At 40.0% G+C, this 144,179-nt stretch overlaps 1 protein-coding gene and 1 long non-coding RNA gene across 2 annotated transcripts; one reads left to right on the top strand and one right to left on the bottom strand.

The window, feature by feature from the left end:
- Positions 1-54,148: 54,148 nt before the first annotated feature.
- LOC124238739 (uncharacterized) lies at positions 54,149-56,598 on the bottom strand. The gene is made up of 3 exons (XR_006888353.1): positions 56,457-56,598; positions 54,420-56,226; positions 54,149-54,206 (listed from the first exon to the last, which is right to left on the bottom strand). It is a non-coding gene; the product is annotated as an uncharacterized LOC124238739 (long non-coding RNA).
- A 250-nt stretch (positions 56,599-56,848) lies between these two features.
- DPP4 (dipeptidyl peptidase 4) lies at positions 56,849-143,422 on the top strand. The gene is made up of 26 exons (XM_046659904.1): positions 56,849-57,005; positions 57,522-57,609; positions 80,235-80,330; positions 80,734-80,825; positions 82,153-82,233; positions 87,885-87,937; positions 88,056-88,128; positions 88,914-89,034; positions 100,860-101,020; positions 102,492-102,604; positions 110,587-110,722; positions 112,786-112,830; positions 114,927-115,034; positions 115,291-115,358; positions 116,324-116,377; positions 116,762-116,883; positions 118,629-118,676; positions 118,921-119,019; positions 121,318-121,387; positions 123,855-124,049; positions 126,565-126,619; positions 127,193-127,292; positions 130,052-130,116; positions 140,112-140,184; positions 140,458-140,531; positions 142,294-143,422. The coding sequence occupies exons 1-26, from the start codon at positions 57,000-57,002 to the stop codon at positions 142,393-142,395; spliced, it is 2,298 nt and encodes a 765-aa protein (XP_046515860.1). The 5' UTR covers positions 56,849-56,999; the 3' UTR covers positions 142,396-143,422.
- Positions 143,423-144,179: the final 757 nt, after the last annotated feature.

Here is a 144,179-nt window from a genome sequence, read left to right as displayed (position 1 = left end):
TACTAAGATATTTTTTCTAATTCCAAAGCTTGACAATATATTCTGTTGGCAAGGATGTGGGTACACAGAGTCTTCCAAACACTGCAGATGAGCATGCAAAATGTTATTACCTCTTGTGGAGGAGAATTTGAGAGTATACCAAAAACACATGCATTCGCCCTTTGACTCAACAGCGCAAGTTGTAAAAATTTACCCTGAAGATACACACTCAACAAGTTAAAAAGCTACATATGTACAAGGTTATTCATTGTAAAAAAAATCAGAAACAACCTGAATACTCCCCCACAGGAAACTGGGTGAATGAATCAAGACACATCCACAAAACGGGGAATTGTATAGCCATTCAAAAAAAAAAGGAAGAATGAGTCTCAGTTCATAAAGATAGATTTGTTTTCAGTAGTGTTATTAGTGTAATAATTCTGAAACTGTTAGGAATCAGGTTCTCACTGCATGAGAAGGGAGAAACAAATATGGAGTAGGAAAGGGAGGAAGAACTATGTGGATTTGAATTGGAGATATTAGTACATATATGTGTGCATGAACATATGTGTGTGTATATACTTATACATGAATTATATATGTGTGTTTGTTATATACATATAGACATACATAAGTGTATCTATACACACACATGGAGAGAGTCTAGCTAAACTATTATGTAATGCACCAGCCCCTCTCCCTGCAGCGCACGCCTCAGATAACAGTCCACAGAGCAACAAGTAAACCTGAGTCCCCAAGATGACTCCCGCAACTGCCCTTGTGATAAGCATTCTCCGTGCCTCCCAGGCCTTCCCCTTGAGCACCTCTTAGATAAGACCCCAACGAAGCTTACCAAAACCCCACTTTTTTGGTTTGAATTGACCAATCTGGCCTTAGCCCATGAATCCCAAAGCACCTGACCCTCAATTCCTAATAAAGGCATGTGCCCCAGGTCTCTCTCTCTCTCTGCCTGCACCCTGCCTTGACCTCCCTGTGTGGTCCCTTGAGGCATGCCATGTGCCTCCTTCAGGACGTGTGAGTAATAAACTCTATTTCACTTTCTCTTGTGGTTTTTTGTTGAAACTTGGCTCACCAGCCCACACGCCAGGGCCTTACTTAACAAAAGTTAATTTAACAAGGTCACAGCGCACATCACACAGACAAACACACACACACACACACACACGCAGGCATGCACACTTGCAAGCATGCACACAGGAGTTTTTAAATACCATTTCCCAATAAAAAATCAAGAGCTCCTAGCAGAAATGCTTGATTTCCCTGAGGTGTGTAAAGTATAAGGTGTGCTTGCAACATCTTGTGCTGGAAAGCAAGGAAATGTGCAATGACTGATCGAAGAGGGGATACAAATGTGACAAAGTACTACCAACAGTGTGAAGAGTATATGAGTGTTCATTGCACTATTCTTTCAACTGTTTCGTAGGTTTAAATATTTTTCTATGTAAAACATTTTTTTAAATATTCATTATCATTGAAAATTGCTGGGGTATCAACTCATTACTCCAAGAAAATGATAAATATAAAGAAAGAAGCAAGCATTTGTTATTCTTTTTCTGCACAGATTGTTCTTCAGAGTAACTAAATGGTTAGTGAGAGAAAACATTTTTTATAGAATTTCAGTTAAATAATAAAAAAGAAATTATAGGGTTAGAAAAATTACCGTTTTGCAGTCTTTAATAAAATAACAGATCCAGACAATAATCATCATCAAAAGATACTAAAACCATGAGGTGAAAATTTGGTGAGGAATTGTGTAATGCATGGGTCAGCTGACAACATCTGAACCCTCTACTTGAAATGTGATGCAGTAGAAAGTTCCACCCTGAACTAGTCTTGACTAAAAATTGAGCCTGAATCCATGAAACCACTTACTCTAAATACTAGTTAATAAGAAATATGGGGAAGCTGTGAACCAAATGCAAAGTGTGAAACATTCTATAGGCCAAATTATTCCTTTTCTCTATCAGATAATTGTTATTAAAAAAAAAAGGAAGAGATCTATAATAGAATAAAAGAGGTACAGTAAAGACATAGGCAATGGTAGACCTCATTTGGATCCTGAATCAAACAATAGAAAGACATATTGATAAAATTGGGAAAATTTGAAAATAATTAGGGTGTTAAATAATATAAAGGAATAATTGTTAATTTGGGTGGAGTGATGACAGCAATATACATATTGGATCTGAGATCAATGGGCAGATCTGAAATGTAATCTGGAGGGAGGACTAACAGAACTAATTGGATACGGGAGATGAACAGCAGTGTGTTGGTAAATATTTAACACCCATTCTCTGGGGGGATGAGGCGAAGACCCTTGATTTGTAGTTATTGCCAATGTTCATGGGTGACTATCCCCCCATGGCCAATCTCTCACATGGATTTGGACATGGATTTGGGAAGAAATGTGCACAATCGCCTCTCCCCAGTATGTGAGCCCACATCATCATTCCACAAGATGAGAAAAATGATGAATCAAGGATTAGTCATCAGTTTTTATCATCAACAATTGGGTAGTGTAGCTGAGACTCTACCTTAGGAGACTGAGAGAGCCATTGTAATTCGGGGGTTAAAAGTAAATATACAAGGGAATGAAAGAATATCAATACAAGAATAATGGATTACCTCTGCTTGGGAGTCAGGAGGAGAAGGGAAGACCAAGCACAGTGTTTCTATTGTTATGGTATTTGGAATTTTCTATTTTAAGATTGGTGGTGAGTATATGGGTGTACATTTAATTATTCTTCATATCTTTTTGAATGTCCTAAATTTGTCATAATAAATTATAAATGAAATGAAGATAAGAAAAGAGAATGAGGAGAGGTTATTGTTTTCCAGCTTCCCAATAAAATATTCATGAACACAAAATAATGTTAATAATGAATAATAATAGTAATAATAATAAAGCGTTATTTTGTCGCCATGGCTGGCGATTCTGGTTACACTTCTGTAAACTCAGCTCCTCTCATTACTTCAACAACTCTCATTGCATAGGATATGCTTACACAGACTATATTTCATCTAGTCATGCTCAATTATACCATAATATTCTGGGAGATGGGGAATGTTTAGAGCACACTAGTTGACATGTATCTTAGGGCAGTCACTGTGACCCTCACATTTTAGCTCCTGTCTTCTGTGTAATTTCAATTTCTCGTCGTTTTCTTAATTTCTTCCTTTGGCCATCTTACTGCTCTGGACGTCTTTTGCTTTGGCCACAGATATCTGTGTCTCCTCCACCTAAGCAGTTCCCTTTCTTTTCTTCTTTCTCTTTTTTTTTTACCTGGAGTGAACTATTAATCTCATAAGACAACTTTAAAGAATGGAGGCAAGCAGCAATATGGAGAGTATTTCAGTAATTCAGTTAAAAAATGATGAATAGCTGAATGGAAAAACTGGGAGTGAGAAGAAAGAAAGAGGTGGGCAAAATATTAAGGGAGTGGCATAGATGGGGAAGGCGATATGGAGATTGCATCCTCGATTTCTGGTTCGGCATCTAGATGGTATCATTCACTGAAGAGTAAATACTGGATGAGCAGCAGGTTTTAGAGGCTGGAGGGAAAACAGTAGGTTTATTTTGGGATATATAAAAGATATCCAGTTGGCTTCTACACCCACCCCTACCCCATAAGAACACAATAAACTTGTCCCACACGGGAATGATGAAGCAGATCAAATTATAGTGAATTAAGAAGAGACAAGAGAATGAGGGGAAAAGATAAGCGTAGACCACTGTGGTCTTTCAAGTTTTGCCTGAGAGAAAAGGAGTAGGGACTGCTGTAAGGTTTACATATAAGAAGGACATAGGAACAGTATGGTTGGAAGAGGGGCGGGACTTGACACTGTATTTGCATAATGTTTTATATAAAATTGAGAAAACTTACTGATTGTTCGGATGAAAAAGGGGGAGAGAGAGGCTTGATGAGTAGAACCAATGGGTGGCTGTTGGTTGGATGAATATTTGTTGGTGGGTTTGTGAAGATGAGATGACTTGAGAACACATTTCTATCTCCTCCCAGCCTGGGCAGACCACATGGAAAGTAGAATTGGGAAAAACTGGTATTAAAATGAAACTGTACTCTCTTCTCTTTTAAACAGAGAGAACTGAGAAAAGGAATAGGACGCAGAGATAAAACAGCATCTACCTTACCTAACGTGTCGAATTACCTAGGTAACAAAAACCGCCTGAAGAAGGACAAAATTTCAGAAACTTTCATAGGGCAGAATATGAGTTTAAACCATAACTTTGCTGGAAACTAATTCTGAAGTTTTGCTCTTTAGAAATGATATTTTCCCAGGGAAATTACAGGTTCCTGCCAAGACGAGAGAGTTCTTGCTTTTCCCCCAATGTTTTTGAGTGATCCCTCTCACTTTTCCAACAATTGTAATTTCAACTTTGATGTTTGAAATCATTTCCATCTGACATCTGGGACAAATACATAGTATTTCTAGGAAACTAGCTGGTTTTTTTCCCCAAGAAAGTTACATTTATAGTAACACATCTTCCTTGAAAATTTGTGGTGCTTCAGATTCTTCACAATTTTACACCCCAGCTAGAGAAGTGGAGCATTGAGCAGAGGCAGGTTAATGTGATAGGGGACAGAGAAGATGGGCTTTAAAACTAGGCAGACAGGGGCTTGAACGTCAGCTCTGCCAGCACCTGGCCATACTGCTTTACTTCTCCAAACCCCAGTCCCTACCCCATGGTTTTGTGGTGACAGTAAACTGAAATAGCACATTGCAAGCTCACGGTGCAGTACCTAGCACATAGAAGCCCTTCAAGAAGTGGAACCCTCTATTACCTAAATTATTTTAAAACAATTGATAAGAAGTTAAGGTTATCAACAATCTAGGAAACACCCACCAGTTTTCTTGTGGCTTTGGAGGATGGGAATATAATACTATGAAACCTTTATAAATCCAAAAATTTTCTGTTCAATAAAACCATGAAGTTCAAGACAAGCACGGATATTTTCATGAATAAAGTTATATTCGTTTCTTATTGCTGCTGTAACAAATTACCACAAACTTAGGTGCTTAAAACAATGCAAATTTATTACCTGCAGATAAGAAGCCCAAAATGGGTTTCAGTAGGAGAAATACATGTCTCCACAGGGGCTCTAGGAAAGAATCCATTCCCTTGCCATGTCCAACTTCTTAGAGGCTTCCTGCATCCCTTATGGATAAGGGGACTTATGGCCTCTTTCTCTATCTTCAAAGTGTATCGCTCCAGTCTCTGCTCCCATCATCTTGTCACTTTTCTCTCTGACCCTGCCTTCCTATCTCTCCCTTATAAGGGCCTTTGTGATTACATTGGGTTCACCTGGATAATCCAGGATCATCTCCCCATCTCAAAATCTTTATTTTAATGGTATCTGCAAAGCCTCCTTTTCCATATAAGGTAATATATTTGCAGGTTTTGAGGATCAGGATGTGGACATCTTTGGGGGGCCATTTTTTAGCCTACTACAAGGCCCCAAGACAAATTAGCCAGACATGACATGTGGAAAGTAGCAGTTTGACAGTAAAAGGCTTGAGATTTATCGTGGAACATAACCTATGCCAGAAACAAAAATGAAGCGCTGTAATTTAAACAGCAGATATGATACTGGGATAAGATAAGAAGAAAATTTTGCTGTTTGTTTACAGCTGATTAGGACTTGAGCAGAAATACTACTACCAGTCTTATAGAGTGAGCTACAGAATAGACTCTAAGGAAAAAAAAATAATTACAAAAATCATTGTAGAGGGAAAAAAATAAGTCTTTTGAAAAATAAAGGAATTGCAACTGTGTAGCTTGAGGGTAGCATAAATCTTAATAATTAATTGCAAGAGTATGGAGTGTGGGCCAAAGTTAATTAGCAGGAAAGGTTGATCGTGTACTCTCTATATTCCCAGAAAGCTGAAAAAAAGAGGAAAAGGGCCAACCTGCAGCGAGAAGCTGAGCTTTTAAAAAAGGAAGTTCTTGACCATGAAGATCAGACTACCAAGGGAAGCTGTGTAATCTCCATCCTTAAAGAGCTTTAAAAATAGTATAAACAGCCATCTGCACAAGATGATTTATGCATTGACCTTCAGGAGGCGGGCCCAGATCATCTCATGACGTCCCTTCCAAGTGTGGGATTCTATGATTTAATCAGTATGTGATTTTTTTCTCAGCTCCACATTTTGTGAGATAACCAGCAGATGGAAGCCACAAATTCCCCAACATCATACCAAAATCATGGTTCCTCACACTGGTAGGGCCCGGTCAAGCTTGCCAAATTGGCATCAGTTGTAAAAATCATTGAAGGACCCACCTCAAACATTTATTTATCTCCTCATGGGTGTCTGGACCACCCATGTCCACAAAATACAGATAATCCTTACATTGATTCATGTGCATTTAGCTTTGATTTAGCAAAAGAGAAAGTTGCGTATGTTAGAAATATTTGTCTGGTTTTGGAATCGGAGGCAATAGCTCTCAAAAATGTTCGCAGAAATTTACAGACCCTTGTCTAAGCAGAAAGGAGGCTGACTGGACACTTTGCTCTGAAGAGATTCACAGCTCACTTGGACTTTCGTGTTTCTCACTTAGGTAACAGATATAGTTCTCTGTGTATATGCATTTGTTCATCGAACGAATATTTGAGAGCTGACTGTATTCTAGGTTCTGCACAAAACACGGGGATGCAACGGTGAGGCAGACTGTCCTTGCTTTATGGTGCTTCGAGTCTTCCGGGAGAGACAAACAAATAAATAGGCCATTTTTTTTAATTGAAGTATAATTGACACAGTATCTTATTAGTTTCGGGTGTATATCATAGTGATTCAATATTTATATACATTGTGAAATGATCACCATGATAAGTCGTTGCCATCTGTCACCATACAAAGTTATTATGATATTATTGATATTTCCTATGCTATACTTTGCATCCCTGTGAATTATTAATTTTATAAGCAGAAATTTGTACCTCTTAATCCTTTTCACCTATTTTGCCCCTAATTCTTTCCCCTCTCTGATATCCACCAGTTTGTTTCAGGTATCTATGAGTAAGTTTCTGAAACAGGTCATCTTGATGTAGAGCGATAAAAGCTGTAATGGGGTTAGGGACATGGTGCTAACATAGGAGGAGCAACCAACTAAGTTTTTGGGGACCAAAGAGGATTCCTGGAGGAACTGAGGTCTAAGCTGGTATCTGCAGGATGAAAGGGAACTGCTGGGGGAGGGTGAAGGGAGAGTACTTCATGGACAGAAAACAGCCCGGCTGAGAGGCTGGTAGAATGCCATGGTATGGGAACTGAGAGTCTTCGTGTATAGCTGGAACTTGGAGGGTGGAGAAGGTGGGCAAAAGGAGAGTGGGAAGAAGGAGAGAGTAAAGGGAAGTCAGCAATGAGGCTGGCGAGAGCCGCAGAGGCCTCAGAGGCCATGCTAAAACATTTGGACTTGATGTGAGGGTATGAGCAGACATTGAAAGATGGAGATCAGGTTTGTTATTTTAAAAGATATAATACAATTCTGAATTCAAGGGACAGAAAAATATTTACATTTGTTTCATCAAAAGGAAGAGTTTATCAGAAGGATGCTGGGAATATAAGCAATGCAGGGAGGAACTGTACATCCAAGCTGAGCAAAGAGCAAAGATACTTGCAGGAAGCTACAGAGCCAGGCATGGGAGCAATGCGGCGCTCCATTCACCTCCCACTGCTGCTCCTTCGAGCTTCATTCCTTCCACTTGCTCTTTTCGTTTCTCTAGTTCCATTAATGGTCACCAAAAGCTCCTGATATTTAAACTCTCAGTCTTGACAACCCGGAGATAGACTGGTCCAGTTCTCTCATTTCTAAATCCAAAACACCAATGGAGGGGACTTCTAGGCCCAGCTGTATTCTAGGAGCTCATCTCTTGACCAAAGAGCCGTGCTAGGGAGCAGAGTTCCATGACTACGGGGCAGCTGTGCTGCAGCTACTTTGATGGGGAAAGAGAGATTGTTCTCAAAAATAGAAGGGCTGTTTTGCAGATTTGCCCACGTGTCCTTGCTGCAGTTTAGCTGGGTTGATGGAGAGCCCAGAGGTAGAGCCAAGATGGAGATGGTTGCATATATGGAGCTTGTGCCTGGGGTCAATGAGGAGAGTGGAAGCCTCCATTCAGCCCAGGAACGACACAGCCACACTAGTCACAAGCCCAGAGCAAGCTCTGGGCCTCCATCAGGCTCCACAATCCAGAGAACAGGTTTCTGGGAATGTGTTCTTATTCAAAACTATAACTACTGGCAGGTTCCACTCTCATATATGAATTTCCAATCAGCATGCTTTCCTCAAGTAGTTCTTTTGTTTCATCGTGTTACTAAAAAAAAGTATGACAGGTTGGCATGCCTGTTTATGTGAATGTCTGCAACCATAATTTCTTACATGTTAACTTAGGATCACTATATAGGCTACCATTTAAACAGTAAAATACTTGTCAGTATTAACAAAACTTTCCTTAAATTTGTGGAGTGTGAGGTATAAATCTTTTTGTTAATAAATAATTTACCTCCCTCAATTCTCCATCCATTTTAAATTTCTGGCAGTAGATGCTACGTTAAGAAATACGTATGCAGTTACCTGTTTAACCACTAGATGGCACCATACATCTTTCCTTCTAATTTTATCTCCGACTAGGTTTTTGAAATGGGATTTGCTTTCTGCTTTTTGTTATTGGTTTTCCAAAGAGTTAATGGTACTTTTTGCCCCATTTATTGAATATCCCTCAGAGTCACTACTTATTTATGATACTACCTTTAATGAAATACTAAATTTCTATGGATGCTGTATTATGTTTCCAGGCAATTTTATTATTTTGTCTGCCAATCCTTATTATAAAACCATGCTGTTTTAATTATTTTAGGTTTATAATACATTTTAATATCTTTTATCACCACCATTACTCCACAATTATGTCTTCAATTTCAAAATATTTCTTATCTATTAACTTCTGCACATGAACTTTAGGCTCATTTCATCATCTTAAAAAAAAAGTCCACTGGAACTTTTATTGTAATTGCCAATAAATTTATAAGTTAATTTTGGAGGAGGTTACATCTTTGCCATATTTATTTCCTTCAGGAGAATGAATATTTTTGAACCAGTGATGTAGACAAGAACATATGCAGAGTTCTTGGCCTGTGCATGAGAGCGTGTGTGTGTACAGAATAAATGAGTATAGAGAGAGACACATTCAAATATTCTTTACAAAAGAAGGAAAACGGGGGGAACAAACTCATGTCCAACTGTAGCAGATTGGCTAAACAAATTATTGCATAATCTCAGTGGAATATTTTGCTCCACTACATATAATGATTTCAAATGATTGTCAAATGAGAAAATGCTCATAGTAAGAGGTTAAGTAAATACAGTGGATGTAAAATTATATATACAGCATGATAACAATTTTGTTTAAAAAATAGAGACAGAAGGAAATAGATAATATACTAACTCATTCTTTCCAGGTGTAGAATTACAACTAATTCATATTTCCTCAACACTTTTCAGAATTTTCTATATTTTCTATAGTGAACATCTATTGCTTTCATAATCAGAAAAGAAAAAATAAACTTCTAAACCTTTAAAACAAATGGGCTTTATGGAGATTTCAAAAATATGCCATTGTCTTACATATAGATAAAATTATGTAAATTATTTATTAAATAAATACCCTTGTATTATTCAAAGTTAGAAGGACTCTCATAGCTCAAAAAGCACCTTTATGATGCTTTTCCATGTATGCTCCCTGCTATTCCCTCAGAGGGATGGTGTGACTCACCTCAAGCTGTAGGTCAAGGTCACCAGAAAGCTTATTGCGATAGGACTCTCCCCCTCAACTCCTTTCTCACATGTCCAACCTCTCAGTCTTTCCCTGAGAGCTAGTCTTCACCTTCCAGTGAGTGTTAAAAGTCAGTGGGTCTAAAGCTTTCTGGTCTCAGGGCCCCTTTACTCTCTTAAAAATTATTGACTACTCCAAAGTACTCTCACCTGCCAGCTTCTCCCTGAGAAGTATTGGTTCGGACCCCACATTTAGTGCTCCAACTTTTAAGACTCTCGCCTGATGGATGGGCCCCCACACACCTAGTTCTGAAAGCCAGTGAAGCTTGTGTCCACAAGACCCTCAAGAATACAGCAAACAAATAAACAGCTCTTAACAGGTGTGCAAGCACTCGCTGTAGCCATCCCTCCATGGCTCAGCACAGAGGAAGCAAGGAAAACTGCCCAGCTCCCAGCCTTTCCCTAAAAGGGTCCATCTGCAAACTTTGAAAGCTGCTGCCTGAGGGTCAGGCTTCTAATTTAACATACACCCAGGGGCTGGCTGAGATACTCCCTGTAGGATGCCCACTCTCACCACTTTTGTTCAGCATAGTACTGAAAGCCCTAGCCAGAGCAATGATGCAAGAAAAAGAAATAAAAGTCATCCAAATTGGAAAGGAAGAAGTAAAATTATCTCTATTCACAAATGACATTTTATCATATACAGAAAATCATAAAGACCTCACCAAAAACTGTTAGAACTAATAAACAAATTCAGTAAAGTTGCAGGATAGAAAAGTCACTATACAAAAACCAGTTTCATTTCTATACACTAGCAACAAACTATCAGAAAGAGAAATTAAGAAAATAATCTCGTGTATGACAGCATCGAAAAGAATAAAACATTCAGGAATAAATTTAACAAAGGTGGTGAACGATATATACGCTGAAACTGCAAGATAGTGATGAAAGAAACTGAAGAAAACACGAATAAAAGGAAAAATATTCTGAGCTCACATATGGGAAGAGTTGATATTCTTAAAATGTCTATACTACCCAAAGGGATTTACAGATTCAGTGCAATTCCTATAAAAATGACAATGGCATTTTTCACAGAGATAGAGAAAACAATGCTAAAGTTTTTATGGAACCACAAAAGACCTCAAATAGCTAAAGCAATCTTGAGGAAAAAAACAAAGCCAGAGGCATCACACTTCCTGATTTCAAACTATATTACAAAGCTATAGTAATCAAAACAGTATGATATCAGCATAAAAACAGACACACAGATCAACGGGACAGAATAGAGGGCCCAGAAATAAACCCATGCACACATAGCCAACTAATTTACAGTAAAGGAGCCAAGAATATACAGTGGAGAAACGATAGTCTCTTCAATAAGTGGTACTGGGAAAACTGGATTATCACAAGCAAAAGAGTGAAATTGGACCCCTATCTTGCACCATACACAAAAATCAACTCAAAATGAATCAAAGACTTGGATGTAAGACTTGAAACAGTGAAACTCCTGGAAGAAAACAGAGAGGGTAAGCTCCTTGACATCGGTTTTAGCGATGATTTTTTCGCATTTGACACCAAAAGCAAAGGTAACAAGAGCAAAAGTAAAAGTGGGACTACATCAAACTAAAAAGCTTCTGCTCAGCAAGAGAAACCATCAACAAAATGAAAAGGCAGCTTATGGAATAGGAGAAAAAATTTGCAAATCACATATCCAATAAGAGGTTAATAGCCAAAATCTACTAGAAACTCATACAACTCAATAGCAAAAAACCCAAATAATCCAATTAAAAAATGGGCAAAGGACCTGAATAGAGATATTTTTCTGAAGAAAACATACAATTGGCCAACAGGTACATGAAGAGATGCTCAACATCACTAATCATCAGGGAAATGCAAATCAAAACCACAATGAGTTATCACCTCACACCTGTCAGGAAGACTATTATTAAATAGACAAGAGATAAGTGTTGATGAGGATCCGGAGGGAAGGGAAACCTTTTACACTGTTGGTGGGAATATAAGCTACCATGGAAAACATTATAGAAGTTCCCCAAAAAATGAAAAGAAGAACTACAATATGATCCACAAATCCCATTTGTGGGTATATATCCAAAGTAAACCAAAACATACCTCAAAGAGATATTTGAAAGCTCATGGTCATTGAAGCATTAGTCACAATAGCCAAGATGTGGACACAACCTAAAGTATCTGTTAGGGATGAATAGATCAAGAAAATGTGGTATACTATACAATGGAATATTCAGCTTTAAAAAAGAAGAAATTCCTGTCATTTGCAACATGTGTGAACCTGGAGGACATTATGCTAAGTGAAATAAGCCAGGAACAGGAAGACAGATACTGTATGCTATCACTTATATGTGGAATTTAAGAGAAAAAAAGGTCCGATTCTTAGAAACAGAGTAGAGAAGTGGTTGCCAGGGGCTGAGGTGTGGGCAAAATATGGAGAGGTCGGTAAAAGGGTACAAAGTTTCAGTTATAAAATGAATAATGGGGCCCGCCCGGTGGCGCAGCGGTTAAGTGCACACATTCTGCTTCTGCAGCTAAGGGGTTCGCCAGTTCGGATCCCAGGTGCGGACATGGCACCACTTGTCAAACCATACTGTGGTAGGCGTCCCACATAGAAAGTAGAGGAAGATGGGCACGGTTGTTAGCTCAGGGCCAGTCTTCCTCAGCAAAAAGAGTAGGATTGGCAGCAGATGTTAGCTCAGGGCTAATCTTCCTCAAAAAAAAAAGTAAATAAAAATAAATAAATAAAATGAACAAGATCTGAGGATCTATGATATAACAGGGTGACTATAGTTGATAACACCGTACTGTAGAGTTGAAATTTCCTAAGAGAATACAACTTAAATATTCTCACACACAAAAAAAGAAAAAGGTAAATATGTGAGGTTGTGGATGTGTTAATTAACCTGATGGGGGAATCCTTTCACACTGTATAAGTATATCAAATCATCACAATAAACCTGAAAAAAAAAAAGACTTTGGCTGAGGCTTCAGCCCCATTTGAGGTTCTGCTGAAAAAGGCTATGCTTCCAGGCTCACTCAGGCTGTTTGCAGAACTCAGTTTCTTGCAGTTGTAGGACTGAGGGATTTGGTTTCCTGCTGGTTGTGGGTTGGAGGCCGCCTTCAGCTCTTTGAGGCCACCTGTAGTTTCTTCCTACGTGGGGTTCCCCAACATGGCCACTTGCTTCCTCAAAGTCAGCAGAGGAGAGAGGGAGAAACTCCAGCATAAGAAGCACTACAGTCCTATGTGAGAGAACCATACCATCATGCGTAAGCCACCACATTTGGCATATTCTATCGGTTAGTGTCTTCAGATGTGTTCATGGAGGGGGCTGGCTTAGGATACTTCAGATAATTTATCTGATAGGGTAGGGAAGTCTTTTTCTGAGGAGGGGATATTTTAGCTGAGACCTCAAATGATGAGGAACCACCTGTGAGAAGATAGGGGATAGAGGTGAGGAGCATTCTGGGAAGAAGGAACAGAAAGTGGGAAATGTAGCTATACCCACAGGCAGAAAATATTATCACACCATTATAATTGTTTTATTTGTTTCTGTATCTGCTTTCTCCATAATGCAGTGAGCTGTACAAATTATCTCAGAATCTTCAGTGTTTATTACATAGTAAACACTCAGTAAGTTTGTTTAATAAATGGGTGGATTTCTAAATAAAATAAAAGAATAAGCCTATTACAAATTAACAGAAATAAAAATTTGGGCTGGCCCCGTGGCCGAGTGGTTAAGTTCGCGTGCTCCGCTGCAAGCGGCCCAGTGTTTCGTTGGTTCGAATCCTGGGCGCGGACATGGCACTGCTCATCAAACCACGCTGAGGCAGCGTCCCACATGCCACAACTAGATGGACCCACAATGAAGAATATACAACTATGTACCGGGGGGCTTTGGGGAGAAAAAGGAAAAAGATAAAATCTTTAAAAAAAAAAAAATGGGGTGGGGGGAACTCTGATATTTTCCAAAACAGAAAAACAAATCTTTTTTAAAGACATTGTTTTACATTTTCTGAAATATCTTTAATTTCTAGCTTAATAGAAGACAGCTGGATTTTTATGACTGGTTCTGTACTCAATCTGTTGTGCTATTGTATGTCTTGCAGCCTCTGGAAAACTTCACCATACACTCATAAGATGGAAAGTGAAAATGGCAAATGACATCTTAGCATTATTATGCAAATAGCTATGACCTGAAAAGACCGTCTTGGGAAACTCCAGGGGCCTCTAGACTACACTTTGAGATTAATTACTTAGCTGGATTAAACTAACTGAATGATTATTTCTCCAAATTCTTTTCTCTCTGTTTCGTTTGTAATACTTACATACTCAACTGAAACTGAAAAATAATGATGAGAATAAGAATCCTAGCATAGAACAATAGTCCCTCATTATCCACTAGCCCACATGGAAAAACTAGGAGAACATTTTAAGCCAGACTTGTGTGTCATTCTAGAGGTGACATGTAGTTGAAGTCATCCACTCTCCCACCCCACGACTGCCCCCACCACTACTTGGTTACTCCTTGTTATTCTTTGAAAATAGTTTCTAACTCTCTTTTTAATTCTACTCCTCTCATTCTTCTCAGTGAGTTCAATATCCATATAGACAATGCTTCCCATGTCTGTCCTCTCAGTGCCTTGCCCTCCCCTCTTCCAGTGATCTTGTCCTCCCCTTTACCTTGGCCACACATTCCCATGGTTACACCTGGACCTGTATCAATAACTGCAAACCCTCCATAATCTCAATTTTAAACAGTCTACTTTCTGGCCAATAACTACCTTTTTTTCCCAGCTCACTTCCTCTGCTCCAATTCCACCAATCCCTCAATTCCACAAACACCTTCAATCCATTGATTCTACAGCATTTTCACTGCTTCTCCTGTGTCCTCAGTCTCTTCCCCCACTATCCAGTTTAAATTCCATGGTCACTTATAATCACTCCCTTAAATTTGTCTCCAACCTCTTTGCCTTACTCTTGTTCATGAAATTCTCTTGGATAAAGCCCAATCTTGGTTAAATTCAACATTCTTCCTACTCTATGCCTACACCCACACAGATGAAAATGTCTAGAGAAAAATCTACTGATGACATCAATCTAGATTCACGATCACCAACATTATGCGGATGATTAACACTGTCTGGCAATTATATTGTATTTCCTTAGATCATTTACACTTCTACTCTCCTAAGTGACTGTGTCTTACCTTATCCTCTCTCCTCAAACTCCAACACCTCCTCCACCCTCATTCTCAGAGGATGACTTTGCCTCCTATGTAACTAAGAAACCTATAGCAATCAGAAGAGCCCCTCTACATTTACCCACCCACCTGCATGTGTGCACGTGCACCACTTCCCTTCTTGCACTATGGTTGAGCTATCTATGATCCTAAAGACCATCCCCTCCAATGGTGCACTAATTACTTCCCTCTAACCTATTCAAGCCATTGCTCAGAAATTCTCCTTCTCTCCTGCCTCATCAATTTATTCCTCTCTACTGGGTCTCTCCCATCAGCCTCAAAACATGCTTTATTTTACAGAAAACATCCGTATTCACTGATAAAAAACTCTTCTCATCCTATTTCTCTCTCCAGCGATTGCCCATTCTTCTCCTTCCTTTAATAAGAACAACACTCCTTGAAAGAGCTGTCTATACTCACTGTCTCTAATTTAGCTCCTTTTGCTCTCTGTCGAACCTACTCTAATCAAACTTTTGTCACCATTACTCCCCCAAATTTGTTCTTATCAAGCTCACCAGTAACTTACACTTTGCTAAATCCAATGATCAAATCTCAGGCCTCATCTTCCTGGATTATCAGTATTTGACAGAGTTGTTCACTTCTTCCGTTTTACAGTTTTTTTCACCTGGAATCCACAACATTTTGCTCTCCTGGTTTTCCTCTGTAGGACTGCTACGAGGGCAGAAGGGAGGAGAGTGTTGGTTGAACTAGAATTGTGCAGATCTCTGTAGTCATTGGAAGATCGAGTTAGGGGAAATAGTCAAACAGAGAAGGCCCAGGAGGCTCACCTGAGATTGAAGGAGAGAGAGTTATTGACTCTTGCCTGATGCAATAGTAGGGCACCGACCCAAGGAAGACAGTCTAGGTGCATATTGGTATTCAGGACATCACATCTTAAAGATCAGGGATCCAAGCAAAAGACCAAGGGATGCAGTAATGATAGGTAAGATAAAGATAAGGTAATAATGTTACCAATCCCAACTCCAGCTTGGTAACCAGGTTGTACTCATGATAATACCATTCATGTATTTACTACCTAATTTGTACAAAGTGCTTTCATGTCTATTGTTTCTTCACAATATCCCCAGAAAATAAAGTTATTTTTATCCCAATTATATAGATGAAGAAACTGAGGCTCCAAGAAGTTAAAACAATTGTCTAAAATTACACTGAAAGTTATTAACAGAGTTGAGACTGGAACCCAGACCCACGAAAACCAAGAAGCAGCATCTAGGCAGCAGCAACCAAGGTGCTAACACAGAAATCTTGGGCAACAGAGTCAGAAGCTTCAGATGGCTTGGTTCAGAAAGACTGGACAATCAACACCACATCTTGAGACTGAATAGCTGATTTGGGTGAGTGCAGGGATGGGGCGGGAATAAGAAGCCAAACTGACAAGCCAGCAGCAAGGGGAGCTTCCTGGGTGCTAGAACTCAAGTGGAAGCAGACAAACTGAGCTGAACACAGGTGAAAGGAGCAGGTGGGTTCACCTGACTGAGGGGGCCGGGTGGAGATGGAGAAAGCTGAGCCATTTCTTACAATCATCACAGAGAATAAATAAACCTTCAGTTCTCTGTTGGAAGAGCTAATGTTTATCTCCTGGAATCCTTTGGCCTCTGGCCTAAGGAAGAAGAAAATATTTGGCATCTACTGGGATGCTTATTGGGTACTACTTGGGGCTGAGCAAGGGGTGGGAAGAGTGGAATTTTTTCCTATATTTGTCTAGATCATATCTGAAGGATTTTAAACAGTTCATGGAAAATGCATAATCCTTACAAAGTGGAGTAAAAGAATTGACAAATTATTTCTTTGACAAGCAATTTATTCCTTTTTGTTAGAGGAGGAGTTTTGAAATTTCAGGTGTAATGGATATTGAGCAATCCTGACCCGTGACTAATTCCCAGCCCCTTTGTTCTTATGATCCAGTCCCCCTACATATGTTTCAGTGCAATTGACTTTCCCTTGTCCCTGGATGAACACTCAGGCACATCCTAGGACTTTCCTAGACACTCTCAGGTATTTATGTCAGGACAAGGACATCCTATAGTCACTTTAGTAACAAATAGAGTTAAATTCGGTAATTAGAACACCTTACATAATCAGAAACTAGAACTGATTTAGCACTAAACCTTCTCCTGCCCCTTTGCTTGGGCTGCTTCTCAGTGTGTGGCTTGTTCTCGATTTCTCCACCTCATGCTTTCCCTCCTCCCTCCTGGTGCTCTTCCTGCAGCTCACTAACCAGTTTCTGGTTTCAAGTCAGAGGCAGGAGAAGAGAGAGAAATGGCCAGTGGCTAGGGCATATCCTCCATGAACTAGCTTTGTTTAAATATTTACAGTGTTTACAAGTGAGCCTTCTTTATCAGACGCTTTCAAAGGCATTCTCTAGGGTCTCTCTTGGACCCTCCCCTGCGATTCCCCTGTCTCTGGCAGACAGATGCATCCTATTATGGGTTGTCAAGGGTAAGGTAACCAACCATCCCAGTTTGTTGGGTAATATCCCTGTTTTAGCATTGAAAGTCCCATGTCCTGGGAAACCCCAGTCCTGGGCAAACCAAAATGGTAGGCCACCCTAGTCATGGGTGCTTCTACAGCCCTTAATTAACCTGGTATCAGCTCCAACTTCTGGATTTTGGTCCTTCACCCCTTTAGGGTCCCATTAGACTAAACCAATGATAAACCCACATTGACTCCCCACCCCCCCCAGTGACCCACATATCTGGTCCACAGAAAATATTTCTTTGCTCCTTTGGAATCTGGAGGTAAAAGCCCTCCATCCTGCCTGAATCCAAATATTTGCAAGGGCTATCTCCAAATGCGCAAAGAAAGCAGCTCCCTGCACCTCCCTTCTCATTTCCTGGAGAGAATCAAGTTGTCCTGAGCCCACTGGAACAGATTCCTTCCTATCACCTCTGAGAGGGTTTGGTGACCACCAAGGGGCCTCAAGGGGCATCCACTTTAGGTTTCTCCTCGGGAAGAGATTCCTCAGGGATGTGGGCAAGTCTGTATGTAACCCCTGTGATGTACATGGTGAGTCCATAAATAACCTTAATCCAGAGCCACCTACCCTATTTGCTCCCTACTATGGGATAATAAAGAACCTATTGATTAAGTTACCTTTGAAAAACAATAGTAATTTTAATAAAATAATAAATAAAATAAAACTATTATTTTAACTAAAAATAATAGTAATAAGTACTAAATTTTAATAAAAAAAGATTTTTAATAAAAAATAAGGATAACACTTTATCTTGTTGCCATTACCCTTTTTGGCTTTCTAAGTTATAAGTCCTCTGAGAATCCCAACTGCCAGGAACATGGTTCAAAACTCTCCAAATGGACCCACTGAGATCTCCTCTTGCTAACGATGGGGTCAAGAAGACAATCCCACCACGGGTCCCCAGGATGCAGCAATTGCTCTTTCCAAAAAAATCATTTCAAAATTCTCCTCCATATCAATGCTTTGCATCTGAAAGTGGTTGGGGGGATTCAAGTCCTGGAATGCAAATTTTGCATATTGTGATCTGGCCATGGAATATCACATTGGTGTCTCAGTCTCTAACTTTAATCTTAACATTCTATTATTACACAAGATTATCCAAAATAAAAACTCTACCCAGTAGGTGGCACTTGCAGAAATATATGCAGAGCATTTGGAGGAGATTGCATTTTCTAGAGATTGCCATAGCAATATTTATGTTCCCACATACCCTCCCAGAACCTTGACATCCTTCCATCAAGCAGTGGAACCTATTCTTCTCTCTTCAAATATGAGACACCTCAGTGACTCACTTCTAAGAAATACAGTGTAGTGGAAGTCTGACTTCTTAAACTAGGTCAGAAAGGGCAATATAGCTTCTGACTATTTCTCTGTCTCTCTGTCTCTCTCTCTCTCTCTCTCTCTCTCTCAGTCAGGACCAGCTACATGATTTGTGGGATCCAGTGCAAAATGAAAATGAGCAGCCCTTTTTTCAAAAATTGAAAATTTCAAGGCAATGATAATAGAGCACTAAACCAAGCACAGGATCCTCTTGAGTGTGGGGCCTTGTGTGACTGCACAGGTCACAAGCCCATGAACACTTACCCTTGGAAACCAGACACCACGTTGAGACAAAGCCCAGGCTGCATGGAGAAAGAGCCACAAGAAGCTCTTCCAGATGCAGCCCTAGAAAGACCCTCAGCCAGCAGTGACATCAGCCATAAGCCATGTGAGTGAACAAGCATTCAGATGGTTCCAGTCTCAAGCCTTCCAGTCTTCTGGATGAGACCTCAGACCTTGCGGAAACAAGCTGCCTCACTGCGCCCTGTTCAAAGAATCCAGGAACATAATAAAAGGGTTTTTTATGCCAGTAGGTTTTGGGGTTGTTACACAGCCATAGTAACTACAGCAACATGATTTACAGACACAGCTTGTGAAAGACATGCTGCCCAGTCATACCTGCCCTGTCTCTGCTATGTGAGCATCTGCTCACCACCTGTACCCTCCGACACAAGTCTTCCCCAGTGTTGCTGATGAAGCTCCAGTGCCCTGGGCTGCAACCACCACAACTCCCTGAGGACAGAACTCCAAACCTCCACCTTCACCTGAAGCAGTCTTGGCCTTCGGCAGCTTTGCCAGCATCAAACCTTTATCATTCTCCACACAAGGCTCTGCTGCTCCCTTCACAGGGATTCAGCCTCAGGACAGGAGAAACATTGAGACCACCCAGCCCTGGCACCATGGACAACACTTCGGGTACCCCACCGATGAGACAGGCTCCTTGATTTCAGATTTGGTGTTACCCTTCCAGCAACCATGTACATTAAATTGGGCTGATGGAGTGTCTTTGGTACTAATGCATCATTAATATCAGGGTTTCTATGAAACTGAGAGTCTGAGACCCAAACCTCAAAGTTTTGAAACTCAATGTTTTCATTGGTTAAGAACCACAATTCAGCCTCTAATGATGTACAATCCATTATTTGACTTAAATAGCTGCTGGAGGCTAATGACACTATTTTTCCGCATGTTTATTTGAATGCCTTGGGGGTCATGTCCTTTGGAATTTAAAACCCAAAGCAATTTAATATGCCATAGCACTCTAGAAAAGAAACACAAAAACAAAAACTCTAAGGTTTTTGTTAGACATTTTTTAGGTTTTACAAATTGTGAAACCGTGACCACTGAAAGAAACTCATCCTTTCTACAAAATGATGTTATGAGTGATTTTGAAAAATATAGGAATATTCTCAAAGTAAATAGGGCTTTTTACCATAATAAGTTTACTGCATGCAACAACTTACTGAATTATCTGCTCTTTATTTTATTTGTTTTTTTCGAGGAAGGTTAGCCCTGAGCTAAGATCTGCTGCCAATCCTCCTCTTTTTGCTGAGGAAGACTGGCCCTGAGCTAACGTTCGTGCCCTGAGCTAACATTCGTGCCCATCTTCCTCTATTTTATGTGTGGGACGCCTACCACAGCATGGTTTACCAAGTGGTGCCATGTCCGCACCCGGGATCCGAACCAGTGAACCCCAGGCCGCCAAAGCGGAACGTACGCACTTAACCACTGCACCACCAGGCCAGCCCCTGCTCTACTCTTGTTAGTTCTCAAATTTAGCCGTTAATAAGTGAAGATGCCATTTTTTCCTGACTTTTCCTGTAAGTCATATATTAGTACATGTATCATTTCAAATGCCATGTAAACATTAACTTACATAATATATGCTTTTTAAAAATCTAAATATTCTCAAATCTTGAAAATATTTCTTACATTTCTCTTTGATATCCAGTTGCCAAATAATCTTAGATTCAGATTTCTGTCAAATTTGTTTTCTATACCCAAACTGCACTGATTATTTGGAACACACCAAGCATAATAATAATTATAATAAAATGGCATCATCTCCTAAGGGATTCTATTTAATTATTAAAAAACAAATCTGTGAAGTTTTTTTTCTGTTTTCTCTCTTCTTTGTCCTGATTAATGTCCAAATTAAAGTAAGCATGATCATAAACTAAAGCTATCGGAATACGTGCAGCTCAGCTTCCCTAAGGGACCCTTCATATTGCCATAATGCTGCAAAGTAGTAATAGCAGTTAATCTATGAGGAAATGTGAATTCCTAGCTCCCACATCCAAAAACAGAATGTTAGAGAACAATGGAAAGCTGCCCTGCCTCGTGGTGTATGTACAACTGGAGAAATTGGCCAACCAAATTCCATGATGAAATAAATGGAAGCAATATAATTTTTAAGCACTTTGGAATGTTTTCACAGTATTTGGCTCCAAGTAGACACTCAATTATAAGCTTGTTAAATAAAATAAGATAGCATATCTCATTTTTTTCTCCTCAACTACCTTGCAAGGTAGGTAATACTATCATCGTTACTCAGGGAAAGTCACGAGGTTATACAGCTACTCGCTGTGCAATGTTCTTGCAATATTTCACACATCTGATACTGCACTCATTCATTCATTTATTTACTCACTCGTTCATTCATTTACTCTTCAAAGCCAAACTTGTGGTTAATACATTTGAAGAGTACCCAGTCCAATGGGGAACAGAGACAGGTAACTCCAACTCTGCATTCCAGAGCAAGTGGTAGAATAGAGTCTGCTGTGGAGTCAGGTAGGGGTCCCTGGAAGAGGTGATACTTCGTTGAATCCTAGAGTAGAGATAATCTAACAAAATTGTTTTAGTGCATATTGTCTAACTCAGCACTTCTCCAACTATGCTTGAAGAAACATTAATGTTTGGCTTAACACCAATCAATATTCCGTGGATGACACAATATCCCAATTAGCAGCAGTTGCTCTCTGGTTTGACCTAGCATTTTTTTCATTGTAAATTATTTAAGTTGGCCCACTATTTCACCAATGAGCCTGCTGAGTTTGATCACTCAGAATTAGTCAGACATAATCTGGCTTGTTTATACAATAAGATCACACAGGTGGCCTGACAGTGGTAGGACTAAGGCACAAGACCCTGGGACAGAGGGGACAACTTATTGCATCACACCCCAATTCTCAGCCTTCCTGTAGCCGACACACTGGGTGGTTTTTCTTAATTGCTTAAGGAGGAACTGGACATTCTTTGGATGAATTTAGTGGGTGTGATAAAAAAGAATTCATTTTAAAAACAAACTAGAAGTGATAATAAGCTGGATTGTTCAATATTTAAGTAAGAAACCAAAGTCAATTTCTCAAAGGAGCCTTTTGAAGTTGTCTAAGGTAAAATCGTCTCTGCTCCAGGGTGAGATCAAGTAACACGTACCACAGAAAGCCACTCAGCGCTCTCGTTTCCCAGGAGAACAGAGAAGAGAGCCAGTGGGTTGCCTGTTTAAAGTGGATAATCTGAGCAGAGTAAACGTTGGAAGCCAAAGTCAGAATTAGGTTAGTCAGAAAAAATTTAAAGTGAGAAGGAGCCTCTTCAGGTGTCTCCAACTGTACACAGCGAGTAGCCAGGCCTCAGTAACAACCTTGAGAAAAGCACACCCCTTTGTGAATTAGAAATTTGGCAGTAACCTAAGTAGACACACCTTTTTCAGTGTGTTTCATGTCGTTTTTATAGAAGTCTTAAATGGGTGCTAGTAATTTCTGCTAAAATTTCCCCTCAGGATAAAACTTGTGGTCATGGGAAGACTTTGTAGGAGTTCTAAGATTTGTATATGCTTGCCATGCTTTTAACTGTTTGAGGCAGGGTAGCACAAGTTGAGGATGGAAGGGATGCCCTCTATAACATGGCAGGGCCCATCTTGGTGTCCATTGTTCTAACATCTAACTTTGACATTCAATAGTACAGGGTGCTCCTTATTTTTGAAGATACTCCATACTTACAAATCACCTCCTTGGAGATTGTGCAGATTGACCATGTTAGCACCGAGGCTCCCGTGTGCTGCAGTCTGAACAACAAGGAGGAACAAAGATTTGTTGAGTGTTTTCTCTGTTCTGGCCTCTTCGCGACATTTCCTATCTTAGCAAAGAAGTCGGACTCTCTGCTTCTGAAATACCAGTACCCTGATTGCCACTCCTGCAAATCTGTCCCCATAGCACCTGGCACAGGACATAGCAGGAACACACTTCTGTCCCTCAGCCCAGGTCCCAGTTCTTTTCTACAACTCCTGGGAGGCTATTGTCCTTTGTTATTCTGCCAGACCTCAGGTAGAGTACATTCTGTACTTTGGTTACAGACAGAGGGGAGCAGTGGGAGAAAAGAGGAACAGAGAAAACAGTGCTCTGCTTTTCATGTGATGACTGCCATCTTCTCTTACCTGAAGAAAGCACAAACTGAGGAGAGTGTCCTGTTCCTCCTCTTTCTACATCTATCCTCCTCCACCCTTATTTTCTTGGCTGTTTTTCTAAGGCCCATCTTTTGCCACAAGAGGGTAAAGAATAGGGTTGGGTAAAGAAAGTTTAAAAACAATTCTAGTTCCTTTCCTCTTATTTCAAGTCTCAGAAACCAATTAAAATCATACTTTTTCTCATATTCAATGTACCCACGTAAGCACCTGCCACAGTTGCATTGGCTCCATGACACCTCCACTGTCACACCTCACCTGTCTTCCCTGCAGTATGGTGGGAAGAGCAAGGACACAACACCATTTACACAACCTTGTGTACAATAGGCACCCCCTTATCCACAGTTTTACTTTTCTCAGCTTCAGTTACCCACAGTCAACTGTGGTCTGAAAATATTAAATGGAAAATTCCGGAAATAAACAATGAATAAATTTTAAATTGCATGCTGCTCTGAGTAGCAGGATGAAATCTTGCACTGTCCCACCTGGACATGAATCATCCCTTTGTCCAGCATGTCCATGCTGTATGCACTACCCACCCATTAGTCACTTTAGTAGCCTTCTCAGTTATCAGAGCAATGCAGCAGTATCACAGTGCTTGTGTTCATGTAACCCTTATTTTACCAAATAATGGTCCCAAAGCCAACTTTATTATTATTGTTGTTAATCTCTTGCTGTGACTAATTTGTAAATTAAATTTTATCATAGGAAAAAACCTAATACATATACTGTTCGGTACTATCCAAAGTTTCAGGCATCCATTGGGCATCCTGGAACAAATCCCCCATGGATAAGGGGAGACTACTGTGTGCTTAATTCTTTTTTTTTTAATTCTGGAGTTTCAAAGAGAAACCAAATTATACTTACTAAAAAACAAGTTTCCCAAACCAAATAATAAATGATTTTGAAAGACAATTTTCCTATCCAAAATTTATGACATTTGGCTTTACTCTGTTTTGCAAATGTCAAATCAGTCCTCACTGATCAAGTCCAGTGAGAAGTGAGAACAAGAAAACACTAAGTGACCTTTTTTTAGCATTTTTAGGGAAATTTCACAATTATACATACACACACACTTGTGTGCAAGTTATCTTGTAAGTTTATTTATTCACTTATTGTGTTTTCTGGTCAACTACACTATACCAAGTATGACAGCTCATGCTAGGTGCTAAAGAAATAGGAGTTAATGTAACAGTGTTGTGACTATCTATTGCTGTATAACAAACCACTCCAAAACTTAATGCCTTAACACTATAATTCATCATGATCTCTAATAGTTCTGTGGGCTGACTGGGCTCAGCTGGGCGGTTCTCATGGAGGGTCTCTCATGTATTTACAGATAATGGTTGGTGTTGGAGTTATTTGAAGACTTGACTGGTCTTGATGTCTTGGTTGGCTTGTTTCTTTACACTTGGGATGGCTGGAACAGCTTGGGCTGGCCGAACATCTCTCTCTCTCTCTTTCTCTCTCTCTCTTTCTCTCTCTCTCTCAGTCTCTCTCTCACCGTGTGACCTAAGCACAAAGCCAAGTTGGGTTTCTTTACAGCCAGGCAGCCTCAAGTAGTCAGACTTATGAATTCCTCCAGACTAGAAAGAGACCAAGACAGACATTGCAAAGCTTTTGTGACCTAGCCTCAGAAGTCATGCACCTCACATCCACTGAATTCCATGGGCTACATAGGACAAGCCCCGATTCACCATAGGAGAGGACTACCCAGGGCCACGAATGCAGGGAGGTGTGGTTTGGCTTTGAGACTAGCCAAGATAAACAAGCGTAGTCCCTAACCTCAAGAAACTTATAGTAGTTAAATAGACACTGAACTAAGAGTTGCAGTCCCGACTACTAATTTTGGCTTTGCCATGTGGTTGCCAAAGTCATTTCACCTTTAAAAAGCAAACAACAGAAAGCTTAACTGAAATCCCCACTGAAATGGATTTTTAATGGTTTATAAAACTAAGCACTATGCAGCAATTAAAAATCATGCTTTTAAAGAATATTTGTGGATGGAAAGTGCTCAAGTTCAGTAGAAAGCAGAGCACATAAAAAGAGTATGTTTGTAGAATATTCCTAATTATTCTTAAAATATTCCTAATTGTTCTTAAAACACACATATACATACACGTATAAATTCACAGAAATTCATAAAAAGAATCCCATGAACATGTTTAAGGTGGTTAGAATATGAATGGGATCTTTTTTCTTCTTTATACTTTCCCAAATATCCACAATTAACACACATTGTTTTTATAACAAAATTACATTATAATATAGTATATTTATAACTAAGAGAAAAGGAAAGTGAACAATGAATCTTTACACTTATTTTCTGGAAGTTGGGCTCTCCAAGACAACCATAAAAGAATGGCACATTAGCACTGAATCCTAATATAATACTTTGTAAGAATTAAAATGAAGACATCAAGGGGCTGGCCCAGTGGCACAGTGGTTAAGTTTGCATGTTCTGCTTCAGCGGCCCAGAATTCGCTGGTTCGGATCCCGGGTGTGGACATGGCACCACTTGTCACACCATGCTGTGGTAGGTGGCCCACATATAAAGTAGAGGAAGATGGGCATGGATGTTAGCTCAGGGCCAGTCTTCCTCAAAAAAAATAAAAAATGAAGACATCAAGATGGTGAAGGGGTTCAGAACAGGCCTCCCCAAGATGTGCCACTTTGGCATGTGGAATATTTTGAGCTAAAGGCCATCAAAACCCTGCAGGCTCAAGAGTAATTTTCACCGCCCCCCCCCCCAAAGAACTTAATAAGAGTTATTACCAGAAATAACTTTTTATGATCTACCTGAATGGCAGAGCAAACCTTTAATTAGTGAATATTCACTCTTCTTGTCATCCCATGAATTACCCTCCTCGCCTCTGAAGCCTCAGGCGTCTATCCCATTCCTTAGCTCAAGGAATATATACCTTGAAATATAACGACATAAAATGAGGCATGTATACCCCATTTTACCTTTTTGTCTCTGAACCTCTCATGTAAGTGGGGTTCCTATACATACAAAATTAAATAAATTTGATTTTCTCCTATTAATCCACCTCAATTTAATTCTTAGATCAGCCAGAAGAACCTAGAAAGGTAGAGGAAAATTTCTTCTTCCCCTACAGTGGCTAGGGGTGAAGTTCACAGGACTCTAGTGTTAACAATCTTATATTAGAGGAGCAAGGCAGCAGGGTATCTCCTAAATTCTCCTCTGAGCAGAAACCACAACTTGACACAGGAAAGAGTCGCGGGTCCCTGGGCTTTTTCCTGGAACATTGAAGTTCTTAAGAGAGGAATGCTTTTGGTCATGATACTTGCATGACACCATTTGATCTTATTTCCCAAGTTTCCATAAAGGAGTGTAAGAATAAAAGGAGGTGAAAGAATAAATATAATCAAATGTATCTGTCTCCATAGTGTATGAGAACAAGAGATCAAGGCCATCCATTGGGGAATCCAATAAATTGTACTGATGGTGGGGAGATAGTCTTTTCCTATCTCACAGATGTTATATAGGTGGGAACAGGAAGGCATTTCAGTGGGAGGAGCCATGGGTGGTAACCAGAAATAAGAACTTAGATGAGCACTGAGCCATGGCTCGTGTGACTCAGCCCCAAATCTATGTCACAGGCAATGAAATATAGCCAAGATTTTATTTCAAAATAACTCCAATTCTCCACTTCAAGGACTGTTAAAAATATTGAAGAACATAGTTCCAAATACCACCTTAGAATTTTCCTTCCCTATGGGACATCTGCTAGTCATCTGTCCCAATATCCATTTTCCTTTTCTTCCTTAGAAGTGGAATCCCTGATTTGGTTGGACACCTAGAATAAAATAAAACTTTTCCCAGGTGTGGCCATGTGACTCAGTTCTGGGCAATGAGTTTAAGTACAAGTGTTAGATACAACTCCTGGGAAATTTCCTTAAAGGGTGTCCCCAGGCATCCTTTGTGCTGGCAATAATACAGATGATTTGGCTAAATCCAAAAAACTTATTTTAGACCATGGGAGGTCATGCAAAGGATCATGGGACAAGAAGAGAAAAGGATCTCAAGTCCTTGATGGTCACGGAACTTCCATAACGGTGATAAACTATCTGCATTTTGCCTTTTTAAAGTGACCCAGGAACAAAATTCTCTTAGGTTAACTACTGTTATTCAGAGGTTTTTCTTTGCTTGCAGCCAAACGCAATCTTATAACAATTCAAAGTCAAATTCCTTACATTGCTCATCTCTATACCCTCCTTTTCTAAAATCCCCTAGAAAACTTCCTCCTTACTTGCAGTCTCCAGGATGGATCCCAGCCGCAAGAGGCTTTTCTTTCCTTTCCTGAGAGAAAAACGTCTCCCCTCCCCCTGACAGGGCTCTTGTCATCTCACTCTCTCCTTTCCTCCTGACCCTGAGGCTCTAGCTGCCTGTCGTCATTCTCAAATTCTGCAGCACACATTCCACATGACCTGCAACGGCAAGGCCTCTTTGGAAAGCAGAAGGGGCAGAAACCAAGCAATCTCAGTAAAAACTCTCTTCAGGAGGAAGGCGACAGGGGCCAAAAGCTATGGGAAGACTTCGACACACAACTATTTTGGAAGTGTATCAATTAAGGAAAAATTTCAGTAATGACAAGATACCCTTTTACTTGTGCAAATAGCTTTATTAAAAATGTGCATTTTTCTATTATGATTATTTCCTGTATTGAATTAAAAATTGAAGAGGGAGAAATTGTACAGCTTTTTGAGATGGTAATATTTGAGAAAGAGCTATCCTGGGGCAGCATTTTAATTCTTTTAGCTCTCACACTTACATGGCATTTGAATGCATTACTTCATTTTGCCTTCTAAACAACTCTGAGGGGTAAAATGCTATTATCATCCTCTGTACACAGGAGAAAGCTGAGGCTCAGAGAGGTGAAATGCCTTGCTCAAGTTCACATGATATGTCAAACTGTATTGTTGTTCTCAAATATTGGCTGCCCCACATAATGGTAGGATTAGACCTTGTCACGTCTTTGACATCAGGCTTGACACTGTGACTTTCTTGGGCCAATGAAATGTGAGTAGAGGGCCTGGTGCCAATTCCTAACACAATCTTTAAGGGTGATTCTTCTACCTTTTCTTCCCTGCCATAGATCTGTATGCCTGGAGAGAAGCTGGGTCATTGATCAAATGTGTCAAATTGAGCCACAGCCAATGCACAATGAACATGTAAGCTGAACAAGAAATGACACTGTGTTTATTTTAGGGTCATTTTCTCCTGTCATATAAGTTAAACTAAGGTGATTGATGCACAAAGTGAATGGAAAGCCTGGGGCTGAAAGATCATCCCATTCGATGCAGCATTTGCTTAGAACTCCCTGACCTTCCAGCAAGACCCAAGAGCTGAAGGAGTTGTAGGCAACTGTCCACTCCCAGCCTCATCCTCCCTCTCCCATGGTGGGAAGTTCTCCAAGCTATGTGAACCTGGCAACTCAACACACAGCACTGTCCTTGGCTGGTGCCCAATGCTCCTGAGTGCCTAGCCGGCTGCAGGCCTTCGTTGGACAGTGGTTATTCTGCCCACCAATGAGCTCTCACTTTCACTGTCACCAAACCCCAGCTTCTGACTCCATAGATGATCCAGTGGACTAGCAGAGTTTCCCTGAAGACTTCCCTCCTTCTCCTCTTCACTGTTCCAACCCCTCAGCCTTGTAAGAGGGAGGGGAAAAAAAGCTTTGAAATTAAGTATGTTGTGGTAGTTCTAAGACAGAAGGCTTTTGGCAGTCTTCAAGGAACAGACTACTCACAGCTCAGCTGGATGAAAGAAGGAAGATCAACAGATGTCTTGTCAAAGTCCAGCCAGGACAGCAGCTATCACAGAGAAATCTAATGTGTAGGCCAGAGCTGTACCAGGACATCAAAAGTGGCTGCCATGGCTGCCAAGAAAGGCCTGAGTTCCCCAGATTTCACTGCAAGATTAAGAATCAGCTTGGGAGCTGGGAGACAGAGGCTTGGGGGTTCCAGAAACCCCACTGGATGGGACACAACTTGGTCACCCTCTCCAATGTTGGTGTGGCTTGAGAAAATACAGTTTACATTTTACACACATAATACACTGATTATATTTGTCATAGCAGGTTCATTCTTGCCAAAAGCATCTTTCCACTACCAGCAAATGCATGGGTTCCTCATGATGACTTTGAGTTGCATGAGTTTTCCCATATCTTATTATCAGTAGAAGCCTTATTAGTTGCTATACGAGAATAATGGGGAAGTTTTTAACATCTACAGTCATGCATCACTTGATGACGGGGATACGTTCTGAGAAATGCGTCATTAGGTGATTTCGTCATTGTGTGAACATCTTAGAGTGTACTTACACAAATCTAGATAGTACAGCCTCTGCACACCTAGGCTATATGGTACTAATCTTATGGAACCACCAGTGTATATGTGGTACGTCATTGACCAAACGTCATTATGAAGCACATGACTGCACAAGGAATCACAACTGTGCCAGTTACAGTGTTTTTTAAGGAAAATTACTTATCCTTTGGCTTTTTTCTTTTGAAGCCATTATGATTTTAGAAACTCCCTATAAAGTTTATTTAAAAATCTCATTTCCTGGGGCTTATTGTCAAACTTTTAAGAGTAAACTGGATGGAAAAAAATATCTTTACCACAGGGTAAGTGATAAAAGAAGATATGGGGAAAAGCCAGGATAAGTTTCTGATGTCTTTTTGGGAAAAGGATACCTTCTGCAGGAAGGAATCTGTAAACTCACTAAGCACCTGTTCACCTCAGCAGGAGGCCTACAATTTAGCTGTTTATCTCCGTCCTAAAGAAGTGAAGCCTGAGGGAAAATTAGGAAGAGTAGAAATGAGGACAAGAGATTACCCAAAGATTCAAAGGAGGAACTTTCGGGTACAGTTTGCCAGACAGGTTTGACTTGCAGTACGGAAGTGATACCAATGTTAGCTGGGCTATATTTTACTTTCTTTACAACAAACTAAACGAGTCTTGTAAATGGATCCATTTCTAGGTTTAGGTATTCTGGTAAAGTCCGGGGTGTGTGTGTGTGTGTGTGTGTGTGTGTGCGTGTGTGTGTTTCCCAAAAGTGAAGAGGAAAGGGGATTTTCCTCACTTTGGTGAGGCTAGCTGAAAAGATCTGTTTCTAGAGGCCATATATCCCACTGGCAGTAACTGTTCCAACAGGACAGCCAGGGGAGAAGCTTCAGAGGAAGGCTGGAGGAGCTGTTATAACTGACACTCCACCCCTCCCCTCTCCCACAGACTCCTTTTACCAGCTGTTAGAGTCGTCCTTTTTACTTTTTTACATGATATCTATATTTTAACAATCTTTCCCCAGCTCTCCCCATGACCACTCCCTCACTTCCCTCAGGTCTTGCCCAAATGTCACCTGCGCAGTGGGCATTCTCTGACCACCCCCTTTAAAACTGCAGCCCTTCCCTCTAGAAACCAACATTCCGTATTCCCCCTTTTCCACTTATTTTCTCTGTAGTACTATTTTATTCTTTTAAAATGTAAAATTTGATGCGTACAAAAGAATATACATAATATACATGTAAACTATAAATCATTCTAATAAAATAAACACCTCTGAAGTTCGCCACAACTTAAGAATTAAAACATTTTAAATACCCTATCATCTTCCTCATTGTATCCCTGATACGTGCACCAGGAGAATGTTCATGGTGGTACACATAATTACAATACAAAACTGAAAACAGTACAAATGCCCATCAAACCAAAAATGGATAGATGAATTACAATATATTCTCCCCACAGAATACTCATCAGAGGAAATGGATGAACTGCAGCTCCACACAACTGAGCATGGATAAATCTTAGCAACATAATGAGTGGAATAATTAAGTCCCAGAATATCAAACAGAGTATGATACCATTTATATAAAGCTCTAAAACAAGCAAAACAATGTTATTAGCATGAGTCTTAATAAATGTTAACACTATGAGACATATTCATCATCTCTATCTTGGTTTATTATTCAGATAGGACTCCTCCAATTTCAACGTACATGTAAAATAATGTCTTCTAAATTCACGCCAATTTAAAAAACTCTTAGTTCCAAAAACATAAAACTATATTAACCTTCCAAATTGGAAAATAGGAGTCAATCTTGACACCTTTTGCTTCATGCCCATCATATAAAACTAGTCACCCAATCAGAAAGCATTGTCTCTTGAATCAGGCCCCAATCTCCTTCCAACTTCCTATCTACCACTTTGCTAGATAAGATCTTCAGCTTTGAATTCTGGACATTTAAAAGTTTCCTAACTTACCTCCTCATTTCAGTCTATTCATAGAGTTTCTTTGTGTGAGTTATTCAGAAGGTTAACTTTTTTGGTTTTTACTTTGATAAACTTCAAATCAATTTAATATGAACATAATTGATTTATCAAACAGTCTGAACTTGGTGGGAGTTCAAATCTAAAGCAGTTGTTTTTTTTCTCCAGTTGCCACATTCATCTGCGCTAGGATAAACTCTCCTTTCCAGTTACTTTCAAATTACTTCTAGTCGGTCCATTCAATTCTGTTAAAACTTTCATTCTCGTAGAGTTCCTTTCCGCCCTCCCCACCCCCACAGTCCCTAGCTCATGCTGCTTGACCCATGGCCTGAAATCTGTAAGGCACAAGAGGTGTAGTCCTCACCTTTCTTTGAGCATCTCCGCTGCTCAGGTGAGGGGAGTTGGATGGGGGAATAGGAGTTATGGAAGGGGATAATTGGGTCCTGTTAAAGGGTGCTGTTGTGGTTCTCTCTTGACTACACTGATTGTTTATCCACTCCCTCGCTCCGGCAGGAGTCCGGTGACACCTCTTTTGTGGGCAGTGTAAGTTAGGGGCACAGTGTGTTCTTGTGGGAGAACACCATTTAGTTCTGGGTATAAGATATCTGATCCAGCTCAACTCATTCCAATCTCTTTTATTCAGTTGTATTCTGGAGCCAGCTCATACTGGCCAATCGCTAAATTTTCAGAAATTTTGTGAGCTGGTTGTTAATCCATTGGTAACTTGAAATCAGTCATAGTGGGAGAATTCACACTACACAAATTGGCAAAAACTACAAATCAGTTCTATCTTTTTTCTTTTGGAGAGCTAGTTGTTAAACATTTACTAGTATTTACTAGAACGTCCACAGCTTTCATCTCCTCTCGCCAGTGATTTACCCCAGAGCTTCTTGCTGCTGGAATCTCTTCATCTCAGTCCTTTTGAGTGGAGTACTGATAAAATGATTGAAGCCTGACTACTGGACAAACTGCTCGTGTAACTCAGAGGACAATCATGCACCCTTGCCACACCAAAGGATGTGAGTGCGAACAATTGCACTGTTGGCTCTTCATTCTACCGTGTCATCTCTCTCCAAATCTTTACTCTTTCTGCCCAAATTAGGATAGTAGCAGTTCAACACTCAACTGCCTAAGAAGGCACACAGCTCAGGAAAGAAATATTGATCTTCCCTTCTTAGGGCATCATCAATGTCTGGAAGCAATTCTCCTGGAGTCTCCTTCTCACTCAGAGAGGGGAAGGACTAACATCACATATAAACAGCATTCCCAAGGTCTTATCTCCCTGATAATTTTCCCTGGGCAGCAGTTCTCAAACATTTTGATCTCAGGACTCCTTTACTCTCTTAAAAAATATTGAGAATCTCAAAGAGATTTGTTTATGTGAGTTGTAGCTACCAAAATGACTGCACTAGAAATTAAAGTGGAAAAATTTTAAAACATATAAATACAGAAACTCACATTCTGTTAGCCACCAGAGTGATGACATCATCTCATTTTATGTAGCCTCTGGAAATCTCCACTGTATATTTGTGAGAGAATAAAAGTGAAAAAAGGAAATAACGTTTAGTACAATTGTAAATGTTTTGGCCTCATTGACTCCCCCATGTGAACATCTCAGGGAACTCTAGAGTTCCGCATTGATTGTTGAAGACAATTCCCCATGAGTCTCTTGTGTTTCTGCATGCCTTGCAAGCATAGGCACCAACTGCCTTTGATCACTGTCTTTTCAAAGATGTTTCTATTGTGGACAAGCGTGGAAAAATAGAGACAAGTGTCTCCCTCCAGAGAAAAGAGCAGGTTTGTTTACTGTTGAATATAATGGAGATAATGTCTCCCTCTGGGGTAAAGTTTATTATAAAAGATCATAATGTCCATTGTAAGGTTTCATTTTCCTTTCCTGTAACACAATCCACTGCATGCGCAAATGTCACCTGACACTTTTCACATTGCCATGTGAGAACTGAGGTTTGGTAAACTTGGTGCAAAATTGATGATACTCTGGCTGCTGCCATGATTGTGAATAATAGATTGTTCTTTGCCTCTGACCGAAGAGTCTCGTGTCTTTGGTCAGCATCTATGAAACTGTGGCAGACTAACCTATTAACTTGCAGTAGGGTAAATTTCATATCTTTCCTAGTTCTTGACATCCACATTTTGAAAATCTCACAGTCCTAGAGATTTCTCAATATTTTATAAACTTATAGGTGTATCATGGATGAACTCCAGGAGTTTTGGGGTTTGGTACAAAGTGTATTACATTTTATTTATATAATGCCATTGTATTGTGATAAAAACACAATACAATGTGTGAGGGAGTATACCAAATATTGAATTTCCATAAAGTGTCCAAATAGAATCGTTTCAAAATTTTAAATGAAAAACTTGAGCTTGCTTCCTTGAGTGTGGTTTTCCTATCAGATTTTTTAAATGAAGTTGTCCCACGCTCTTTCTAAACAAGAGTTTTCACGTAGCTATTATAATTATACATTTCTATAAATGTCACATCAACATTAAGAATAAATTACTGTATTATGAAAGAATAGGGTGATTTATGGGAATGGTAAGTAAACCACATTCTATTTAAAAGTCCTTGAAGGTCATTGTCCCTGTCACAATTCTCATTTCTAAGCATCCCTTTCATTGTTTGATATAGCAATGATAATCATGTACTTCTGTACACATCACTGAGAATGAGGTTTTGTATAATATCATTTTAGCTTTTTTGTTTGCTTTTTAAAAAGTAAGACTTATTGGAGTATGATATACACACAGAAGAGCATACAAATTGTAAGTGCCTAGTAAGTTTTCATGGAGTGAATACATCCATGTTGCCAGCAGCCAGATCAAAAAACCAGTGTCAGAGCTAACCTTGTGCCTTCTCTTATTCACTTCCCCCAATGGCAGGAAAATCATTATCCTGACTTCTAACTTCATAGATTAGTTATGCCTGGATAAGGTTTTTAAAATAGCTTTGTTGAGATATAACTCACACACCATATAATTTATCCGCTTAAATTGTATAATTCAGCGGTATTTAATATATTAACAAGTTGTGAAACCACAGCTACAATCTAATTTTAGAACATTTTCATCACCCCAAAAAGAAATCTATACTCATTAGCAGTCACCCCTATTCTTCCTCACTCCTTCTTAGCCCTGAATAAGATTTTTAAATAATTATATCTTCACATTCTTGGGATTTGATATCAACAAAACTTCATTCACTTAAATAGATAAGAAAATTAAAATCACTTATTTGCAACTAATCAAATATTTCCAACAGCTGAAGTTCTAGAGAATCTAAAAATCATCTTTTCCTTTAACAAATCTAGTATTACTATTTCCTATCAAAATGTGAATGGATTTTTAGATACTACTGAACTCTTCCATTTTGTATTAATTATCTGTTGCTCAGTAACAAATCACCCCAAAATTTAGTGGCTTACAACAATAGTAAAAATTGATTATCTCACACAATGTCTGTGGATCAGGAATTTAGGAGTGGCATAGCTGGATATTTCTGCCTCAGATCTCTCATGATGTTGCAGTCAAGTTGTCAACAGAGGCTGCAATCATCTGAAGACTTGACTGGGGAGGGAGGATCTGCTTCCAAGGTGGCTCACTCCTATAGTTGGTATGGGAGGCTGAAAAATGGCCCCCCAAAGATATCCATGTCCTAATCCCCAGAATTTGTTAATATGTTACCTTACTTGGAAAAAAGGAATTTGCAGATGTGACTAAATTAAGAATCTTGAGATGCAGAGATTATCCTGGACAATCCACAAGGGCCCAATATAATCACGGAGGGTTATTATATAAGAGGGAGGCAAGAGGATTGAGGTGAGTAGTAGAAGATGTGAAGACAGAAGCAAGAGGTTGGAGTGATACAAGGAAGGGCTCATGAGTCAAGGAATGCAGGTGGCCTCAAGAAGCTGAAAAAGGTGAGGAAATAGATTTTCCTCTCTGAGCGTCCAGAAGGAACCAGCCCTATTAACACCTTGATTTTAGCCCAGTGAGACGGCTTTTGGACTTCTGACCTCCCTAACTGTAAGATAATAAATTTGTGTTTTAAGCCCCTACATTTATGGTAATTTGTTACAGTAGAAATAGGAAACTATTACAGTTGGAAAGTTGATGTTTGCTATTGCAGGAGGTCTCAGTTCCTTGCCAGGTGAACATCTCCATAGAACTTATTAAATGTCCTCTTGTCATGGCAGCTTGTTTCTCCGAGAGCAAGCGACCCGAGAGAGAACAAGGTGGAAGCCACAATACCTTTCATGACCTAGCCTTGATTATCACACTCTGTCATTTCTGCAGTACCCTACGGGTTACACAAATGAGCCCTTTACAAGGTAAGAGGGTACTATGTAGGGCATGAATTTGAAGGGACAAGAATTATTAGGGTCCATCTTGGAATCTGGCTAGCACACGCAAGTATTTTAAATGACAGTGAAGCTCTAGCTTACAGATACATTTATGCCTTGAAAGAGTAGTCACCTTGTCTAGTCTCCATGCCATCAAAGAACACATCAACCAGAAATAGACAGATGACCAATATAGTTGGGGCCTCTAGATGACAGGAGACCTAGCCTGGCTTCTCCAACACCCCTCTTTTCTCCCCACTACAGGCCTTGGGTTAGGGCAATGTTCCTTGGGCACCTGCCATATGAACTCATCCAGCAGTTCCATGAACCCTGTCACAGTCTGGGTCTCTGAAAGCAAATCCTGAAACAAAGACATGCATGCAGATAGTTTATTTAGGAAATGAGTCCAGGTCAGAGCCTGGGACAGTGAAGTAAAAAGGTAGTAAAGTCAATAAAAAGATGTGTTTACAAATTGGTCACCAAATTGGTACACCATTATGTATTTAATCCCACAGGACCTTCTGGGGGACCCTTTTGAAATGCACCTCAGAATGATGCCAAGCGATGAACAGGTCAAGCATTGATTCATCAGTTCCCATTCACTTTGTCAAACATTGCTCCAAGGGCATCCATCTTCCCACATCTCCATGTTGTGCGTGCATAAGTGCTAAACTGATTCACACAGGAACTCAAAGCCATGGCATCTGAGAATCCTAGGGACAATAAGCCAGAGGCACACTGAAGAGTCTCAAGGAAGACGCTGTTGAGATTGCCCTGTGGGAAGCTGGTAAGTCTGTGTGGAAACTGGTCACCACAACAGTGGCTAAAGAAGTGAACTGAAATGATTTAGAGTGATCTACAAACGGTGTTCAATATTCACTCTTTGTCCAGGATGGGTAGCCTATAATTGGCTTGTGACATAGACAGGTAGATGCCCAGATGGCAGAGTGCCACCTTGGCCATGTTGAGCATGCCATATGGTGTCAGAGTAACAATGCTGTATGTTTCTCCATGAGGACCTCATGGTATCTGTCTTCCACGGGAAAGGAGAAAGCAAAGTCTTTTGGGCATTTCTCAAGTCCTAAATGATAAACCTAATGTCTAACAGTAAGACTTCTAAAATGAGAGATATTTACCACCCAGTTGTTCTCAGATTTGGAACTTAATTGTCAATTTTAGAGCTTATGGAAAAAACATTCCCATTATTATTCTATCAACAAGCATATTCTAGATCATCCAGATGACTGCTATATAAATAAGAAAAGATGCTTTTTTAGTGTCCTACGTCTGTGTTTGTGTTTAATAAGATTAATTATGACACCCTGTGGTAGTTATAAAAAGTGGCTGAAAGTTCTTTGAAGATCAAGAGATGAGGACCACATCCCCTCTCCTTGAATCTGAGTGGACTTGTGGCTCACTGTAACCAATATAATACAGTGGAAATGACCTCAAATGACTTCTGAAGCTAGGTCAGAAAATGTGAGGCAAATTCTATTTTGTGAGCTGGGACACTTGGGAGCTCTGAGCTGCCATGTAAGAAGCCTGATCACCCTCAGGGTCCCATGCTATGAAGAAGCTGAGGCTGTCTGGAAAGGCATGTTTCAAAGCTCTAGTTGACTGCCCCAGCTGAGGTCCCAGCCAACAATCAGCATCAACTACCAGTATGAAGATGTCAAGTTACTTCCAGACACTGAGTCTTCTCATTTGAGCCCCAGGATATTGTCGAGAAAAGACAAGCCATTCCCACAGTGCTCAATCTGAATTCCTGATTCACAGGATCCATAAGCATAATAAAATGGTTGTTCAAGCAGCTGAGTTTTGAGGGAGACGTAATATATCAAATGAAGGCCAAATGACTTCACACATGTTGTATAGATTAAAGATGCACAATAGTTTGAGCAGCAAAAAGAAGCATAAAAACCGAATCATCATAAAACAAGGTATTATAGGCATGTTGTACCCTTTTATTTTTTCATGAATTTATTTCAGCAAAATATAATCCTTCATATTAGATTAATATCAACTTGAATTTTAGAATTCATATGGTTTTGTTTTGATTTATTATGTAAATTAATTTTGGTTCTTAGTTATATAAAAGTTATAAGCAAAAGAAATTTATATATAATGAGTTAAAGCTGATACATATAGGATATATATTATAAGAAAAATAATTTGTAAGTCTCGAAAAAGTCCTCAAAAAAACATTTCAATTAAAAAGAGGCATTTAATAATCAGATTTGAGAAGCACTGGTTGATACTGTTAGCCACTAGCTTCTACTTAAAAGCCCCCTAAAATACCCTATTGCCTATCACCTTTGGATTCAGTCCAATTGCCTTTATAGGAAACACAAAGCTCTTCCCAATCCACTCCAAAACCATCTTGGTTTCTTTCTTCCCTTCATTCATTTACCTTATGTTCCAGCCAACTTAATCTTTTCTCCCATCTTCTCAGGACCTCCTACTTCTCAACTCAAGTGCCACTTCCTCTGTGAAGTCTTTCTGGATTCCTCAAAGATTTCCTTCCTCTGTTCTCACAGTGTATCAGTCAGGGCTCTGCAGGGAACAGCTGGCACATTCAAAAAGGTAATTTGAAGACATTTCCTTAAAAGCTGTGACTGGTCAATGGATGCAGGCAGCCCACTGTGGAAGGAGCTGGGGGACTCAATAACACCTCGTGATTAACCTTTCCTCTGATCTGTTGCTGGGGTCCCCATTGGCTGAACCCAACCAGAAGCCAAAGGGCAAAGGAACCCATTGATGCAGTTGATATAGATCAGCCTCCTCAGGGAAAAGAGCAAGATGGAGAGTGGATATAAGGGCAGGGGGAACAGAAGATATCCAGGCTTTTTACTTATACCTTAATAACATTCTATTGCTATGACCTGTTTCATGAGTGCTTTCCCACTGGACTCTGACCCTGCCATCACTATTTCCATATTCTCTGTAGTTGACAAAGGATTTGGACCAAAGTAATCTGTTAATAAGTGATTATCAAATTCATGAATTAAGAAGGGACTGACGTAAATGAGAACACCAAGAGCATAACTGGTATTCTTGAATGTTCCTCAATTTTTGTTTTAAAATTTTTTCTCTACAGTTGTTTTATTTCTATCTTTTGGAATCAAATTTTTTTTGTACAATAATATCTTGTGATTTTTTTTCTAAGCAAAGCAGCTAGTTGTATTGTATTTTGTTTATTTGAATCTTGTTACTGAGATTTTAGTTCTCTAGGCCAGTTAGGATTCTATCTTATATTAAAGCTTATTTTAATGTTTTATTTTTGTGCATATAATTATGGAGCAATTTAATTTATAATATAGGACACATTTATGGCACATGGCTTAAAATTTTCCTTCAGTTTTGCACTGATTTCCTAAATTCCTTTACACTATTTGTATGGATCTTGTCAATCAAATTTAATTCTGTGTAAGAGATTAATAGAGGAATGCTACATTATAAGCCTTCCAGTTTTCTTGAATGATTTTTAGTATTCTGTAACACTTTTTTGTAATTAAGATTTAAATACCCAATCCCTCAAGACTTGCCATACAGAGAGCTGTCAATCAAAGAATTGGCAGGCTCTATGAACTGCATGATGAAGTCTTTATCCCTACTCTCTGATGCCTTCAAGACCAGCTTTTGCGAGCTGATCCTTCATTTCACATGTCTTAGAACTCACTCACACTTCTTATGCTTGGAAATGTAACACACAAAGTGACAACGTAATCCACAGCTAATAAGTTAGCAGCTATAAAAATGAACATCCACATTAACTTGCCAAGCATGGAGGATCGAGGTGTTACACTGTACTCGTGTATATATGTCTGCCAGGGCAATAGTACATATGCCTTTGGAGATGCTTCTAAGTTATGCAGAGAAGCCGACAATAATTCTTGAACTTTGTTGTCAGGATCCAGTTTCCTTTAAGAGCCAAACCAACAGCAACAAAACACTTGGCCATGATCAGCCACAATCAAGCCGGCAAAGAAAACATGTAAAACTAGCCCTTGGGTTGTAAATTATGTGGAAATAAGGCTACCTCAGCTGATTCTGTTGTGTCCTAGTTTAGGGCATATGTTCTCACTGAAAAAATAATAGCAATGAAGGAGTTCTTAGATCTTTTTTCTGCATATCTCTTAACTCATTACATAGTCAAGAAAAATGAATAATTACTATTATTATTTAGAGAAAATATTTGATCTAAAATTTTTATCATTATTACCAAATATAAAAATACAATTCTATTTTTTAGTTTACACTCAAAATTTAAAATTTTAAGAGTTTATTCAGTTACAAACAATTAATATTTCAAATAATGCACTATAAAATTTGTGTCCTAAAATTTGAATCCAATGTTATCAAACTGTGTCCGCCCATTGAAATCTAACTTTAAGTGTACTTATTTTATACAGCAGGATAGGATATTTGACATACAATGCTTTAAACCCTTAAAAATTCTTGATATATATTTTTTAATGTTATATTTATGAATACTATTTTTAATAAATGTAAACTCTCTTACCCTTTTCTCAATATGATTTTTAAAATTGTGTGATCACATACATGAAGGAGGATCATCTTGAGTCCACTGGAAAGGTGAGCAGAGATTGATATTAAGTAGAAGTAGAGCTGCATGTTGGGAAGGAAGGAAGCCAACATTATTGTGTGTTTATTATAGCACATGTTTAACATATCTTATTTTAGCACTTACAAGAATTCCATGAGGTAGACATCTTTCATCCCTATGCCAATTCATATGTTAAGTCTCAGGAAGGTTGGATAAATTACTCAAATTCACAGGGCTGGTAAATTGTAAAGCTGGGATATAAATCCAGATGTAATTGAAAAGTGTGTTCTTTGTATTATCCCACATAGTCTTCCAATGTACAGAAAGTAAAACAGACTATAAGCTCTTCAAAGATAGGAGCTCTGCCAAAAGCACCATTGTGTATCTGCATGCTGGTCTGTCTGTCTTCCTTCATTCATTCCACAAGTACACATTCAGTGCCTACTCTGAGCCAGGCACTGTGCTAGGCCCTGGGAATGCAACAGTGAATGAAACAGACAAGAGGCCCTGCCTTCAAGTTGTTTGTAGCCTGTAGAAGTTTTCAGAAAAGCAAAAATGGAACGGTAATTTACCATGGTCACTGCTACAGGGAGAGGAATGCTAGGGGAATTCAGATTTTCAGGATCTGCGAAGGTGACTTGGAGGAAGCAGCATCTAAGCACAGACCTCACAAACAAGCAGGGATTATCCAGGGGCAGGACACGGGGGATGCTGGTGAAGAGACTTCCTGGAAGAGGGTACTGAATGAACAAAAGCCTGGAATGAAGAACAGGCTTGAGAAGGTGGCAGGAATAGTGGGAAGGGAGGCAATGTTACGAAGGAATTTATAGACGTGCTCAAAGGATTGGAAACAACAGAACCACGCTCACATTTGAAGACAATCTCTCTGAGCAGAATATAGAGAACTGACGTAGGGTAGGGACAAAGGAGGGCAAGGAGTAAGGAGAGGCCACTAAGAGAAGTGGCTGTGGCCTGTATCTTGAAGTGGTTCTGGGGACTGGGAAGTGGGAAGGCTGAGTCCAGGGACTGACTGGATGTGAGGCAGGGAGAGCACACTGTGGGCTGTCCCTAAAGGTTTGTTAGGTTTCTCAGGAATATTGAGAGAAAAGCACTAAAGCAATTAATATTGGTCATATCCCACCACAAGGACCTCGATGGGAAGCAGTTATAAATGAACACTCCCCAGTGATGAAAAGGGAGACTTCTCATGAGCTCTAAAGTATAACTCCTCCTTTAAGAATCTTAAAGTGCAGCATCTAAAGGGAAAGTCTCTAGTAATAAAGTACTCAAGCATTTTAAGTTGTTTGTCTTTGACGGGGTTAGGGGTCTTAATCTAACTTCCTCTAATTGATAGGAGAGAAGCCATTTTTTCCTCTCTAGTCAAGATGCAGCCATTCTATGATTTTGCATTTTCTTGTTTTCCATAAAAAAAGATTTACTCCATGATTAGTGAGCCTGTTACATTCCTCCTTCTGTTTATGCTGCACCATGCCATCAGGTGTTCATTAGCTCCTTTATTAAGATGGGCTGTTAGATGCACACAAACTGAAGAAGAGCATTAGTTCTTTTGTATAATTCAAAGTTGTGAATTATTACTTTATCTGGGACCAAAATATAAAGGAAGGAGGTTACTTTTGGACATGTGTTAGCACAATTAATTCATGTACAGAGTAGTTAAAAATTTTTAAAGCATTTCTTGTTGAAATACAGAGTCTTTGGAGATAAAGGAAGATTTCTTAAAACTCCTTAACACAATTTACCTCCAACTCAAATAACACAATAAAGAGTTGTTTCACAAAATGTTATTGACTTCAGGGTTTATAGTAAACCAGTATTTTTTTATAATTATAAGTTTCATATTTAATTACTGGATATAAAATAACATAATTATGTCTTCTTTCATTAGTTACTGGTTTATTACAGTATGGAAAATACTATCATGCTCCTATTTTGCAGCTGTATTTAAAACAATTTTTGAACTTTTCTTCTTAAGTGTACTATGTTACTATTCCAATTTCAATTTTATGTTGGACATAGTATAGAATGTATTATTTCATAAATTAACTTTAGACATATTAAGTCATACTATATGAAATTATAATTCTGTGAGTCAAAAATGGTTAAGGATCAGCAATTTCATATGGTTTAAATCTAATCTTTCCATACACGTTTTTTTTACCCCTTTCTATCATCAGGAGGAATTAGTAATGGTCACCCAGTCATTAAGTGAATGCCTAAAGGAAGTAATATCCACCTAGCATATATCCCGTTAACCATTTGCTAAAAGTAGTTCACCCATCCATAAGAATTACCTTCCCACAGGGATGACTGGATAGATGAGAGGTCCAGAAATCTGACTCTGTGTTATGTTTGAGTTAAGTTTATGTCTTTCACTAAAATAATGAAGACTGCTTTGTTTTACAGTAAATTCTGTATTTGACTAAAACTTCAAAGATCAATTGCTAAACACAAATTATCCATTTACTAATCAAAACAATAGGGAGGAGAAAGCTACTGAAAATTGCCACCAGCAAAGCCTTCAACAGAGTATAAGAAAAAAACAGAGGCTCTTCATGGGAAAACATGGACTTTAATCAGAGAACCTGCTCTGTCCAGGTGGTTTTATTTCACTCCTCTCAAAAGTGAGAATGCCTTGCTTGTTTCCCTCTCAAAGCAACTGTAAGGCCTGGAGAGGACAGCAGGACTTCAGGGGTAGAGATACATGCACATTGCACCCTTGAACCTCTGAGATCCAAGAAGGAGGTCAGATCTGCCGGGTAGAGGTCTCCACAGGGCCGAGGGTTGACATATTTTGCCACTACAGGTAGTACACCAGGTGTTGCAGAAAAGTATTGAGAAGAAAGAAACTCTTGCCATTTATACCTTTTATGAATTATGTTTATATGAAACTCTACTTGTGTTTAGCAATACAAGTAGCTTGAATTTCTGGATTTGTTTTATCCATATGTACATTCTTAGTTCTTGAAAACTCTGAGAGAGAAAAAAAAATTATTATAAATACAAATTAGAAGACATGGTTCCTGCCCATAAAGTACATACATTCTTCTTGGGCAGAAAAGATGAACGTAGATGAAAGAATTAGAAACACATCATCTTACACAATTCCCCTCCTCTCTCAGGGCATTCATTAGCACAATACACTTATATAGCGCCTCCCTTCTCACTAGCCCAAACACCGGCTGTGGAACAAACTGTTGAATAAAATACTTCCCACAATCACCCTTTAGCCAGTGAGTCCATCTGGGAAGTCAGTTCAGTCCCTTCATTCTAATCAAAAGCTCTTCTAACTTTGGGATCTTCCATAATCAAACTTTGTCATGATGGGGCAAATCCTCAGAAATCCTAGCCAAAAAATTAAGAAAATAATGTTAGTGAAAAATAATACTAATGATAAATCCACTGCCATAAATCCACTGCCTGGAGCCTACCGTGAGCCCTTTGGTAAGTGTGTGTCTTATTTTCTATACTTTTCTGATCCTCACAATGCTGCTTGCAAAGTGCTGCTCAAAAAACACAATGAGGCACAGCTGAAGTAAGCAATTCACCCACGCTCTGGCTGCTATAACAACTTGTCTCTCAAACATTAGCCACCGAATGAGCCAGAGATCAGAACATGAAAATTATTTGTTTGCATGACTCTGAAATTTTGACCTTCCCCCAACCCCATCCCACTCAAAGTTTTCAAAGTTTCTAGAGAAAGTGTACAATGCCTTTTAAAACTGTCTTGGGATTTTAGAGTGCTCATTTGGAAAAGAAAAATGCAAAATACACCTACTACCCAGGAAATACCATCGTTACTTTTGCACCCTTTTTAGCTGTGCCTGAGTCACGTGGGACTTGAGGATATTCTTTTATAATGTTATGTTGAAGCTCAGGCTGTCTTTCCCCTAATAAAGTTGTCCCTTTTCCCCTGTCTCAGCTCATCAGAGGGCAATCTAGGCCTGTTGCACATTCCTCTCCTCTGTGAGACCTGTAAACATCTATTCAACATCCTTCAAACTAGGGCCCATTCATGCATGGCCTTCAGGGCACTAGAACATTGATCCACAGCTTTTTCCTCTCCAAACTTGATCACCACTATTTTCAGCCCTGTAGATCATATTTTTTCAACACTTCAGTCATTTTCATGTCTCTGCTTATTTTCCTCCTATTTCTCCACGTTGTGTAATATTCCTTTGAGTTATCTTTTTCGAAGGAATGCAAAGAACTCGATGATTCAGCCCTCCACCCACACATCCACATGAGGCAGGAGGCTCTCCTCCCTGCTTTTCTGAGGTATAAAATTGTTTGGCTCCAATGCAGCTATGTTTTTCCAGCTGTCAAGCAGCAGCTGACCAGATTTTTTTCTACACACTGAAAATTGACATGCAGCAAAGTGTGTTATGGTGTGGTAGGGTGGAAGCAAGGTCTCATAAAAACACAGACGCAAAGTGGAATCTTGGAACTCAGAGTGGCAGTAAACCTACCAGAGAGACAAGCTTAACAACTTTATATGTGCCAGGTATCAGGCTAGCTGCTGGGAATCAACCGTATAAAACCTAGTCCCTAACCCAAATGAATTAGCATTTATTCATTCAATGAGTCTGTATACTGTTTATGAGCAGCTATGACATGTCAGACTTTATTCTAGGCTCTGACAGTACATCAGTGAACAACACAGACAGAATTCTTGGAGATTATTGGATACAAAAACGCATAGTAGATGATTATATGGACTCTGGAGTCAGACTTCTTGGGTTCAAATGCTGGCTGTGTAATACTGGGAGGAATATTCACCTCTCTGTGCCTCTGTCTCCTTATCTGAAAAGTAGGGATGATAAAGGTACCTACTGCATAGGGTCGTTAGGAGAATTAAAGGAGCTAATACAAATAAAGAACTTAGAAGAATGTCCAGCACAGAGCATGGAGTCCATATATCTTAGCTATTATTACATTAGAAAATTACATTACACTGTGATGGGGGCTTTGTCAAAAAGAAGTGAAGCATGAGCCTTTCCAGGAGCACAGAGGCAAAGCACCTCACTCGGACAGGTGGTGGGCAATGCCTCTTAGAAGAGATGGCACTGGAGTCTGGAAGGTCGACTAGGATTTAGCCAGATGAAAAACAAGAGGAATGGAATACCAGGCAGACGGAACACTGAAGATTTGGAAGCAAAGCAGAAAGCAGCAATTCTTAGAAATGCAAGTGTCAGGGCTGGCCCGGTGGCATGCTCTGCTCTGGCAGCCCAGGGTTTGCTAGTTTGGATCCTGGACGCGGATCTACACATGGCTTATCAAGCCATGCTATGGCAGACGCCCCACATATAAAGTAGAGGAAGATGGGCACATATATGTTAGCTCAGGGTCAATCTTCCTCAGATAAAGGAGGAGGATTGGCAGTGGATGTTAGCTCAGGGCTAATCTTCCTCCAAAAAAAAGAAAAAAGAAATCTAAGTGTCTTAGTGTAGGTGGGAGTTGGAGAGGAGTGGTGAGAAGGAAGGTTAAGAAGAGACTAGATCATGTTAAGGAATTTGGACTTTATCCTGTAGCAGAGGAAGCCACTAATTCTCAACAGGAAAGTAATAGAGACTGCACTGGAGTGAAATTACAAGACAAGAGGCCAGTCAGAGGAGGTTGGTGCGGTCATCTGAATTGGAAGAGAGGAAGGTCTGAACAAAGGTGAAGGAGTGAGCGTAGAGGGATGTGGACAAATAAAAGAGGTATTAAAGCGGTCAGCGTGGGGAAAGGAGTGGGTACACATAAAAGAGACTCCTTGGTTTCTGGCTTGGGCAATGTGGTGGGTGATACCTCCTTCTGAGGTGCAACATGACGAAAAAGAACCAAACGGTGTATGTGGTAGGGGATGAGCGGTGATAATGCCAGGAATTATTAATGATTAACTTACTCTTGGCTAAATTGCATTTGACAGGCCTCTGATTCATCAGACTGGGACATCCTGTTGGCTCAGAATACAGCAGAGAGATCCCAACTAAGAGATATGTGGACAAATCATCAGCATATACATCAATTTGAAAGCTTCAGGGAGTAGCTGAGATTATTTGGTTATTATCTCATTAAATCTCTACAACTCTGTGACGTAGGTTAAAAAAAGACCCACAAGCATATAATAATTGGATGACAGACCCAGGCTTGTCTGATTTTAAGATCTTCCCTCTTTTTTCTCCACGCTGCCTTCCAGGTGGTATGTTGAATGGCTGGAAAAAGCAGTTGTTTCTGTGTTCCTGGCTCCAGCATATTGCTGAGTTCACTCGAACCCAACATCGCTGTAGTTTCTGGAAATGCAAATATGAATAAAACATATCTCCCACAGTCAAAGCAGGGGAAGAGAGATAGAGAGTCAAGAGATCATTTCAATGTGATATGGTCAGGGCAGTGAAGGAGGTATGTACAGACACATTGGCACAACTTGCAAGAATCAGAGAGGGCTTCTGGCTTCAAAAAGTCTTGATATGTCAATCCTGTCAACCTCCAATCAAGTCTGTCATCAGAATAAATGGAGTTTGAGAGAGGAGAAAGAAGTGGAAAGGTGGGATCTTTGCCTGAGGAGACTTGTTTGAAGGACATATTACTGAAGGGAATACTTGGCATAGAAGAGACAGTAAAAAAGAAGAGACAGCAAGACCTAGGAGAGAAACAGAAGGAAGGGTACCTATGGGAAGGAGCCAAGAGGACTACCACACTCTAAACATCAGACCCATCACCCAGTGCATCCATGTGGCCTCTGTGAATTCTAATCTCTTCCCCCAGCTCTCCCCAAAAATCTCTTTTTTGGTAAAGCTGAAGTAAAGCCTAATCATCTCTGAGATTTAATCTTGGGTTTTGCTGGCAAGCTTGGATCGATTAGCAATTGTAAACTTGTTTCTAAACACTGTGATCCTCGTGATGGGCCTGACTAGTTCACCATGATATTCCCAGTATACTGCCTGGCAAAGCAGAGTCTCAAGTATGAACCTTGATTAAATTAAAGCTAAACGTAAATAAGCAGTTATACTCAAAATATTTTTTAAAATTTCTAAAATATATTTTTCTAAAATATTGTATTTTACATAATGGATTTAGCATGTGGAAATTTTTTGGTCTTCCATTAGTAGAAGACAGAGTCCTGAGTTGTCCGTGGAGGAACCTCTGATGAAGTTTTTTTCCTCAATATTCATGGCATCATCTAGTTTCTATCCAAAAGACTTTGGGTAGTCTTTGCACTGTTACTCATAACTGCATGACCTGATCTGAAATCAATCTTCCAAATAAATTCATAATTCATCTTTCAGTTTCTCCTGAAACCATTTTTAGTTTACTGTCAATATACTAATGCTAATACACTGGTGGATGTAACAGGAAGTCTTAACTATAAAGAGGCAAACATTTGTGATGACATTCTCAAGAATTAGTCATTTGGGCACTGAACCTTTTTCTGGGCCCCATCAAAGTTAACATATAAGTATTCAATAAACTCAGTAATAGTGTCTTTATATGTGTAAGACTCCTACTGAATGACTTATCTAAGTCTTTTATCACCTGTCTGCATTTCCAAGCATCTTTGAATATTATGACTGCTATAGTCAAATAGTCAAAAAATGTGGGCACATCGGGGCTGGCCCCGTGGCCGAGTGGTTAAGTTTGCGTGCTCTGCTGCAAGCGGCCCAGTGTTTCGTTGGTTCGAATCCTGGGCGCGGACATGGCACTGCTCATCAAGCCACGCTGAGGCAGCATCCCACATGCCACAACTAGAAGGACCCACAACGAAGAATATACAACTATGTACCAGGGGGCTTTGGGAAGAAAAAGGAAAAAAAATAAAATCTTTAAGAAAAAAAAAATGTGGGCACATCATCTGAATACTGTGACTGATAAAGAACAAGATAAATAACGTTACAGTAACCTTTGGAGTAGTTAAAGAAAAACAGAGACCAATGAATGAGTCATTCTTGCTGCTGAAACACTGTAATGGAGAAATGAGAGAATTATTGTCTGCAGTATCTGTTTAAATGTGCAAGGTCTTCCATGGCAGCATCCCCATTCCGTATTATGGAAAGAAACAATGACCACCCAAATGCGAAGACAAGAAAAGGCTATTTTTTCAGAGCTTACTATAGCAAAGGTATCATCCACCATCACTTGGCATTTGGACTCAAAGGCAGGCAGGAGAATGAATGTTTTATGATGAAAAGGAGAGGCTTCAAGTATGTGGATTGGCGACTACTTGCCTGGGAAAACAGGAGGCAAGCTAAGCAGAAGTGGGGCATCTTACAAGATTGGATTGAGGAGAATATTAATCTTTTTCTGGTTGGTCCTGAGTTGGAAGCAAGGGTAAAAAATAGGGAAGCTGACAGTCATTGACCAAGTCCTGACCACTCTGGGCAGACTGCTGTAGAGGTTGTGAGTCAGAATCCGCTTGTCGTATATGATCTGGCCTTTGTCTGTTCGCATATTCAGTCTCACAGCATTAAGATTTCACAGGTTACCTTTCCCAGAGTGAACTTAGTATTTCTACCACATGCTGGAAACAGTGCTTTAAAAGGGTCATGGTACCCTGCTGATCCTGAATAATTGCCACGCTCATGTTGGAACTGTGTGTAACTATAGAGCATGCATTATCCAGGAGAGCGATGCCCCCAAGGGAGTGGTTCTTGGGTGCAAGAATATATTAGTCTTCTTAGTATGAAGTACAGATATATATATAAGTACATATAGTACACAAACAGACATACAGTATATCTGTGGTATTAGAACTTCATGGGAGAATGGTTAGGAAAAAAATATCTAAAATAGGTTCAGAGTAGGGAAGGGTAGAGAATAAAGACAATAAGTTTGAGAAAGATACTGTAGAGCCTGCATAAATACCTCCACCTACAATTACGCTTTTCAGCCAGGAAGCTAAATAGCATCTGACCATCCTTGCTGGATTGTGTTTGCCTTGTAGTTCCTGGCTCTTCAAACTTCTTCCCAGTTGGTTTCTTTCTGTTTGAACAACTACAACTACTGTCCTTTCTTCTCTCAAAGCACAAGGAATATCACCAGAATAAGGGTCTTTGCATAGACCCACAGCAAAGACCCCTATGTGATATCACTAAGAAGATCCAATTTCCCATGTAGTCATTCTTTTCCATCCTATATCTCCTTTATGAAGAGAAACTCAAGAAGCAGAAGCCAGACACCAGTCCAAAATGAAAGATAGTCAAGTTGCATTACCATGAGAGTAGTCAAGTTGTACTGCACTATCTTGCCAAGGAAAAGGAGAGTTCTAAATCAATAATCTTGAGTTTCATGTTTAATTGACTAAAATTACATTATAAGCTTTGGATTACTCTGAATAAAAAAGAAATGACTGTACACTTAAAAATGGTAAGATGGTAAATGTTATGCTATACACATTTTACCACGATTTAAAAGAAGACATAAATGACGTAATTATTTTTCCCTCTAGTCCAATACCCAGCATGAACTTTTTTTTTCCCTTATTATTCATAAAACAGCACACAACAAAATCAGGAGGCCCTCTTACATATGATTTTCTGACTATGTGATCCACCATTCAAAAGAGAATAGGTGGTCCCACACATGGCGAATTAGCTCTTGCACTTTCATTTAGATTGGGGTCCCATGCAGTGTTCTACTGATCTCTGCTATTCCTTTCCTTAAATTATAGCGTTCACTGCCCCACCTCCACTCCACCAGTAACCCAGCTTCATAAACATACACCTCCACCATCACATCTGCCACATGTTTATGGCTTGGAAAACACTAAGGAGGACATGTCATCATAGCCACAGACACTTTGTGAGAATCTGGCTCTAAGAATCTTAAGCACATTTTCTCAAAATGTCATATAATTATTTCCTAAGTCACGGGCTAATATAAGAAAATTCTTCAAATTAAAAAACCCACAGAATATCCAAAGAACATCAACAAAGGAAGAGTAAAAAGTCCTCCCCCTTTGGCTGGTGTCTGGTCTAGCAGGTAGCATAAGCCTTTATTGAGCGCTGAGTGTAAGCAGAACCTTTCATTTGGTATTACTGATAACTGGGGCAAGGAAAACACCCAAGACCACAGCAGGGAAACAGTGTTTTAGAGACTTATGTGTTAACGAGTATAAATTAACATGATTTAAATTCTTTTATGACAAGCTTCACAGAGGGAGGCACCTGCCCAACTAATTTTGCAACATTGAGTTTATTGACTCTCATTCCATCTTGAGTTTTCTCCTTTCCCATCTATCCAGCATAGGCTACTGCCTCATTCTTATATCTAAAGTTCAAGTCTGACTGGGTTCCTTTCTCTAGCAAAAACTTTCAGTGACTCCATAGTACATACTGAACGTTGAATTTAAAACTGAAGAATGTGTCCATGACTGACCTTTATTTCCCTATATTCTCTAGAATACCTCATATTCTGGTGAAACAAAGCTAACAGATATTTCCTAAAGTTCCTCCAGCTTTCTTCTCAAGCCTTTGTGTATAGTTATTCCTTCAGCTTGAAATTTCTTCTTTCCAGAGATCTAAATTCATAGGATTAGCTAGCCAGCTATCTATGACCTGTGTACCTCCTGGTAGACATGAATTTTGTCATAAATAAGTTCTACCTTGAGCACAAGCAGAATAATATTCCAAACTATAGTTGGTAGGGAAAGCAGAAAATTGAACAGAAATAGATGGGGTTAATGCTGAAGGTAACCAGGAAGAGTCCGATTTGACCTTGACTTCAAAGGAGGTGAGATGTAAGGTTTGGCTTTGGAGCAGAAGGAAATCGTTCCCACATAGATGGGGCAGAATTCTCCTATTAGGTGGAGAGCGGTGTCCACAGAGCAAAAGAACAAATAAATATCTTTGTGCTTCCTTTATTTATCCCCCAGAGCTGAAGGCGAGAGTAAAATCTGTTCAGCTCCCTCACCACTCCTCCCACCTCTGGCATCCTCCCACTCTCTTTTTTTTCTGTATGTGAGATCTCATTTCTTCCAGACCTCTGGTTCCAGCCCCCAAGAATACAAAGAAAGATCTGATGTTATTTTTTTCTTCATTTATCATTTCATTTTTTTATTTAGTCAATCAACACTTATTGACTACTGATGTGTTCCAGATATTTTACTAGACATTGGAAAGAGAAGGATGGAAGAGAAAGGTAAAAGAATAAATGGAACGTTTCCAATCTTTATGAGGAGACAATTTGGCAAATAATACATACTACAATCATGTTGGGCAGCTTATTTGGTTATTTTTCATCTGGGCCTTCCCATTCATTCTTCCTTCTTATCTTCCCTGCCTAATGCCTTAGGAGACTGACCCCTGCAGACAGCATCCTCTATTATCCAGGCGCCTTTGCCCTCTGCCTTTAGTTGGGTTCAGCCAGTGGGAGGCATGAGCAAAATATTGAAGAGAAATAGTAGAAAGAGACCAAAGTATTTATTCCTTCTGCTTTTTATCTGCTTTGTGCTATAATCTAACATTGGCTTCATCCTTCCAGTGCAACGCTCACTCTACCTCCAAGACTCAGGTTCTTAAAAGAGGCTATTACCATAAACTGCTGCAGGGACAACACGGTGATCAGAGTGTTTAACCTGCAATGGTGGTGGTTCATTTATCATGGGTACTTAAGAACAAAGTAGATAAACAGCATTCTAAACTACGGCTTGATTTAAGCAATCGGAAAAATTCTAGGTCTGGAGCAGAAATCTCATTTAAGTTGCCACAATAGAAATTCATAGCCTTTCATCAAGTTTCCAGGCTCAAACCAGTTCATAGACCCAGAATGCCTTGTTTCAAATCTTTTAGAGGAAGGAGCCTGCAATGCTGTCACAGTACATACCTTAAATCTTCTTTCAAGTCTTCCTTAGACGGACACATGGCATACAGCTAAGTTTGAAAATGCCCTGTGAAAAGAGATATGCCCAGCCCTCCCAAGAGTTATTAAATACTAGCTAGAGGTTTACACTAATTTCTATAGAGTTAAAACATCACTGTGATGCAGTGGTTGTATTAGTTTCCTATTGCTGCTGCAACAAATTACTACAAATCTAGTGACTTGAAACAACACAAATGTATTATCTTATAGTTCTACAGGTCAGAAGTCTGAAATGGGTCCTACTGAGCTAAAGTCAAGGTGACATCAGAGCTGTGTTCCTTCTAGAGGCTCTGGGGGGAAATTCATTTCCTTGCTTTTTCCAGCTTCTAGAGTCTGCCTGCATTTCTTGGCTCATTTATCTCCTGAGGCATGGAGAGAGATTATGGTATGTAAAGGCCAAGTGGAAGCCCCTGGAACGGTCCTTCCCCACCCATATGATAAGCCAAAAGTAATCCTGCATCCTTGGGCAAGTACAGAGATTATTATCACTATTAAAGAACTTGAAAAATGCAGGCGTGCTGGTTCCCATCCTATGCTCAATTAACTTTCTTGTTCAGTCTGTGCAAAAGTAAGATGGATTATGGAAAATAATTATGGATCAATCTCAGCTGCCGTTTCCAGTGTGGTAACTTTACTGGATCAAACAATACAGTCCTAGTATCTGGAGCTATTAACCTAAAGAATACTTTCTTAAAAAAAATCTATTTAATAAGGATAATAAGAGTTTACCTTTACTTGGAAGGGTCAGGAGTGTATTTTTACCACCTTACTTCAGGGCTATGTCACCTCTCTCTCTCTCTCTGTCATAGTATAGTCTCCTGGGACCTTGATCATCTCGATATCCCACAGAACATCACATTAGTCCATTACATTAGTGACATTATGCTAATTGGACCTCAAGTACAGTAAGTAGCAAGTTCCTTACATGCTTTAATAAGACAAATGTGACCACAGAATAGAGGATAAATCCCATGAAAATTATGCAAAGTTTCAAGGCAGTCAGTGGTCTGGAGCACGTCAGGATATTCCCTCGAAAGTAAAAGATAAGTTGCTACACTTTGCATGCCCACCACGAAGGGGAACAATGTTTCTCAGAACTCTGTGGATTTTGGAGGCACCATATTCCACAACCAGATGTGCTTCTCCAACCCATTTGCTCAGCAGCCTCTAAAGTTGTCTGTTTTGAATGGAGCCTAGGGCAAGAGAGGGCTTCCCAGGTCTAGGCTATAGTGCAAGCTGCCCTGATACTTGCATCTTAATGACCTACTGGACACAATAGTTATCAATAGTTATTAGAAGTGTTGGTGGCAGCCAGAGGGAATGTACAAAGCCTCTGGCAAGCCCAAATAGAAGAATCACAGAGAAAATGCTTAGGGTTTGTAGAACAAAGCCATGCCCTTTTTACTAATTTTATTGGTTATCTATTGATGTATAATAAAATACCCCAAAACATTGGGGCCCATCTTAGATGCTGGCTACAACAGTCAACGACTACTCACTGTATGAAAATCGGCCTCGCTCTTTCTACACGGCCCTGGTAGAGAATGAAAGCATTAGTTTTCTAGGGCTACCGTAACCAAGTAGCACAAACTCAGTGGCTTAAACAACAGAAATTTATTGCATCACAATTCTGGAGGCTGCAAGTCTGAAATCAGCAGGGTTGCTTCCTTCTGAGGGCTGTGAGGGAAGGATCTGTTTCAAGCTTCTCTCCTTGGCTTGTAGATGGTCATCTTCTCCCCGTGTCACATCCTCTCCTCTCTGTGTGTGTCAGTCTCTGTGTCCAAATTTCCCCTTTTTATAAGGACACCAACAATATTAGATTAGAGCCCATCTTAATGACTTCTTTTTAATCTGATGATTTCTCTAAAGATCCTAACTCCAAATAAGGACATTTTCTGAAATACTGGGAATTAGGACTCCAATGTTTCTTTTTTGGAGGGGGCACAATTCAACTCATAACACCAACTATACAACCTGAGCTACCTATAATTAACTGGCCATTACCTGATCCACCAAATGATGAAGTGGGGTATATTCAGTGGTATCCCATTATTAAGTGAAAATAGTATCTGTAAGATATAGCAGATGAGTACAAGAGGTCCAGAAGGCACAAAACAATCGCATGAGCAGAGAACTTAGACTCCATGGTGTCTTCTCCCACTGCTTCGATGTCTTTCCCTCAACACACACCTATAGCTTCATGGGGAGTTCCCTATAACCAGATAACAAAGGAGGGAAAAGAGTCAGCCTTATGCAAAGTAAGCTGGTACCAGTTATAAGTGGATTGCTGCTGCATCACAGCCCTACTGAGGAATGCCCAGAAATACAGTAGAAAGAGAAATCTTCATAACAGACAAAACTTTGAGTAGTACATCTGTTTTTCCATTTTGCATAGAAAGAGAGATGGCCTGATATAAAATCTATACTGACTCATAGATGGCAGCTAATGTGTTGGCCAGCTGGCTCTTTAGGGACTTGGAAAAAACAAGATTGAAAGACTGGTGACAAAGAGGTCAGGGTAGGAGAGATTTGGGAAAGTATCTCTTAAAGTAGGCAAAGTGTGAAGATAATTGTGTCTCATGGAATGCCCTCCAGAGAACAAGATGATCTATCCCATTGCATCATCATATGACATATCCTACGTCAGTGAACCTCCCCCCAGCTTCCCCAGGGCCTGCAGAATGTACAGTGCCACGGTGCAGGCCTGGAGGTTAAGCATGGGCCCAAGTGCATAGATTTCCCTCTCCAAGGCTGATGTCACTTGTGGCTTCCCTCCTTCATTGCCGAGTGTACAAGCTGGTGAGAGCAGAGGCCAACACTGAGCCCCCAGTATGGCACCATTCCCTGTAGTTCTTGTTGGATGTCCTCTCTTCACAGCTCCAGCGCACAGACTCCAGTAACACTATTGACTCACCTTCCCCAGCAGTTGGAAGAGGGAGAGGGGGATGAATTTGAGAGACACTTGTAAAGGTAGAGTTGAGAGGAAACGCTGGCTAAGTAAATGGAGGAGAGTGAGGAAAAACAATCTAAGATGACTGAAGTTTTCAGTTTTTGTGAATAGTGAATGGATACACTTTTAATGAAGACAGAGATGATCAGAGAAGGGTAGGTGAGGCAAGGCTGATGGAGGAGATGAAGTTTGAGTCTCTGGAGGTGGGTGTGGGTGAGCATATGTATGTATCATAAGCAATTGATGGTCAAAAGGGAAAAAGATCCCTGAATTCAGAAGCAAAGTCTGGACTGGAGATAAAGGATGGAAATTTGAATTTACTCATAATCATGCATTAACACCCCGTAGGACTTTGCATTTTTAATCTTTTACCTCTAACTATGGACAGAGGCTTTGCTTTTCAGCTGCAGTGAGCAAGCTGAAGAGGCCTTGTAGGAGGTAGGAGTACTTAGTGAGGAAGTAAGCTTAGAGGGCCCCTAAACGCAAATGTTTCCCTGTGTATTTTACACTGAAAGTGTCGCGTGCACAGACCTCATCTGTCTTGTCCCACTTCTGGATCCCCAGCATCTAGAAGGGAATCTGGTACACTGTTGCCACTCCAGTATCTATGGAATGGGTAGAATAAACGGGAGGATGTGGGGATGAAGGAATGAACGAACAAACCTACAGGACATAATGAGGAACTGGGGGAAGAAGCCACACTTGACCTTTATCTCTTCTCCAAATCCTCTTTGCAAGACTGAAAGACGAGGGGCCACATGGAGTAGTGGTTAACAGCATGGACTCTGAATTCAGGGTCCAGGACTTCCTAGCTTCTGACTTGGCCAAGTGACTTAAGCTCTCTGTGCCTAGGCTTCCTTCCTGTAAAATAAACACAATAAATGCTTAGAGCAACACCTGGGGAAAAGTTCCACATTAGTGTTAGTGTTGTTATTTTTGCCATCTTGATGAGAAGGTAAGCCTACAAAACACGTCAGAAATTCCCTGCGGACGGTGAGTCCAGATACTCCGCCCCTAAATGCCACTCATAAGTGAACAATCACCTTTTCTCTCTCTTTGCCTTCCAGACACCCCACTTTCCCCCAACATACCTTTCACTGGCAAGAGGCCGAGGCCTGGGTTCAAGCTCCAGCTGCCAGCAGTGAGCTGTGTGAGTTTGCAGAGCCCCACGCCCACTCTGGGCTCAGCTGCCCGGCCGCGCTAAGTTGCAGGAGCTGAGAGGGAAAGTCCCTTTCAGCTAGGACAGACACGGCCCCCGCGTCGGCGGCCTCGGGTCTCCGCGTGGGATGCCGGGCAACGGCTCACCCAGCTCGTCCTCTCGCAACCCCACCCCGCGCGTCCCCGGGGCCCCGCGCCCCGCGCGCCCCGCGCGCCCCGCACAGCAGGGAGGAGGCGCCTCTCGGGCGCCCCCCGGCCGGGATGCCAGTGCCCAGTGCCCCGCGCCTTCTCCCACGCCGCTCGCGCCCCTTCATCCGAGCGGGCTGGGCGCTCACTAATGTTTAACTCGGGCCGCAACTCGGGAGCGCCGAGTGACTCGGCGCCCGCAGCAGCCGAGCTGGCCGCGCGTCCCGGCGCCGCGCCTGCCTTCTGCCTGCGCTCCGGCCCGCGCGCTCAGTGCCGCCGAGACGCCGACCATGAAGGTGAGTGAGCGGCGCGCCTCCCGCCCTCCCAGCCCCAGGGGCGAGCGGTAGGTGCTGCTTCTCCAAACCCTCCTTAAATTGCCCCAAAAGCTCGCAGAACAGGACCAGGGACTCCCATTAGGCGGAGACTCTAGGGCCACCCTCTGACAGGTGAAAGGACGTCCCAGAGCTCTCAGCTCTCGGCCCCGCGGGGTTTCTGCTAGAACCCAGTCGCCGAGCTTTGGAGGACCCCTAGAGCCACCCAAAAAAACGCACGCCCGAGCCCTCACTTGGCTTTTGACCTGCAGGCGTAGAGCAGCAAACACTACTGCGCTCAGAAGCCACAAGTTCAAGGGCAAACCGCTCCTGCAACCTCGGACTGGCGCGCTCAAACCCTCCCAGCCCACTGTGCCCCTCTTCCAATGCGTGCCCATCGGCAAATCCTGCTACCTCAAGTGCAGCCCAGGCCCCGACCCTCTTACCCAGACTGGGGCCAGACGGCTTGTTCTAACTGAACATGATCTGACCGGCTTGCAGACAGTGTGGAAGGTGCTCCTGGGACTGCTGGGGACTGCTGTGCTGGTCACCGTCATCACCGTGCCCGTGGTTCTGCTGAACAAAGGCAGTAAGTTTGAAACTTTTGAAAAAGATAAGACAGTTGGAGACCGGGGTCAGGTTCTGTCTTAGCACCCTGAGGACAACTAGAGCTGCTGCTGGGGGCTTGGACCAGCGCACCAGGTTGTGGCTGAGGCTTCCCAGGCGTTGTCGCTGCTTCGAGTGTAGCAGCTGGATTCACTTTACCAGGTCTCTGGAGGTTAGGCTGCGAGCCTTGCAGCAGCCACTTTTTATGTAAAACATACATGATTCCTGAAATTAGGGGAAAGTCTTAAGATTTCTTTTTATTAAACTTAAATTGAATACGTATTAAATTTTTAAAAAACGTTTGCGGTTATGATCTTCAGAGGAAAAGAGACAGTGTTTAAAGATCCCACACAGCAGTAAAGATGGCTTAAGGGGAGGGAAAATATAAGAAAGAAAGCCCCAAAGTACAGTTTTGAGGACCCAGTGGTTTTCCTTCAGGGGTGATGAAAATTCATCAATTTGAGAGTTGGGATGCAGGGAAATAACTATTTAGAAGTAAGTATTGCAGAGCTAAATCATCGCATTAATGTTCAGAGGGAGGTGGGATCAGTGATGTTTTGTGGATTCTTTCATAGAAAGCCCCCTTCATTTCTTTTACCTTGCCTAACTTCCACTTTAGCCCAAGCTCTGAATATAAAACATTCACATTATGGGATAAACACTACTGGAGGCAAGCAAGTGAGAATAACTAGTCTGGGTCTCCTCTGGCCCGACTTTCTTTTTAAATATTTACTTTCATTTCAGTATTACACACTCTGGCAGCCTACTGAAGCATTGTCTCTGGATGGTCTAGCCAACCAGGAAATGCGTAGACAGTGCTTACATACTGAGGGGTCTTATCCAGATTTCAAGGTGACAGTTTGGGATTCGTTTGTAGAGCTCTCAAAAACCACATTTGCCTCGCCGTTTCAGGGCCAGGGCAAAGATGCCAAAGGTTAAATAACTGAGTGGGCTGACTTATTGATAATGACTTCTGGTTACTTAAGAAAGTAATGGTTACCATCATTTTGGACTATTAAATGGCAGGCATCAGTCCACTTACATTTGACTCTTTCTGGTGAACTGTTAAAATGTAACTGTTTTCATAAAGTAATATTTTGTATATTTAAACAACCACACACACAAAGCCTTGTTGTGGGAAAAGGATGGGTCATCCATACAATCAGAATTCACATGGCTTACATTATGTTCCAGGCACTGTGCTAGTTGCTGCAAATACAAAGATTAAATTTTATAAATATAAAGGTCCTTGACCTCAAGAAGTTTATAGTTTAGTGGGAAACAGATATACAAACGAATCAAAGTAACCTGGATAGCCCGTTTATCTCTAGAACATAACGGAGGCACCACAGCATCCCTGGAAGGATGGGTAAAACTGTACTTATTGGAACTTTAGTTAAGGAAAATTGGAAGGAACACTGAACTTTGATAAGCCACTTGAGATGGACAGCAACATGGCCAGGAGCCTGGGTCATGCAACTGCCTTCCCTGGGGTTTGGTCAAGTTAACTACAGGGATTTTCTTTTACTGGGTGGAGCACACAGACTGGGGAGGGCCTGTCTTGCCATTTCCCTTAAATAGCACTTAGTGTCTTCTCCAAATGAAATTTGAACAGATATTTCAAGAAAGTCCGCTTGGTGGGGACTTCCTAAGAGATTCTCACGTCTCCATCTAACTATGGTTATAATTCAATGAGGTAATTTAGACAGGCTTGAGTAAACCCCCCTGGGGGTTAGAAGGATCACTTCTGAGAAAGTAGGGGAAGATTTCTCACAGAAATCTTGTAGATGATGGAGCATACTGGAGAATTCGGAGCACGCCTGCACAGTTGGGCATGACAGTGGAAGAGGGAGGTGAAGTGGCAAGGCTGGAAGGGAAGCCAGGGAAGTGTCCCAGAAGATTGATGGTGCAGAGCAGGATTTGGAGGCTATAGAGCAACTCAAATGTGAACCATTAGACTTTGGTAATTGGAAATGTAGGAAGTAAGGGGGAGGGTGGCTAAGGATGCCTATGGGGCAACTGGGTGGAGATGTGGTTTCATTGTGTGCTTTATTTACACTTACCACTAAGTTATTTCCTTCTCATATTTCTTAATTGACATGTGTGTATATTTGAGGAGAAAAGAGAAATCATCTTGTGTCAACTCCTCCCTTATCATAAGAGACAGAGATGAAAGTTCAAGAATGCAACATTTTCACTATATCAGCAATACCTTTCTTGGGCTGTGCCACAATAAAGAACAGCATTCTTACAAAGGATACAGAGTCATCACCCAAGAAATATACTCTAGATTGTCTGTCTAGGTTTAAAGTCAAACAAATACTGGGAAGGAAGAGAGGAAGGGAGGTGGGAGAGAGGAAATATAAATGGAAAGGAAAGGAAGGAAGAAAAGAAAAGAAAAGAAAGATTTTGATAGAAAAACAAAACAAAGTCCTAGATTAAGTGGAAAGCGAAGAACTAAACAGTCAAAAGAAAGGAGGAGCAAATGAGCAAACCCAAGTTCATCTCCTGAGAAGTTGGTTTAAGACAAGGTCAAGTGTTTCCATATGAAACTCTGACTTTAGCAGGACTAGACCCACCCAGAGCTGGAGGAGAGAGAGAGACACTTAATACTATTGTCATATTTTTTTTTAGAATAAAAACTCCTTGAGGTCAGGAGAGAATTCATTTCACCAAGCAAAATTAAAAGTTCACCTCCTTCTGTATACATAATAAAGGATTGTATTTTGTTTTAAATCCCTCAAATATCCTATTATAGAAGGATATTGCATATTTAAACATTCAGTTTCCCAAAGAATCAGCAGTAAAATATATAAAAATATTTTATTCTTAGTGGAATTATAGAAATCCTCATGGCTTAGTGGTAATAAAACCTCCTCGCTCAGTATTTGTGTGACTTTTATCTCCTTCTTTACATTATATCGTAGGCTGAGTTTTTGAAATATTTGGCAAATAATTTTATTATTGAGTTCTGTTATTTGTCAATGGTTTTATTATTGAGTTTTGTTATTTGCCAAATAGTTTTATTATTGAGTTTTATTTTGGGATAGAAACGTATCTGTTGTTTTTTTGTTCTTTTCAATGCTTTAGCAGTAAATTTTCTCAATACCTTCTTTCAGCGCATAGGAAATTTGACTGCTCACCCATTTTTGAGTAATAAAAGAAAACCCAAATGTGAAGAAGACAGGAATAATCAGAGAAAGAAAAGATAATATCTGTGAAGTTTGCCTGAGGAAATCCAGGATCTATTCCAGATTTAAAAGCACAGAAATGAGCCTGAATGAAAGCTTTGTATATTTCTGAGGACAATTTCTAAACAGTGTGCTCTGTAAAAGCTCGAGTTGACTCCAGCTAGCTCAGTTAACTATTATCAACCTTTGTCAAGGTCTCGTGAGGTCAATGGGTTGGTCTTTTTCAGGCCAGCTATTTTGGTTTTTGGTTCCCTGGCCATAGCATATGCCTTAAATTTCCCTCTCTTAGACATTTTGCCTCTCATCACCAAAGAGATCAGAGAGAAAAAGAGAAGACTGTTTGCCCAATTGATAATTAGAGAAAGACAATGTAAAGGGACTGACTAGAGCCAGATAGGTATCCTTGAAATGTTACAACTTAACAAAATGCTGATGCCTACTGAGAATGTGACTATAACATGCAGGACCACCCTGCTTGTGGAAGAGAAGATACACAAGGATGCAATAATAGCCAACATGTATTCCCTCTGTGCCAGGTATTGGGCTAAGGACTTTCAGTATATTTCTCATTTGATCCTTACACAACTCTTTGAGACACATACTATTATCATCTCCATTTTTACAGTTTACAGAAACTTTGAGAGGATGTTTTAGTTATTTATTACTGCACAATGAATTACCCCAAAACTTAAAACAATAAGCATTTGTTATCTCATGGTTTCTGTGGGTTAGGAATTTGGCAGCAGCTTAACTGTGTGGTTCTGGCTCAAGGTCTCATGAGGTTGCAGTCAAGATGTCATCTGAAAGCTTAACTGGGGCTGGGAGATCCACTTCCAAGCTCTCTCACATGGCTCTTGGCTAGAGGCCTCAATTCCCCAACATATGGGCTTTTCCATAGAATGTCATGGCCACTGGCTTCCCTTAGAATGAAGGATCCAAGAGAGCAACTAAGTAGGAAGCCACAGTACCTTTTATGCCCTAGCCTCAGAAGTGATGTGCCATTACTTCTCCTGTATTCTGTTGGTCACAGAAACCAATCCAGATACAGTGTGAGAGAGTACTACAAAACGGCATGAATACTAGGGGTGAAGGTCGTTAGGGGTCATTTTGGAGGCTGGCTACCAAAGAAGATAAGGAACTTGATTTAAGTTCCACAGAGTTAGGATTCACACTCCAGCAGTGTGATGCTAGAGCTGGTGCTCTTAAACGCTAAATAATCCTGTAAGCTTGTAATCAAGTGTAAAATTAATGTGCCCCTCATGAAAAGATGCTGAACATCACTAATCATCAGGGAAATGTAAATCAAAACCACAATGAGATATCACCTCACACCTATCAAAATGGCTGTTACCAAAAAGACAAGAAATAACAAGTGCTGGCAAGGATGTGGAGAAAAGGGAAACCTTGTATACTATTGGTGAGAATGTAAACTGGCACAACCACTATGGAAAACAACCTGGAGTTGCTCCAAAAGTTAAAAATAGAACTACCATACAATCCAGCAATTCCACTTCTGGCTACTTATCCAAAGAAAGCAAAAACATTAATTCAAAAAGATATATGCACCACTATGTTAATTACAGCATTATTTACAGAAGGCAAGATATGGAAGCAACCTAACTGTCCATTGATAGATGAGAAAATGTGATATACATACATAATAAACTATTCCTCAGCCATAAAAAAGAATGAAATCTTTCCATTTGCAACAACATGAATGGACCTAGAGGATATTATGCTAAGTGAAATTAGTCAGACAGAGAAAGACAAGTATGCAAGATTTCACTTATATGTGGCATCTAAAAAACAAAACGAGTGAAAAAACAAAACAAAACAGAAATAGACTCACAGATACAGAGAGCAATCAGGTAGTTGTGGGGTAGGGCAGAGGGAGATGGATGAAGTAGCTGAAGGGGATTAAGAGGTACAAACTTCCAATCATAAAATAAATAAGTCACGAGGCTGTAAAGTACAGCATAGGGAATATAGTCAATAACATTGTACTTGCTTTGTATGGTGGCAGATGGTAACTAGACATGTCATGGTGATCATTTCATAATGTATAAAAACATTGAATCATTATGTTATATACCTGAAACTAATATAATATTGTATGTCAATTATACTTCAACTGAAAAAAAAATTAATGTGGTCCTATTAGTGTAAATGTTACAACTCCCATTTATATACCTGTGTTAAAATTTTTATGGCTGCTGATCCCTGAAGGCTAAATGTTCTGAGGAAAAGCACCCGCCGTTGATGCCCCCGTTCCTATAGAGAGCCATAGATATGCAACAACTTCCAGCCCAGGGTTGACGTCTCCCACTTTAACTGGTCTTATTAGGTAGTTTTAGTAGTAGTAGGTCCAGATTTACTACTCGCACTGAATGACACTTGCTTTGTTGCCAATGCACATTGTATTATTTCACTTGAACTTCATGGAATAATCCATGTCACAAAAAGATATGAATATCTTGACTTTCTACACTGCAGAAACTGTGGCATAGAAGTTTAGGGCTCTGTGAATAAGTACTAAGACTTGAGAATCCAAATTTTTGACTTCTAGCCTTCCTGAGTCTGCTGGTTCCCATAAATGACTGTTTTAAAGAAATGCTTTGGTGGGTGATTTTATAAGTTAATGATTAATCATTGCTTTATGACCTTTCATTGTTGTAAATCAGTATCTTGTGAATATTTTTACCTTTAGTCCTCACAGCTCCATTATGACCTCTGAAAGAGGGTGTGTCTCTCTATCTGAGAGTAAACTGAAACCACAAAGTTAGAACTTCTGAATTAGCTGTTTTATTTTTGCCAAGTACTGTATTTTCAGTTTTATATCATACCTCAAAATTGTTACTTCCTAGGAGATTTTTTAAAACTTGATAAACCATTTGCTCTAATTAACTATACACATGAATGTGTACTTTCTTCATTATTTGGTTCACTGGGGAAGCAAGTAGACTCATGGGCTTAGGTCACATATTTCAGCATCTCAGGTGCAAGAAGCAGAGGTAGTTTAAGGCAGAGTCAAAGCCAGCAGGGACTTTGCTCCTGGCACCCTCAGGGCCATGGTGGCTCAGGATGTATAAAAGAGGAAGAGGGAGCAGGAGGGGTGAGTTTCAAGTGGGTACTACCACCACTTCCTCCCTGATTTCACACCAGGTGCCCCAAAACTGGCTGGGTGGCCCCTGTAGCCTTAACACCATCTCTGTGGGCCTGAGACCTCCTTGTTTTGCTCAGTTGTTTTAAAGCCTGACCTGCTCAAGCTCAGGTCTGTGAGTTTCATGGATGTCTCCTATTTCCTTGTCATTTTCTTTTGTTCTTTTGTTCCAGGCGAGAAACTCTTTTAGTATGAAATGTAACACCTCTTCAGGGCTAAGACACAATATTTGTTAACTCACCAACATGTAATGAATGCTTACTGCTCGTGAGGTGTTATTGCAGGTACAGGGGATGTGGCCTAAACAGTAGAGATGAGGACCTACTCCCAATGATCTTTACAATCCATGGGACAAGCAGGTGGCAGGCAAGCATGTGAGTGATTTCAGACAGTAATACCTGCTAGGACAACTATAAAGTGTGATAGAGAGGATGGAGGGACACAGAAAGGAGTTTCTCTTTATTCAAAGCATGAATGTGGCATATCTTATTTCAGTCTCTAAAATGTGTCTCTGACTCCTGTGTAGATAACAATGGGGGTGGGGGAAATTTGTCCAGGTGAGAGATGATAGCAGATTAGACAGAGTGGTAGTATCGGAGATGTGAAAAAAACCAGGCTGTGTTTTGGAGGTAGGACAGTGTATGGGAATGTGAAGCGTGTGGTAAGGAGCAGAAATAAGGATGGCTCCTTGAACAGCTGGCTGGACGGTCGACATGGAGAATTTTCTCTTGCCCTCATGGCTGTATCCTCCCACAAGAGCTAATCTGCAGTGGTTCCTCTGACCTAACTCCCTCGTCATACAGGATCCGCTTCAGGGATCAGGAGGCAGGGCCTTCAACATGATGCACCCAACACACATTTGTCAACAGAAGGTAATCCTCCAATTCAGCAAATATTTACTGAGCATTTTCTACATGTCAGGCACTTTGTTGGTCACTAGACATTTAAAGATGATAGACATGGCCCTTGTCCTCTAATAATTCACAATATTAAAGGAAATGTAAACATTAACCGTAATAAAAAGAGCTAAGTATCCTTCTAGTAAATTATCAAAGTGCTGCAAAAGCACTAATGAGCAAATGATAAATGCTGCCCCAGGAAGTCTGTACAGAAACCAACCAAGCATAAAGGGTTAATAATTAATGGGCCTGAATACAGTCCTTTCAATCCTGGAGCCACCAGGCAGGCTCCCAGGCATGTAATTCACTTACCTATTTAGTCCTCAACAATTTAGAGCCCCCAGATTCTGTATGAGGATTGTATCAGATAGAATGTTTCTGGCGGCAAGTAACAGAATACCTGACCAAAATTTGTTTAAACTAAGGCAGTTCGGGAGTTTGTTAATGCAGTGGTCCAGCAACATCCTCAAGGACCCAGCGTCTTTCTGTCTTTCAGCTCTGCCATTCTCAGACTGTGGGCTTTTGTTCTCAAGCTGGTGCTCTCAGGGTCAAGCACGGCTGCTGCAGCAACACATCATTTGCTCGCACAGCTATTTCACAAGACAGAAGAGGATGCTGATCCTCATTTATAGCCTGTTCTATCAGGGTGGAAAATGGTTTCCAGAAGTCCCTTGGCCCAAGGCAGACTTTCCCTCATGTCTCATTGGCCAGATTTGTGTCGCTTGTCCTTTCTAAACTAATCACTGGCAAGAGGAATGAAGTACAAAGCTCGGACTAGATTAGTCAGGACTCATCTTTCAGGGACAAGGAGGAAACTCCTTCCTTAGCACATGGAAGGGGAAGGGTAGTTACCTGAGCTGAATTGGGAATTCTAAAAGAAAGAAGTGGGGGGTGGTCTACATAGGCATAGCATATATTTTATTATTCCTTTCTTTCCATCACTTTGGAAAGATTTAATTTCTAACAAATGAGACTAGATGTCAAGCTAGCTCTGATCTCCAAAGAATCTGATCATAGAACCCTCTCCTTCTCCTCTTCTCACTTCCGTTCCTAATCTCCTGAGTTTATTGCAAAGCAGAGTGTTTTGATGCTGCCTTTTTATCCTGAAGGCATTTTGAGCCAAGAACTTACTTTCTCTTGGCATCCAAAGTGATTGAGAATAGGGAAGAATTGAATTTGCAATATTTAAGATACAAATCTGAGACAATAGAGTGGGTCAGAAACTTCTGAGGGGAATTACTCTCAATTTTCTCATAAAAAGCACTTATAAAGTGTCATATTTTATCCAATTCATAATGGAAAAACATGACAGAAACAGTCAACATAAAATAAAAAGTTTAAAATACATGGTAAAAATTAGACCTGCAAAAGTTGACCCAGGAAAGTAGGATTTAAAATAATTAATGGCCATAAAAACAAAACAAACCAAACAAAAGCAAACAAAATAACTTCACAATGTCTAGAAGCTATCATCTGTTTAATTTGACATGGACCAAAAAGAATCTCATTGATGACTCAGGTCTTTGTTGTTAAATCTCCAGGCGAAAAAATTAAGCTTCATGGTAATGACTTCATTAAGATGAAAATGGTTTAACTGCACTGAAAAGAAAATCCAGAACCCAACATCAAGTGATTCCTCCATACTGCCTGACTATCCCCAGTGCACCCCACCTGCTCACTCGCCCGCTCTCGTGTTGAACTCTGTCACTGTCACGGGTCTTCTCTCCCCACACCTCCAGCACCCACTCCTCAGCTCATTCTCGGCTGATGACCTTGCTTCCTATTTTATTAAAAGAATGGAAGCCATCAGAAGAGAACCTCCTCAATTCCCACCAGCCCGTCTGCGTCTGCGCACTCACCTGCATCTTCCCCTCCCAGGGTGAGGGATGAACTCTGCCGGCACCTGCCCAAGGTCAGGCCCTCCTTTATGCACTGACCCCATCCCCTTTGGCTTAATCAGAGATGGCTCCAGCTGTTTTCCCTGGCCGCTGAATCGTCATTCCCCTGCCTCCATATAGACGTGCTGTAATCTCTCACATCCTTAAAAAAAAACAGAGAGAGAAAAATTCTCTCCGGAACCCACATCCCTGCCAATCTCCTAGTCCCTTTGCCTGCTCTCTTTACTACAGAACTCCTCAAAGAGTTTTTTATTATCACTGTCTGCAGTTCCTCTCCCTGCTCCCTCTTAAAGCCACTGGAATAAGGCTTATCCTCACCCTGCTAGTGAAAGGGTTCTGTTCTCGTCGAGGTCCCTTAACCTCTGTATTGTGAGGTCCAGAGCTCAGTTCTCCCTCTGAGTCTCACGTGCCCTGTCAGTTGATCATCCTTTTCCACCTCCCTCTGGGTTTCTACTTTCTCCTAGTTTTCCTGCTACTTCGCTGCATGCTCCCATCCTTTCTCCTGAGGTTCCTCCTCGTGTCTGACTTCTAACCTTGGATTACTCCAGGCTTCCATCCTGGAACCCCATCCCTCTTTCCACTAGGTCATCTCATCCACTCCCGTGGCCTTAAACACCATCTATAACCTGACAACGCCCAAATTCTTATCTTCAGACCAGACCTCTTTCCTGAACTCTGTGTACATATAAGCAACTACTTAGTGGACATCTCCATTTGGATGCTATTGGCATCTCAAAGAAACATCTCCCAAAATTCTATATCCCCCTAAACTGATTACTTCCATAGTACATCGTGTCTCAGCAAACAGCAGTTCCATTTTTCCAGTTACTGAGGCCAAAATCCATTCAGTTCTCAACTCCATTCTCATTCACATTCAACATCAATTGGTCAGCAAATCCTATCATTTCTACCTTTGTGTTCTTTCAGAATTTGACCATATCTCACTACCTTCGCCACTAGCAGCACCCTGGTCCAAGACACCACCTCTCATCTGAATTATTGCAAAAATCTCCCTGTTTCTCTTCTTGCCTCCCTACAGTGTATTCTCAACACAACAGGCAAGGTGATTGTGGTAGGTAAGCAGAATTCTAAAATGACTCCCCAAATTTCCTTCCCGCACCCTGTACTAACCTCCGCTTCATCTCTGAGACTGTGAATATGCTAGATTTTATTCTGGTGATTAGGTTATGTTATATGACACAGTCAACTTTAAAAAAGGGAGATTACCTGAGTGGGGCTGACCTAATCACATGTGGCCTTTAAAAGCAGAGTTTCTGTAGCTACTCACAGAAGGGATAATTAGAGATCTGAGGTACAAAAAGGATTTGACATGCCACAGCTGATGTGGAAGATAGAAGGAACCATGTGGCAAGGAATGTGGGCAGTCTCTAGGAGGGGAGTGCAGCCCCTGGCTGGCAGCCAGCAAGGAAACAGGGCCGTCAGTCCTACAACCATGCAGAGCTGAATCCTGCCAACAACCTGCATGAATCTGGAAGCAGCTTTTCCCCCAGAGCCTCCAGATGAGAACTCATCCCAGCCAACACCTTGATTTCAGCCCTGTGACCCTGAGCAGAGAGCAGCCATACCAGGCTGGATTTCTGACCTACAGAACTCTCTGCTGATATGCTGGTGTTGTATCACTATGTTTGTGGTCATTTGTTACGCAGCAATAGAAAACTAATACAGTGATCATTTTTAGACATGTCAGTTTACAACCTCTTATGCTCAGAACCGTTCAATGGCTCCCGATCTCTCTCAGAATAAACACCAGGGCCCTCACAATGGCTTACAGGGCCCCTGTGATCTGAGCCCCACCTCTTCTCTGAGCTCCTCTCCTACTCTCTCCCTCTTGCGCACTCATCCTGCCTCAGAGGTTTGTACTTGCTGATCTTTTTACTGGGATTCCTCTTCCCTGTCTTCCCTGGGCTATCTGTTGCTCACCCCCTCACCTCCTTCAGGTCTCTGCTAAAATGCTACCTTATCTGAGGGACCTTCCCTTACCATAATACTGAATACAGCAGCATCCCCAAATCTGATACTCCTTTTCTCCTTCCCTGCTTTATTTTCTCAGTGGCACTTACCACCTAAAATAAGGCATTATTTACTTACTATTTGTTCCTATGTCTCCCCAATTAGAATGTAAGCTTCGTGAGGGCAGGAGTTTTTCATGTTCTGTTCACTCATATCTCTAGTGCCCAGAGCATCAAGGAATACAGTGAGTGTTGTATTAGGTGACTAGGGCTGCTGTGACCAATTACACAAATTGGGTGGCTTAAAACAACAGGAATTTGGGGCTGGATCCATGGTCTAGTGGGTAAGTTTGGCATGCCCTGCTTTAGAACCTTGGGTTAGGTTCCCAGGCACAGACCTATACCACTTGTCGGCAGCCATGCTGTGGCAGCAACCCACATACAAAATAGAGGAAGACTGGCACAGATGTTGGCACTGGGTGAATCTTCCTCAGGAAAAAAAAAACAAACAGAAATTTATTCTCTCACACTTATGGAGGTTGGAAGTCCAAAATCAAGGTGTCATCAGGGTTGTGCTCCCTCTGAAGGTGCCAGGGAAGAATCCTTTCTTGCCTCTCTCCTAGTTCCTGGGGTTACTGGCAATCCTTAGTGTTCCTTGACTTATAGCTCTATCACTCTAATTTCTGCTTCCATCTTCATTAGGCCTTTTTCCCTCTGTGTCTCCACATGGTCCTCACCATCTTCCAAGTCAGCAAAAGCATGTCTTCATGTGGCCTTCTTATAAGGACACCCGTCACAGGTTTTAGAGTCCACCCTAATCCAGTATGACCTCATTTTAACTTAACTAATTACATTTGGAAAGACTTTATTTCCAAATCAGGTTACATTCTGAGGTTCCAGGTAGACATGATTTTGGGGGAAATACTCTTTAACCTAGCATAGCCTGATAAATATTTGGTGAGTTAAAAGAATTATCTCGGAGTTCATGCAAAAAAAAAATTTTTATGAACATTTCTTAATGTTGCTTTAATTCTGATTAAAATTCAGTTTTTTTTTTTTTTGAGGAAGATTAGCCCTGAGCTAACATCTGCTGCCAATCCTCCTCTTTTTGCTGAGGAAGATTGGCCTTGAGCTAACATCTCTGCCCATCTTCCTCTACTTTATATGTGGGACACCTGCCACAGCATGCTTGACGAGCAGGGCATAGGTTCGCACCTGAGGTCCGAACCGGCGAACCCCGGGCTGCTGAAGCAGAATGTGCGATCTTAACTGCTGTGCCACTAGGCCAGCCCCCTGATTAAAATTCTTTTTTTCCCTGCTTTCTTCTTTTTTTCCTCCCCAAACCCCCCCAGTACATAGTTGTATATTTTAGTTGTGGGTCCTTCTAGTTGTGGCATGTGAGACCGCCTCCTCACCATGGCCTGATGAGTGGTGCCATGTCCACGCCCAGGGTCCAAACCAGCCAAACCCTGGGCCACTGAAGTGGAGTGCATGAACTTAACCACTAGGCCACAGGGCCGGCCCCTAAAATTCTTATATTCATAAACATAGGATCAAGCCATCCAGTATGAGATCTTGTGTACCCACTATTTGTAGAGTATGGTACTAGCCACTGTTTGATAAAGATAAAATAAATTCATCCTTTCAGCTTACTTATAGTCTAACTAAGATGAGACTGTTCAGATTAAATAATTAAATGATGATAAAAAATTGCTTAATTAATTGACAGAATATATAGCATAGAAAGTAAATGTTAAAGACGATGAGGAGGGAGAAATGAATGTGGTGTAGGTAAGTAAGACAGAGATCAAGACGCAAGAGGAGGGACAGTGAGGAAATAAAGGGGACAGATGTGGGTTGTTTAGTTGAGACATTTGTTAATAAATACAGAAAGAGAAATAAGGAAATGGCTGAGGAGGCAGCAGAGTCAGGTAAATATTTTTTAAGATGGGTGCACCCTGTGCGTGCTTAGGGACAGGGTGGAAGTAAGCAGTGGCAAGGAACTGAAGATACTTGAGGTAGAAGAGATGAAAGCAAAGTCCCTTGGGGTGAAGAAGACGAGACTCTGAGGCACAGGCTGGCCCACTTCAGAGAGAAGTGGAAAGCAGAATAGAACAAAAACCCCTATGGTAGCTTCTGCTCTGAAAGAGGAATCATTGAATCTTTTCATTGGATAACTTCATACTCTTTTGAAAATGTGTACTGCAGGGCCTGAGCTATTCAGGACTGTGTTATGTTTAAAATCTAGGAAACGTGAAAAAAAATAAAAGAAGGAAAGAAATCTATTATAAAGCTTACTGACTACTTTTTATGAGTTAGGGAGAAGATGATGAGAGTTACTGGAGGTACCAGGGAAAAGAGAATGAGGGTGGTACAACTTGTTTTTCAGGAAGTCAGAGTTGCTGTCCTTACTAACAGCCCAGAGAGGAAATTCAAGGGTTTTCAGAAAGAATTGGTACCCCTTTGACTTTGGAGCGCTAGAACAAATTATGTTCTTATGTAACCTACCGACTGACCCAAGTCCAAATGATACTACCAACCTCCCAATTTATATTAGTTTCAAACATTGACTTCAAACACTTCCATAAAGTCTAATCCATCTATACCAATTCACAACAACTGCCAACATAGCACTTACTGTGTACGATCACGCTCCCAAATACTTAGGTTGTTTACAGCAGGAGTTATAACGACAGGCTTGGGAGCCAGATTGCCTAGTTCAAATGTGGCTCTGGTACTTCCTAGTCATGGGACTTAAGTCCAGTTACTATCTGTGCCTCAGTTTCCTTACCTGTGAAATGAGGATGAAAGTAAGTTAATAAGTATATAATGCCTAGAATAGCCCAGTGCATTGGAAGGTCTCTATAAGCATTTACAATTATTATTCTTTATATATTTTTAACTTTTTTATTCTTTTAACAGTCCCAGAGGTAGGTACTGTGATAATACTTATCTCACATTTGTGAAAGTTTTGCCTGGTGAATGCCGGAAAGGATAATTTCTGTGGCAGTTTTGTTTTCCAATGATGATTTTTGGTTGTATCTTGGAAGATAAACACTTGTCAAAGAGGGTAGCCTCAATGATTATGCCTGTAAATCTTTCTGGAAAGTTCTTCAATGATTCAGTATTCGAGCTTTCAGCTTCCCCAAATACTGATGTTCTGGAATCAGTTTTCCTTGTCACACAAACTAATCGTTTTTAGCTTGCACTGTAACACCTTCTCTTCACTGCAATTACTTTTGAATATTTTTTGAGAGAAACCAGCCCTTTGCTAAAATAGTTACAAGTTTCACGGGACTGTGGGTCATTTCTCCATATAGTTAAGATGTTTCTACCCGTTAACTCTTTCTCATCTCTTTGTTTACGCTGGCTTAATGTCAGTCAAAACAGTGGGGCATAGAAGCCTTATCAGTGTTAAATTTGGCCATTATTGTACCAGTCTTGTTTATTTCCAGAAGGGTCATGACAAGGTGAGAGGAAGTGACTATAGTCAGAAAAAAAATAATAATAAAGCAATATTTAGTGCCAGCTTCCTGCATGTGCTGAACCTCCTGGCTCTTTGCTGGGGTGAAGGCAGAGTGAATTGAGCAATGTAAACTGGACATAGTTCAAGTGATCCTGTTGGCCTTGCATTTCTTCACCAGTGGCCATAGATATCCTCATCTTGACTGGAATTTTGAGACCTGAATATTCTGCCCATTCCACTTTTCTGCTGTATATATTGGAGTCTTGTGTTGATATTATTTCGAGGTGATTACAGTTTCGGTCTCAACATCTGTCTTTCAAAACTGATTTTGGGTGCAGTTTTGTTTCTTTTTATCTTACTCACAATTCTGAGGAATGTTGAGATAGGGTCGTCAAACTATAGCCAGGGCTGGCTGCCTGATTTTAGAAATTGTTTTATTGGAAGGCAGCCATGTACATTCATTTATATATTGTCTGTGGCTGTTTTCAGGCTATGATGGCCCACTTGAGTAGTTGCAAAGCCTAAAATATGTACCATCTGGCCCTTTAAGAAAAACTTTGCCAACCCCAGGGGTAGATACTATATTCTTACAGCTGAAAGAGACCTTCTTATTTTATAGGTAAGATGTGTAGGTCTTTAGTCAGTTAGAGTACAGAGATGTGAAGAATACAGAAATCACAGTAGATATTTCGGCAGACGGATTTAATATAAAAATTCCTTACACAGATTAAAGAGCAAAAGAGGAATTCTGAGGTAACCCTGAGCCAGTAGCTGTAGGAAGGCTTGGGAACCAAGGAGAAGAGGGACATAGAAGATCTGGGCCCAAAGCTCCAAGGGGTATGAGGCGCCCAGCTGCTCCTGGCATGGCTGAGAGTCAGGTTGAAGCAGGTCAGGTGTTCCAAAATACGCCGGAGGCCTGGCCAGGTGCTACTTCTGGGCGCATGCTGACAGGATCAGCAAGAAAAGGGAAGTCCCTCCTCCTCTCCTACTGACTCCAGTCCTTCTCTGTTTTCCTCTAATGGCAGGAGCTAACAGGAAGCCTGCAGACAAAGGGGTCTGGGAAATACAGCTGTAGATGCCCTTCCCAGCATTATTGAGCAACAATAGAAGTGTACCTTTTGAGCTGAAAGACATATGGTTGGCACCAGCTTAGAGAAAGGTCAGTGACTGGCATAGGCTTAGAGAAGTGAGATGGCCTAGTGACAGCTACTGGCAGGCTGGAACCTGAGGCTGCTGTCCCTACTCTGTCCAGACCCATCTGTCCAAGTGTGCTGCTCTGCCTACTGCCTCAGTCACTTGGAGTTCACAGTGCTAATGTTTAGAGCTGTGTTCCTGTGTTTGTATTCTTGTGCTTGTATGTCTGGCTTTCATCTTTTCATTCAACAAATATTTATGGAGTGCCTACCATGTGCTAGTCACTGTTCTTGCCCGTGGTGACATAATAGTAAACAAAATGAATCACAACAAAATCAGTGTCCTCATGGAGCTTACACTCAATCAAGGGAGGCAGAGGTAAACAAGACAAATAAGTGACAAATACAGTATTTTAGATAGTATCACTGCTAAGGAAACAATCTAAAGCCAGGAAGGGCAATACAAAGGGAATGACATGAACCAGGGGTTTGTAAGTGTCAGTCCAGGGAAGGAGGGTTACATTTAAATAAAGACCTGAAGGAGGTGAGGGAGCGTATCTGAGAGGAAGAACATTCCAGGCAGAGGGTGCAGCAAATTCAAAGTTCCTGAGGCAAGAGTGGGCTGAGTGTGTCTATGGAACAGCTGCGAGGCCACTGTGAATAGAGTGAAGTAAAGAGAGAGCAGAAGGAGATGGTGAGGCTGGAGTCATGACAGACAACCCCCCATTAAGTTGTTTCCTTTTTTCCAAATTGTTGCTTTTCTGGGAAATGTGCATTGTACTACTTGGTTGGTCTTTCAGGGTAAACCTTTGAAAATATAATGATTACATCCCTAAACAAAAGTTTGGTCATCTGGCGCTGTGATCTTACGGTAAATGCTTAGAGTATGCAGTCCCACATTCTACAGGCTCCAGCTAAATGGCAATATGTTTGTCAGATACCACTTGATGTACCTGGGGTGTTTCTCTTACTGAGAAGGTAAATCTGGTGACTGTGATTATATTTCAATGACTCTTGTGTATAGTAATCAGAGAAACATAACTCTTCACCAGTTCTCTAATTCTACAAGTCCAACAGTTTCCCTCCATACTATAAACTGCTGATTCCACTATGGATGCTATGGGTGGTGTTAGACATATGGAAGGGGGAAAGTGATGCTCATCGGTACTTAGCACATGATTAGATTCAACTTATCCTAGATGTTTTCTCAATGTGATGCTCATATGCTGTCTTCTTAGGATCATTTGGGATATGAACATAGTGAAAAGTAATTGGCTATTATTTTGTTGCAGTGAAATTCCTAATCTCTGCACCAATGCTAGGTACTCCAGAGGAGAGATTCTTCTATTCATCTTTGTGTCCTGATTGCCTAGCACATGCTTGGAACAAAACAATAGTAAATACTGTAACATATCTGGAGGGCTGCCTAAATTTTAAGTCCTGAGCTAAGCACATTATCTCATTTAATTGTGGCAAATCCCTGTGGCTAGATAATGCTATTATTTTCATTTTATAGATTTAAAAATTGGGGTTTCAAAAGATTCAGTAATTTTCCCAAGGCCCCAGCGCAAAAATTAGACCTGGGCTCAAACCCAGGCTCTCTGATTTCAAAGTCGTCAGGGACCCAACCCTTTACTGATATTTGTTGAATCAATGGAGTTGGGTAGTAGCTTGCATATGTTGCTGGATAATGCAGGGTATGAGGAGGCTTGCAGTCAATTTCTTCTTCTGCCTTCTTGAATTTTCTTCCTCTGTCCCCAGGTCAAGGCTGCTATTTTGCTAGAGCAAATTCTAAAGTAACACTCATTTTATTTCTTTAGCAGCAATATAAAATGTTAGCTGATTACCATATGGAACACAAGAACTCTCTAACCAGATATCTTTTTCCTGTGTTTGACAATTTTATGAGTTTATGAGCTGTAAAGAGCACATTTCTTTTTAGTTGCATTTCATTAGCCATTTATTTATCAACACAGTTTATCTTTCTAAAGTAGAAATATTATATTATCATAGTTTAATGCAGACAAAAATGTTTACTATTAATGAATATAAAAATATTCAAAATATCCTGTAATCATAAAGTAACAATTGGTAAAAGCAAGACTACACTGTCTCTTACGTGGATCTTATCATTCTGGAATTACTTTTATTCAGAAATGGTTTTGATCCTACCACAAGGATTCATTAAGATACCATACACTTTGATAAGAATTTATCGTTAGGTTGAACCATATTAAATACTGCTATTCTACCATTTTTGACTGATAAAAATGACATTTGCATACAGTTTAACCTAATAGTTACTCTCACCAAAGAAGTAAAGTATAAAGTTGTTCACCTTTTTTGGATTTTTAAATTGAAGAAGACAAAAATCTAAGTTTCCATATAAGCTGATGGGTAACATATGATTAACTGCTTTACTTGGCTAGCACAGCACTTTGAACTGATAAGTCAAATGAACGACATGTCCCAGGCCCACCAGGAAAACCACACCAGCAGCCAAGACCTTCATCTGTTGCTGCAGCAGTGCCCTGTCAGTGAGCAAGTAGACAAGGAAGAAGAAACGTGAGCGTGTCCTCTGTGTTTGACGAAATAGGTTGTATCTTGGCAGCAAACTCTGAACTTGCTAAAGGTCAAAACCTGGACTTGGCACTCATGCCTCACAGAACTCGCTTATCTAGATGTTTCAAAAGTGTCTTCCAATGTTCACTGCTTATCGAATGGCAAGGCAGAAAACAAGGAACATTTGTTGCTCTACTTGCTCCAATTTAGCAGGGCTGTTCTGGGACTGGGTAGCCAGGATATGGAAACCAGCTTGCAGGGTCATGGTGAAGGAGCTCAGTAAGCCTAGCACAAGCTGAGGTAAGCCTGGGCCCTGCACTGATGTCCTGGGCCTTAGCAAGAGTGTGGCGTCAACGTTGGTATCTGGAATATCAGCAGATGGATCAAAATCACGTTGAGCCCATTATGAACAGAAGAGGCCCCGAATCTGATAGAGAGGATGAGTTTAGAAAAGCTGCGGCCTGCTGAGAGTGAGCCCAGAAACGTCTGAGGTGGGCGTGAGAGGTAAGGGCTCAGTGAGGAGCCCATCACGAATGTGAAGAGCAGCACCCTGGGTGAAGAGTGCCTCCTAGCAGGTGACATCGCAGGCAATTTTGTCTCAATTATTTTAATATTTCAGATTTAAGTGTTTTGTCCTGAAAAACCTGGGCAAATACCCTAATGTGAGATAGCACTTAAGTGAGATACCACTGTATGTGATCTATTGTAGGTGCTCAGTTCATTCTCTTCCTACAAAATCAAGAGTCAGTGATAGATGTTCTATGTTGATTTGTCTGTTTTATTATATATGCGTATGTCTTAGTCCATTTGGGCTGCTATAGCGAAAATCCCAGAGACCGGGGGCAGTGGGGACGGGGGCAGGCTTAAACAACAAACATTTATTTCTCACAGTTCCAGAGGCGGGGAAGTCCAAGCTCAAGATGCCAGTAGATTTAGTGTTTGGTATCTTGTGAGGACCCATTTCCTGTGTCCTCACATGACAGAAGGGGTGAGAGAACTTTCTGGTGTCACTTTTTTAAGGGTACTAATCCCACTCATGAGGGCTCCACTCTCGTGACCTAATGACCTCCTAAAGGCTCCATCTCCAAATACCATCACACTGAGTGTTAGGATTTCAACATATGAATTTGAGGGGGGACACAAACATTCAGCCCATTGCAATAGACATATGTGTGTGTGTGTGTATAAATTGTGCTATCACTATCTCTAGGTCTATCTAGACATCTACATGAGCAGATAATATTAGGATTGTGAATGTCTATAACCATTTATACTTTGAATTATACTAATTTGGGGAAGTGTTTCATGTCCATTTTAGACTAATAGCTCTTGATAGCAGGATATATATATCATCAACAGTGTTTCTCAAATACTACCTGCTTTATAACTATTTGATGTATGAAAAGATGATTGGGTGAATACAAACAATCAAGAGAATTTAGTGAACAAATGCACATTTGTAGTTTTTTAGTCCAATATGAGTTTCAAATAATATTTTCTATAGTACAAGTCTTTGTTTCTTGTTTGAAGGTCGACAAGTCTAAGGGCTGGTTTTACCCACTTGCTGTATTTCTGCTAACACATACAAATCTTGTTAGCTTTCAGAGATAAAATGCAAAACTGAGTTAAAAAATAGATTTTTTTTTAACTTCTTTTACTTAAACTGGACTTAAACAAAATCAATAAAGTCATAAAGTGAAGTGTAGCAGTTTTACCTATTGAAGCTGAAGGTCTTATAGGGAGAAAGACTGTGTTACCAGGTAAGATCCAAAGAAATAGAATCTTAAGGTCATTTTTTGAAAGAGAATTACCTTTCCACATGCTGTAAAAAATTAACAAGAGAAGATGCTGATAGCTTCGAAATCCCCAAAAGACTAAGAATTGCAGTTATAGGAATATTATGATGGTGACTGATATTGTGAGTGTATATTTGCGTGTATGTGGGAAAAGTAAAGAATTTGGAAAAAGACTTTAGGCTCTTTGTTGTCAGTGGGAGCTCTGGGATTGGGTAAGAAGAACTACATTGACCTGACTATGCTTGTAGGATGATGTCCTGCATCAATCGACAAAAATTTTGTGTGTGTGTGCCTCCTATGACATAGAACTGTGCTAGATGCTAAGGTTGATGCGAAAAACAAAAAACCCAAGGCCCTGTCTTCAACAAATACATGGCCTAGCTGAGTAAACCACACAGATAGGCATGAAAAAAAGAGTAATCAACACAGTCATTAAGTGACAGGAGCCAAATGAGTAGTGTGGAGGCAAAAGTCAGAAGAGATAGAATTAAAATCTTCCAAAATCTTCACAAAAGAGATGGGAGTTGGAGGATGGAAGATTGTGACAGCGAGGGAAGCAGTTGAAGACATTGCAGCAAAGTGGCTTAGGACAAGGAGCAGAAATGGAAAAGCCTAAAGATCTACTGGGTTTAGTAGGCAGACCAGTGTGACTGAGTTAGAAGGTTCATGCAGGGAGAGAGTGAAAATGCGCCTGGAAAGAGGGTCTCATGTCAGGTTGTGGAGGCTGCAAGTGCCAGAGTTTGAATCTTCCTGTAAGCAACGGGGAATCATTGAAAACTTTTGAGGAAGAGACCACCAGGATGGAAGTGGCATTTTAGAAAAATCATTCCAGTGGTAGTGCAGTTGAAGGATTGTACTGGGGAGAACCAGATGGCAGGGATACCTGGAAAAAAGATTTCACAGGAACAATTAACGAGGTTGATTGGATAAGGTGGTGGTAAAAGAGAGGGAGACATCAAAAATGATTTTCAGATGTTGAATTTGGGTCACCAGTAACAAAATATAAAACCACAAAAATTCCCTATAGTGGGGCTGGCCCCGTGGCCGAGTGGTTAAGTTTGCACGCTCCGCTGCAGGCGGCCCAGTGTTTCGTTGGTTCGAATCCTGGGCATGGACATGGCACTGCTCATCAAACCATGCTGAGGCAGCATCCCACATGCCACAAGTAGAAGGACCCACAACGAAGAATATACAACTATGTACTGGGGGGCTTTGGGGAGAAAAAGGAAAAAAATAAAATCTTAAAAAAAAAAAAACTTTAAAAAAAAAAAATTCCCTATGGAAAACTAGCTTTGGAAGGAAGACAGTTATTTCAGACAAGGTAAGTATAGGGTTAGGGAGGAGCAAGTCCACTAAGAAGGCCCAACATAGCACTGGAAATGTGAGTTTGGGGTGTTGTGGGCTAGGGTAGTAAGTAGATTTTGTCACTTATTTAAATGGAAAGTATGCCTGAAACTCAGGATGTCACATTCTCCGCACTTGTTTGGAAGGAAGAATGTAGTGAGAGAAGAGCAGAAAGCTGAATATCAGGGCATTTCTGTCTTAGAAGTCGGTGGAGAAAAATACAGTCAAAATAGGAGATGCAAAAATAATAGTCAGAGAGGTAGGAGGACTACTGAGGTGTCAGAATCCAACGGAAGGGTTTCATGTAAACTTTCACCAAGTTCAGGGAAAAGCACCCGTAGAAACAGAGATCCCTGAACTGGGTAATCAGCATGTCTCAAGGTCCTTGAGGAGTGAGAGAGCTTCGAAGTGGATCTCAGGGCCTCAAAAAGGATGATCTAGCCTCGTGCTGTCCACCACAAGGCCACATGTAGCTACTGACTGTGAATGTGCCTAATCAAATTGAAATATGCTGTCATTGTAAATTACATACCAGATTTCAAAGACTTAGTATGAAAAGAAATAATGTGAAAGATCTCATTAATAACATTTAAATATTGATCATACATTGAAATGATAATATTTTGGATATATTGGGCTAAATAAAATATGCTATTAGGGGCCGGCCCTGTGGCCCAGTGGTAAAGTTCACGCACTCCACTTCAGCAGCCCGGGGTGTCGCCGGTCAGGCACCACTCATCAGGCCATGTTGAGGCAGCGTCCCACATGCCACAACTAGAAGGACCCACAACTAAAATAAAATATACAACTATGTACTGGGGGGATTTGGAGGAGAAAAAGCAGGAAAAAAATGCTATTAAAGTTAATTTTACCTTAAAATTTTTTAAATATGGCTACTAGAAAATGTACTCACATTATATTTTGATTGGACGTTGCTGATCTGGACCTTCATAATGAAGCTCAATAATATAGTGCTGTGAAACACACACACTCACATACACTTTAACAGTTAAATGTATTTTTAGTCTATCCACCCAGTCCAAACTCTTTGAAAATATGTTTTGCATTTTTTGAGTACATTTCTGTATTTTGTGACCAGTATATATTATAGAGATCCATTTGTTTATTTTGTGCAAAACTTAGGTTATTCCATCTTACTGAACATTTGGCTCTTTTTTTCAACCAACAGATGATGCTACAGCTGACAGTCGCCAAACTTACACTTTAACTGATTATTTAAAAAATACTCATAGGCTGAAGTACTACTCCTTGCAGTGGGTTTCAGGTAAGGATTTTTTGTAGGGGAGGGGACAGGTTTTTATGCTTACGTTCATTCTAGTTAGGTTGTGGGGCACTTTTATGGCACTGAGAAGATATCTTTGTTTTTTTAAACCCTATAGGAGAGTATTTTTTTCTGCTTGGTGGGAAGGGAGATAAGATAGAAAAAACCTTAGTATTTCTTTGATATGTACCATAAAAAGTTAAATGTGAATTGAATCCTTGACAATAATGATGGAAAAATGAATGCCTACTGGTGTAATATTCATCAGTCAATGTTTTTCCAACTTAGAAATGCTTATTTAGTACTTGTGTGAACTTAAATCTTAAATTTTTATTGCATAATTTTTAGCTTATGAAGATGTTTAATGGCAACTTGAAATATTGATCTGGCCGTTTTCTCTCTTCAGATCATGAATATCTCTACAAACAAGAAAATAATATCTTGCTATTCGATGCTGAATATGGAAACAGCTCCATTTTCTTGGAGAACAGTACATTTGTATGTTTAATCACATAATTAATTCATACTTTAAGGAAATTCTGGGGATTTTTTTTCATAACCTTTCAAATCATGAGTACTATCGTTTCTCATCCTGTTGGACTCTCTCTGCAGCATATGGCACAGTGGATCTTTCTCTCCTTCTTGGAATGCTCCCTGCCTTGGCTACTTTTTAGTCTCCTCTGACGATTCCTCCTCCTCTGCCCATACTCCTAAGTGTAAGTGCTCCCCAGGGCTCTGTCTTTGCTTGCTGGCCTCTCTCCTCACTTTGCATGCTCTCCTTCAGTGAATTTCATGCACTTCCACAGCATTCACGCTCTCTTTCTGGTCTTGTTTCTCAAATACACGCTTTTAACACTAACATTCTCCAAAGATCTAAACCTCTGTTTCCAACAGCTTGCTGGCTTCTACACATGGATGGGCTACAGGCATTTAAATTCAGGTCAAGCTAAACTAGTTATCTCCCCTTCATTCTCCTAGCAAAGTGAAAGCATCCTATTCCTTTTCCTGAGTTCCCAATCTTGGTAAATAGTGCTCTCCTCCAAGTCATTTAAGCTAGAAACCTCAGAATCCTCCTTGATCCCTCTGTCATCCCCCATATTTAGCTACTCAACAAACCCTATTGATTTTCCCTCTGCAATGTCAAATATCTCTCAGATTTCCATTCCCACTGTATAGTCCTGGTTCGAGACCTTGTTTGATCTTGTGATAGTGAGTATTCTAACTTCTGTCCCTATCTCCATTCTGTAGATCAGACCACTGCAATGCCCAAGTCCAAAGCTGATGCAACCTCTCTCATCTTATCTCAGCCACTGTGTCACCAGAGCATCTTCATAAAAGACAGATGAGATTCTATCACGTCCATGTGCAAAAAGTAGCTCATAGTTCACCTTCTTATATTTAGGTCCCAGCTATTTTTCTAATTTTCTGTCCTCTCACCTTCTACTTTATCTGATACATCCTATCCTGTTACACCTAACCTTTAGACAGTCTCTACGTATGCATGCCCTTTCCCACATCTGAGTTTTTGTTCATGCTGTTCCCCCTCCTGAGAAAGTTCTCTCTCTACCTGATCCCACACAGCCTCACACCCTCACAGCTTTCTTTCCTCGGTTAGCATTAATCCTTCCCTCCCTGCTTTTCCGCCCTGTTCACCACCCACCTTGCATTATGGTCCTTTGTGTGGGGGAATGTGCCATCTCTCCTAGACTGGGAGCTTCCAAGGCGTGAACCACATGTCTAGAACTGTACCTTCTACATAGTAAATGCTCAATAATGGCAGTTAAATGGAATTGTTCAATTGTTCTTTTTTCTACTTGATTGACAGGATGAATTTGGGCATGCTATAAGTGATTATTCAGTATCTCCTGATCGACAGTTTATTCTCTTAGAGTACAACTATGTGAAGGTAAAAGAAATGCTGTCTTCCTGTGATGTTTAAAGAATCCTATGACTATGTTATTTTATAACTGATTTCAAGTCTATGAATATTTAAGGTTGACACCTCAGTAATAGTAGGCACTAAAAACTTATTAATTCAGCCCCAAAGGAGAAATGGTCATTCTCATTCATAAAAGAGACATCCAACAAATGTTTTAAAAGAAATTCATTTTCAGTGTTTTTAAATACTAAAAAGTATAAGTAATAATATGTTATGGATACTAAAAAGTTAATAAAATAGAGCTTACTATTTAAAAGTATGTCTACATGTCTGACTTGTACATCCAGTAATAGAACCTCTTATTTCCTTTGTCTCAGTTTTAGATATAATAAAACTCTTGATAAGTATTAGCTTTAAAAAAAAGTTAAATTTCTCATCCTCCAAAAGAGACTCTGCAAGGTGATTCAGACCACCTCCCAGCCTTCAGGTCCTACCATACACAAACCATTCTAAAGCGGGAACCTCAGCACTGGTCATCAGTGCCCTGCAGAGAGCACTCAGCCTCCTCCAGTCACCCAGCCCAACATCAAATTCTTACACATTCAGTAAAGGTTGCAGCCTAATTGCATATCCTCTTCGTGTTTAGAATGACTGCAAATCGCCAGTAACTTTAACTGCAATTTTTGGATTCCTGATGGATTTGACAACAGTTGTTGAGTATAGGAAGTTTTGAGACATGTAGGAAAGATTAAAAATTGGTAGAGATATTCTGCATTGAAAGCAAAATACACAGTGCAATATGATGTGGACTAATGGATGCTTTTCACTGGTAGACCTTAGCTGGACAACCATTGCTGGTAACTTGATTTGTTGTGTTGCTGGAGTTTTAACTGCTTTTACTGTTTTCACTCTGTCCCCTTCATCCCGCTGTCTATGCTTTTCAGACGGTATCCACAGTGCCCCTTTTACAACCTAAATTAGATTACATTATGATCATGATTAGTGGCTTCCCATCACCCCCAGAGTAAAACACCAACTCTCAACTCAGCATCCTCAGAAGCCTGTGTGACTGGACCCCAGTCAGCCCGTCTGAACACATCTCCTCCCACCATCTCTGCACTCACCGTGCTTGGCCTGGGTTTCCCACCTCAGCCTGCACCTTAGAATCACCTGGGGGGGTTCTTAAAATACGGATGCCTGCAGCCTACCCCACACCAACTAACTCAGCTTAGCTATGGGTGGGGCCTAGGCACAGGTAGATCTAAGGGCTCCCAGGTAAGTAAATGATCAACAGTTAAGAACTTTTAAGTTCACACCTCTTTATTTTTCTCAAGCATCACTTTCATTCCCATCTAAGGGCCAAAGCATTTGCTAGTGCTTCCTCCTAGAACCTTCTTCCCCTCATCATCATATGGCTCTCCCTTTTTAGTAGCACAGGTCCAGGCTGTCTTGGATCCCTTTATCTAACATTGCTCCCTGCCATTCTGTTCCCCCACACTGGACCACTCACTCTTTATCACATTAGCTTATTTTACTTTCTTCATACATTTTATTGCAAATCATGAATTATAAGATTTTTGAAAGTAGAGAATATATCTTCTATTTTACTTCCCAGAGTATCCAGTAGAATTTTCTGTACAGCATAAATGTTGACTAATCAACTCTCAAGAAACATATCCAGAGCAAAGTAGTCATCTTCCGTTTCCTCGGAGGTCTACTGTGCAGTGTTCCTTAGATCCTACGCCATGGCTTCTCCATGACTGAGTTAGTGCATACAGAAAGATTAATTATTACTTCTAAGTTGTGGCTACAAGAAAATAAGTGAGTGAGTGAAAACATAAATAAATAAGTACCAGACAACTTGGTACAGATGTTCTCCGATGCTCTCCGCTTATTGCCCAATGCTCTAGAGATAATAATAGTTGCATCACCTATACATGTTGACAGTGTTACAGGAGCCCTGCTAAGCACTTCACATGCATTCCCACGCACCTGAGGTTGTTGCTGTCATTATCCCCATTTTTCTAAAGAGAAAATTGAAGCTTAGAAAGGAATTGCCTGATACTACACAGTGGAGACTTGTCTTAGTCCATTCAGGCTGCTATAACAAAAGACCACAAGCTGTGCGGCTTGACAACAGAAATTTACTTCTCACAGTTCTGGAAGCTAAGTCCAAGATCAAGGTGCCAGCATATTCAGTGTCTGGTGAGATCCCACTTCCTGGATCATAGTTGGCTCTCTTCTCCCTGTGTCCTCACATGGTAGCAGGGGCAAAGAATCTCTCTGGAGTTTCTTTTATAAGGGTACTGATCCCATTCACGAGGGCTCCACACTCATGACGTAGTCACCTCCCAAAGGCCCCACCTCCACATAGCATCACACTAAGGGTTAGGATTTCAACACATAAATTTGGAGGGGAAACAAACATTCATTCTATAGCAAGACTTGAATCCAGGTTAGAAGACTCCATAGCTTGTGCTCTTAAACGTGATCTTTCCCATCTTTGTGTTTCAACTTCTCTCTGCTGTGATGCTTTTTTTTCCCCTTTTCTGCATGACTGTCTTCTCCCACTGAAATTCAGTCCATGAATCACTTTTTCCATGCGCCTCTTTCCCACCCGAAGCCTAATATATTATTTCTGCCTCTCCCCACCCACCTCCATGATATCTCTTGTGACTCTTTTCTTGTATTTACTTGCTCATGTCCCCCATTCAACTATGAGCTCCTCAAGAAGAGGGAGCCTGTCTTATCCAGGAATGGCTGAGAGAGGATAGCTGCCAATGTTTATAACCCAAATAGACTGATGGTCTGTTTCAAAACATGGAGTGAATGTACCAAACATCTTGGGTATCCTTTTACAACTCATGATGGATCTGTCATTCTGCGATGATCTCAAACTTTCTTAAACCTCTTAAAATTTTTAACCTGTACTGCACCTTTTGGCTCTAGCAAGTATTATACTCAGAGGTTTCCCAGAAACAAGCATGGATTGTGTCAAAATAATCTAGGATTCAAAATGGAATGTGTGACTTGCAAAAAGTGGGGACTTAATAAATATTTGTTGACAAGAGAGGATAGGAGGGTGATAAATGATAAGTGGGAAATAGTCTTCAAGGTTAGGATCCCTGGCTTGTGTCTCAGCTCTTCCATTATACAGCCAGGAGTCCTTGGGCTACCCATTTCCTCTGTTTTATCCTCGTATGTAAAATCTGCTTTTTATTTTAGTTTGGTTTATTTCTTGAACACATACTATGTGGCTTGTGCTAGACCAGACTCCAGCTATTTAAAGATGAGTAAGACAATTTCTTACCTCTAGGAGTATAATAGGGAAGACAGACAAATAAACAAGTAATTTCTTTTAAAATATCTTTATATAGGCATTAACATATAAACATAATTTTTGGTAAATGTTAATCCGTATAAGTATATATGTATTTTTATCTTCATTTTTTTTTCCTTTTTTTTTTTGCTTACCTCCTTCCTCCTCATCTCTCTGCCTTTTCCCCATGTATCCCATGTTAAGAATCTAGCATTGGGGCCGGCCCCATGGCCGAGTGGTAAGTTCATGCACTCCGCTGCAGCGGCCCAGGGTTTCACTGGTTTGGATCCTGGATGCGAACATGGCACCACTCATCAGGCCACGTTGAGGCGGTGGTCCCACATGACACAACTAGAAGGACCCACAACTAAAATATACAACTATGTACTGGGGGGATTTGGGGAGAAAAAGCAGAAGGTAAAAAACAAAGTAGATTGGCAACAGTTGTTAGCTCAGGTGCCAATCTTTAAAAAAAAAAAAAAAGAATCTAGCGTATATCTCTTCATATTTTGTGTTTTCTCTTTATCTATATAATTCTATGAAGATAGAGATTCTTTTTAGTTATGCTTATTTTATAAAAATAGAATCATGTTTTCCATATTTTTCTATAAATTATATTTCTCACTCAATGATACCATGTGGAACTTTTTCCAAGTCATCTGATATAGCTTTAATTTATTTATTTTTAAGTTAATAGACTTTATTATTTACAGCAGCTTTAGATTTACAGAAAATAAGCAGAAAATACAGAAAGTTCCCATCTACTCCTCACTGCCCACTGCCTCCGCCGCACTTTCCCCCTTTAGTAACATTTTGCATTAGTGTGTTGCATTTCTTACAATGATCCGATATTCATACATTATTATTTACTAAAGTCGGTAGTTTACGTTAGGGTTCACTCTTTGCGGTGTACATTCTATGAGTTTTGGCAAATGTATAATGGCATGTAACTATCATTACAGTATCATACTGAATATTTTTACTCGCTGAAAATCCCCTGTGCTCCACTTATTCATCCCTCTCTCCCCCCAACCCCTTGCAACCGCTGATCATTTTACTATTTCTATAATTTTGTCACTTCCATAATGTCATATGGTTGGAACCATGCAGTATGTAGCCTTTTCAGATTGCCTTCTTTCACTTAGCAGTATGCGTTTTAAGATTCCTCCATGACTTTTTTTGATGTGATAGCTCACTTCTTTTTATCACTGAATAATATCCCAGTGCCTGGATGGCCCATGGTTTGTTAATCCATTCACCTATTGAAGGACTTTTTGGTTGCTTCCAAGTTTGGGCCATTGCTCCTAAAGCTGCCATAAAAATTTCTGTGTAGGTTTGTCATGTGGGTATAAGTTTTCAACTCACTTGGATAAATAGCAAGGAGTTTGCTGGTAAAGTTATTTGGGTTTGGAGTTTTCTTTGTGCAAAGGTTTTTATTGATGGATTCAATTTGTTTATTAGGTGTAGACTATTCAAATTTCCGGTCTTTCCTTGTCTCACTTTTGATAACTTGTTTGTCAAGGAATTTGTCCTTTTTTCTAACTTTTAAAATGTATTGGCAAAAATGTTTATAATAGGGTCTTATAAACTTTTAATGTCTGTAGAGTCTGTTGTGGTATCCCATTTGTCATTTCTGATATTGGTCATTCATACTTTTTTTCCTCGCTCTTACTATGTTAGCAATTTTATTAGTCTTGAAGAATAAGTTTTCAGCTTTGATTTGTCTCTATTGTGTACTTTCTATTTGATTACTGCTTTTAGTTTTATTATGTCTTTTCTTCTAATTTCTTTGGATTTGGTTTGCTTTTCATTTGATAGCTTCTTAAGAGGGTTGTTTAAAATATCGATGGCATATGTATTTCGATTTTAATGTATATTGAGTGCCAAGTAGCTTTTAAAAAATCTATAACACTTTATATTTTCATGATCAATGTAAGAAAGTAAACATTTCTCCACATCACCACCAGCAATAGCATTATAGATCTTTTAAATATTTTGCCAATAAGATGGTTGAAAAGTGAAAATTTGCATTTGTTTGAACAGGTGAACTTAACATACTGTGGTAAGTGCTAGGAATAGGAAGTGGCACTTGGGCCCACTGTGGTCCTGGGGAAGCTCCTTGGCAGAGGTGATGCCAGAGCTATGGTATAGATGAAGTCCAGAGGAGTTTATACCAGATGGTCTTTAAGATACTTTCTAATTCCAAACTTCCAGGAATCTAGATAGGGAATTATAAGATATGATAAAATTTGAGAATTATACAATGATACATTACTTTATCTCTCATCTTGAGCTCCTATAGCAAGTAGCCAAACTATTAAGGATCACAAAAGGCTGAAATGTCTGCTTTCTTTTATAGCAATGGAGACATTCCTACACTGCCTCATATGACATTTATGACTTAAATAAAAGGTCAGTTACTTCCTCATAAAATCTATTATGCTTTTCTAGTGTAATAATAATTTTTTCAAGAAAGCAATCCCACTGTGGTTTATTCATTTGGTAATGTTTCCTTGTATCTTTTTTCCAGGCAGCTGATTACAGAAGAGAGAATTCCAAACAAGACACAGTGGATCACATGGTCACCAGAGGGTCATAAATTGGTTAGTGAGTCTTTCCTGTTGTCAGAAAAATAATGACAGAAAAATCTTTCATATGCAGAAGCTACTAACCCTGATATAGAGTAGACACTTAGGAAGCCAGTACTTCACTATCAAATATAGTGTTATTGCCTAAAATAATATTTTATTAGCCTACCACAGTAAATACAATTCCTCAACGTTTCTGAACTACCATAAGAGAATGCTTTACTGGGAAAATGCTCATTAAACTCTTAAATTCTAATTTCTGTTGTACTTAGATTTTTTTTAAGAGGAGTATCTGCTTTCAGTTAGTTCTGTGACCCTCTCTGTGTCACTATAGATATATCTTCATGTTTTATAGTGCTAGGAGAATGTCCGAAGTCCAAAAGAATCTAAACAGGAAGATGGACTGTTTATGTGTAGTTGAACTTGTCCGGGGTGCAACTGTATTGCCTCTACTCCACTCCCCCAGAAAGAAATGCACAAGCACATACCGTCCCAGAGAATTGGCCAGTCTTGTAGGGCTTCTCATACACTTTAGCATCCAATTAGTGGTGGTTGTGAGCTGCTTCTTTTTAATATATTAGGAGTATTTAGAGGATTATACCTGGTATACTTCTAATTTAAGAATGTGAGGGGAAGGGAATAAATGACTCTCTCTCTCAAATTGAATAACCTAAGGTACTCATTACCCTTGCATACCAATATTTTTTTTAGGATAAAGTAAATTAGGAATGTTTTTTAAAACTCTAAACAAAATATAGTAAAGATGTTATTATTTATCAATATTTTTTCAATCTTCCTAGGCATATGTTTGGAACAGTGATATTTATGTTAAAAATGAACCAAATTCGTCAAGTCAGAGGATCACGTGGAATGGGAAAGAAAATGTAATATATAATGGAATAACTGACTGGGTTTATGAAGGTAGAGACTTTAAAGCTTTCTCAAATCAGAAAATCTGTAAGTTTTCAAAAGTAGTTAAACATTTCTTTAAAAATAGGAAAATTCAATGGCGTTCAAAATAAGTTGCATTTTAAAAAATGTCATCAGGTCTCTTTTAGCACTTATAATACTAAGTATCTCATAAAACAAGAATTTCTTAGCAGTAGCTAGTACTGCTGGTGTCCTCTTTGTCTCTCAATGCTCCTATTGTCTTAGGTCCACTGCTACAAAGGGCCTTTCTGTGTAGGTGGCTGTTCTACTTTACTGGGGCATAAAGCCCCCAGATTAACATCAGATGTTTCTCTAACTGGGCCTACCTAACCCAGAAGTTACTAAGGAAAGCTAAATACTCCCACAGCATTCCAAAAGATAACAAAATATTGTTTAGAGGCTGGGGAGTAGTGGGGAAGAAAATGCCTGTTTTATAATGCATTTGTGTTCACTTGAACTTGGGCAAATCATAATTTCCTCTTTTTAAAGAAGAAAAAAATAATTAGAAGGGCTTAAGAAACAAAGAGTAAAAAACCCAGAACTAAAGAAGTGAAAAAGGATTGTTCTCTCTTTTAGGATAAAGAGTTTTAGAAAATATTAGAAAAACATTATTCATGTCAATAGTTGCCAAGGTAAGAGGCATTTTGAGGCTGACCCAAACCATTCACATGGTTGCCTCATGCTTATTAAAAATTCATCCTTATTTCTTCTTCATAGTTTAAAAAATTGGTTTTTCTTCATGACTTAATTTTGGTTCTTACCCAGTTCAAGTCAAGTTCAATTAAATGGATAACATTATAGCAACAACAAACAAAATCACTTTATAAGAAATAATTCCCGGGGCCAACCCTGTGGCCGAGTAGTTAAGTTCATTGCTCTGCTTTGGCAGCCCAGGGTTTCACCGGTTTGGATCCTCGGCACGGACATGGCACCGCTCATCAGGCCATGCTGAGGTGGCATCCCACACAGCACCGCTAGAAGGACCTACAACTAGAATATACAACTATGTACGGGGGGCTTTGGGGATAAGAAGAAGAAGAAGAAAAAAAAAGAGAGATTGGCAACAGATGTTAGCTCAGGTGCCAATCTTTAAAAAAAAGAAAAAGAAAGAATTCCTATGGCCTGGAAATAAGTGTTAGATTAAAGCTTATAATGAAATTTACTAGCACTAGTCACTTAAGAGATTGAAAAACGTCTTTAACACTTGTTTGGAACAGCACAGCACAAGATCCTCCAGGTGAACTGGGTAAAGCCTTTTCCCAAAGCTGTGACCAGACCCTTCCTCGGAACTACCAGGCATCTCTAAGATATGAACACCCCTAGCACTAACACCCTTTCCAAGGTCGATAATAGCTGGAGGAGTCTCATTTTGCTTGTTCACGACCAAGCCATTCACAAGCAGAAGAAGGGCTTCACAACTCCAGTGTGGGCCTGTCTCTAAAAACAGGACTTTGATCCATGCAGGGAAATTCCTACAATTGGTTTTGTGTATTTACACATGATCCATACTTAGAATACCTGTTTCTGTATATATTGGATCCATCCTCCCATTGGAGCCACTCTCTCCACTACAGCCGTGAAGGCTTGTTGGGATTGAAAGAGAGTACATTTTGGGACTCCGTGGATTCACAAGTGAAAGAACAAACAAAGCTGCCAGGTCCAGAGAGTGCCATGTGCCACAGTGCAGAGGGACACTCAAAGAGGAGCCTACATTCTGGAACTGGGGTTCTCCCCACCCCACCCCATCCTGTGTCCCCAAATGGCTTTCTCTCTCAATTTCTCTATGTTTTCACTTTGTCTTATTTCATGATTTTCTAATTGATTTTTATTTTATTTATGTATTTTTTTATTGAGGTAACAATGGTTTATATCATATAAATTTTAGGTGAACATTATTATATTTATATTTCTGTGTAAACTACATCATGTTCACTACCCAAAGACTAGTTACCATCCATCACCATATACATGTGCCCTATTGCCCTTTTTGCCCTCCTCCCCACCCCCTTCCCCTCTGATAATCACCAATCTGATCTTTGTATCGATGAATTTGTTTGTTGTTGCTTTTATCTTCGACTTATGAGTAAAATCACGGTATTTGACTTTCTCCGTCTGACATTTCGCTTAGCATAATACCCTCAAGCAAGGTCCATCCATGTTATCACAAATGGCAAGATTTCATCTTTTTTTAATAGCTGAGTAGTATTCCGTTGCATGTATAAACCACATCTTCTTTATCCATTCATCCATTGATGGGCACTTACGTTGTTTCCAAGTCTCAGCTATTGTGAATAACACCGCAATGAACATAGGGGTGCATATATCTTTGTGCATTTATGTTTTCATGTTCTTCGAATAAATACGCAGAAGTGGAATATCTGGATCACATGGTAGTTCTATTCTTAATTTTTTGAGGATTCTCCATACTATTTTCCATAGTGGCTGCACCAGTTTGCATTCCCACCAGGAGCGTATGAGCGTTCCCTTTTCTCCAGGTCCTCTCCAACACTTGTTATTTCTTGTCCTGTTAATTATAGCCATTCTGATGGGTGTGAGGTGATATCTCATTGTAGTTTTGATTTGCATTTCCCTGATAATTAGTGATGTTGAACATTTTTTCATATGCTTATTGGCCATCTCCATATCTTCTTTGGAAAAATGTCTGTTCAGATCTTTTGCCCATTTTTCAATTGGTCGTTTGTTTCTTTGTTCTTGAAATGTAAGAGTTCTTTATATATTTTGGATATTAACCCCGTATCGGATATGTGGTTGGCAAATATCTTCTCCCAATTATAAGGTTATCTTTTTGTTTTGTTGATGGTTTCCTTTGCTGTCCAGAAGCTTTTTAGTTTGATGTAGCCCCATTTGTTTATTTTTTCTTTTGTTTCTCTTGCGTGGTGAGACATGGTATTCAAAAAGATGCTGCTAACACTGATGTTGAAGAGCATACTGCCTGTGTTTTCTTCTAGAAGTTTTCAACTCTTACATTATGGTTTCATCTCTTACATTAAAGTCTTTAATCTATTTTGAGTTAATATTTGTGTATGGTGTAAGATAATGGTCTACTTTCATTCTTTTGCATGTGGCTGTCCAGTTTTCCCAGCACCATTTATTGAAGAGAGTTTCCTTTCTCCATTGTATGTTCTCAGCTCCTTTGTTGAAAATTAGCTGTCCATAGATGTGGGGGTTTACTTCTGGGCCCTTGATTCTATACCATTGATCTGTGTCTGTTTTTGTGCCAATACCATGCTGTTTTGATTACTGTATCTTTGTAGTACTTTTTGAAATCAAGGAGTGTGATACCTCTAGCTTTGTTCTTTTTTCTCAGGATTCCTTTAGCTATTCTGCACTTTTTGTTGTTCCACATAAATTTTAGGATTCTTTATTCTATTTCTGTGAAAATGTCACTGGGACATTGGTAGGGATTGTGTTGAATCTATAGATTGCTTTGGGAAGTATGGACATTTTAACCATGTTAATTCATAGAATCCATGGACATGGACTATCTTTCCATTTTTTTGTGTTTTCTTCAATTTCTTTCAACAATGTTTTTTTCAGTATGTCTATAATATATACTTTTTTTTAAGACTTTATTTTTTTTTATTTTTCTTTTTTCTGCCCAAAACCCCCCAGTACATAGTTGCATATGCTAGTTGTGGGTCCCTCCAGCTGCAGCATGTGGGATGCCACCCCAACATGACCCCATGAGCAGTGCCATGTCATGCCCAGGATCTGATCCGGCGAAACCCTGGGCTGCCGAAACAGAGCAGGAGAACTCAACCATTCGGCCACAGGGCTGGCCCCTCAACAATGTTTTATAGTTTTCAGTGTACAAGTCTTTCACCTCTTTGGTTGAATTTATTCCTACCTATTTTATTCTTTTTGTTGGGATTTTAGATGGGATTGTAGATTGTATTCTTTTTTTTTTTTTTTTTTTTTTTTGGTTTCTGAACAGCAGACGTTTATTTCTCATAGTTCTGGAGGCTGGAATTTGAGGTCAGGGTACCAGCATGGTTGAATGAGGGCTCTCTTCTGGGTTGCAGACTTCTAGAGTCGTCCTCCAATGGTGGGAGGGGTGAGGGAGCTCTGTGGGGTCTCTTTTATTTTTTTTTATTTTTTATTTTTTTATTGAGTTAATGATAGGTTACAATCTTGTGTGATTTCAGTTGTACATTAATGTTTGTCATTCGTGTTGTAGGTGCACCATTTCACCCCTTGTGCCCACCCCCTACCCCACCTTTCCCCTGGTAGCCACTAATCTGTTCTCTTTGTCCACATTTTTAAATTCCTCATATGAGTGGAGTCATACAGAGATTATCCTTCTCTAACTGGCTTATTTCACTTAACGATGGAATTGTATTCTTAATTTCTCTTTCTGCTACTTCATTGTTGGTGTATAGAAATGCAACTGATTTTTTTATGTTGATTTTGTATCCTGTGACTTCACAGGATTCTTTTATTATTTCTAATAGTTTTTTGGTGGATTCTTTAGGATTTTCTGTATAAAATCATGTCATCTGCAAATAGTGACAGTTTTACTTCTTCCTTTCCAATTTGGGTCCCTTTTATTCCTTCTTCTTGCCTGATTGCTCTGGTTAGGACTGCCAATACTATGTTAAATAAGAGTGATGAAAGTGGGCTTCCTTGTCCAGTTCCTGTTCTTCAAGGGATAGTTTTCAGATTTTTACCATTGAGTATGATATGAGCTGTGGGTTCATCATATATGGGCTTTACTATGTTGAGTTACTTTCCTTCTATACCCATTTTATTCAGACTTTTTATCATAAATAGATGCTGTATCTTGTCTAGTGCTTTCTCTGCATCTATTGAGATGCCCATATTCTTTATTTATTTATTTGTGACATTTATTCTTCGTTTTATTGATGTGGTGTATCACATTGATTGATTTGCAGATCTTAAACCATCCCTGCATCCCTGGAATAAATCCCACTTGATCTTTGATCATGGTGTATGATCTTTTTAATGTGTTGTTATATTCGATTTCCTAGTATTTTATTGAGGATTTTTACATCTGTGTTCATCAGTAATACTGGCCTGTAATTTTCTTTTTCTTGTGTTGTCCTTGTCTGGTTTTGATATCAGGGTAATGGTGGCCTCATAGAATGAGTTAGGGAGCTTCCTCTCCAATTTTTTGGAAGAGCTTGAGAAGGATGAGTATTAAGTCTTCTTTGAATGAATGATTGAAATCACTAGGGAAGCAGTCTGGTCCCGACTCTTGTTTTTTGGGAGGTTTTTGATTACTGTTTCAATCTCCTTACTGGTGAATGGTCTATTCAGATTCTCTATTTCTTATTAATTCAGTTTTGGAAGGTTGTCTTATTCTAAGAATTTATCCATTTCTTCTAGATTATTTAATTTGTTGGTGAATAGCTTTTCATAGTATTCTCTTATAATCCTTTGTATTTCTGAGATGTCCTTTGTAATTACTTCTCTTTCATTTCTGATTTTATTTGAGCTTTCTCTCTTTTTTTCTTGGTGAGTCTAGCTAAAGGTTTGTCAGTTTTGTTTATCTTTTCCAAGAACCAGTTCTTAGTTTCACTGATTTTTTTTCTATTGCTATTTTAGTCTTTATTTCATTTATTTCTGCTCTGATTTTTATTATTTCCTTCTTTCTACTGATCTTGGGCATTGTTTGTTCTTCATTTTGTAGTTCCACTAGGTGCACTTGTAAATTGTTTGAGACTTTTCTTGTTTGTTGACATAGGCCTGTATTGCTATAAACTTCCCTCTTAGTACCGCTTTTGCTATATCCCATACATTTTGGCTTCTTGTGTTTTCATTTTCATTTGTCTCCAGGTATTTTTTGATTCTTCCTTTTACTTCTTCATTGAGCCAATCATTGTTCAGTAGCATTTTATTTAATCTCCACATATTTATGACTTTTCCAGCTTTCTTCTTGTAATTGATTTCTAGTTTTATACCATTGTGATCAGAAAAGATGCTTGATATTATTTCAGTCTTTGTAAATTTATTGAGACTTGTTTTGTGGCCTAATATGTGATCTATCCTGGAGAATGTTCCAGATACATTTGAAAAGAATGTGTATTCTGTGGGTTTTGCATGGAATGTTCTATATATATCTACTAAGTCCTTCTGGTCTAATGTATCATTTAAGGCCAGTGTTTCCTTATTGAGCTTCTGTTTGGATGATCTATCCATTGATGTAAATGGAGAGTTAAATTTCCTTACTATTATTGTGTTACTGACTATTTCTCCCTTATGTCTGTTAATAATTGCTTTATATATTAAGGTGCTCCTGTGTTGGGTGCACAGATATTTAGAAGTGTTACTTCTTCTTGTTCAATTGTTCCCTTTCTCATTATGTAGTGCCCTTCTTTGTCTCTTGTTAAGTTCTTGTTTTAAAGTCTATGTCATCTGCTATAAGTATTGCTACTCCAGCTTTCTTTTCTTTGCCATTTTCATGGAGTGTCTTTTCTATCCCTTCACTTTCAGTTTGTGAGCGCCTTTAGGTCAGAAATGTCTCTTGTATGCAACATATATATGGGTCTTGTGTTTTTATCCATTCAGCCACCCTATGTCTTTTGATTGGAGCATTTAGACCATTGACAATTAAAGAAGCTATTGATAAGAATGTACTTATTGCCATTTTGTTACTTTTTTTCTCAGTCTTTGAGTGGCTCTTCTCTGTTCCTTTCTTCTTCTCTTGCTCTATTCCCTTGTAATTTCATGGCTTTCTTTAGTATCATGTTTGGGTTTCTTTCTCTTAACCTTTTGTGTATTTATTATGGGTTTCTGGTTTGTGAGTACCATGAGATTCATATAAAACAACCCATGTAAATAACAATCTATGTTAAGTTGATGGTCTTTTAAGTTTGACCTCTTACTAAAAGCCCTAGACTTTTACTCCCTTCCCCCTACATTTTGTTTTTAATATCAAATTTAACCTCTTTTTTGTGTGTCTATCCTTTAGCTTCTTATCATGGAAATAGATAATTTTAATGCTTTTGTTTTTTGACCTTCATATAAGCTTTATAGGTGATTGATCAGCTACCTTTACTGTATATTTGCTTTTATCAGTGATTTTTTTTCTTGGTAACTTTCTTATTTCTATTTGTGGTCTTTTCTTTTCCATTTAAATAAGTCCTTTTAACATTTCTTATAAGGCTGGTTTATTGGTGATAAACTCCTTTAGTTTTTGCTTGTCTGGAAAACTCCTTCTCTCTCTTTCCATTCTGAATGATAAACATGCCAGGTAGAGTATTCTTGGCTGTAGGTTTTCCCCTTGCAGCACTTTGAGTATGTCACAGTACTCACTTCTATCCTGTAAGGTTTCTACTGATACCTTTATGGGGTTTCCTTGTATGTAACGTGTCACTTTCTCTTGCAGCTTTTAGATTTCTCTCTTTAGCTTTAATTCTTGCCATTTTAATTATAGCAGGTCTTGGTGTGTGCCTTTTTGGGTTCATCTTGTTTGGTTCTCTCTGTACTTCCTGAACCTGAATGTCTGCTTTTTTCTTTTTAGGTTAGGGAAGTTTTCAGCTATTATTTCTTCAAATAGGTTCTCTGCCCCTTTGTCTCTCTCTTCTCCTTCTGGGACACCTATAATATGGATGTTAGTATGCTTGATGTTGTCCTAGAGGTCCTTTAGACTGTCCTTGTTCTTCTTAATTCTTTTTCCTGTTCAGTTTGGGTGATTTCCTCTAGTCTTTCATTCAGGTCCCTGATCCGTTCTTCTGTGTCATCTACTCTGCTGTTGATTTCGTTTAGTGAATTTTTCATTTCCAATATTGTATTCTTCACTTCTTACTGGTCTTTTTCATATTTCCCAATTCTTTGTTGAAGTTCTCACTGTGTTCATCTATTCTTCTCCCAAAATCAGTGTGCATCCTTATGATTATTAGTTTGTACTCTTTGTAAGGTACATCGTTTATCTCTATTTTGTTTAGTTCTTTTTATGAGCATTTGTCCTGTTCCCTTATTTGGAATATATTCCTTTGTGTCCTCATTTTGTCTACTTCTCTGTGCTTATATCTATGTATTAGGTAGATCAGCTAGGTCTCCCAATCTTGGAGATGTGGCCTTATGTAAGAGGTGCCTTATGAGGCCCAGCATTGTGCTTCGCTCTCGTCACTAGTTCCAAATGTTCCAGGTGTGTCCCCCATGTGGGCTATGTGGGACCTTCTGTTGTGGCAGGGTTGCTCTTACTGTGGGTGCATGGGTAAGCTAAGCTGAACCCTGGGCTGGCTGGTTGTAAAGCTCAGCTGCATGTGGCTGCTACATTCACTTTAGTCACTTTATTGGGCAGGGTAAGCCCCAACACAGCTGGCTTCAAGGTCTAATAGTACCTAGCTGCTGTTGCTTTGCTGTTAAGTGAGTCATGGCTGGTTTCTAGGCTCAGGGGCTCACAATTGTTGTAGGCCTCTAGCCTGGAGGCTTTTGTCAGCTCTCTCAGGAGAACAGCTGGATGGGGCTGGCCCCAGGCATGGCAGCACACAATCATTGTTTAAGGCACCAGAAGTTGGGGCAGATCCCCTGTGTGGCTGTTTGAGAAGGCCAGTGGCACAAGTCTACTGCAGCTGACAAGCCCCACTGCCCACAAGCCCACACACTGCGTCAACGCAGTCCTGCTCAGTGTGCACACCCCACCCCGCCAAGGTGGACCCACTTGCCCTGCTGCAGAAGGCCCAGAAGACCCTACCAATGCAGGCCTACAGGTTCCCCAAGGGCTTACTGGTGGGCGGGGCCAGTCCCTAGGGTGGGCTGCCTGCCTTAGCTGAGCTGCATTAAATCATTGCTCTGGTGGGCAGGGCAAACCACTGCACTAACAGACCAGGGGAAGAAATCTAATGGCGTCTGCCAGTGTCTGTCAGCACGCCTGTACTAGGTCACAATATGGCTGCTGCCAGTGTCTCAGTCCCTAAGGAGGTGGGCCCAACCACCTCCTGCCTCTCTGAGATGCACCCAGAGCCTATCAAGTGAGTCTCTTTTACCAAAGGTCTATGCATCTTTCTTTCTTTCTGGTGATTTTGTGTTGGCTTCTGGAATGGGTAAGTCTATGCATGGGTCCTTTAAGAGCAGGCTTTTTTTTCTTTTATGTTCCATAGCTTTTCTGGGGATATTCCCCATTGATTTTAATATCCAGCAAAGCCAGAATTATGGCACTCATCTCAGTTGTGCTGAATTCAAAGGCTGCTTATTGTGGCATAGGTTTCCTGCTCAAATCCTCCACTCCTCCAGGAAAAGCTTCAAACCTTAAGAATGCTCCCAGCTATGAAGCAGTGCAGCTAGAGTGTGATTTGGCTTAGCAGAAAGGTATTTCTGCCTCTTCCACCTCTGTCAGTGTTGTCCCTTGTGGGGATTCTTTTTATCCAGTTTCCAGTTCAGTCTCAGAGGTAATTGTTCCAAAGGTAGTTGTAAATTTGTTGTGTCCATGAGAGGAGGTGAGTTCAGAGTCCTCCTATGCCGCCATCTACCTATTACTTTACTTTAGTTAATAAGTGTCTTCTTTTTTGAAAATGGTAATACTTTATCTCCTCATTTGAAATTAAATACGTGACGTTCACTCTTGAGTATGAGTGTAGTTTACCTAACCCAGAGCTGATAATCAGAATTTTTGTGAGAGCAAGGATGAGAAGGGATGGAGAAAGAAATAATTCTGGAAGATGGAGCACTCCTTACCCCGCTGAAGTAGGAGTGTTGACAGTGGGGGTGTGGGTAACAGTGCAATTCACATTGAGTGACAACCACCTGTAAGGTGCTGTGCCCAGTACTGGGGACACAGAGACAAAGGCTACCCAACTGCTGCTCTCAGGGAATTCAGCCCAGAGAGGAGACAAAGTTGCTAACAAATAATTGTCATGGAGCTAATTAAGTGCCCTATTCAGGGGAGGACACTAGGTCCAGGGGGTACATAAAGAAGGTCAGAGTGGTGGGACAGGAGATATTACAGGATGGTGAGAGTCTGGGGGTAGGCAGTACCATAGATACCTGTGCTCACAGCCAGCTTTGTATCAGGAAGGGCTGGGAATCTTTTCCTTCCTTTATCGTTCTCCTTTCTCCCTACCCATGGTCCCTTTATTCTCAAGTCTTTGAGTTTGACCAGAAGTAGTTTTATAATAATGACTTTAATACATCATTGATATGGAAAAATATGTTCTGTATTCCAAATAACCACTAATTCAAAACACAGAATGCTGCCTTTACTGAAAAGTAATTTTAAAAACAATATCCGTGCTGTAATTGTATTCATTTTATGTAATTGCATCTTGATCTTAGACTAGAACCAGTGGATAGAAGCCACAAGGAATGAGCCATCAACTCAGTATATGAAGAAGTTATTAGTGGGAAGCCCCCTTGACTTGGAATCCCAAGGCCTGTGTCCTAGTTCTTGTTTCTGGCAGTTCACCCAATCTCTCTCAGCTTTAGTTGCCTTCTCTGTAAAATGGGCTATGAACAGACTCACCCACGTACTTTGTGAAGACTAAATTAGATAAGTGTTGTGTAAATTCTAAATTTCTACATAAATGTAACTCAACGACATAGGTATAAAATAGTCAAAGGGGGAACAGGCTGCCTCACCAAGTAGAAGGTTTTCTGTTACTAAAGGGGCCAAAATAGGCAGGAAGGGACAGTAGTGCACAGAGATAAAAAGCATGGACTCAAACCAGACAAGTTTGGATTCATTCTTGATTCTATCAATTGTTGGCTGTGTGACCCTTGCAAACTATGTATTCTCCTTAAGCCTGCCTGCTCTCTTTGCTCATCTGCACAGTGGGTTATTGTGAAGATCAACTGAGATAATAGATGTCAATTACTTCTCTATTATTATTGGAAACAAGCATTTGGAAGAAACTTGCAAAGAAGCCTCAAGAATCAGAAAAGTAATTGGGATAGATGATTCCTTAAATCTAAGATTCAAGCTCCTATGCTTTTACTTTTACCTCTACACTCAGAGCAGAACATGAGAGTTTGGATTAAGTCTTCATAAAGGACCAGAAGTCTCCATCTAGTCTACTTGAATCCTCCATTCCTGGTTGGTAAAAGAGGTTTTGGCATTTTAAGAACCAAAGGTCAGAAGTCCCATGAGTAGACCCCATAATAAACATAAAAAGGAGCTACCTTTGCCAGAGCTTGAGGAAGAATCTGTCAGTGTTCTAGAAAGCAAGACCTTTCCTTTCATTTGCCTTCCTGTTTGACCCTCTTCTCTCACCCATCAGGATACACACCAGAGCAGGGTGTTAATCCAAGGGAGTCTTCAGTTTCTAGGCTAGGCGATGGAGATGTTTCTCAGTAGGGGTCTCACAGAGCTCCTTGCCATTCTAAATTCCTCCTTCCCACACCTTGTTTGTGCCAAGAGTAGTAAACTCTGGGCACCATATTGGTTTGATAGCCTGGAGCCACACACCACCCACCAGTACCCTGCGGGCTCAGTACAAATTGAGCCCAGTTGGGGAGAGTATGCTGGCATGTTGACTGTTGGAAAATTAGAAAGGAGAATCAGCCCCTTGTGTGAAATTTACTTTTAGTATGTTTTGTGGCATAAATTTAGAGGATTATAAGATAAAGAAAAAAATGTAGAGCTTATATTAAATATTGTGTGCTAAAATATTCCAAAATGGTCCAACGGGTTACTTATTTTTACATTCCAGATCTATCCTTGAAGATTTTATTTTTGTTCATTTGTATTACTCTGATTTTGGAAGCCCAGCAAATGCAAAGTGGTTCATTAGTTGAACTCTACTGTAATTACTAAAGCTAATGAGAACAATATTTTGAATGCCAAAGCCAATTTATCAGCTACTTCTTGTAACAGAACAATTTATGTCTTTTTTCAGAGGAAGTCTTCAGTTCCTACTCCGCTCTGTGGTGGTCTCCAAACGGCACTTTCTTAGCATATGCCCAATTTAATGACACAGAAGTCCCGCTTATTGAATACTCCTTCTACTCTGATGAGTCACTGCAGTACCCAAGGACTGTGAAGATTCCATACCCAAAGGTCTGTGCTCCTGTTCAGATAGTGGTTCCGTGATTTGATGAGAAGAGAATGGTTTCATTTAATCCTTTCCTGCTAATGAAAATATTGTCAGTCTCTCTTCAACAGCTTGCTGTGATTACTCTTGCTGAAGTCAACAGCATCTGGCAATTTTAAAGTATTTTTATTATCCCAGGAAAGAGTGTGATTTAAGGTTTTGTAATTTCTCCAAAAACTTTGAGGAATGACAAGCTGAAAAAGATGGGGAAAATGCTTTTGAAAGAGGTAGGGGGAATAGAAATGTTTAAATGGAGGAAAAGAGAGGCTATAATTGAATCACAAGCTCATCTCATTTGTGGAAGTTGGAATGTGCCCTAGATGAAGTTGAAAAGCTTGGTTATATATCAGGTTGCATTACTAATTAACAGATACATGACTAGTTTTAGTGATTCTATTATAGATTTGGCACTAATGTAAATTTCACACGTCCTACATTTGGAATAATAGTGTCACGTCTTGGTTTTCAAGGCTGTTCTCCCACTCTGGGATGCATGTTTATGAGAATTGAAGAGCTTTATTAAGCAGTGTAAGCTGAGAAAGAGGGGGATTTAGAAAGAAGCCAGGATTCTTCACTGGTATCATAATAATAATGGCCACAGTATTGTCTATAGGAAAATCTCATAGTAAAGTGGTTTTCCTATAAGCAATTTGGGAATAGGGACTTTTATTTTTACCAACTCACTCAATTTGCTTTATGAAGAGCTGCCATTTTAGGAAGACAGAGGAAGTTAAAAGAAAAAAAATCAGAGACTAAATATGGAGATGTATTTTCAGTGGAATGTTATTTTTTGATGAGTGAAACTGGCCAAAAAAACGCCATAAAATGTACTCCCTAAAAATATCATATTATTTCTAACTAATTTGTCAATTGAAAATGTATGTGTATATATAAAAAGGTTTCATAGATTTCTGTCATAATATTGATTGTAAAGCTCCAATGTAGTGAACTTGAATTTGGAGTGGAAATGATGGCTTCCTAATTAGCATTACTGGCTCTCGGCTCAGGTAAACTAGTTTTCCTTGTGGACTGTGTCTTTGGCTGAACCCAAGGTATTCTTCCTAGTGGTCAGCCATCAGAGTTCTTGTCTTCTGGAGTCAGGGTGTATTTGCAAAATAATAGAATTGATTTTAAGAAGTTTATTCTTGTTTTCATGAAATACGTCAATTATGAACGTTCGTTATTTAAACAGGAGTGCTTTGGGTCTTCAAGTCATATGTACATATATGTCAAATCTATATATTTTTTTGCCTGAGCATGAAAAGGTTGTGTTTCGTGACTCTCCATTATGTTCATTTTATCTATCTTAAATTGTTTAACTGTGTCTGACAGTTATAATTTCATGGGGGTAATGCAGACATTTTTGTGCAGCTTTAAACTTGTGCAATGATGTTATATTTTTTTGTCAATACTAATTCCATGATTGATTTTTCCTAGGCAGGAGCTGTGAATCCAACTGTAAAGTTCTTTGTTGTAAATACCGACACTCTCAGCCCAGCCACTAATGCAACTTCCGTACAAATCACTGCTCCTGCTTCTGTGTTAATAGGGTAAGACACTTAACCCAAGTGCTTGGGTTGTAAACAGTTTCATAGCTCTCAGTTTCATAGAGAACTTTTAAAAAATGAATGGCAGAATCATTGGTAGCCTCCCATTGTGTCACCCAAGCTGACAGTCATTCATTCTTTCATTCAACCGCTGTTTGTTGAGCACTGTTTGTTGGTGGTGGGGTTGCACAATGAACAGAGCAGCGACAGTCCCTGATGTCATGGAGCCTACACTTAAGGTGGGGGAGACAGACAACAACTAGGTAAATACGGAAAACTATAACATGTCAGGTGGTGATAAATGTGAAGACAGTCAAAGCAGGGCAGAGGTTAGGGTGATGGTGGAGGGAGGTGAGGGAAGCCTTCTCTGAGATGACCTATGACCAGTGATATGAAGAAAGCGGGCATCTAGCTGCATGGATAGCTGGGGGCGCAGCATGAAGCAGAGGAAGAGCAAGTGCAAAGACCCTGCAGGGGGAACATGTTTGGTACATTAGAGGACCTGCCGGGAAGCCACAGTGACTGGAGCTGTCTGAGTGAAGAGGACAATGATAGGAGTAAGGTCAGGTCACAGGGGGCTTTGCAGATCCTCGTAAGACCTAGAGAAATTCAGGGAAACTGCAAATTAAATTTAGGGAGCCTCATGTCACTGCTGTGCCTCAGGATGTCACATGCTTAAATAATCCTTGGTGGTTTGAAATCCTGCCATTGAGCACCCTCAGCCCCCCGCTGTTTTCCTGTAAAGATCACCATGCTGCATGCAATTGATCACTATCAGGTAGCTCTCTATTCATTTCTGTTATTTATGTTGATTTTGTTGTTGCTTTTAAATAATAACTAGCATGTATTGAGCACTCATTATGTGCCAGACACAAGGCATTATCATGTTTTATCTTATGAATCTTTAAAGTAACTCTCTCTCTTTCCAACAACTATTATTATATGACTGTTTACGGATAAGAAAATGAGGCCCAGCAGCTAAGAAAATGACCAAGTAGGAGTCTATATTCAAACCTGTCCTTCTGTCTTGAAAAAAAGAGTGTGTCTGCTAGGTCCCTCCCTCTGTGTGAATTCAGCTGGTGCTCTCAGATTCCTGAAGCTGTCATCAGAGCAAAATGGAAGCGTCCACTCTCTCAGGGTTGCATTACCACATCACGCATGCTATAGGCTTTGCTCTGTGATTATTAATTCATTGACTTGGTTAGAAATATCTATATTAACCTATTCTTTCCGGGGGAAAATCATTTATTGGTAAATTAAAAAAAATTATTTTTCCTGAGTTTGTCCAAGGGTATAAAAATCTACCCAGAAGTTCAAAAATCTGCTGTTTGGTCCTGTCCAGCCATCTCTTCAATCAACATTGATTGAGCACCCACTGTTTACACTCACAAATGTCCACAGGACTGAGCTTCTGCCCTTCTAGCACTTGTGATCGGGTAGAGGATGTAAAACATTCTGATAAATGACTGCAAGAACAAATATGACTGAGGTAGAAACAAAGGCTGGAAGCATTCTAAAGGTGGGGAGAGGAGTTTTCCATGACCCCAGGGGTCAAAGAAAGCATCCTGGAGAAGGTGGAGGTTGAACAGGTAGCATCCCAGCAGGGCACAGTGAGAGCAAAGTACTGAAGTGGAGGGAGCCCGGGGCGTGCACGGGGCAGTCCAGGAAGAGTCCCACAGGGCCTGGTGTGACCTCTTGATCTACAACCAATATCTGTCCACAGGGAGGATGAGCCATGAGGTCCTGCTCTGAAAAATATGAGCTCCGGAAAGGGTTGTAGACCTCGCCAGCGGTTTGCAAACTTTTTTAAGGATCCAGAAACCTTTGTTTGAGTGAGCTATAACACAGAAGTGCAGTGCCAGAAAACTAACAGAAGATTGGTTGCAGGCCCAGTCCTTGTCACCTTGCTCCCCCGAGGAGTCTCAGGAAATTAGACAGAAGCTGTGGGGACTCCAGAACACACTCAGAACACCTCTGTGAGACCAGATAAGAGAACTGAGGCTCAGAGAGGTAAACTCAATGTGCTCTAGGTCAGCCAGCAAGTTAGCAGTGGGAGCTAGGAATAGGACAGAGGCCAGAATAATTGAATAATCAAGTTAGAATGTATTGAGTGCTCCCTATGGGCGGGGACTGTGCTTGGCGCTCTGCTCACGTCTCATTTATTCCCTACACGCTCCCTGTGGTCTCATTTTCATGGCCATTTCACAGATGAGGAGATGGAGTCTTCGCCACTTAGAACTCACTTTCCAAGGCACAGTTGTGAATTGCTGAGCTCAGGAAACTGAAGCAGTCCTAGGGACTTAGTTTTTGCCTGATAGAAGTGAATCATTAAGTCTGTGGTTCTTTATGCCACCCTCATTGTAAGGGCTGCCTGACTCATGGGGATATTTTGTGTGGAACATATTTAAACCAAGGAATCATTTTTGTAAATGCCACAGGAATGTGTTGTATAGGGAATTGCAAATCCAGCTTTGCTCTCTGTTAACACCAGTAAGACCACATCTTATCTGAAACCAGGTTCACGGTCCTCTCTGGGAAAATGTTCTAGTACGTGGTGATGCTCCATTTTCTGGCCTCAAACAAAGATCCAGCAAGGCTGAGTTAATCTACGCAAGTGATACCTCTTACTAAACTGCCCGGCACACTCTGATATGTTACCTAGCAGTTCACTAGTTCCTAGAATTTGAGGCCCTGCCAGGATCAGCATGTTACTCCCTCCTCTGCCCTTGTGCCCATCACTAATTTTCCCGTTAGGCCACATCGTCCTTTCATCACAGAACTTCCAGCAGGTGAAGTTCTCCAGGAGGATAAGGCTGGTTTGTTGTTTGTTAGGAGTGGTATCCTCTGACAAGAGTGAGAAGGGCATCCAGTCACTCTTCCAGTGACTCGGACATGACCCTGAATTAGGGTGAGCCCTCCTGGCATCCTCATTGATTTAGAGCTCAAGTTGACTAGATTCATTAAGCTGATCATTTGTAGTGACTACTCATAAGGGAATTTGAAAGAAAACAACATATCATGTAAAATTATAAATTTCCTAAGTGTTTTATTTAGAGCATTGCTTCACATTGCTGAATCGAAGACAAGTTCTGCAGGTAGGGGCCAGTCCTATAATATCTTCAGTACCCAGCTGGGTGCCTGGGACATAGCAAGTGCCCAATCAATATGTGTAGGATAAATGAATAGATTAGTTGATGGATGGATGGATGGATGGATGGATGGATGGTTTACATATGTTATACATGTGACTTTGTGTGTGGAATAGGAGTTTACACAGCCAGCACCAAAAATGGCTTTCGAAACAACTTTGCCTAGCAATCCCTCTTTTCCGCCTCCTCCCAGCCATCTGCAAATTCTGTGGCTTGAAACTAGAGAATTGGGGAGGGTGTGTCGTACTGAGATGACCCCACCCAACATCTGCTGAAAGGCTTCCGGGCCCATCACACCCAGTTCATGACCTGCTCCTCCCTGTTCTGTCTGCTCCTGAGGGACACAATAGATAAAGACTTGCTATGTCTCCTCTGAATGGTTGATGACCCTTGGTCTATAAATTAGGGACTTCAGGGCCTGGGATTGTCACACAGGAGATAAATGTACTGGACTGAAATCCCCTGGAAGCTAGTGACACAGGCAAGAAAGGAGGCAGTTTAGGAATTCACATGCTATGGGTGCTGCATCCCTCAGATCTGCTCCATCTCACCCCACCCATTCCTCTCCTCTCCTCAGTGATCTGTCAGCAGACCTGGGAGGGCTGGCATCCCTATCAGAGCAGAGGGTGGCATGGAGCCCACGGCCAGCACTGGCAGAACGCCTGCTTCCTTGGGTGATTCACTGAATTAATCAGTCCACCGTCTGCAGTGGCTCTTAGTAGCAGTTTTCTCTCCAATATTCTTTTCAGTTAGTAATGAGTACCTTATTTTAAGTGTCCTCAATATACCAAAAAAAAAAACATTTACACAAATTAGAGGAATTAATATCACTCAACAGACATTTATTAAATGCCTACTGTTTGCAAGGCAATAGTCACTTTACAACAGGATTCTCTGTACTATGACTTTCAAAAGCAAATCTTTCCCAGTGCATTCAAAGATGATTTGCTGTATAAAATTCAGTTTTTCAGTTTACACACTCTCTAGGAATAAATAGATTGCATAGAATGAGGAATTTTATCCTGAAAAGAAGCAAGAGGGTGAAGCTAGCTAGTAATATCTACCAGAGGGATGGGTGGAGATTCTACAGAGGGAGCGAGGGATTGGGAGCAGAAAATCTGAAGCCAACTGCTTGGTTTGAATCATGGCTCCAACACCTTCCAGTGTGTGACCTTGGGCAAGTTACTTAACTTCTTTCTCCTTCTGTTTCCTTGTCTGCTAAACATGAACTCTAGCATTCCTACCCCACAGGGTGGTCATGAGCTTTATGTCAAGCACTAAGGACAGTTCCCTGCACATAGTAGGCTCCACATGGGTGTGAACTCTTATGATTATGTCCACAAATTACTTCATTACTTTAGTATTAAAATCAACCATATTCCCCTTAGACTAATCCTGTTCCAGAAGTTAGAAGAGCTTGTTGAATCACTATGTCTAACCCAGGATAGGCAGTCACTGGCTCAAGGGAAGCCCAGGCTGTCTGTAAGGTCCCTCCTCCGCCCTTCCCTCAAACATTATATAACCAAAATCTACTCAATATTTGCCTTTCTGGTTTTGCAGAATAAAATCGGCGTGTAGTGCAAAGTGTAGTTGATGATCCTGCTTGGTGGATTTTTCCAGTCTTAAGTGGGGACTTAAACCTTTCAGTAAAAAATACAATTAAGCTATTGGTTTCCTTGTATCTTTTTCATGACTCACTGATACCTTGGCCTGGCATAATCTTGACTCAGGGCTGAGATATGCACCCTCCTTCTGTTTCCACTTAATTCTACATCCTAAAGAGAAACTGCGATTGAAGAGAAGTATGTTTATATGAGAATTCAAAATTAACTGTCTGCTCCTCTGGTGACCCGCCTTCACTGAGGCCTCCCAGGGTGCAGAGTACACCTTGGCCTGTGGAGAGTGACAAAGGTAGTGGGGGATATGAGTTCATGAACCTTTGATCGAGGAATGGGCAGGAAAGATGCCAGGTGCATGTGAGTTTCCTGGCAAACTTCCCAAATTCCATTCCTCAGTGTTTTTAAATGGGGACGTTACTTTCATATGTCTGATCTCTGAACCTGAAGCATAATTTATGGCTTCTAGTACATAAAGCTACTTAGTACCAGGTAACCCCTCAGTCATGTTAAAGAGTTTTATTCCCCCTTCATCTGCCCCTTCCCCGCACTGGGACACTTTAGAAAATAAGAAAGCTATTTCTGGAGCTCACATTCCTAATCGATATCCACGGAACCCTTGGAAAATGTGTGTGGAAAGGTAAATGATTTTCATCAGATATACAAAGGGTTTTTGACCTAGAACACTAAGAACTACTGGTATAGAACAGGAGTTAGCACACCAGGGCCCAAGACCAAATCCAGCCCCCCGCCCGTTTTTGTATGGTCCTGCAAGTAAGAATGGTTTTTACATTTTTAAGTGGTTGGGAAGAAAAATCAAAGGAAAATTAATACTTTATGACATGTGAAAATTATATGAACTTAAAATCTCAGCATTTCATTGGTACCCAGCCACACTCTCCTTACATATTGTCTCTGGCTGCTTTTGTGCTGCAAAGGCAGAGTGGAGTCATTGTGACAGACAGCATGTGGCCTGCCAAATTTAAAATATTTACTGTCTGATCCTTTACTGAGAAAGTTTTCTGACCCCTGGTCTAGAAAATTAATTTCAAAAAATTTTATTTTCTATCTTGTGTTTCATTCTTCCATTTCCTTTGCAAGTTTTTATTTCCTATCCTCAATAAGATTTATTTGCCTTTCCATTTTCTCATTTAATGTTGTGCCCTGGGTACAACACAGAAGAGTTAGATGAGCTGAGGCACCCTTGCTCCTGGGCAAGCAAAAAAGTAGTCACACTCTCAGACCCTGCAGCCGCGCAGTTGGTGACAAGCACCATAAAGCTGGTGATGGCGGTGTAGGAGAGGGTTTCCAAGAAAGCATCATGGACAGGAGGTTGTTGAGTAAAACCTAAAGAAGTTGAAGCATGGCAGTCTTGTCAGACCGAAGGACAGGTTGAACAAAGTGGGGCAGCTAGGAGACCTCATAGCGTGTTTATGGGACACCAGCCATGCAGACTAGGTAGTATATAGGTTCTTTTTTTTTTTTTTAAAGATTTTATTTTTTTTCCTTTTTCTCCCCAAAGCCCCCCAGTACATAGTTGTATATTCTTCGCTGTGGGTCCTTCCAGTTGTGGCATGTGGGACGCCACCTCAGCGTGGTTTGATGAGCAGTGCCATGTCCACGCCCAGGATTCGAACCAACGAAACACTGGGCTGCCTGCAGCAGAGCGTGCGAACTTAACCCTCGGCCACGGGGCCAGCCCCATTGTATAGGTTCTTAATAAGCAAGGGAAAGGCGTGAAATGGAGAGGAGTCCCTATTTGTGCCAATGTGGTGCTTTGCTGCTGGGTGAGGGGGCTTGGTCTTCTTTCAGTACCTGCTACCTGCAGCGGTGGCAACCTGGAGGCCCAGGTACCCCTGGTGCGTTAACACGGTAAGTGGCCCCAGCAGTAGAAGGGGGACAGGGAAGTAGTGACAGGTTTAAAGTGCTTCATCCAGCACCTGATCCACCCCAAGTGCTCAATAACTGTTTGTTGTTTGATTTAATGTCTGTGAAGGGAGTGGAGACAGGAAGTGATCCATGAATTCTGAGGAAAGACAGAGCTCTTTAGGCCACAAAGGACAGGACAGGATTTTTCCCTGTCTTCAGCGCTGCATTCTACAGAATTTTAGGGATTGCCTGTTTTGCGCCAGGTAGTCTGCTGAGCCCTGGGGCTACCCTGTGTCCCTGCCACAGAGAGCTTGCAGTCAAGCAAGGAGAGCAAAGTGACAAGAGGAGGGGATGGTACAGCCTGTGAAGGAAAGAGCAAGGGAGCATTTTTAGAGCATTTGTGGGAGAACAGATATGGTCATAGGGCCAGATGGGAAAAGGGGAAAGAAAAGATTTCTTTGAATCCTTCTGACAAAAGGAAACAAGGCTTTGATCAGACAATGGAAAGAAGTGATTAATTAAGAATAGTCATACAAAATCAATCACTGGAGGGTGGGGACAGCCAAATAAAATAAACTATCCAGAGCAAATATTTAGGGAGGCTAGTGGTAAAGTAAATTATGAATTCCATGCATTTCACAATAAATCAAAATGAACTTCCAAAAATATTTAAAGGTATGTGTTGGAGCAGGACGCACTGCTAGAGATATCTCTATTTGTATAAATTTGTGTTAAAATGCAAAAAGATTCCTTAACATCTTCACTTCGTTCATGTTTTGACTCTTGAGAAAAGTTTTTTTACAATGTAATTATTTGATTTTCAAAATTTGTAGAGATGTGAGTCAATTTTTTTCCTCTTTGAAAGTGAAGTTGAGAAAAGGGTCAGCTGTAGTTTCACCCCAATAGGAAGAATTTTCTAGAGAAACACATCAAATTACCAGAAAATATTCAAATCCCAGCCAGTGTCCCTGGCCTCATTGTAATGTTCCATCAAGACAGCAGAAAATAAGTAGGAAAATGTCACTCTTGACTCCCTGGCACCACCAAGCCCAAGTGGAGGACTTGAAAAATCTTGAGCCATGGTGTGCGTCCCATTTGGTAAGGCACTGTATGATGTTAGCTGCTGTTTTTCCTGTGAGATACATTTTAATTTCCATTCAAAATTAAATTACATTTTAAGCATTAAGAAAAGGTGGCATATTATGGTATAAGTCGTTTCAACCATTTAAAATTGTATTCCCATTAAGATTGATTTCATTGAGTAAAATGTCTATTTGTACCAAGGTCTGGAAATACTTATTCTCTCTCTCTCTTTCCTTTCTACTTACTTTCCTTCCTACCTTCCTTCCAGGGATCACTACCTGTGTGACGTGACATGGGTAACCACAGAAAGGATTTCTTTGCAGTGGCTCCGGAGGATTCAAAACTATTCGATCATGGATATTTGTGACTATGATAACTCCACCGGAAGATGGACTTGCTTAGTGGTAAGGTGGAATGGGGATGCTCTGCTTCTAAAGCTGCATGTGATCTGAGGGCTGGATGAAAACAGAGAGAGTGAATGGCTGGGAATCCAGAAATAAAGCTAGAGTGTCTCTTCTTTCTGATTCTGTCTGACCCTGAGGCAGTGGGTAAGTCTTGACTAACTTTTAGATAATCTGATATATGGTGGTACTTCTATTTCGCCATCGCTCATGAGTCATACTATTTTAGTTATGGATATTATCACTTGGGAAGGGGGTGGGTGATTGGAAACCCAGAAGACAGAATTTGATGTCAAAATTCAAAAAGTCCAAGAGGGCCACAGCCTGCAAGTTCAATGAAGTGTGTTTCAATAGAGAAATACAGGGAATGAGGAATGACCAGCTGAGTATAGGTGAAACAAAACACATATCAAGAGGCCACAAATCCATTACCATCCTGTGACTATCTCTAAGCTTTAAAAAGCTTTAGGATGTAAATGGATAGCTACTAGGCTGAGAGGGTAGCAACACTGAGGCAAAGGCCGGTGTTAATCCAGCTTTGAGATGTTGGAGGGGTTCCAGCCAAGAGACCACAAGGTCCAGCTAAGCTGTTGGATCAGAATGCAAGCCCCTTTGGGAGCCAGCAATCTCAGGAGGGGTAGGCTGGAGGACATTTGCTGGCATTTGTCAAGGACACTCTACAAGATTTTTCTGGTAATGGGCCTTGTGCCTACATACCTCCCCTCCCTGCTCCCATCCTGGTTGAGCACAGGGCGTGTTCTCGCTTCAGAAAGCTTGGGCAACCTGTATCTTGAGTCACTCATTCATTTATGCAGGAAACATTGAATACCTATTATGTCCCAAGTTGTATGCATAGCTCTGGATATTAAAAAAAAAAAAAAAATGAATTATGCAGCATGCTTGTCCCCAAAATGTTTATGCTCTAGTAGGGAATACCATTATGCAAATCAATAATAATAGTTACCATTTCTTGAACATTCACAGTAGCCAGACACTGTGGAGTCTGAGGCTCAGTAAGGTTAACGAGCTTGATTAGGTCACATAACAGCCATAATCCAAATTTAAAAATGCAAACTCTCTGCTTCCTGCCAATTAAATCATCCTCATATCAGGATATTGTGCCCTAAAATGGTATAAGTTAGGTATAGAGAGAATACAGGGCAAAAGAAGATGATCGCCTGGACTGGGGGCACACACAGTAGGAGGGGAGCCGACATGGGAGAGACACAGGACAGTCGGGGATAAGTTGCCGTATGCTGGGCAGACAAAAGCATAGGGACCCTATGAGCAGAGGCTGTGCAAAGACATCCAGTGTGAATAGCTTGGACCATGCAGGGTCTGGGGGTACCTAGGACTAAGCATTAGGGGAGAGGTACAATGCTGAGAACTGAGGTTAGAGATGTAGGCTAAGGCTCAGCTGCCATTCTGAGGAGTTTGAACTTATCTTGTAAGACATGGGGAGCTCTTTCAAGGTTCTAAATAGGAGAGGATCATGATAAGATAGAACTGTATGTTGCCAAATGAGGTCAGCTAGGGATTGAGCAGGATGGAGAGCAGGAAGGAGAGAACAGCAGCTGGGTCTCCATCCAGGAGATCAGGGCAATGGACCAAGGACACCTGATAGGACATGAACTAAGGCAGCAGTGGTGGAGAAGGACAAGAGAAGCCAAAGAACTGGATGACGGGGACTGAGGGGTGTCCCTGTGAGAAGGCTAGGTCTCTGGCTTGGGTGAATTGGTACCACTAACCAGGAGAAGAGGGAAGGAGTAAGAGCAAGCTGGTGGGAATAGAGGAAAGATAACATCATTATCTTCAGTTCTGTACCTATTGAACTGAAAAGGCCAGGGGAACTTCCGTAGACCCAGGGCAGAGCTCTAGGCAAGAGGGGTAAATGATCTAAGGTAATTACATAAAAAATGCCAACATAAACACAAATACGTGAATGGAGATAGCTTTCAATTGTTTTAAGTACAATTTTGCTTATATTACCACAAATTGTGGCTGAAAAATAGAATTCATCATCTCACTTTTCTTTGAAACACCTGTCTGTATTTTTCCCTCCCTAGGCACGGCAACACATTGAAATGAGTACTACTGGCTGGGTTGGAAGAGTAAGTGTTAAAGAGTTATGGGTTTTTTTTGTAATATAGATAGATTTTCAAAGTTATTCAGTATGTAGATATACCGAGCAAGAGCCCTACGTTATTTGTTATTAATAGAGATATTAGGTGACCTATTTCTCAAAATATTTAAATGCCCCCTGTAGAGATATCTTTTTATAGAGCATATTTATCATACTCACTTGGAAAAAGAAAGAAGACAAGTGAAAAATCAAATGAAGAGCAGACAAAACAGAACACATACTGTAGGAGAATTGTAGCTCCCTGTAAGTTAAAAAGCAAACATTGCTGAAAGGCGGCCAAGATGCAGAATGTGCTCATTGACCTCATATTTGAAGTTAATGTGCTTAGAGGCAGAAAACACGGGTTCCATCCACAGCCTGCACAAATGTGTCAGGAGATGTGACTACATCCAGCAGAAACCCAGCGGCATACACATCACACCTGCTATGCACCTCTCTTTGGAGGAAATCATGCTTATGCGGGTTCATACTTTACTAGACCCCTTGATGCAGAGCTTTATCCAAGAAAGCACGGTGACCCTCAGAGACTTCTCATGCTTCGCACTCATGCTGTGCTATGCCTAGAGCAGAATCACCAACCACTTTGCTACAAGACCATGGAACAGAACAAGTTGAGGAAGGCACTCCAGCCAAGGTGGAACATTGTGTGAACGATGAAGAATGAATCCCGCCTAATTTTTATGACCACTTCTGTTAAGCCCCTTTTAAGAGAGAAACAAAGTGACACAAAAATATAAAGACTTCACATCTCTTGGGGCATAGAGGTGAGGTCCCCTGGACCAGGAACACAACCCTTTCCAGCTGGGCATAGAGCTCCGATAGCATTCACACGTCCTTTCCTTCAGGCATTGATTGGGCAGAGGGGAGAGGTTTGCCAACATGAAAAGTGGTTTCCTCCATGGCAAGAGACATGCTACACTTCCTCACGACTCTTTGAAAAAAATATGTTTTTTCCTCTCTGTATTTAACCAGACAGATGCCACTTTTCACACATTTCTACTAGGCACAACTCCATCCAGGGGAAACAGGGAAATGTATTAAAAAGATAAGGCTGTGAACACAGGTCTAGAGAGGGGAATGTGTTTCAGAGCTCTGTAATGAGAACACCAAGTGTACTGCACGCCTCAGCTTGCTCCATAAATGAATTCGCTTTGAATCACTAAATAGAAGAGGGAAGCATTTTTCTTCCTTCCCAAAATGGGAGCTGATGAGAAAGGAAACATCGAGGTTGAAGTGAACCAACAGTTTTAAAAGACCATCTCCTACCTGCTCTCAAACGGAGGAAGGGAATCGAAGTCATAAAGCGACATATTCCTTTCAGGCTGGTATAGACACTCTTCTGCTTAAACTACATTATGTTCTGAGAACTATCTTTTATGGAACCGTAAAAAATGGAAATTTTGTTCTATATTTCCATATAAGTATTTTTTTTTTGGTAAATTGTTGATCCTATTTAGCAAAATTAAAAGGCTTATAATAAAAATAAGTATATGAATGTTTCCATCTGAAATATGCGACAGACCTTCCTTATAGGATCTGGTCCAGAAATGGTTAAAAACTTTCTAAGTCTGACTTTCAAAAAGAAATGTGTGTAAAAAAAATAGGGGGAAAAAAACCCCTCAAATTACAAATCACCTCTAATCTGAAACATTCAAAAATAATAGCAGACTGAAGAAAGCACGTTTGAGACCCTGAGGAAATTTACTTCTTAAAACTGAAAGGCTAATGCTAATTTTTGCTCACTTAGAGCCAGCAGTCATGGAGTTATCCTCCACAGAGAGGAGATGCCCGAGGATACCAATATCCACTGCTATGTGTTGAGTGTCCTGTGTCAGCCTCTTTCTGTGCATTCTCTCATTTGCTCTGCACAAAACATTCCCTGGGAGTTAGATCTTGTCTGCACTTTCTAGAAGGAGAATTTTCTTTTGAGACACTGGTTTCATTTGGCAAGTAAACGAAGCCTGAGTTTTGAGCATAGGTGTTGGAAGGACTTTCTAAAACTAACCTTGGTACTAAGATGAGACTTGTGCTGTACTGCGTTTTTTGTTTTCCATTATTTTCTAGTTTAGGCCTGCAGAACCTCATTTTACCTCTGACGGGAACAGCTTTTACAAGATCATCAGCAATGAAGCAGGCTACAGACACATTTGTCATTTCCAAGTAGATAAGACAGTGAGTATTCTTAATTTATTTCAGATTGAGCTCCTTTTCATGAAACTAACTTGAAGTGGAAATCATTTGGTGAAGTCGATCAATGCGTACAAATAATCAGACTAATTCAGATTCCCCTGTGGTATCTGGAGTCGGGTAGGATGGGGTAGGGAGACCCAAGGAGACCAGAGATGATCTGAATTCCTGATATAAATGATTTAATCCTCCTCCACTTTTTAGAGAGTCTAATAAAGCTCTTTTTCAAAAACCCCACCAGGGTTGCACATTTCTTACCACAGGAGCCTGGGAAGTCATTGGGATAGAAGCTCTTACCAGTGATTACCTGTGAGTATTCTAATAATTGACAGGATGTTAACATACTCATCAAATCACACCCTCTTTGCCCAGAAATAGGGAAAAATCTCCTACAAATGAAGACTAGTCTATTTGGACTGTGTTCAGTACTTTTTTCTTTTTAACATACGGAAGGCTTAATGATTTCACAGATGCTCAGCAGACTTGATACCATGCCACCAAGCAGCGCTACCTCTTCCTCTCACCTGCTCTGCATTAGAGGAGCTGCAGCCTCTTTTTCCTAAACGTCCTGGAACACCGTTCTAGCACTCAGGGGCATTTTGTTAAATTTCAACTGGCACTGAATTTTTGGAAGGCGTGGAGAGGCTGTCTTATCTGTCCGTGTCTCTGCCCTACCCTCTGGAAAATAGAAAGCTTTGCAGAGGCTGTCAACTACCATGAACAAGTTAGTTGGAAAGCAAGTGTTATTTTTCATTAGAATCTTAGATATTTTTATAATTCTTTATTGATCTCACCACAGAGGAATTTTGCCACTGCCCAAAGCAGGTTTTGAAGATCCTCTTTAGAAGTGGCTCTGCCACTCTCCGGAGGATGGGGCTCCTGCTATTGAGTAGTTTGTGTTATAAAACAGAAAATATGGAAAACAGTGTAGATAAAAGGGGTCTCAATTTCAGGCTAGTTGTCCCGTCATATTTTTCTTACAAAAGACTTTTGAGTTTTTACTTGTCTCTTTAAATAAGGGGGAAATCCCTTGGATTCAGATAGTTTAGTCTGTTAAATTAAAAAAAAAAAAAAAAAAGAATGTCCTATTCAGAGATGATGCAGAAAAATGGCTTCTAGGGGGCCAGGGGGCAGGGGAGCAGTGATAAGAGAAGGGCAAGCAGTAACGCACAGGCACTTGTCTGAGCACTAATGCTGGTGTTTGAGTTAAATGGCATGTACTTGACTTATCTTAAAAATGTAATTAATATATATTTCATTTTGTTTTTTCCCAGATACTACATTAGTAATGAATATAAAGGAATGCCAGGAGGAAGAAATCTTTATAAGTAAGAGCTCTATTAAATTATTGAATTGAGCCGTTTTAGCTGATGAACAGGTCCTGCGGCTCTCTTTTCTTTTCCTTTTTTTTTTGCTTTGTTCTAACTAATATATTAACTGGTATTGCTATCGAGTGCTTTTATTCCTTTATAAATCAATCTGCTTGTCAACAAAAGAGAATGACTTTATTAGGTGTTTTGTGATATTTCCAAACAATAGGAAGTTTGAAGTATTATGAATTAATTCATGTATTTATTTCACGTTTTTAAAAAAAGTTTTTGAGGATTGCTTTGGCATTCCCATATCTTTAAAACTAGAATATGGCATTATTAAGTTCCTTCCATTCATTGATCCTTTCATCAAGCACTTAACTTCCATCATTGGTTTTACAGAATCCAACTTAATGACTCCACAAAAGTGACATGCCTTAGTTGTGAGCTGAAGCCAGAAAGGTGTCAGTACTATTCTGTATCATTTAGTGAAGAGGCGAAGTACTATCAACTGAGATGTTCGGGTAAGTGTGAACTGACTAGGGGAGCTGGAAGGAGGGCAGCGGGGCTCTCACAGCGTCTGAAGTAGCTCCCGCCATCCCCTCAGCTTGCAGGCTTCCCTCCCCTGCCACTCACCTCCTCTCTCTGGACAACCTTCTTACCACCCTCCTGGCTCACTCTCCCCATCTCTGAAATCTCCCTTTCTGTCGCCAGTTTGGGAAATATTCTTTCTGCCCTGTTCCATTCTCTCCTTTTGAAACGGAGGAGTCCTTGAAATCATATGAGTCCCCTTCTCTCCACTCACATTTAAGAGGTGAGTTAACCACCTTTCCTTCCCCTTCTAACCAGGAGACTTGCCTGCCTTTCTTTCACCCGAAAACACCCCCTCACGCCCCCAAGCCAAGCTTATGTATAACAGAGGCACTTTATACTTTGATATGCACATATTGTGAGTTTTTAAATTATTTTATGCACTTGTCCCTTTGGATGAGAAAATGTATGTGGGTGGTGTCTGCCATGCAGCCTGCTCACTGCTCCATCTTCTGTTGCTATTGTTATTATTGTTTTCTTTATTGTAAGTGAAGAAATCTGGACCAGGAGAGGCAAAGTGACTTCCACAGGTCACACAGCTAACGAGGCCCAACAGGATTCAAACACAGGCCTCTGCTTCCCAAGCCCTCTGTTAAGCACTGTGCTGGATTACTTCTCAAAATGAAAGAATCTAGATATTCTGAAAAGAACGTTCATTGCCAAAAAAAGTCTCCGAACTAGTTATCTGAGTCTTTCTTTACTAGTATATTTTCTTTACTATTATAATTCTCTTTATGGTTCTTTACTATGGCTGTCTTTAGTCACTGTTTCTTGGGCATGTGTTTTATACTAGGCACTGTGCTAAAAGTTTTATATTCGTGATCTTGTTTGATCCTTAAGAAAATACTATACAGTAAATATTATTATCTTCATTTTATGTGTGAGGACATTGAAGCATAGATATGTTGTCTTGAGTCACACAGCAGGTAAGCCAAGATTCAAACCTGGATCTGTATAATGCCTTCACTATGGTTCTGATCAAGTGTAAAAATTAATGTTATTATGCAAGTACATCAAAATCAAAGAGCTCACAAAATAGCTTTCTATACATTACCTTCCACTCTGCAACTACCACAGTTGGGATAAATAGTGAAGATATGAGCGTGTGAGAAAAACACTTTTGCATGCCAGAAAGGAATCGCTATCCAAGTCGGGCGCTGTGCAGATGTGTTTCCTGGTTCCAAGACTCAGTGGGGTGGGGGCAGCGGGAGGTGAACCCCCCTTCCACCAGGTGAGGCTAGCCCCAGAGCTCTGCCCTAAGATGGGCAGGGCCTGAGGGCTGGTGTGGTCCTCGCTGGATCCTGGATTTAGAGCAGGGAAGGATAGGCGCTCTCAGAAGGTCCCCAGGGCTTAGTTCACAGATGAGGAAATTGGGCACAGGGATGATAACGTGCCCCAAAGCACTCAGCAGGACCAAGTTCATTTCCTGCTTCATTGTACTGGGCCCTGTGCCTTTCCAGTAATACTTCCTACACTCAAATTGCCCTTTAAGGAAAAGAAAAAACAGCTGACACTTATTAAGCCCCTTCTCCACTATCATATTTATTCTATCAAAGTTAAATGTATCAAAATTCTATCAAAGTTAAATGATAATAAATGTTATTATTTAAAAGTATGCTATCTTCTTTTAAAACATAAAACTCATCTGAAACATATTTTCCTCTGATTACGCTAACAGGCCCTGGTCTGCCCCTCTATACTCTGCACAGCAGCAGGAATGATCAAGGTATTTCTCATATTTCTCCCTTTGTTGCCTTTTCAGGAAAGTGTGTGCATGAATAGGACCAAGATGTATTTGACATAATGTGATTTTCTTTGCCTTTCGGGTGTCTTTAACAATGACTAGAACACAGGGCTTATAACCTGATGTGTAGTCCCATCGGTGAATTGCCTGCTTGTTCATTATTGCTCTGCATAATGCAGATTGTTCACATTGTAAGGAATTACTGCTGCATTGTGTATTTGTTTAGAACTGAGAGTCCTGGAAGACAATTCAGCTTTGGATAAAACGCTACAGGATGTCCAGATGCCCTCAAAAACACTGGACTTCATTATTCTGAATGAAACAAGTAAGTTCAATTTCTCTTGGACCAGAACTTTTCATGGAAATGCCAGTAAAAATAGAACTAAATATGATAATTTGATCAGAAAATATGCATTTTATATTATATAAAATCTAATTATTTTTCCATGAAATGTTCTGTCACAAGAACTACTAGCTTTACATTCTTTTGTCTTAAAATACAGTACCATTCTATGTAAAATTTATTTTTTTAAGAGGAAAGGTATTTGGAGAAAATGCACCATTGTTAGTTTAGTTTCATCCCATTAGTAACTCTATTTTACTATTAAGTATGAATTGTGTGTTTAACTTAATGATATCCTGATATATTTTACCTTCAACCCGAAGAGATCAAAAATATCTGAGATAGTTATATAAAAAAATTAGAGTTGGCTCTAAAATGTTGAGATTTCAGTCTCAGCAGACAAATCTTGCATTTTTCCTAAGTTTCCTGCCCCGCATAGTTAACCTAGTCCCTGGCCGAGTGGCCTGATCATGGATATTCAGGGACCACTAAGGAGAATGGGGTTTTTCGAATAGGAAATCTTGTCATTTTTGTTTGTTTTTTTCCATTAAGGGCTAACAACTCATAGTGAAGGGAGAACCCATCAGGACTGATTTACTTTAGATTTTCTTTTTAATATAGGATAATAGAAAAGACTCAACTCATCTAGTTTTAAATGGCAGGAAGACACTGGAAAGTGTAGGATGCTTCTGAGGAACAGCTTAGGGCAGTGCTACTCAAACTGAATGTGCATGAGTCCCCGGGGAACTTGCTAACTTGCAGTCTGATTCAGCAGGTCAGGGTGGGTCCAGGATTCCACGTTTGTAATTAGCTCTTAGATGATGCCAGTGCTGCTGGCCTTTGAATCAGGCTTGAGTGACAAGGACTTGAAGTTCTGGTGAGCTGACTGGACTGCCTGGGGCAGAAGGCACTGAATACTGAGATGTGACATTCTATTTTAGTTGGTACACGGTGGGGAGCCCCTGAAGGTTTTGGAGTCAGAGAAGCCACATGATTGGATGAATAACCTGATAGAGAGTGTTGCTTGGAGCTGGCAGAGGGGAAGGGGCTAGCTGGGAGGTGCTGATGCATTCCCAACTCCAGGAAAGGAGAGTCTGAGGGGGAGGCAGGGAGCAGGAAGCAGAGGAGGGTAGGCCTGGGAATCAGAAAGAATCCCCCCGGAGAAAACACTGCATTTTCAAAAAGGGGGAACTAAAACACTTCTAATCAACTAGTGTTGATTCAAACAAAGGAGAGATCAAATGGTGGGTTTGGCATATTCGTCAAAAACATCATGATCAACTGATAGTTTGACATTCTATTGAAATATAATAGAGACTTAAATTTTTGTTCTTATAAGCACATTTAATCAGAAGGCATATAATAATCAGCAAAATACAAATTGAAGAGAAATCTTATCTATATAAAGATTTACTCCTAGATCTTTCTTTTTTCTTCAACTAAAATAATTGCAACAAAAAAAACAAAAAAGGTAAATGTAAGGAAGAAGAATCTCTAGAGATAAGGATTTTTTTCCCCTAAAGGTTAAATCTACTTAAGCTGGAAATAATCTTATTAAAATATGGAACAACTCTCCTTTTTTTTTTCTTTTTAGATTTATTAGTCTAATTCGTCATCCTGAATTTGGGAGCAAAGGATACTGATTTATTATTGAGGGAAATATTTTATTAAACTGATGTTAAATCAAGCGCAGAGAATTAAACAGATCTGCAGAAGATCATACAGAATATACACAACAGTTTGCTCCATGTAAACCTGATTTCATTCTGTGAAGCAGAGCTGAAAATGGGAACTCAGCTCTGCGGTCTGGGATGGCGATAAGAATTACAAAAATGTTATTAAATCAGAATTTTAAAATAGAGTTGGGGCCAACTAAAAATCCTAAACATCTAGGAAATTCAAGAAGAGGAAAACATTTTGGAGGAAAACTTAGAACATAAGCCATAAACAAACTAGATAAGTAGATCAGATGCCAAAGAACAGAATCATAAAAACAAAACATTAGCAATTCTAAGATGCACTTTTATTTCACAAGGCACCAATGTATTTAATAGATACATTAGAAACAACTTTATTGTTTTAACCTTAACTAGTATTTTAACCTTAGAGAGAATGTTTTTATATCTTAAAAACATGCTAAATCTAAGCAGTTCATTTTCTTTTTCTCTTCTAATTTAACAAATTGCTAAACTAGATATGACTTATCACTGACAGTAAGAAACCGAAATAACGTGCTAATAATCGTTGTTAATTCACTAATGAATCTTTCTGTTTGTTTAGAATTTTGGTATCAGATGATCTTGCCTCCTCATTTTGATAAATCCAAGAAATATCCTCTACTAATAGAAGTGTAAGTATTCAAGAGGAGGGAACAATTTAGAAGTTAACTGTGGTACATTTTTTGCTCAGTGTAGCTTACTGAAAAATAGAGCCAAATGCCTCCTTTCTCTCTTCTTGAATCATTGTGAAGCAGTTTTACAATTTCCTCCTTCCATTTTGCAATCACAAGCCCAAACCTATGTTTTCTTCCATCTTTCTAATGGAGAAGGTAGACACTCTTCCTCCATCAAAGTGGCATATGGATTTTGTTTTGATTGATTTCCCTGAACTGCAAGGAAATTCCAAAGGCATTCTCAAGTCCCCATTTTTCATCCTTACTTTGTGGACATTTTAACAAGCAAGAGACGCATATTAACAATCTTCACATTTCCTTATTCCTAGACTCACCCAACCATCTCCCGTTGGTTGCCTTTGATTCATTAGACATCAAGTTTCTCCTCCTTTAGTTCCTGAACTGTCACTGCCTGGTATGCTCCATTCCCCTTTTTGGTGAAGAGAAGATATGATATAGGAAAGTATTCATTTTCATCTAGTCTTCTTCAGTCTTAGAGAAAATTTTGAAATCACAAGTCTTTGAGCAGCAAATGTGAACTCATATAAATTCTCAATATGGCATCTTTGTAAAATATTTTTGTAAAATAAAATTATTAGGAATACATTTTACTTTAACCCTTCTAAAATTGCCCTGACCTCATGCATAATGCCACAATGCCGCTCTTCCTCTCCTGGCTTGCTCGTTTCCTTTATTAAAAACAAAACAAAAGAAACCAACAAGTGAGCTGGGTGCATGCTGCATGCCAGGCAATTTGCCTTATTTCATTCATACAGAAACCGATGTGAGTTCTATTAGGCCAATTATATAGAAAAGAAAACTGAAACTCAGGGGCGTTACTTTTCCGTTGCAACTAGCAAAAAAAAAGGAAGGGTATAGATATTAGCATCAGACACAGCCTTGCTCCACTATATTCCCAGTTCCATGTAAACAGAACAAAAAAGCTCAAAGAAAAAGATATTTTAAACTTTCGCATGTGCTATTTGATTTTCCTTAAGCCTAACTTTGACGATACTGACTCTAAATTGCTTTAGGCTTTAGCCCGATACTAAAAAAGAGTCCTTTAGAAAAGAGCGATATTTTTATCTTCTTTAACTCCCCAGTAAGTAACGATTAAAACTCCCCTTCATTAGGAAAGTTAAAAAAAAAAACAGTAAATTTAGTTCCCATTTCTTTTCATTTATTTTCTTCTTCATGGGCTTAGCTGTCTAAATCTTTGTTTTCTATTTTTAAAAATAATGTTACTCTTGGGGTTAGGTAACTTGATCTATAACTAATATTAAGAGGAGCTGAAACTCTACCAAATTTTAAATCATTGAAAAGACCAAGGCATTTCACATGTTGTTAAAAAATGTTTACTTGCCCAAGAAATGCTTGAATGCATTCTTCTTTTTAAAGTAAGAATGTTACAATACTTAGTTTAAAATTAAAGTAATACAATATTTTGTTTAAAACTAAAGTTCTTTTGACTGTTCTCCCTAAGGAGATGGAGGAAAATGTTAGCAAATGTGTGCAAGCGGGACTTGTCCAATCCTGTGGAGGGGACAGTGAGCAAATGAGTAAGAGAGATAGGCTGGGGCCAGAAGAGTTACTGAGAGGGTCTGGGTCCAGGAGCAAGCATAGTGCAAAGGCGACATATTTAAATGAGGCGCAATGAGCCATAGGGAGCTTCTCCTGATTAATGAACAGAAATGAGAGGGCTTAATGGAGATTGTGCATACAGCTGGGTGGGGGGTAGGTTGTAGTCTATTAAGACTGCAGATATAAGGAAGTTAAACTTGTTGATAAATAAAATGCCGAACAACATACCCATTTTCCAATGTAGTCTATTTCTTTCTCCTTTGAAGTTTTAAGGAATAACGTTCATTCATACTTTGGCCCATTCCACAATGACTTGTAGAGACTTAGTATACAACACTGTGCTAGGTACTGGGAGAAATGTAATGCATATTACATAGCAATCAAAGTCCTTAAGGAAGTTCTGACGTAGGAAATATACCTGTAGTCTGGGAGTGTGTTTTTAAGATGAGATGGAAAGATACATTCAAAGCTGCATTTATTGTCATCCTCATTATGTTTTCATGACACAACTCCCCTATCCCAACTCTTAGAGAATTTATTTCTTTGATTTCCAAGATATATATAACTTTGAAGATGTTGGTCTGTGAAGTCTGTGTTTGATAACAATCTTCAAAGATAAAACTGATAGGCATCTTTGAAGGCAACCCCAGCCATTTTAGTCCTGTTGCCAAGTTTTAGAGGACCTATTGTGGACACCCTGGTGGCTGGCACGATTTCAGGCGCACGATTTCAGGCTCATGAACAGGAAAGATGTACACTTCTTGTCCACAGGGAATAGAAATGCAAGCACTCCTCATTTGATTCAGGAAAACCACAAAGGCTAACAATTTGGGATTTTCCCCAGATATGGAGGCCCCTGTAGTCAAAAAGCAGATGCTGTCTTCAGACTCAACTGGGCTACTTACCTTGCAAGCACAGAAAACATTATAGTAGCTAGCTTTGATGGCAGAGGAAGTGGTTACCAAGGAGATAAGATCATGCATGCAATCAACAGAAGACTGGGAACATTTGAAGTTGAAGATCAAATTGAAGCAGCCAGGTGAGTGACTAGGAGGTAAATTCAAGGGTCATCTGATTTTTCCCCTTCAATTAGTATTTTAAAATTGTAAAGTGTGAAGAATTTAAAGAGTGTTGGGATGAATTTGCAATCTTTCATTCTTGGGGTGGATTTTTAGTAAAGATATCATGTTTTCATAAAATGTATGTTGTCATAGATTTGTATACACAAAAATATTTCCTAAATTTCTCTCTGTATGTGACTCTAGAAAGGGAGTTGACATATGTGCTACCATCTTCTAGGAAGAGAGACTCAAAATTCATCAAACATATGGACAAACTGAGGGATACATGCACCCCTGAGTAAACATCTAACTAAACAAGCCAACCATCCTGAAAGTGAAGGATAAGTAGAGGAGTTCAGTGTACATTTACATTTAGGAGGGTGACAGCTATGAAGTCCTAGGAGTGGCTTCTGCAGTCTATGAGGGTTACTCCTCTGTTTTGGGAAAACTGGAGCACAATCCTCATTGCTCATAATAATAAGGGCTCCATTAAGTATGAATCACATCTCACTCTTGTGCTCTGCTGTTATGGGACTATAAATAGATGTGATCTGGCTTAAGAGAGATTTTACTCATGAATGATAGTTACCCCGTAATGCTCATGCAACATGGGAAATGTTTTACCTGCATTGTCATTGAAGCTGCACAGCAAGCTTGGGAGGTGGGTGTTCATACCTCACATTTCAGGTAAAGAAGTGGAGGCTCTTAGGTTAGGTAACTTGTCAAGGGAAGTCATGATTTGAATCCAGGCCTCACTCCAACTCTTAGACTCAGTTGCATTCAACTAGTAAATGGGAAATGTAATCTTTGAGTTTCTATAACCAACTACATGGATGTCTGGGGAAACATAGTAAGTAGGTGACTTAGAATAATGTTGTGAAATCATAAACTAGGAAATGCAGAAAAGTCATGAATGATTATGGATGGAGGAAAATGCCTTTAAGAAAAACAACAACCAAAGAGAAGAAAAGAAACAGAAAATTTATAAAGTACTCCTGAGTCTCTTATATCAAAGTTAATGATTAGCTGTTTTATTTAAAACTAAGAAAGAGAGGTTTAGATTAGAGAGAGGACAAATTAGTTCAAGAGTGAAGCTGTGATATTTTAAAAATAAATTTTTATTTATCCACCTTGGTCCTCTGTGAGAGACGGCATAGTTTCCAGGGCCTCTCAAATGTGATCAATGCCAGTCCTAAAATTACAGAATTGAGTATCCACAATGCACAACTCCAGTTAAAAAATTAATGAGATGTAGTATATTTATACAATGGAACACTATTTCAGCAACCAAAAAGAACTATCCACAACAACATAGACAAAGCTCATAGATGGTTGAGTGAAAGAAGCCAGGCACAAAGTGTACAACCTGCATGACCCCATTTATAGAAAGTTCAAAACCAGGCACAAATTTAGGTGAAATTTTTATGGGATCCAATAAAAGGCAAACATTTCATTTTTCCCTTTTGCAAAGGGAGAAATGACCTGGAGACTTCTGGGTGATAGTAACGCACTATATCTTGGTTCAAGGGTATGTTCACTTTGTAAAAGTTTATCAACTTGTACACTCATGATTTGGTGCACATTTCTGTACATAAGTGTTCTGAGTTTTAAAAGTTTACATGGAGAAGATAATGAGCTGAAAGCTACTTACCTTTAATTTTTTCTAACATTGCTTAACTCAGGGCCGCATAAGACATATATCATCAACTGAAAACAGAAAAATTCTCAAAGTCACATATGGGTCAATGCAAGGGTCCCCCATGCCCCTCAATACTACAAAGTTAAGAGTCTCATTTACTAGATTTTCTTTAAAGTGAACAAATGGTCTTTTGATGTAAGGCTAAGATTAAGAAATAGGTGCATAAAACATTTTTTTCATTTCTTTCCTTGGATTACAATACCGAAAGCAATTTAGTGTCAAAAAGACTGCTTAATCCATCAAGGAAAATCTGCTTCTTATTTAATGATGCTGAGCTAACTAATCAACACCCAGCATAAGAAGGGATTTATTTAGAGAATGGTGTTTAAGTTCTCAGGTAGGGGGCCCAAAGACACTTCTAAGCCCTACCCAGATGTTCTCTGCCCCTATATATCTCCATGGCAGGGGCAGCCACTCTCAAACTGAAAAACATCTGGAGAGATTTAAATTCAATTATGTAAAGAAAAGTGCATCTGGGCTGCAAATTTTTATATAAAGCTGTGAAAAAAACTGCCAGGATTTGTTTTCTGTGAATCATACACACACACACACACACACACACACACACACACACAATTTTTATAGACTCCAACAAAAATAAACCTTGTTTATCTGGCTCTTAAGTTAAAAATGATAGACATTTATCTCGAATGTTTATTTACTTGCTTTAATTAATCATAGTTTCTAATAGAATAAAATAGAGAAAAAATGGCAGAGTTTCACATTTGGGCAGTTATCTTACTTTTCTATATGCAGTGCAATACTAATTCTTTAACTTTGTCCATGTATTTTAGACAATTTTTAAAAATGGGATTTGTGGACGACAAACGGGTTGCAATTTGGGGCTGGGTGAGTAGTTGTTTGGCTGATGAATCTGTATGTATTTCTTAGTGAATATAACCCAAAGTAGGATAATTTATCTTTCGTATGTAAATATTTGAAGATGAAAATCACGTCTATCATTTTAAGCTAAGAAGGTCCAAATAAAATGTCTTAGATCTCTGGGCCATGAGTCCCTACTAGCCAGGCTTTTGTTTATCATGATGAGGGAGGGAGGTGAAGGGAGAAAAAGAGGAAAGGAGAGAAAGAGGGAGAGAGGGAAGGAGAGAGACTTGTCCCCATGCGTCAGAAAGTCAGTAAAGATTTAGTGTTTATTGTTTTTTAAAAAATTTAATTGGTGCTACCCAGCAAATTTTTGATGCTTTTCCCCCTGCATCTACCAAGAAAAGGGTCCAGGGCTCTGGAAGTATATTCTTTAGATACTATCCAATTAAGACCAATTTAAGCCTCTTCTACCATGCTTTCTATCTCTAAAGAGGCACAGTATATAAAGATGTGAGAAATGTGGAAACTGCGACTCGCTTACCATATGTCCTTAATTCCTTTACCTCCACAAAAATAACTGTTTTCTTCATTCCTTAGTCATATGGAGGGTACGTAACCTCAATGGTCCTGGGAGCAGGAAGTGGCGTGTTCAAGTGTGGCATAGCCGTGGCGCCTGTGTCACGGTGGGAGTACTATGGTACGTAATTGCTAGCAGGTATGAAGAGATACTGTCGACCTTAAAATTTCAATGGCAAACCATTCCTTTTTGAGTTTCAGTGGTTCTACAATGAACAAGATTATTCACTTTAGAGGTACTTTATGGATACCTATAATGAAAAGATCTCACTTATTCTGCTATTGTGAAAGGCTAGATGGTATTATATGTTATCTACACATTTAGTTATAAACAAATTCTGTTTGCCAAATTTCTTCTCAAATCTTATCAACAAATTCTGTTTGCCAAATTTCAAAACATCCCCAATGCTTCATTTCTTCAGATAAACCCTTCCTTATCTTTATTCTAATATGAGTTTGTGGCTTCACATACTTACCAGAGTAAGAGAAGAATGTTTCTCTTTCCCTTCAGCCAAACATAAGTAGGGCTTTGGGTAGAAAGAAGAGAGTAGGGACAGAGAAATTCCTGAGGGTTATTTTTCTGCTGTCTTTAAGTTGGTGAAAGCCACTTTAGAATATCTCTTCATCACTGAGAAAATACTATTCCCTAAGGTATCAGACACAGGTAAGACTGTAATTCCCAAGTGCGTGGGAGTGTGCAGTGGAACTCTAGGTAGGGAGAAGAGTCAGAGGTGGTGAGGAGATGACTTCTTTTCTTGTGCCTCTTCTGACCCCATCTCAAGCCCTTTATGTAATTTAAAGATAATTCATTGATAATGAATATGCTCATTAAATATTTTATGTCCTAATATATGGTAGTACCAGTCCTGTGGGAAACCATTTTTTAAGGCCTCTCCAAGTCAAGAGAAGCCAATGTAGGAAGTACATCTCTATCTTTCTGTTAAAAAAAAAAACTGGAAAGAATAGTTAGGATTTGATCCTCACACAATGGATTTGTTTTCATATAATACTTTTCTGCTTGATAGTAATTGTTCTGTCTGATGGCTTGTTTTTGGAGACCTCTGGTGGTCAATAAAATAACAGAAACAATCTTTGTGAGTTTAGAAACATGTAATGATAAGAAAAGAAATTCATTAAATGGACCAACCTAACATATAAGAAGTTTCTAGAATTCTTATATATGTATAAACTTGAACAATTTTACTCAAAGATCAGATAGAAGGATTATGTAAATGTATGTCAAAGCATATTTATAAAAGTCTACAATAACTGCATTATGCATTTTTTAAATGCTATTTTTAAAATTTCAGATCTTCTTACTTGTGTAAACCTGGTTGGCATAATAAGAAAGGGGTTTTGGGTCCTAGGATAAGAAGAGTTAAAGTCTGTGTCTGGGGAAAATTTATTTTGCCCTTAAAGGCCATTTCTCCCCCTATCAAATGTACAACCTAAGTTATTCATATTTAAATGTTAAAAGATATGTGGATTTTAGGAAGATCTTATATTTTAAAGTGTCTTTTAAAATATTATATTTTCTATGTTAGGGTCCTCTAGACATGTAAAATTACATATAGTCTGTATTCATTTTAATCAAAATGATAAAATATTGCTGTTACTCTTTCTGGAGGAAAATGTTTTGATTTCCATAGAAATGACATACAGAATATATGTGGAACAACTAACACTCATTATCAATGTAAGTTTTTAATCTACAATGCCAGTCATTCAAAAAGAGTCAGAATCTTGCTAAAGGTTGTTATTTAGATGATATATTCATTTAAAAAATTAATGAGATAAGTATTAATATGTTTGTATAATTACAGTGAAATTCAGCCATTAACGTAAATAGCACAATGGCAACATATTGTTCTTATGCTTATTTAATTACCATAATCTGGTCATTTAAAGGGGCATCTTTCAAAACAGTTATTTCAGATTTTTAAAGCTATACTGGAATTCAGCCACAGTAAATTTTCTCACTGATATTTTAGGATATATATGTTATATGATATATATCATATACATGACATATATATTATATCATATATATGATATATATTATAGTATATATGGAGATATATGATTTAATTTTTTAAAAATAGGGCAAAAATATGTTTAATTATACAAAATAACAAAACTAATAATGCATATGTTTTTCTGCCATATTTATAGATACAAGAGCTTATGTCATTTCAGTAGACAGATACTAATAGAATCTGTTTCACAATACTCAACTGTTATAACCAACACTGAGGCCTCTCTACAAAATGAGAGAAAACAAATGTTTAACTTGTGTTATGATGAAGTAGCTGAGTCAATAGGGGGTTATACAGCAAATAAGTGATAAACTGAATTCTCTCTTTTCATTATGGTGAATTTCAACCTGCCAAAAAAAAATATGATTTAAGTAAGCAGCTAGTAATTGAACATTATGAGGGGTTTCCAAAAGGAAAGAGAGTATCCTAAATTAGGACGTATACTTGTGTCAAGACCAAAAACTTCAAGACAATTGAGGCCTTAAGTGATTTCGAATTAAGATTCTTCCAGAGGGTCAGATGATAATGTAGAGTCCTTACGTCTTAGCACTTCACATGTGACTTCTCTGCAGGTGCATTGTTGGTTGAGTTTTAGATCATCTGGTTTGACCTCCCTTGCCCTCATCTCAGGGCTCAGTGGGGATGTGCTAGGGCTCAGTGTGGGAAGGCAGGAGTCTGGCTGCATTAACAAGCCAAATAAAAATGATCTGGAGGAGATATTTCTGAGGGTAACACTATAGACCCATGCACAAGTTAAGACATGCAAAGAAACATAAAGTAACCCAGTAAAAGACAGAAAATTTTTTATTGTATGAATTAAGTTTGTTTCTTTTCTCCATCACAGACTCAATATACACAGAGCGTTACATGGGTCTCCCAACTCCAGAAGACAACCTTGACCATTACAGGGTAAGAGATGAGGAACTAGATCCGTGTTATAACCTATTTATAAGTGGCTTAAGAACATTTTTAAGTGTATCTATTCTAGAAAATATATATTTTTTATTTCCAACAAAATTCTTGTTAAAAAGAAATAACACAGGTGGTTTAGAGATACTCCAATAGCTTCCTCTACTATATTCTGCATAATTACAATCTTTATCGTATGCTATATAGGTCACAATATGCATTCATTTGGAAATACAAAGCAACACCAGATAATTACTTTAATTATAAGAATTTCAGTTTAGAAAACATGTCAAATTCAACATATTCCTTTAGAGCCCAGAAGACTCTCTAAACCTTTAACTATATATTAAAATCTTTTATGGTATTATCATAATTAAGATGTATATACAAGCCTATACTTTTCTTATTCATAGCTAAATATGTACAGTTTTTCTCACACAAGATTTGAGTAAAGCAGGTGAGGAATAGGTACAGTTGGGCATCACCCTGAAAGGTCCTTGAACCTAAATTACTGAGTAACATCCAACAGGCTAGTTGCCTGATGGGAGGACCAGTAGGTAGGTTGCTCTGCAGATGGGCTATAGCACTGGAAATATGGTCTGGGTGCAGCTATCACAGGCAGCCCCATGTGCTAGTGTGGATGCCACTGCAAAGCCAGAGCACTCTCTTTGGTGTCGAGCTGATGCAGCTGGAAGTGTAGCATAAGTACTAGGGACCCTTCTAGCACACTGGCCCTTCCAAAACTTTCCTGATTCTATCTGTCATGTTAGTTGAAAACCCAGAAACTTACAGATGACAAGACAAATCATCTGACCTTTACATTCTCCAAAGGAAATTCAAAATTCTTCCCAGGACAGTGAATTAAAAAGAAAGAAAACAAAAACAAGAATAATTTAAGAACACAATTTCTTATCTGTGCCACAACTCTCAATACATGGGCTGCATATTAATACATTGCTCTGAGCAATATTTGTGTGTTTTTGTAAGATGTCATCATTACTATGGATTCTGAAATGATTTGATCAAAGTACAATAAAACAACCAAAATTTATAGTTTTGTAGGATAAGTGCAGACAGCTTAGTTTTACGCCTTACTCTCAGCTTTATTTAGCAAGGCTCATGAGGGGAGAGGCAGGAGAGGTATGTTTCTGTGTTTGTGCTGCATGTGTGTTTTCATCTCTGTTTTTCGATCAAGCTAGAAAAGTAACAACCTGTAAAGTGAGGTGCACAAATGATCTTATATTATGGGACAAAGCAGTTCCATAATCCGATTGTCCCCATTTCTGCTAATTGTCCCACATAAGACTTTGGACTCAATTCCTCCCACTCTTTCTCCTCCATGTCCAATAAGCTATCTTAGACATCTTTTCCCTTCTTTGTAACCACATTGCCACTGTCACATGACTTATCTCCTTTTATAATAATCCAATTTGTCTCCCCTTAGCTTTCTTTCTCCATCCCAGTCTGCACCACACAGAGCTGTGAGATTAACCCCCACCCATCACACTCTTGTGGACTTTTCCTGTGGACTCAACTACATCCAGCCTTCATTCTTTCATCATTGTAACCTTGTTACAGTGATCCAGTTTACCTGCCTGTTCACTATTCTCTGAATATTTCTAGGCCTTCTCTTTTAGTGCCTTTGTCCTCTGCTCCTTCTGCCTAGAATATTATTTCCCCTCCGTCTCCATCTGTTAGGAAACTTGTACTGCTCTTCCAGTGACTAGCCTCCCCTTTTGACTCCCATGACATTTTCCTTATATATGTCTTAATCCTCAGTTTATCTATCTCGGACTCATACTTATTTTGTGCTCCCTTTTCCCCCTCTGCAGTATTGTGAGCTTCAAGGCTTTACTTAACAATGTATTCTTTGGATTACCCAGTATGAAGTATAAACCTTAAAACCTTTCCTCATTTAATTTAAAAACTTTCTGAAGGGAAACATTATTGTAAAAATTTTATGTCTTCATCATTTCTCCCATTTTACAGCTGGAATTTTCTTGTCTATGACCCAACCAGGATGCTTAAATGTGTAAACCACCCCTCCAATGGTATGCCGTATCTGCTGGGTTACTGAAGGGCTTTCTCAGATATCCCAAAGAACTGAAAACTCCTGAAACATCAGAGGTGTACCGCCCACGCCCCTAACCCTGACTCTAGGAACTTGGTGGATGATGAGTCAAAAGTTCTGATGAGTTAAAAAAAAATCCCATTCTGAAAAGTCTTTGAACCTGCAGGCACAGAGTCAAGTCCAAACCCTGACACCTGAGGAAGTCCACGGCACCTAGCCTACTTCCCTCGATGAACATCAGCCAACGGGGTGTTTGCTGTACAACTAGCCCTCCCTGTGTGGGACCATTAGTTTTAATCTGCCATTTCAACCTGCATCTTTTTCTAGACTTTCCCATAGGCTCCTCATTCCCACACACATCCCCCTACTCCCTAACTCAGCCCCCCACTGTGGTGGCCATTTTCATCTTTCCCCTTAGGTGTTCGCTGCATAAGGTGGTCGTGTAAATAGAAGTCACTTCCTACTGCCAATGGCAACACACGCACACTGGGTGCACAAAGTCACTCTTTCACTTCACTGCACAGATGGTACCCGAGGACTGTTTAATCCTTCCACGCCAGGAGTCGGGTTTTCTTGGCACAAAATTCATTGCTGGCAATGGACACATTAAAACTGCCAGTACCAGGGAGCTAAAGGTTCCCAATGTGTTGCTCAGAGGAATTATTTGGGTGGGCGATAGTTAAGGTGGGCAGGAGAAAGTGAGGCAAATGCATTAACTGAATTGTTTCCACCCTGGTAAGTTGCTTCCTCGGAATGTGGAGAACTGAATCTAAGTGCCTATATTTGGTGCACAGCAGGCTTTAGAATAAAGCTGCCCTCCTTTGTTTTTTAAATGAGCCTGTGCTTTTGTCTCTGGCAAGAATACATTCAAAGATTCTATTTTCCTCCAAGGCCCCAGCTGCCCCTCTGGACCCCATTTTCTTTTACTTTTCTTTCCCAGGTTGTTTTCTCTCTCTCTCTCTCTCTCCCCCTCCCTCCCTCCTCACCCTCTTTGAAAAGACAAAGAAGACAGTTCCTTGATGCTTTCACTGCCCTATGCATTTCCATGGGTCAGAAGGAAATATTTTGAACATGATTCACATTTAATCTGGCCTACTGACTCTCCGCAGCACATCCAGGATGGGAATGCCCAAAGTGTGTAATAACCAAGGCTCTGATCTTTGTCCTTTCTTCAGCTAAAGCATCATTGATACAGTAGCCAAATTACAGCCTTCGGAGGAGAATACAATTTTTAATAAAACCCAAATGAGAAAAAGGATTCATTATTAGGTCATTGATGACCCAGATTTGAAAGAATTTGAAGAAACCCACATCACCAAGAGCAGCACATTTTGTGAAATGAAGGTCCTACTTACCATTTAGGAAAGGGACTTGGAGGAACCATTTGTAAATGCCAATGGAACTGGCAGGGATGCCATGTGTAGTTGTTCAGCTTGTGCACTGCTGAAAGCTAGTCTATGCTCCATTCACTAAAGCATGCACCTCTGGGGCTCTATCCAGCCAAAGCAAATGCCTTTTCCTATTCTTACAAAGCTTCCATTTAAAATAGGGGACCCTGGAACTACAGCTTGGACCCAATGCAGTGACCTAAACAGTGACTCCATAAGGATCTTTTGGTAGATAATCAACCACTTACTGCCAAGTTGCAAGGCAGGAGCACTTTTACAGAATGCCAGGAACTCAAAGAAGAAGGAAGACATTCATCTCCCTAAAACTCCAAGGAGCTGGTCCCAGAAACTCTAAGTAGGCAGCCAAAGTGGAGGAGTGACAAATCAGAGCTAATAGGCAGTGTAGCTCTTTTCTACAATAAGTCTCAGTCCACAGCCGACAGAAATGGTGACAGATTTGAGCAAAGGAATCAGATAGCCAAAGAGATAACCCTCACCCCTAATAGCAGTAAGAAAATAGCAACTGTGGGCACACCTTGAGGAGTGGGTTCCAGACTAACATTGATGAATGATTTCTCACATGGTGGGTCACAGATCTTTTAGTCAAACCTACAAAAAGTCTTAACAGGTGGCAGACTTTCATTCACCCATTCAAGGTGCGTCGTGTCTTAATTGTTCAGAAGATTGTTACCTTGTTGGTGAGACAAAACATGCACACAAAGTTTTTGGCGAGAAATAAAAGAGAGCAGGTAATAAAGCATGGACTTAAGTATGATGAAGTGGTCAATATGTAGGAAAAAGACCAGTGGTTTCCAAATTGTGACTATGGAGCCCCAGGAATTCTGTGCCTTCCGAGCAGGTAGGGAGGGAAGGGAAGTGGCCGAGAAGTTAGAGGTTCACCTTCCTGCGACTCCTCTCAACCAGGGGGATCCAGTTTCATTTATTTCATTTATTTTTCCATTAATTTATTAAGTGCTTGCTTCTACAGCAGGAGATTATTCTAAGCTCTTTACATGGACTATTAGGTTCAAGTCTCTCTCAGATTCTCTGAAATAAATGCTCTAATTATCTCCATTTGACTGACACAGAAACCGAGGCACAAACATGTTATATAACATATAGATACTGAGAGTTAGGAAAGGGAGAGGGCAACTATCTGAAGCCAGTGGAGAAAGATTTAGGAAGACGGAGAGGAAGAGCGTAGATGCTCTCTGCAGGTTGCACAGAGGGACGAGGCAGAGCAGCACAGAAGACACAGGAATAGCAGGTAGAGCTGGTTTCCTAGGGATTTGTGAAGCAGGTCCAATGAACCAAGGGATAGCACAAGGGAGGGCTGGGGGAAGGGCAGGCCAAATGGTGGCCAACGAGGCAGGACACGACTGCGGAGGGAGTGGGCTTATGAACATGCAGAGAGAAGGATAAGATCAAGGGCAGGAGAAATGGGGCCCAAGTCCTGAGCCTTGTTGCCAAGAGAAGAGGGCAGCCTGGAACACACAGAAGGGACTGATTTAACTTGTAGAGGAGATTTATTTTGCATTTTGCTCAAAATTTGATAGGCTTTTGGCAAGTGTATGAAACAGTCATAGATTTGGCAGTCTTCTGCTAGCAGATTTGAAATGTTCAATCCTTAAGAACTGCTGCATCGTTAGGTTATGCAAAACAGGGTGCAATTTTGTAAATATGCCATCTTGTACTGATTTGACATTTGTTCTATTATCCCAGAATATGCCAAAGGGAGAGAGACCTTCAGATTTAAGCCAAACCTTAACTTGTTTGTTGAGTGCTGATAAAATGTTGACTGCTGTGTGATCTTTAAAGAAGCCAGTGTTGCTTGGTGAGGCCTGAGGTAGAGCCCCCTGTCGGGTTGATAGGAGCTCTTTCCTTGGCATCTCACGGGTACAGTTGTTTGGTAGACGTAAACAAGTAAAACATCTGATATAGTGGGTTGAATTAATTTTTTCTTAAAAAGTTTCTGTGGCCTCTGTTTTCTGTGGCATTAATGGTGCTTCCCAAAATAGCATCATTTAATGTTATTTAGGAGGCTTTGGTTGCAAGTGGGAGAATGCATAGAGCAAGTCAGTGCACTCGTAATATCTCACTGAAGTACTGGGCTGTCCATTACACTAGTGACTGTTTGCTCTTTCCACAAGAGCCTGGAAATGGTGATGAGTTGTTTGGCTGTGAGGTGAAGGAACGCTGGACTATGATGTTCAGGGGAATGGGCTTTGGAGTTAGAGAGACCTGTACTCAAATTCTCTTTCACCACTACTCACAGTAGGAGCTTGGGGAGGTTACTTAACCTCTCTCAACCCCAGTTTCCTCATCTAGATAATGGGGACAGTAAAACCTACCTCACACGGTTATTGAAAGGATTAAATGAGACACCTGTGCCTGCCATGAAGCAAGCTTTCAAAACATGGCAGCTGCCACCATTATCCTGAGAAAGCAAACTGTCCTTATGGTTCCTAGATGGCACAAAGGGTAGCTTAAAAATTGTTAGACCTTCTGTTTCTCACAGTACTTCCCCACTCTTATCAGCTCTCTTTTATTTCAAAAATACAAAGATTTATTTGTTGGAAGGTAACTGAGGAACCAGCATGATCCAACAAGCAGCTACAGATGGTTCTTCTTAGGGTTTGAAGGAAAAGCTCCTCGCAGAGATGCTGTGGAATCGGCACTGCCACTGGACCAATCCTTCCCACTTCGCTTTGCCAGACTGTTGCTGGCAGCGGGGCTCTCCGGAAGTTTCTAGCCTCGGGAGAGTGCCAACTGCACCACCATTGCATCCTTGCCCATTTATCACTCTGAGCTTCCTTTTTAGTAGTTGGTGATAGACTATTCGGCTTCTAACTTAGTCATCCATTTCCTTTTTTATTTCGGTTTCCATCGAATGGGGATTATCCTATTTTGGTGGGTTAAAATAGCACAATTAAATTATTTCCGATCATTAATCATACCATAAATTAATGCATGCATTTCTTTCACTGGCTTTGGCTGTTGCCTTTCGCAGGCTAAAGTGCCCCATACAGTGGACTGTCAAGGGTCTTTCTTGATTGAGAAGCCAGGATGCTCAGTCTAGTGGGGAATGAGGGGTGGTTCCAGAGGCAAGGTGCCACAGCTGCATCTCTCTGGGAACAAGATGTTCTCTGCAGCCTGAGAGCCTGACAGTGGGGGTGTGCCTCCAGGCTGCCTGTCTCCCTTGCACAGAGAGGTCTCCTTGAGGCTTCTGCCAGCGAGCAGGGGGAAGTGTGCATTGGAAATGGCACACTTATCTTGCAGTTGCAGGGGAAGCTTTTGTTTTATTTTTCTCTTGCTGCATTAAAGTATTTGTCTTTCTTTCTTTGTAGTGTAATATTGTTAATGTAAAACAATTTGCATCATGACACTTTTATCACAGTTTTCGTCTTTTTCTCAGTATGTTGCATTTCTCACCATGTCTAGTTCATCACAGCTACAGTGTGTACATCACAACATTTATCTTAGGCTCAGGGTTTTACTTGTTTATAAAAATTGTCTTCTTTCAGCCTGTATTCACTCCATTTAAGAAAAAAAAAAGGCAGCCAGAAACTGTTTTGGTCCAAACTCCAGTAGTTATCACATTCCTTGCTAACTGTCCTGCGTATTTATATGTCTCCTAACTATTACTCTATGTTTCAATGACATTTCTCAGTTTTATGGCTTAGGGAGGTTGTAGGAGCAGCTTTTGCTGTTCAAGCTGCCAAACCAGGGAGGCTCATGAGGCTTTCGGAGGTGAGGTGACGCAGCTGTATATTTGGGTCAGATCTGGGTGTTAAAGTTGATGATCTTTGGCAAGCAAAGAGCTAGATTTAATGTGGGGAGAAACAAGGTGGAGGAAACAGGGGTGCAGTCAGCACAGGCTGAGAGCAAGACCAGCAGAAAGGATCACCAAGGGGGACTCTAACGGGGGCTCCAGGGCCTGGGGCTCCGATTACTAATGCTCACTGTCAGTGTTCAAGCCCCAGCCTCTGCTGTCTCCAGCTTAGAACCTGCACTGTCCTTTAGGGAGATTGATGTTGACCCTTTCCTCTCTTAAGGGCGGAAAATTACTCAGGGTTCTATTGCTGTCTTACGCTCTGCCATCAGCTGCACATTCAGAAAACACGCCTCCCAAATCTTGTAGGGCTATGCAGACCGCTCCCTTCTGATTAATTGTCTGAGAAGCCATGGGGACACAGGAACCAAAGGATTCCCAGAGTATTTCTGTACTACAAATTCCAGGACAGTTAATTAACAAGTGATTTCTCACTGTTCCTTTGCGGCAAGACTACATTGTGAGCAGCATAGGAGGTAAAAGGGGTTCTCCCGTCAGACTTCATGTCCAGCTCTGATGCTTCCTACAGATAGAACCTGGTTCAGGTTACTCACTTCTGAATCTCGGTGTCTCCATGTAGAAAGTAGGATTGCTATAGACCTATCTCACAGGAATGTTATGAAGATTAAATAGGACAGTGCTGTTTATAAATCCTCTATGATGCTTGGCAGTGACTAGCATAAGGTAAACACTCAATAAATGTTAGTTATTATTGTGAATGGCCTGGTGTATAGGTTGAAAGTGGGAAAAACATGTCTCAGCAAATTTTGGAAAGAGAGTATTTTATTCTGCTAGCTGTTACTACTTGCCTCTGCAAAACTAGGACTGAATACAGTGAACAGTATAAGTGCTTAAATTTCTTTCATTTATTCATTTAATTGATATTTAGATGATTAGACGCTAAGAATGATGATCAATATAGACAAATCCCTTTCTTATTGTATATTAGGGTATATGACAAATAAAAATTGATTGACTAGATGAAAAAAATGAGTGAATAGATGGAAGAATGAATGGGGTAAAATTGGGATGGAGGGATGGATGGATGGATGGGTGGATTCATACATGGATGGGTTTATCTGGGACATCACACTAGATAAAATATTTCCTAAAAATAAAGTAAAATAAAAGTGTGACTTTTAGTGAGTCCTAGGTGTTTATTCTGAAAGTTCATGGGTGAATTCTCAATTTGGGTCAGAAATGCAATATGGTCAGGACAAATGGGATCCAGCCTACACAGGAATGGGAGGGCATTTGCTCAAGGCTTTCCAGGACAAGTTGACCTTGGGAGCCTCAGTCAAGTGAAACACATTGGGTGACTCTGTCCTGAAAGTTGTAGACAGAATTTTTTTTCCCCAGAAACACTGTGTTACAGCATTCTCACATCAGCATCATCAATTTAACCTGAAAAAAAAAAGCCATGTCTCTTCATTCTTATTTCTGTGAGGCAGTAAGAGGAGTCACTCTTATTCCTATTTCACAGAAAACAAGGCTTAGAGAGCAGCATGTCTCCAGGTGAACAGCTCACTAATATTAAAGTGGGGACTAGAATACAAGCACTCTGAGTTTAGCCCCATCCCTTTCCTGCCAGACCATCAGGGTTCTCATCAAAAATATTAAGCTCATGTTAGCTACAAAGATATCTGCAAAATACAAACCTTGGCTCTTAAAGTTGACTTTGATTCACCAAGATGCTGCAGCTCTAGCTGGCTGATTTTAAATCCATAGAGAGGCTACTGGCCCTTCCTCTTTCCAACACATAACTAGGCAATAGAAGCGGACTCCAGCTCACCCCCTCCCAAAGGCACTACAATGTCTCTGTGACATTTTTACCTTCACCCCAACTTTTCAAACATCCCCAAATTAAGATCAGATGACCAGTTCCATGCTTTCAAAAGCTTTTTCATCCCAGATCTTACCCTCATTCTAGAAGTCCTACCTGACTGAGGCCAGGAAGCAATCTCCAAAAAGCTGAACCCGCCCCCGCCCCCCACCCTTTTGGTCCTGTTTCCCTGGCTGACTTGGAATGACTCACTCCAGTAACATTTTCCCCAATATAGAATGAGGCCGACAACAACAACCTACTGATTTTCTAAGGCCATCCTTGATCTTTTTCACCCGTTCCCCTCCCATATGTTACATTTGACTAGGTTTTAAACATCTGTTCCAAAAGAGGTACTGCTTGCTTCTCATTCGGAGCCTAGCAATGTGGACCAAAGTTCATATGACATATTGCAGAGTATGTTTAGTTGCAAATGCTATGTACAGGCTCTTTGAAATGTAGCATGTATGGCACCATGTGACACATGGTTGCCATGGCAATACACTTTTTGGCTGAACTACAGCATAAGCCCATGGAACATACATTGCTAATATGAGACTCTGCCCTGTGCTAATGCATAGGACAAAGCCAATCTGGGATCTGGGGCTCAAGGGGTTTTGCATGCAGCCTGGGTGGCAGGTGCCCTCTTCCTGCATGTGCAGGGAAGATGTGGCATCCTCTCTCTCCAGTCCTGCCTCCCAGGCTCAGGGCATGCTGTGCATTCTGCCATGCATGGAGACAGCATTTGCTTGAATATCGGTTTGCTATATTTTGTATCAAAGGGGGCCCCAGCTGAAAACATTTTATTTTGTAAACTGAAGTGAAAAATCAGTTTATGGCAGATCTTTTTTTGAATAATGACATTCTTTTTCCCAATTCCAGAATTCAACAGTCATGAGCAGAGCTGAAAATTTTAAACAAGTTGAGTACCTCCTTATTCATGGAACAGCAGATGGTGAGTTTCAGTTAATTAGACTTTTTAGTATCACAGACAGGTTTGCAATTTCACTACTGACAAAACAAAAGCATGAGGGGCAAGACTGTTACATTTACTTCAATAAAACAGTGTTGCTTTCCACAACTCACTTGTCTTGGGCTAAATGGGATGCTGAGTCCTAGAACTTCAAACAGTCCCTTTCTTCTTGTGCCTTTCCCACCCTTCCATGTGAGAAAATGAGAAAACTGGAGCGGCTATTAGTTACTTGATGTTTCCTTTCTCTCCCTGCAGACAACGTCCACTTTCAGCAGTCAGCGCAGCTCTCCAAAGCCCTGGTGGATGCTGGAGTGGATTTCCAGGCAATGGTATAGCAAAACTTTGTGCAAGGAGAGGGAACTTGCTGGTGGGGTCTGGTTTCCCCTCTCTGGGCCACTTCTCCTCACAGAGGTCCCAGGAGACAGGAAAGAATTAAAAGAGTTTTAATTTATCTAATGAGAAGTTGGAGAAGTGATATCCTTGAACCATATACAGAGTAACATTCAATAATATTAGAGAGTTGGGATTGAGAAGCACAATATTGTGTATCCTGGGAGTGTCAGAGCACTGTTCTCCTATTTATGTGAGTGTTCAATCTTTCCCTATTTTGATTCAAAAGTAATCACTCAGTAAATGTGTGGCAGAGTAATTCTAAAGTGAAACCAGCATGATAATAGCTCAGCTCAAATGAAAATCGATTTCTGTCTAGTATGTATTACTAGCCGTTTTTAACAACAGTGGGATATTAATAATCAGTATGCTTCGGCTTTTGCAATTGCCATGTTATCTTTCGTTGAACAACCACAGGCAATAAACAATTAGGCTTGTTTTATAAAGTCAGAAATGTTAGAGCTGTTGTTGCCTATACAGAAGGATGTTTCTAGGTATTAAGTCAAATTCATTTTCTGCACTAGACCTTTACAGATTAAGAAAAAATATTTTTTATATATATACACATGTATTTTATACATATATACACAGGTACACATATATGTATATATACAGATGTATATATGCATATTTATATGTATATTTATGTGTGTTGCACTAAATATTTTTGTGTAAAATAATTGTCTGTAATAGCTAGAAAAGCCTACTTTTCCTCGTTTTCTTCTAACATATACACTTTGCTCTGTGCTCAGTTCAAACGGTGCCCGCTGTGTAGGAGTGGGACAGTCTTTCCATACAAAAAAGACCTGGTTTATATCCTTTGGGTTAGATTCTTATAAGAGGCTGAGGGGTTTTTCCCCCCACTATTCAAGCAAAAGACATGATAAATTAACTTTTAAAAATTGTCTAATTAAATTATGTCTCCATAACATACGTTTGCCTGGCACTGCCTTCCCACTTGTTTAATGCTGTATGAGTTGATAAATTTTTGCCTCAGGTCATCAACTCTTTCTACATAAATGTCAGACATACAGATAAAAAAATTCCAGTGAAAAATGTAAGTGTTGGCAAATAATGCATTTGACTTTTGACTTCACTTATGTTAAACATATATATGGGATATTGAAATAGATTTTTCCAGTTTCTTAGTGATATATATTAGGAAACATTGCTTTTAAAAAACATTTATTTTAATACAATTTATCTTACTGTAGTGTAGGGGCAATTTGACACTTGATAACACTTAATTAAAACTAGTGGGCCTAATGGGGTAAATATTCCCTTCCTATCCATGACATGACTCTAAGTGTCCTTTGAGTCAAATTTGAAAATGGATTTGGATATTTTCATTAGAATATACATATCCTTAAAGCACTGGGCAGTAAAACCAAATGGATTTGGATATTTTAATTAGAATATACATATCCTTAAAAGCACCAGGCAGTAAAACCAAATTCACAGTGAGTTCTCTTAGCACCTGCGAAGGACAATCAGAGACTTTCCGCAGGACAGAACAACATGCACTGGAACTGTTCCGGGGGAAATTACACACCCTCTTTGATCACATTTCAGTTTATAAACTGACTCAGGAATTAAAACATCCTGTTTTATACCACATATGCTCAAGAGCTCCTCTGAATTAATTTAAAAGAGAAAAGACAACTGACTTCCTAATTCCGACCTTTTTCTCTCTCTCTCCAGTGGTACACAGATGAAGACCATGGAATTGACAGCAGTACAGCACACCAACATATATATACCCACATGAGCCACTTCATACAACAATGCTTCTCTTTACATTAGCACCTCGAAACAGCATGCCATTTAAAGCTTATTAAAAGACATTTTTATTCTCATTATCTCAAAACTGCATTGTCAAGATGATGATCTTAAAAGAAATACAGTCAAATGAAAAAATTTAAGGTTGCCTTTGTTTCCAAATTTCATATCTATAACCCCAAGTAGGGACTTCTACCTTTGCAACAGATTATTATTACCTTACGGAAGTTTGAATTATTGTCTCATTTTGTTTATTATTTAAAATAATTTCCACATCAGTTGCTGAAACAATGAATATGAATTGTTTCTATGGGAGCTTTGCATAGGTTCCCTGGGCAGCATTTTACTTTTTCTAACTGGACTAGACCAAATCTTATTCTCTTCCTTAAAGGGATGGCACAACGTGGGCAGCGATGTCACTGAAGCAGGAGTAAGAAAAGGGAGGATGGAGAGAGAAGCTAGCAGGGCATGGCTAGGAACCTGAATCCAAGCACGCTGACCCGACCCGGCTACTGTCAGCTCCTCTCAGAGCAGAGCTGTTCACAGCCAGACTGGCACAGTTTTCTGAGAAAGACTATTCAAACTGTCTCAGGAAATCATATATGCAAAGCACTGACTTCTGAGTAAAACCACAGCAGTTGAATAGACTCCAAAGAAATGAGAGGGAAACTGCCAACAATGCAAGGCCCCCAGGTGCCAGTTATGGCTATAGGTGCTACAAAAACACAGCAAGAGTGATGGGAACGCATTGTAAATGTGCTTTAAAAAATGCTGATGTTGCCTAGTGAAAGAGGCAGCTTGGAACTGAGATGTGAACACATCCGCTCACCCTGTTAAAAGATGAAAATATTTGTATTGCAAATCCTAACTTGAAGGAGCCCTTGCATCAACTTTTCTTATTTCATTTCTTTGAGCATCTTAATTAAAAGAATATTTTAACTTCCTTGCGCTTGTTTTTAAAAATTGAAAGTAAACTAGAAAGTTATGTATTATTATTCCTTTTCTACATACTGTGGAATTTCTCCTGGTCATTTAATAAATGTGCCTTCATTTTTCCAGAAGTAATGAGTTTTGTGTCTTGAATCAAACCTAAACCACATTGGCATATGGACACGTTTATCCAGAAAGGCTCTTGTTTATTTTGCTTGTTATCACAGACTGCCTTGTAAACATGGAGAGAATTCAGTTTTTGTAAAAAACTAGATACATAGAAATGTGTTAGATTAAGCAGTTCATAGAGCTTTTATCTAATACATATACAATTTCTGTTATCATACATATATAGCTTTTGAAAAATCAACTTAAAATAATTTTATTACTTATAATACATAATTTATAATTTTATCACAGGGAACTATTCTGAGGTTCACAAGAAAAAATAATATCAACAGTATCATCTTGGTAGCTCTGAAGGCTCAGTAGAAGCAAAAAAAAAAGGCAAAGTCAATCACTTGTTTGACTAATTATTTTTCATTGACATAAGTATATTAATGAAAAGACCACATTAATGAAAGCAAAGATTTCAGATGCTCAACTGAGCCTAGCAAACTCAGCTAGATGACTGAGAAAATGCGATTTTTTTGTTCAATTATTTGCAAAATGGCCTCATTTTAAAAAAATTGATTTAATGAAGTTTAACTTAGCTTCAGACCATTTGCAGGAAAAAGTTACCCTAGACAGAGTGAGCTAAAGCATAAAAATCTAAAAATGGAAGACATAGAAAAACATCCATCAATTCAACATGAGACCAGTGAGTCATGCATAGGAATGGACAGAGGATTGTGAAATTCAGCTTCAACCGTATTTTC

The sequence above is a fragment of the Equus quagga genome, chromosome 4 (genome assembly GCF_021613505.1).
Source record: "Equus quagga isolate Etosha38 chromosome 4, UCLA_HA_Equagga_1.0, whole genome shotgun sequence".
Lineage (NCBI taxonomy): Eukaryota > Metazoa > Chordata > Mammalia > Perissodactyla > Equidae > Equus > Equus quagga.
This window is presented reverse-complemented; position numbering and strand designations above follow the sequence as displayed.

Coding starts and splice junctions, on each gene's coding strand:
- DPP4 (XM_046659904.1), top strand. Junction 87,938..88,055: donor ATTTATGACTTAAATAAAAG/GTCAGTTACTTC, acceptor TCTTTTTTCCAG/GCAGCTGATTACAGAAGAGA. Junction 126,620..127,192: donor GGGTTGCAATTTGGGGCTGG/GTGAGTAGTTGT, acceptor TTCATTCCTTAG/TCATATGGAGGGTACGTAAC.